This window comes from Gymnoscopelus microlampas (genome assembly GCF_963454915.1).
Source record: "Gymnoscopelus microlampas genome assembly, chromosome: 13".
Classification (NCBI taxonomy): domain Eukaryota; kingdom Metazoa; phylum Chordata; class Actinopteri; order Myctophiformes; family Myctophidae; genus Gymnoscopelus; species Gymnoscopelus microlampas.
Genome location: NC_139950.1, coordinates 22636467 through 22768006, shown reverse-complemented (window position 1 = coordinate 22768006; position 131540 = coordinate 22636467). Strand labels below are relative to the sequence as shown.

Sequence of the window (131540 nt, the reverse complement as noted above, 5' to 3'; positions counted from 1 at the left end):
AGTATAAGTTTCATATAACCATATAGATTACTGTTGTGGTGTAATAATAGTGGTAGTGGTAATCGTGCAGGTAGTCATCAGTTGTTTTGTTAGTTTAAACTCAGTGTAGGCCTACCTCTTCTGGACTGTAATGTCTGTCTGGCCCAGTTGACAGAGAGACTTTGAAAGGGGCAGTGGGAGAGAGTAAGCATGTAACTAGAGAGAGAGTGTGTGTGTGTGTGTGTGTGTGTGTGTGTGTGTGTGTGTGTGTGTGTGTGTGTGTGTGTGTGTGTGTGTGTGTGTGTGTGTGTGTGTGTGTGTGTGTGTGTGTGAGAGCGAGAGAGAGAGAGAGCTGTCAATTGCACATTTGTACATTAATACTCAGGAGTTTACAGTGTGGTGGTAAGGTAACTGGATTCCTCCTCCCTCCCTCTCTCTGCTGACCCAGATCCAGAGATCCTGAGCCATCCTCGGCATCCGGCACTGAGGAGAGGAGAGAACAGCTGGAGGTCTCACAGCACCGCTGGGAACCAGGCCAAGCTGAACCTCCCTCCCCATCCTCCACCACCCCACTGTCTGTCCACACACTGGGCAGGAAGGGTTATTAATACCCCTGTGAGAGAGATACACAGGAAGCCAGATTACTTTAACAACCAATCAATGACAATCACATACTGTATCCACATGAGTGACTTAACCACTTTAAACCTGGCATCCATATTTTGGGCATGTCATTAGGTGAAAAGTTCCAAAATATTTCAAGAAGAACTTTCCATGAATTAAAAAAACTTCATAATTTCATCATTTTCAAAACCAGCAGATCTACAAGCTCACAATTGCATTGCATCGTAAAATGTTGTGACTTTTAGATCAGCTTTTTTCACTGTTGGCAAAGAGAAAAGTGGGAAGAAGGAAGAGTAAAAACAGAGAGAAAAAAATTAGTATATCTATCACCCTATACAAAATGGTATATACTGTACACCCCCATGCCCACATGGAACTGTTTCTGTAAAATAAATGTCATCTCTGTTGTTCCATGAACAATAACCTGTCAAAAGATTTGACACATTCTCAAAGGAAAGTGAGGTATGCAATTATTTTTTTATTTGTTAGGAACCGTGTAGTGTTAACATATATGTTTCTATTTGATGTAGGCCTTCTATACCTGCATAGCTTATAGCCAATTTCCATCTCTTTTCCATCTCCTGGACTAGGGCAAAGTTGACTAAAAATAACTGTAGTGGCTTCTTAATGGTTATGCACTGCCATCTAGAGGATCAACAAAGATAGCATGCACAAGGGGGCTTATATTTAAACATTTAGATTGAATATTAAACGTGTATGATAATGATTTAAAGCTTCTGTTCATGTACAACAGGTAGGCTGTTTATCACAGAAGCTTCATCTTACCTCGGTAATTATTCAGTGATTATATTTGTATTATGCCGTGAATTGAATTGTATTTCTGCTGTAAATGGGTACACACAAGTTTTTAGACTACTTAAACCTAGCCTGGTAAACCCTCCCTCCGGAAATCTAATTTTCATTTGATTCCTGGAATCAAATGGAAATGAGATTTCCGGAGGGAGGGTTTAACAGTTTAGTTATCTGTAGCTAGCTGCACGGTTTAACTGCTTTAGTAAATCTGAGACTCCTTGGACCATGTCATTCACTCATCTCTCCATCACAGCTCATTTCTCTCAGGAGAACCTGTTCCTCTGTCGTCACACAAGTTTCTCCAGTTCTACTTCCTGCAACACTTTACCTCCAACCAATCACCGCGCCGCTTCGTCTTAAAGGAGCATTTCATATTAAAAACATATTAACAACACAAATCTTGTATGGGGGGTCCCTGACATAAAATATTTTCAGATGGGGGTCCGCAGAGTGCAGACAAATACATATTAATTTGCGGGTCCTTGACTTGAAAATGTTTAAGAACCACTGGTTGTTTAATCAATTAGGAAACAGGCCAAAATAAGCAGCTACACATTAGAAACAACTATAAGCCCAAAAAACTACAACCACCAATATTTACAAACTACTTTACAGAAAAATAAGCCCAAATTCGCTTATATTAAGCCGACATGGCAACACTAGTTTGACGTTATAGAATAAACCAAGACTAGCATAGAAGTAGGGGGGTTTCGTTTGGTTGGATTTTGATTTCAGCACCTGCTGCATTTAGTAGTGCATTATCATCAAATGAACCACTAGTGATGAATAATTGATATGTCGTCATTAATAAATGATTAGATTAGGTAGATTTGTACCTGGATTTAGAGGGAGCGAGTCAGAGGAAGAGGCAGAGAGAGAAATTCGGCCGAATGTCTCACTAAAGTTTTTTGACTAAACACTAAATGTTAAAAAAGTAAAAGAATAAATAAGTAAGGTAAAAAAAACATGCATGTTTTTTTTTAACCCTTCCTTCCTTACCTTCTATGGTATACGGGTCATTTCGGACCCTAACACCACTAGTGTCACTATTTTAAATAATATTGACACTTTTTAAAGTTAAAAAACGAAAACAAGTATTTGTTTTATACATTTTTTTGGAAGTGTGTTTTATTTATTATTCTTAATTATTCTATTATAGCTAGATAACATCATTATCCATTGCCTTCATTATAGGAAATTTAATGGGTGAATTTTAACATTTTTATAATAGAAAACGAGATATATTGAAAGATGAAACCCTAGCCCTAACCCAACATAATAATGTAAAAAGTGTTTACATGGATATGAATGCATTACAAGTCAGCTATGAGGTGGGAGAAAAAAAATAATGAAAATAATTATTTTTTGAGTATTTTGGGCTGATTTAAATCACGGGTCAAATTTGACCCGCTAACACCACAAGTGGATGCAGTTTTCACAATGCAAGGGTTAAAGCCCCCCGCACCCCCGCTACAGTGACCCGGGGTAGAAACGCCCACAGCGGACCGCGCTTAAGATCAAAGCGTGACGTCACTCTCTTCTACGCTCTTCGCAGGAGTGACCAGCAGGGGGAACAGCACGAGCGGCTCAGGGCGGCAAAGCCACACGATCAAATGTTTGTTAAAGTTTATAAAAAGACTATTATAGTGAACTATAACAACTCATACTGTAATATTAGTGCACACGGTTATGAGTTAGTTATCAGTGTGTATTAGGGAGGTGAAGCAAGCTACGAAAACCCCCCAAAACAAGAGAATTGTCTCCTAAAAGGTGAGTTTTCTACAGGTGTCGTTAGTTTGGCTAATAAGTGCGTAGGCCTATACATTAAATGAATTGATGACCTTGCATGTAATTTTCACTTTTATGTTACATGGTTAAAAGCATGGTAATAGTTGTTGCATGGTTAAAAGCAACAACTATTCAGTATGAAGCATTGTTTGATGTGAAGTGAATATATGTGTTTTATTGAGGCCTATAGTCAGTACTGTAAAGTAACCCGAGTGCTCAAGTCAAGTGTTGTGTACATTTTTTTTTTTTTACTTAACTGGAGTGTTTCCAATTTTCAGTACTTTTACTCCTACTCCACTACACCTCAGAGACAAATGTTGTACTTTTACTCCACTACAATTATTTGTAATTATAGTTACTTCGTATATTTAGAATATTATTACAAAACACACATTAACCACTTTCAACCCTATGTACATTGCGACCAATTGAAAATAGCAGATCTACAAGCTCACAATGCCTTGCGGTGAGCCGCATTGTGAGCTTGTAGATTGGTTATTTCATTCCCGCTCTTCATATGACGTCATCGCGAAGCCCGCTTGTCGGCGACATCAAAGGGACAGAAGGCGGCAATGGAGCGGCTGCCCCACACACACACCACACAGAACACGCACACGCACACGCACACGCACACGCACACGCACACGCACACACACACAGCAGCAGCAAACAGAAGACATGACCGAGTGTTTGTTGTTAAAACTAAGTTAAAAGAGTGTTAAAAAGGTGAGTTTGCCTAATTAAAGTGCTTAGAATTAAAATAATTGATAGAATTGCGAGTCATTTCACTTTTATGTTACTTGTAAAAAGCAACAATGTAGCATAATGTATGAAGTGAATATATATATGTTTTATTGAGCTGTGTGTTTGTGACACACAGGCCTATTCAGTGCTGTAAAGTAACCGAGTACATGTACTCCAGTACTGTACTTTGAGTACATGTTTTACTTAACTGGAGTATTTCCATTTTCCAATTTGCTATGCAGAGACACATATTGTACTTTTACTCCACTACAAGTATTTGAAAACTTAAGTTACTTGTTACTTTGTAGATTTCGATTATTACTAACCATATATTAAACACTTCAGCCCTATATACATTTCGGCCATTTGAAAATAGCAGATCTGACAAGCTCACAATGCGTCACATTGTGAGCTTGTAGATCGGCTATTTTCAAAAGATTTTTATACATTTGAAAACTTGTGAAACAGGACATTCTGCATAATGAGTACTATCTACTTTTGGTACTTAAAGTACATTTTGATGCCAATACCTTGTGGTGTCACACACACACACACACACACACACACACACACACACACACACACACACACACACACACACACACACACACACACACTCAAGTACATTTACATTACATTACAGTCATTTAGCAGACGCTTTTATCCGTTACTGTCCACCACAGTAGCACTGATCAGTCTCTCATTGTCTCCACGGTGTGTCTTCATGTCTTTCTGTCTTCCAGGCAAGCTGTGGCGCCTGAGGTTGGTGGTCCACTCCAGGCCCCTCAGGGGGGACGACAGGCCGTGCGTGCCCCTCCCAGATGGAGCAGTGGAAACCCTGTCCCGCCAAACCCTGCTACCGATGGCGCTACGATGCCTGGTCCCTGTGCCGCTCAGAGGTCAGTCCCATGTCCAACACTATAGTCTAACTCTATACAATTCAGTGTAACGATAGTTCATGTAGACACAGAAGGCAGAATGTTGATATACTTCATTCACACTCCCCGGACCCCCCCCCCCCACATTCGCTAACAAGTTATACAGTCGTACTCCTTTAAGTCAGTACGTTCAACCTCTTGTCATTCTCATTCGCTACAAGCTAATTTACTCACGCCCTGATACCCACAGTGCAACTCTGGCGGTTCATTTAAGCAGCCTCTGTTCTCTGTTCAGTCTATGTGCTTCGCTGTCTAAGCTGGGTGTACAGCTGTTTGTTTTCAAATTCCCTCCACCTACCCGGCCTCCTCCCCGTGGCTTTTAGTTCATATTGGTATAGGTTGATTCTGTGTTTGTACTGTGGTTCTATGATTCTGTGTATTGTACTGTGTTCTATGGATTGTACTATGATTGTGGTAGTTTAATTATGCATTGAAGGTTCAATGTTATGTAAAACTGTATTTTATGCTCTGCTCTGGGGGGTTTGTGATTGAAGATCTGTGACATTTTGCACAGGGAATCTTTTAATATCACATGAGCAGAGTCACACCGCCAAACTTGAATGCAATATCATTGCATATATGATAATGGTTAATATGGGAATGGTTAATAAATGGTAAATGGTTCATTAACAGTCTGGTTATTTCTGAGCTGAAGTGTCTAAATAAACCAGTGGTTCTTAAACCTTTTCATGTCAAGGACTCCCAAATTGACACTTATTGGCCCACAGACCCCCATTTGAAAAGATATGTCAGGGACCCCCATAAGAGAAGATTTTTAGGGCTCTAGCAGTGATTCTCAACCATTTTAATTTCAAGGACCCCCCAGTTTGACATGCATTATAGGCTACGGACCCCCATTTAACAGCATTTCTATCTCCGGGATCCCAAATTATATTGTAAAATCAATGTTGATTTAACTCTGAGAGTGTACAAATGGAACCAAATGGACCCTTATGGGTCCATTTGGTTCCATTTGTACACTCAGAGTTACAGAACCATAAGGGTCCATTTGGTTCCTAACTGTCCCCGGACCCCACTTTGAGAACCAATGCTATAGACCAGTGGGTTTATAACCTTTTTTTTTAAAAACCTTTACTACCTTTACAAGACATATATTAATTTAACAGCCTCAATATTTAATGCAGATCCAGCTTCTCTATTTAAAAAAAAATACTAAAGGGACCAAATTTAGCCTGTTATGCTTACCTTGATAAATGTGGTAATGTAGTCCCAGGATGTTCTGACAATTTATTTACATTATGTTTGTTATCTTTCTGGATATTTTAAATAGCTTTGAGTGTAACACTAATGTCATAATTATTTATACTGTACAACAGGATATAAATAAATGTATTTTTGTTAAAATTGATCTACTTTGAACAGAACTATCCCTCAACTATATTTCAATCGGGAGCAGTATGGGTTAGCGCCCCATGCTGTGTCTTCCGTGAGGAAGAAGCCCAACAAACCCGCGGTTAGGCCTTTAGGAGGGCCATTCCAGCGTACCGCAAGCAGAGCTAATACCATTAGACAGCCCAATCTAGTGGTATCGGCCCAAGGAACCATCACGCCAGAAGGAAATGTTTGGATCGGGGCGGTGCACCTGATCTGGCGCAGCGCTCAGGTCCTGGACCTGGTGAGACGAAGGAGGAGCCCGGCCAGGAGACAACCCACAGAGCCTAGTCCCTCCACGTGCCAGAGCCTCCCCGAGTCCCGGCAGAGTACTTCCAGAGAAGCGGACTGCCCTGTCTTTCCCTATAGGACTGACCGTGGGTGCTACTGGGACGTAAGTCGGGGCTTGATCAACCCTGGCTGGGTCACCTGGGCGAGGGTGTATGTTGTATGTTGCGAGACCCGAAACACCCTATGACCCCAGGCTACAACACTGATGATACGTCCCAGTTGCATCCATGTGATGTTTTTCTTTATCAATCACAATACATGTTTCAACAATTATTCAAAATTGATTTTTTTTTATTCCTTAACTTATTTTTCACCTCATATTGAGTGAAACAATGGAGAGGTGCAGGTAAGAGTCAAGAACCAAACCAAGATATAACAATTTGTTGAACTTTACTTGTGGGTACACTTTGCTATAGACAAGCACACACACATATATATTTGACTATCATACACATTCTGATCCCTCCCCACACACACACTCAGTTTATTATACACACACACACACACACACACACACACACACACACACACACACACACACACACACACACACACACACACAAATGTGCAGGATTATGGTGGTCTGGACGGGAACCACAAGGATTAGTACTAGAAGACAGTTACACAACCAGAACAGAGGTACAGCAGGCAGGTAGAAAGAGCGCGCACGCACACCTTGTTCCACCTCAGACATAGAGCTGCTGTCACAGGACAATAATAATAGCATACTTCTCCTTATGTTTCTGTACAGCCTTTCTTTCCCTTTTTGTTCTATTCCTCTTTTGATGAGAGGAGATTAGGTCAGTCCACATCATGCGTTTTTTTGTCACCTTGTCAAAGAAAAACTAAGATGCTGTGTAGAAACCATGAGAGTGATGTCAGCACAGATTGTACATTTGCCAAGTCAAACTCTTGGAAACAGGTCCAACATGGATTCTTGGCCACAACAGACTTATTCAGAACTTCTCATCATGTACTGTAGTTGTAACAGTGTACATTTGTGTGTGTTTGTGCGTTGCAGGCGGGGAAGGGGGAGCCTCACGTCTTCAAGGAGAAGACGTTCAAGAAGAAACGTCAGTGCAGCGTGTGTCGCCAGAGCGTGGACAACGTGGGCTCCTTCTGCCGAGGTGAGGCTCTGTCTCTGTGTATTTACATACAAATCAGGTAGATAGAGTGACTGATACATAATATTAATAATGGTCAAACTTGCTGCTTGTGTATTGGCGAAACAGCTCTGGTATATTGAATGCTCATCAAATTATTGGCTTATGAATGAGACAAAAATAATAATCAATGACTTCAAGTTTCCATGGTAATTGATAAAGTCATTTTGGGGTCCTTGTCCTTGGCCTCTTTTACCCCCCCCCCCCCGGCCACCACTTCGAGCTGGCGCCTGCTTGAAGTGGTCGGCCATTGATGCGCTGACCTGGGCCTCCGTTACCTCTGCGAAATTCTCCCGAACAGCTTCTGCAATCAAAACAGTGACAAATATCTTTTGTTAATGTATGTCATCATATCAGTCACACATTTATAACACGAAGAAGCATCAACAAAGAACTAGCACAGACAATTGTTCTATTTACCCTGGATGAGGGAAAAGAAGTTCGTATTCTTGAACGCCCTCTTGTTTTGCTGCCCACCACCGGACATATTATATTTCCGCATCAGGCCATTGGTGAAAAGTCTGAAACAGATTTTTTAAAAATGCAGATAAATTCTCAACAGCATGCTCTAGCAGCTTGTAATGAAGACAATGTATAGTATTGGTATCAAAATGTACTTAAAGTACCAAAAGTAAAAGAACTAAAATGTTTGAAAATAGCAGGTCTACAAGCTCACAACGCGTCTCATCGCCTCAGAATTGTACTTAAGTATAGTACTCCGGGATCCCAAATTATATTGTAAAATCAATGTTGATTTAACTCTGAGAGTTATAGACCCATAAGGGTCCATTTGGTTCCTAACTATCCATCATTTAGCTGGGGACCGCCCTGGAACTCCCTCAAGGACCCCTGGGGGTCCCCGGACCCCACTTTGAGAACCAATGCTATAGACCAGTGGGTTTATAACCTTTTTTTAAATTCAAGGACCCCCAGTTTGATGTGCATGAGCGTAAAAATGTACCCTCACAGGGTGTTTTGCAGTTAACACATTAAGACCGGGAACGCATCTGTGTCATTTTTACATTTCTTTGGCTATTCAAAAATAGCAGGTCTACAAGCTCATTGCGCAGCACAGAGTGCCACGCTATCTGCAATGTTTTTGAAAAATCGTGAAAATGTGTGCAAATCTTTGAATACATATATCTTTTTGTTTGTTGAAAAAACATATTTTGCTATGCATGTATTTGGCCGCAGAACCCCATCTGAAAATACTTTCTTCTGGTTAGGTTTAGTCATAGTTTTACTGAGGTTAGGGTTAGGGTTAAGGTTAGGTGTAGTCATAGTTTTACTGAGGTTATGGTTAGGGATAAGGTTAGGTTTAGGCATAGTTTTACTGAGGTTAGGGTTAGGTATTGTTATTGATGGGAGAGGTTTAAAAAGGCAAATTAAATGCTCTTGTGCACTGGCCTATCTATCACTTCCCAAAAACTGTTCCAATTGGAGAGATGTGTAATGATTTATTTTGACCACCAGAGGGGCTCCTTCTAAATTGTGATCATGAACTATAATGGAATAAACTTACCAGTGAACTTTGTGAGGCATGTTCACTGGGGGCTGTGCATGGCAGGGGCGTCCAACCACCCTGAGTCCCACCTTAGTTGGACCGCTTACCCACACTCATCCACAGTCTCATTGTAAAAGGGTACAGGACTTGGACTCAAGGAAGGATTAAGAAATGTAACTAAAATGAACCCACTGTTGTGTGTTACTGACTTTGTGGACACAGGTCTGAGCCCACAGTTTACAGTCTATCAGGGCTTGGTCGTCTGTGTTGGGCCATAAGTGTACAAAAGTGTCGTGTGCATGTTATGTTGTAAGCTATAGATAATGTATAATATAAATAATATTTGAACTGGGGACCCCCCCAAAACAATCATATTTGAACTGGGGACCCCCCAACATAATCATATTTGAATTTTGCTTTTTAGTTTGACATTTGTTCAGTTTGACTCGGTTCCACAGATAAATATTATGAAAGTAGCCGATCTACAAGCTCACAACGCCTCGCAGTGCGAGGTGTTGTGAGCTTGTAGATCGGCTATTTACAAAATGTTTGCCTTTATTAGGTAATATTTGACAATTTGGCCAATGTATCACAATATAGTATATTTGGTTACTTTGGACGCAGTAATTATTATTAGTTTATTTTTATTTGTCATTTCAGAGGTATTAAAAAGGTCTTAAAAGTCGTTAAATTGTTACTTTATAAATGTGCAGATACCCTGTATACCAGGGCTCTTCAACAGGGGATCCGGGACCCCTAGGGGGGGAGTTACTGCAGGGGGTCCGCCAAATCTTTGTGTGATGTTTTTTTTTTTTACCTTATCCACTTGAACCTTAGCATCCCTTTTCTGAGGAGAACTTTAGCCAAAAATAGCATCATCTCTTTCTTTGCTAGGGGGTCCCTGCTTCATCTCTCTCTCAGCTAGGGGGTCCTTGGGCTGAAAACGTTGAAGACCCCTGCTGTATACACTTATACTGTATGTTGGTTTGTTTACCGTTGAGTGAGAACATAATGTTGCACATTAAGCTTATCATCTGGGGACCCCATAAAATAATTTGGGGGGGTCCCCCCCTGCGGGTCCTGACCCCCAGTTTGGGAACCATTGTTCTACTACTCAATAACTCAATGCTCAATCTATGCATTATCATTGTATTTTGTAATGCAATGGAAAAATGTACAGAAATACAAATGTTTAAGAATATTTAAAAAATATATTTTATGATGAATCTAAATGCCCCTGCACAATAGCTTAAATGTGCTCTATAAATAAAGTTTGATTTGATACGCTAGGCTGTGTATGTTGTGAAAGGATACACTACACCATTAGTTCTCAAAGTGGGGTCCGGGGACCCCCAGGGGTCCTTGAGGGAGTTCCAGGGGGTCCCCAGCTAAATGATAGGTAGGAACCAAAGGGACCCTTATGGGTGGGTCTGTAACTCTGAGAGTGTACAAATGGAACCAAATGGACCCTAACAGGTCCATTTGGTTCCATTTGTACACTCTCAGAGTTATATTAACATTGATTTTACAATATAAATTGGGGTCCCAGAGATAGAAATGCCATTAAATGGGGTACGTACGTAGCCCTAATGCATATCAAACTGGGGGTCCTTGAAATGGTTGAAAATCGCTGCTAGAGCTGTACAAATCTTCTCTTATGGGGGTCCTTGACATATCTTTTCAAATGGGTGTTCGCAGGCTAAATAAGTGTCAATTTGGGGGTCCTTGACATGAAAAAGTTTGAGAACCACTGCACTACACGTATATTTGGCTCTCGGTCACTTGAATTAATATTTGTTTCTTTGTTTCTTTTTTTCTCAGAGTGGAGACACAGAATGTGCTGAGATTGTTCTTGTGCCCTAAATGCCCAGAAGACTGAGGTTCTCACGCCGCTGGAAGGCTCAACCCGAGGATGCCCTTTAGAGATGGAGATCTCGCTCTATCCATGGATTTGTCCGCATGGGGGGGATTCCTCCGCTGCTGTTGACCCTGGTCTTCGGTGGACCTCCACTGTGGTTGATCGCTGAGTGATCAGATTTCTGGTCACCGCACGGCGGTCTCCACTGGTGGTCTCCGCCAAAGACCTCCGTCCGCCGGGGGTTTCCTCTGAAGACACCTCAAAGTAGGAAAAAAAAATCCTTTATCTTTGCTGGATGCTGCAGCTCATGCTGCAGTTTGTTGGATGTGGCGTATGCTGTTGGACGCTGCTGGTGGCGTATGTGTGATTGTGTCGTATATGTGCTGATGTGGTCAAAGATGTTGCTATGCAGCTTTTTTTTCAGGTTGTGGAATCGGAACGCCGATGTTGAATCTATGGCACGCACGCACGCACGCACGCACGCACGCACGAGTACATTTACATTACATTACAGTCATTTAGCAGACGCTTTTATCCATTACTGTCCACCACAGTACTGATCAGTCTCTCATTGTCTCCACGGTGTGTCTTCATGTCTCTCTGTCCTCCATACAAGCTGTGTGGCGCCGGAGGTTGGTGGTTCCAGGCCCCTCAGGGGGACGGCAGGCCCAAATGGACCCTTATGGTAAACTTTATTTATAAAGCACATTTAAAACAACAGAAGCTGACCAAAGTGCTGTACAAGGTTAAGACAAACAAAGCATCACCGCATCAATAAGCGCCCATTGGCGCACAGACAAATACAGTGCATTATTAGAACACAATAGCAGCAGATCAAGGACAATTAAAAGCCAAAGACAATAGGTGGGTTTTTAGGAGGGATCTGAAAACCCCAATGGGACTGGGCAGAACGGATGGGGAGAGGGAGGTCGTTCCAAAGCGTGGGGGCGGCAGCAGCAAAAGCGTGGCCACCCCTGGTCCTTTTCTTGGTCTTTGGGACGATCAGTAGGGACTGATCAGCAGACCTTAGGGCCCTGGCTGGAGTGTATGGATCTATGAGCTCAGCGAGGTATAGTGGAGCAAGCCCATTTTGAGATTTAAAAGCAAATAAAAGGACCTTAAAATGAATTCTAAAATTGACAGGGAGACAGTGAAGTGAGGCCAGGACAGGACTGATGTGCTCACGTCTTTTTGTGCCAGTGAGAAGGCGAGCCGCGGCATTTTGGACCAGCTGTAGGCGCCTGACTCACAACTCGATTATTGCAATTCCCTCTACACCTGCTCTAAGCGTGTAGAGGGAATTGCAATAATCGAGTCGTGAGGAAATGAAGGCATGAATGGCTATTTCTAGTTGTTGTCGGGGGAGATAGGCCTTAACCTTGGTGAGGAGTTGGAGGAAACTAGCTTAGATATGCCAGGGACCCCCATAAGAGAAGATCTTTAGGGTTCTAGAAGTGATTCTCAATCATTTGAATTTCAAGGACCCCCCAGTTTGACATGCATTATAGGCTACGGACCCCCATTTAACAGCATTTCTATCTCGAGGATCCCAATTTATATTGTAAAATCAATGTTGATTTAACTCTGAGAGTGTACAAATGGAACCAAATGGACCCTTATGGGTCCATTTGGTTCCATTTGTACACTCTCAGAGTTACAGAACTATAAGGGTCCATTTGGTTCCTAACTATCCATCATTTAGCCCACTGTCCACTGTTGTGTGTTACTGACTTTGTGGACACATGTCTGAGCCCACAGTTTACAGTCTATCAGGGCTTGGTCTTCTGTGTTGGGCCATAAGTGTACAAAAGTGTTGTGTGCATGTTATGTTGTAAGCTATAGATAATATATGATATATAATGACCTAGTATGTAATAATAATCCAATAATCGTACAATTAGTTTACACACACACACACACACACACACACACACACACACACACACACACACACACACACACACACACACACACACACACTCAAGTACATTTACCTTACATTACATTACTTTTATCCGTTACTGTCCACCACATTGTCTCCACGTTGTGTCTTCATGTCTCTCTGTCCTCCAGGCAAGCTGTGGCGCCGGAGGTTGGTGGTTCCAGGCCCCTCAGGGGGACGGCAGGCCGTGTCCCTCCCAGACGGAGCAGTGCAGAAACCCTGTCCCGTCAAACCCTGCTACCGATGGCGCTACGAAGCATGGTCCCTGTGCCGCTCAGAGGTTAGTCCCAAGTCCAACATAGTCTGACTCTATAGAGTACAGAAGTCCTGACGTCACTCGTTCATCCACAGGTTCGTAAAGTAATTTCTCTATGGAGAATAACATTGGGCCATCTTAGAATCGTCTCATATAAGAATTGTACTTAAAAAATAAACAAACTGTCTCGGCGATATTGTCAGGGAGGTGGCTCTGTATCGTTTATGATAGTCAGTCACTCATTTGATACAGTCTGTTTCTGGCGAAAATGTAACTAATTTGGCCGCAGTAACATTAGTGTTTTCTCACCGTCAGTTGATGCTTCATATCCATAAGAGTAAAACCGCCAGGGTCATTTGTTTATTTTTGGAACACAGTTCTTATTTGACGCGATATTAAACAAGTCTATGGGAATTCTGAATGGGGGAAATAAACCGCAACCAAGGTAGGATGAGTAAATTACGTCAGACTTTGGTGCTCTATTAGACCAGTGGTTATTAAACCTTTTCATGTCAAGGACCCCCAAATTGACACTTATTGGCCCGCAGACCCCCATTTGAAAAGATATGCCAGTGAGAAGATCTTTACGGCTCTAGAAGTGATTCTCAACCATTTTAATTTCAAGGACCCCCCAGTTTGACATGCATTAGGCTACGGACCCCCATTTAACAGCATTTCTATCTCCGGGATCCCAAATTATATTGTAAAATCACACACATACAAACATAGTCACACAGATAAGTACACATACACAAACACACCCATACACACACACACAATACACGCACGTACCTCAACACAGATACACACACACACACACACACACACACACACACACACACACACACACACACACACACACACACACACACACACACACACACACACACACACACATTCCCTAAACATGCACACACACACACACACACACACACACACACACACACACACACACACACACACACACACACACACACACACACACACACACACACACACAGACACATAGCATCTTATATAAATTAGGACACACACACACACCCAGTCACTCATTAAAGAGACAAAGGACATCGGGTAACACATGATTTACATTAAGTGCACATACATGCACGACACATGTACGCACGCACAGTCTCACTCCGATGCCTTATAGGGACAAATACGGCTATCTCCATCCATGCACGTTTGTCTAATACACACACACACAGACACACACTCACTCACTCACGCATGTATGCGCATCTCCATCACGCACGGACATCTGACCACCTACACATGTGGACAGTGAGAGCACATACATACACATACTTGGACAACCAGCCTCAGACAGGACAATAGCCCCAGAGCCCTTGCTACGACCCCTTCCACCGACCACATGTAGCAGCAAGGCCTCCTGTACCTCTGTGCTGTTTTATACAATAAACCAACTTAAGGAACTTGTACTTGTCTGGACCTTCCAACTATGTTTGACACTTGTACAATATACTACAATTTAACTTGTAGAGTGTACACATGGAACCAAATGGACCCTTATGGGTCCATTTGGTTCCATTTGTACACTCAGAGTTACAGACCCATAAGGGTCCATTTGGTTCCTAACTATCCTTCATCTAGCTGGGTACCCCCTGGAACTCCCCCAAGGACCCCTGGGGGTCCCCGGACCCCACTTTGAGAACCAATGCTATAGACCAGTGGGTTTATAACCTTTTCTTAAATTCAACGACCCCCAGTTTGATATGCATGCGCGTAAAAATGTACCCTCACAGGGTGTTTTGCAGTTAACACATTAAGACCGGGAACGCATCTGTGTCATTTTTACATTTCTTTGGATATTCAAAAATAGCAGGTCTACAAGCTCATAGCGCAGCACAGAGTGCCACGCTATCTGCAATGTTTTTGAAAAATCGTGAAAATGTGTGCAAATCTTTGAATACATATATCTTTTTGTTTGTTGAAAAAACATATTTTGCTATGCATGTATTTGGCCGCAGAACCCCATCTGAAAATACTTTCTTCTGGTTAGGTTTAGTCATAGTTTTACTGAGGTTAGGGTTAGGGTTAAGGTTAGGTGTAGTCATAGTTTTACTGAGGTTATGGTTAGGGATAAGGTTAGGTTTAGGCATAGTTTTACTGAGGTTAGGGTTAGGTATTGTTATTGATGGGAGAGGTTTAAAAAGGCAAATTAAATGCTCTTGTGCACTGGCCTATCTATCACTTCCCAAAAACTGTTCCAATTGGAGAGAAGTGTAATGATTTATTTTGACCACCAGAGGGGCTCCTCCTAAATTGTGATCATGAACTATAATGTGGAATAAACTTACCAGTGAACTTTGTGAGGCATGTTCACTGGGGGCTGTGCATGGCAGGGGCGTCCAACCACCCTGAGTCCCACCTTAGTTGGACCGCTTACCCACACTCATCCACAGTCTCATTGTAAAAGGGTACAGGACTTGGACTCAAGGAAGGATTAAGAAATGTAACTAAAATGAACCCACTGTTGTGTGTTACTGACTTTGTGGACACAGGTCTGAGCCCACAGTTTACAGTCTATCAGGGCTTGGTCGTCTGTGTTGGGACATAAGTGTACAAAAGTGTTGTGTGCATGTTATGTTGTAAGCTATAGATAATGTATAATATATGATATATAATTACCTAGTGTGTAATAATAATCCAATAATCGTACAATTAGTTTACAATGGTATCCCAGTGAGCCATAGTCGAATATTAGACGTCCGTTTTTTTAAAGACCTAAATTAGCTGGTCTAGAATCGGTCTATAATGTAGACCGAATTTAGCCGACTGAATTTAAAGCATTATTCCATAAATATCGATTAAAAAAACAACTGTAAGTTGCATAACTGATCACCAATTATTGGACAAAAACAATTTGAATAGCCATTGATCATTATACAGTATAGTTTAAATTTAGCCAAGATTTAGACGTTTAAATCAAAACCATATATAAACGTCTACATTTAGACCAGTTTTAAACCATGACATTTATTTTATTTTTTAGACATGTTTTTGAAAAAGGGTTTTATTAGGACGCTAACAGTATGTTTAGAAGTGATAATATCTCACTATTATCGCTTAAATAATGGCAGTTTGCATTAATGGTGATAGGCCAGTAATGCAAATAGTCCTTTAAAATATATTTCTATAACGGCAGTTCGCACTATTTGCGGTCGAGGACAGCCTAAATCAAAATAAACTCGACGTGACTGCACACTGCATACAATTAAACGTTATTTTAAAAACACTGATTTGTGTATCAATGGTGATTGTGCAGAATTAACAGTCAACCTGTGAATATAAGTACAATGTCAGTCTGTGTGAGACAGTCTGTGAATAATATTTTATTTTATTTTAGGCAGCTATCTCCTCTGTGCCTTAATTGTCTGAAATTGCACCCTTCTACCATAATGGTAGTAATTTAATTATTCTACCATATGAATCTGTCAATCATATTTATTAATGTAATTCACATTTTCACCCTTTATTCTCAGTAAAATATTTGATATGTCAAAAATATGTAGGTCATTTTTTACTTTACTTTATTTGCCATCAAAAAATACTCGAGTAAAGTAAAAAAATATATATATATCTCAAAATTGTACTTAAAGTAGCCTACAGTACTTGAGTACATGTACTCGGTTACTTTCAAGCACTGACTAGGCCTGTCATGAAATGAATACCAAGGACCTCAATGGAAAAAAACAAGGCCTTTTAGACAAAGTATTATATCTACAAGCTCACAATGCGTCGTGATGCGACACATTGTGAGCTTGTAGATCTGCTATTTTCAAAAGATTTGTATCCATTTGAAAACTTGTGAAACAGGACATTGTGTATAATGAGTACTTCTACTTTTGGGACCCATTAAGACCTGAAGCCGATTCTACATGTCTCCTAAATCCCTATTCTATACTATTCTGAAAAATGTATGTTTCTATATCAGTGGTGCTCAATCTGTTTAATGCCAAGGACCCCCAAAATTAAAGATTTTGAGATGGGGGTCCGTGGCCAAATACATGTAATATATGTATTTGGCCACGGACCCCCATCTCAAAATATTTTGTTCCAGGGGGTCCCAGAAGCAAAGATTTGAGTTAAAAATTTTCGCTTTAAAAAATATATATATTCAAAGATTTGCACACATTTTCACGATTTTTCAAAAATAGCAGATATACAAGCTCATAGCGCGGCACTCAGTGCCGCGCTATGAGCTTGTAGATCTGCTATTTTTGAATAGCCAAAGTGTAAAATAAAGCTTTTTATCTCAAATCTAAAAATGGTACAGATGCGTTCCAGGTTAAAGGGTTTTAAAGTGCATTTTGATGCCAACACCTTGTGGTGTGACACACACACACACACACACACACACACACACACACACACACACACACACACACACACACACACACACACACAGACAGCTGAGTCAAATGACTAATTGACATCACCAGCTGGTTTGGAAGTGACAGATCAATTGTGTTGCAATGTTTCCTCTGTGTGCATAATGACATTTTTGCCAGACCCAGGGGGTCGCCCTACATGAGGCTTTGTCGGTCGGTCGGTCGGTCGGTCTGTCCCTCTTTTCCTCTGCACACACGTCATGCAAAGCCATCCAGATCTCAACCACTAGGGGTCTGGCAGTACCAGGTCTCCTGGTTCCCTTGTTAAAGCAACACACAAGGACTAAAAGGGTTTTAAATGTGTTTATTGAGGCTGTTGACCCTGTGAGGAAGTTAAATGATGTGTGGGTCACGTGTCTCTCCTCTGCAGAGCTGGTAGGGTAATCCTGTTGATCGGGAAAGGGCTGTAGAGCGTTGGTTCTCAAAGTGGGGTCCGGGGACCCCCAGGGGTCCTTGGGGGGGTTCCAGGGGGTCCCCAGCAAAATGTGTTAATATAGAATCACAATCATTTTGTTTGTAACCACTTTAACCTTTTATACTTTGGCTATTCAAAAATAGCAGATATACAAGCTCATAGCACGGCACCGAGTGCCGCACTATGAGCTTGTAGATCTGCTATTTTAGAAAAATCATGAATATTTGTGAAAATCTTTGAATATAATATTTTTTAAAGCAAACTTCTTTCTTTCTTTCTTCTCTCTCTCTCTCTCTCTCTCTCTCTCTCTCTCTCTCTCTCTCTCTCTCTCTCTCTCTCTCAGAGTGCCCAGAAGACTGAGGTTCTCAAGGAGATGGCGGGAGACACCCCTGGAAGGCTCAACCCGAGGATGCCCTTTAGAGATGGAGATCTCTCTATCCATGGATTTGTCTGCCTGGGGGGGGGATTCCTCCGTGCGGTTGACCCTGGTCTTTGGTGAACCTCCACTGTGGCTCGATTGCTGAGCGATCAGATTTCTGTCGCCATACGGTGGTCTCCACTGGTGGTCTCCGCCAAAGACATCGGCCCGGCGGGGGTTTCCTCTGAAGACACCTCATAGTAGGACCTAATTTTAGGAACTAATGTTTCCATTTCCTTTGCTGGATGCTGCAGTTGCTTCATGCTGCAGTCTGTTGGATGGTGCTTGTGGCGTATGCATGTTGGATGCTGATTGAGTCGTATGTGTGCTGATGTGGTTAAAGATGTTGCTCTGCTGCTTTTTTTTCCAGGTTGTGGAATCGACAATTGTATATGTATTTATTGTTTTCAGGTTGAATCTACAAGGTAGTTTTTTTCAGGGTGTAGTACGACTATGTTGGTAGTGTAACCCTAACACGTTTCTTTTAGGTTGTAGTACGACTATGTTGGTAGTGTTGTGGCTGTTATTTTGTGTGTGTGTGTGTGTGAGAGAGAGAATTTGCATTCAATATATTTTTAGACATAAGCCTCTGTAAATCCAGGCCTGGACCTGGTCATTTCGTTCCGTTCACACTAATCACATGACGCTGCTACATTTTAATCAAGACGATCTACGTTTTTCATTTAAAAGTTTAATTTCTTGCCCGAAGAAGAACAAGATCAAGATCACCATGTTGATGTATTTCATCAATATGGTGATCTTGATCAACAACGAGATGCACATTTTGAATGAAAAAATTCTACCCAATGGAACAACTATTTTTGATTGCTCGCCCACATTTGGAGTTACATCATGGCAAGGTAACTATACAATCCAAAATCAGAATGTGGTACTTATGATCATATTATTTTATGAACAATCTAATGAGCATTTTTCTTTCTTTCTTGACCCAGATTGTACCAGGTGCTGAAGACGATGAGAGATTATCGCCTCGACATACTAGGCCAGGGGCATTCAACTAGATTAGACAGGGGCCCAAAATTGTTAAATGAATTGAGGTCGGGGGCCACACCCACAGGCCTATGAAAACAAAAGAAAATAACCAAATGTTCATGGTTAACCGTTTAACCGGTAACTGTTAAGACATTTGTAACCAGATAATACCAACGGTTAAATGGTTCATATTTATTTTTCATTTAATTGCTAGTGCAAATTCACCCCACCCTCCCCGACATAAAGTGGTGCCTGGAGGCAGATGCACAGCAACCACATAAGACTGCAATTCTGCCTTAAGTTAAACACAGGGAAATAAAGTACCATGCGCACTTCAAGAAGCTGACAAGCTGACATAGACCTGAAGGCTGTGGGATTTCCTTTTCAAAACATTTCACAGAATAACACCATGTTTTGCAGTAAAACTATGATCTGAATTCAAATGTTTTCTTCAATCAAAAATCTTGCAGTTTGATAACTGAGGTAATTATGTACTATGCATGATAATGCAGCATGGCAGATCTACAGCAGTAGGAATACATTTGCTGACACAGAGTGGAGGATCGTCCCCAAATATTCTGGAATACAACTGCTTCCAATAATGAATTAGTCAAATCAATTAAGCATGTGTCACTCCTCCAGCGCAGTGGGGACTGGGAAATTAATTAATAGTTGATAACAACACAATATACTATTGTAATTTCCCCAAAATTATCATCAACATTGACCATCATCTTCAGTTTAAAAGTATATAAACAAGTTCTCACTATAAACCACATTGTTTCAGACGACATAAGACACTAATAACAAATACAATATAAATACTGACCCATAAAGATGAATGCCACTTATGCCATAGTCATAATCTTATCATCTGTACCAACCAAGTGTAGCCAGTGTTGGGAAAGTTCACTTTCTACATGAACCAACTGGTAGTTCCTCATCATTGCTGCCACTTGTAATGTCTCATACATGGTTCTCACGTTCCACGGATGGATGGATAGGATACTTCGACCGACGGGGTGGATGGATGGATGGGACACTTCGACCGACGGGATGGATGGATAGGATACTTCGACCGACGGGATGGATGGATGGATAGGACACTTCGACAGACGGGATGGATGGATGGATAGGACACTTCGACAGACGGGATGGATGGATGGATAGGACACTTCGACAGACGGGGTGGATGGATGGATAGGACACTTCGACCGACGGGGTGGATGGATGGATAGGACACTTCGACCGACGGGGTGGATGGATGGATAGGACACTTCGACCGACGGGGTGGATGGATGGATAGGACACTTCGACCGACGGGATGGATGGATAGGACACTTCGACAGACGGGATGGATGGATAGGACACTTCGACAGACGGGATGGATGGATGGACGGATAGGACACTTCGACCAACGATGGATGGATAGGACACTTCGACAGAAGGGATGGATGGATGGATAGGACACTTCGACCGACGGGATGGATGGATGGATAGGACACTTCGACCGACGGGATGGATGGATGGATAGGACACTTCGACCGACGGGATGGATGGATGTATAGGACACTTCGACAGGCGGGATGGATGAATAGGACACTTCGACAGACGGGGTAGTTGGATGGATAGGACACTTCGACAGACGTGGTGGATGGATGGATAGGACACTTCGACAGACGGGGTGGATGGATGGATAGGACACTTCGACAGACGGGGTGGATGGATGGATAGGACACTTCGACAGACGGGGTGGATGGATGGATAGGACACTTCGACAGAGGGGTGGATGGATGGATAGGACACTTCGACCGACGGGATGGATGGATAGGACACTTCGACCGACGGGATGGATGGATAGGACACTTCGACCGACGGGATGGATGGAAGGATGGATAGGACACTTCGACCGACGGGATGGATGGATAGGACACTTCGACCGACGGGATGGATGGATGGATAGGACACTTCGACCGACGGGATGGATGGATGGATAGGACACTTCGACCGACGGGGTGGATGGATGATAGGACACTTCGACAGACGTGGTGGATGGATGGATAGGACACTTCGACAGACGGGGTGGATGGATGGATAAGACACTTCGACAGACGGGATGGATGGATGGATAGGACACTTCGACAGACGGGGTGGATGGATGGATAGGACACTTCGACAGACGGGGTGGATGGATGGATAAGACACTTCGACAGACGGGATGGATGGATGGATAGGACAATTCGACAGACGGGATGGATGGATGGATAGGACACTTCGACAGACGGGGTGGATGGATGGGTAAGACACTTCGACAGACGGGGTGGATGGATGGGTAAGACACTTCGACAGACGGGATGGATGGATGGATAGCACACTTCGACAGACGGGATGGATGGGACACTTCGACAGACGGGATGGATGGATGGATAGGACACTTCGACAGACGGGGTGGATGGATGGATAAGACACTTCGACAGACGGGATGGATGGATGGATAGGACACTTCGACAGACGGGTTGGATGGATGGATAGGACACTTCGACAGACGGGATGGATAGGACACTATCGTCCGACGGGGTGGATGGATGGATAGGACACTTCGACCGACGGGGTGGATGGATGGATAGGACACTTCGACCGACGGGATGGATGGATGGATAGGAAACTTCGACAGACGGGGTGGATGGATGGATAGGACACTTCGACAGACGGGGTGGATGGATGGATAGGACACTTCGACAGACGGCTTGGATGGATGGATAGGACACTTCGACAGACGGGGTGGATGGATGGATAGGACACTTCGACCGACGGGATGGATGGATAGATAAGACACTTCGACCGACGGGATGGATGGATGGATAGGACACTTCGACAGACGGGGTGGATGGATGGATAGGACACTTCGACCGACGGGGTGGATGGACGGATAGGACACTGCGACCAACGGGATTGGATGGATAGGACACTTCGACAGATGGGATGGATGGATGGTGGATAGGACACTTCGACCAACGATGGATGGATAGGACACTTCGACAGACGGGATGCATGGATGGATAGGACACTTCGACCGACGGGATGGATGGATGGATAGGACACTTCGACCGACGGGATGGATGGATGGATAGGACACTTCGACCGACGGGATGGATGGATGTATAGGACACTTCGACAGACGGGATGGATGGATAGGACACTTCGACAGACGGGGTGGATGGATGGATAGGACACTTCGACAGACGGGGTGGATGGATGGATAGGACACTTCGACAGACGGGATGGATGGATGGATAGGACACTTCGACAGACGGGATGGATGGATAGGACACTTCGACAGACGGGATGGATGGATGGATAGGACACTTCGACCGACGGGGTGGATGGATGGATAGGACACTTCGACCGACGGGATGGATGGATGGATAGGACACTTCGACCGACGGGATGGATGGATGGATAGGACACTTCGACAGACGGGATGGATGGATGGATAGGACACTTCGACAAACGGGATGGATGGATGGATAGGACACTTCGACAGACGGGGTGGATGGATGGATAGGACACTTCGACAGACGGGATGGATGGATAGGACACTTCGACCGACGGGGTGGATGGATGGATAGGACACTTCGACCGACGGGGTGGATGGATGGATAGGACACTTCGACAGACGGGTTGGATGGATGGATAGGACACTTCGACAGACGGGGTGGATGGATGGATAGGACACTTCGACCGACGGGATGGATGGATAGATAAGACACTTCGACCGACGGGATGGATGGATGGATAGGACACTTCGACAGACGGGGTGGATGGATGGATAGGACACTTCGACCGACGGGGTGGATGGACGGATAGGACACTGCGACCAACGGGATGGATGGATAGGACACTTCGACAGATGGGATGGATGGATGGTGGATAGGACACTTCGACCAACGATGGATGGATAGGACACTTCGACAGACGGGATGCATGGATGGATAGGACACTTCGACCGACGGGATGGATGGATGGATAGGACACTTCGACCGACGGGATGGATGGATGGATAGGACACTTCGACCGACGGGATGGATGGATGTATAGGACACTTCGACAGACGGGATGGATGGATAGGACACTTCGACAGACGGGGTGGATGGATGGATAGGACACTTCGACAGACGGGGTGGATGGATGGATAGGACACTTCGACAGACGGGATGGATGGATGGATAGGACACTTCGACAGACGGGATGGATGGATAGGACACTTCGACAGACGGGATGGATGGATGGATAGGACACTTCGACCGACGGGGTGGATGGATGGATAGGACACTTCGACCGACGGGATGGATGGATGGATAGGACACTTCGACCGACGGGATGGATGGATGGATAGGACACTTCGACAGACGGGATGGATGGATGGATAGGACACTTCGACAAACGGGATGGATGGATGGATAGGACAGTTCGACAGACGGGGTGGATGGATGGATAGGACACTTCGACAGACGGGATGGATGGATAGGACACTTCGACCGACGGGGTGGATGGATGGATAGGACACTTCGACCGACGGGGTGGATGGATGGATAGGACACTTCGACCGACGGGGTGGATGGATGGATAGGACACTTCGACCGACGGGATGGATGGATAGGACACTTCGACAGACGGGATGGATGGATAGGACACTTCGACAGACGGGATGGATGGATGGACGGATAGGACACTTCGACCAACGATGGATGGATAGGACACTTCGACACTTCGACAGACGGGGTGGATGGATGGGTAAGACACTTCGACAGACGGGATGGATGGATGGATAGCACACTTCGATAGACGGGATGGATGGGACACTTCGACAGACGGGATGGATGGATGGATAGGACACTTCGACAGACGGGGTGGATGGATGGATAGGACACTTCGACCGACGGGATGGATGGATGTATAGGACACTTCGACAGACGGGATGGATGGATAGGACACTTCGACCGACGGGGTGGATGGATGGATAGGACACTTCGACCGACGGGGTGGATGGATGGATAGGACACTTCGACCGACGGGGTGGATGGATGGATAGGACACTTCGACCGACGGGATGGATGGATAGGACACTTCGACAGACGGGATGGATGGATAGGACACTTCGACAGACGGGATGGATGGATGGACGGATAGGACACTTCGACCAACGATGGATGGATAGGACACTTCGACACTTCGACAGACGGGGTGGATGGATGGGTAAGACACTTCGACAGACGGGATGGATGGATGGATAGCACACTTCGATAGACGGGATGGATAGGACACTTCGACAGACGGGGTGGATGGATGGATAAGACACTTCGACAGACGGGATGGATGGATGGATAGGACACTTCGACAGACGGGGTGGATGGATGGATAGAACACTTCGACAGACGGGATGGATAGGACACTATCGACCGACGGGGTGGATGGATGGATAGGACACTTCGACCGACGGGGTGGATGGATGGATAGGACACTTCGACCGACGGGATGGATGGATGGATAGGACACTTCGACAGACGGGGTGGATGGATGGATAGGACACTTCGACAGACGGGTTGGATGGATGGATAGGACACTTCGACCGACGGGATGGATGGATGGATAGGACACTTCGACCGACGGGATGGATGGATGGATAGGACACTTCGACAGACGGGATGGATGGATGGATAGGACACTTCGACAAACGGGATGGATGGATGGATAGGACACTTCGACAGACGGGGTGGATGGATGGATAGGACACTTCGACAGACGGGATGGATGGATAGGACACTTCGACCGACGGGGTGGATGGATGGATAGGACACTTCGACCGACGGGGTGGATGGATGGATAGGACACTTCGACCGACGGGGTGGATGGATGGATAGGACACTTCGACCGACGGGATGGATGGATAGGACACTTCGACAGACGGGATGGATGGATAGGACACTTCGACAGACGGGATGGATGGATGGACGGATAGGACACTTCGACCAACGATGGATGGATAGGACACTTCGACACTTCGACAGACGGGGTGGATGGATGGGTAAGACACTTCGACAGACGGGATGGATGGATGGATAGCACACTTCGATAGACGGGATGGATGGGACACTTCGACAGACGGGATGGATGGATGGATAGGACACTTCGACAGACGGGGTGGATGGATGGATAGGACACTTCGACCGACGGGATGGATGGATGTATAGGACACTTCGACAGACGGGATGGATGGATAGGACACTTCGACCGACGGGGTGGATGGATGGATAGGACACTTCGACCGACGGGGTGGATGGATGGATAGGACACTTCGACCGACGGGGTGGATGGATGGATAGGACACTTCGACCGACGGGATGGATGGATAGGACACTTCGACAGACGGGATGGATGGATAGGACACTTCGACAGACGGGATGGATGGATGGACGGATAGGACACTTCGACCAACGATGGATGGATAGGACACTTCGACACTTCGACAGACGGGGTGGATGGATGGGTAAGACACTTCGACAGACGGGATGGATGGATGGATAGCACACTTCGATAGACGGGATGGATAGGACACTTCGACAGACGGGGTGGATGGATGGATAAGACACTTCGACAGACGGGATGGATGGATGGATAGGACACTTCGACAGACGGGGTGGATGGATGGATAGAACACTTCGACAGACGGGATGGATAGGACACTATCGACCGACGGGGTGGATGGATGGATAGGACACTTCGACCGACGGGGTGGATGGATGGATAGGACACTTCGACCGACGGGATGGATGGATGGATAGGACACTTCGACAGACGGGGTGGATGGATGGATAGGACACTTCGACAGACGGGGTGGATGGATGGATAGGACACTTCGACAGACGGGTTGGATGGATGGATAGGACACTTCGACAGACGGGGTGGATGGATGGATAGGACACTTCGACCGACGGGATGGATGGATAGATAAGACACTTCGACCGACGGGATGGATGGATAGGACACTTCGACAGACGGGGTGGATGGATGGATAGGACACTTCGACCGACGGGGTGGATGGACGGATAGGACACTTCGACCAACGGGATGGATGGATAGGACACTTCGACAGACGGGATGGATGGATGGATAGGACACTTACATAGACGGGATGGATGGATGGATAGGACACTTCGACAGACGGGGTGGATGGATGGATAGGACACTTTGACCAACGATGGATCGATAGGACACTTCGACAGACGGGATGGATGGATGGATAGGACACTTCGACCGACGGGATGGATGGATGGATAGGACACTTCGACCGACGGGATGGATGGATAGGACACTTCGACAGACGGGATGGATGGATGGATAGGACACTTCGACAGACGGGGTGGATGGATGGATAGGACACTTCGACCGACGGGATGGATGGATGGATAGGACACTTCGACCAACGATGGATCGATAGGACACTTCGACAGACGGGATGGATGGATGGATAGGACACTTCGACCGACGGGATGGATGGATGGATAGGACACTTCGACCGACGGGATGGATGGATGGATAGGACACTTCGACCGACGGGGTGGATGGATGGATAGGACACTTCGACCGACGGGATGGATGGATGGATAAGACACTTCGACAGACGGGGTGGATGGATGATAGGACACTTCGACAGACGTGGTGGATGGATGGATAGGACACTTCGACAGACGGGATGGATGGATGGATAGGACACTTCGACCGACGGGATGGATGGATGGATAGGACATTTCTACAGACGGGATGGATGGATGGATAGGACACTTCGACCGACGGGTTGGATGGATAGGACACTTCGACAGACGGGATGGATGGATAGGACACTTCGACAGACGGGATGGATGGATGGATAGGACACTTCGACAGACGGGGTGGATGGATGGATAGGACACTTCGACAGACGGGATGGATGGATGGATAGGACACTTCGACAGATGGGGTGGATGGATGGATAGGACATTTCGACAGACGGGATGGATGGATGGATAGGACACTATCGACCGACGGGGTGGATGGATGGATAGGACACTTCGACAGACGGGGTGGATGGATGGATAGGACACTTCGACAGACGGGATGGATGGATGGATAGGACACTTCGACAGACGGGATGGATGGATGGCTAGGACACTTCGACCGACGGGATGGATGGATGGATAGGACACTTCGACCGACGGGATGGATGGATGGATAGGACACTTCGACCGACGGGATGGATGGATGGATAGGACACTTCGACCGACGGGGTGGATGGATGGATAGGACACTTCGACCAACGATGGATGGATCAGACACTTCGACAGACGGGATGGATGGATGGATAGGACACTTCGACCGACGGGATGGATGGATGGATAGGACACTTCGACCGACGGGATGGATGGATGGATAAGACACTTCGACAGACGGGGTGGATGGATGATAGGACACTTCGACAGACGTGGTGGATGGATGGATAGGACACTTCGACAGACGGGGTGGATGGATGGATAGGACACTTCGACAGACGGGGTGGATGGATGGATAGGACACTTCGACAGACGGGGTGGATGGATGGATAGGACACTTCGACCGACGGGATGGATGGATAGGACACTTCGACCGACGGGATGGATGGATGGATAGGACACTTCGACAGATGGGATGGATGGATAGGACACTTCGACAGACAGGATGGATGGATAGGACACTTCGACAGATGGGATGGATGGATGGATAGGACACTTCGGCAGACGGGGTGGATGGATGGATAGGACACTTCGACCCACGGGGTGGATGGATGGATGGGACACTTCGACAGACGGGGTGGATGGATGGATAGGACACTTCGACCGACGGGATGGATGGATGGATAGGACACTTCGACCGACGGGATGGATGGATGGATAGGACACTTCGACCGACGGGATGGATGGATGGATAGGACACTTCGACAGACGGGATGGATGGATGGATAGGACACTTCGACAAACGGGATGGATAGGACACTTCGACAGACAGGATGGATGGATAGGACACTTCGACAGACGGGATGGATGGATGGATAGGACACTTCGACCGACGGGATGGATTGATGGATAGGACACTTCGACCGACGGGGTGGATGGATGGATAGGACACTTCGACAGACGGGGTGGATGGATGGATAGGACACTTCGACCGACGGGGTGGATGGATGGATAGGACACTTCGACCGACGGGATGGATGGATGGATAGGACACTTTGACAAACGGGATGGATGGATGGATAGGACACTTCGACCGACGGGATGGATGGATGGATAGGACACTTCGACAGACGGGATGGATGGATGGATAGGACACTTCGACAAACGGGATGGATAGGACACTTCGACAGACAGGATGGATGGATGGATAGGACACTTCGACAGACGGGATGGATGGATGGATAGGACACTTCGACAGACGGGGTGGATGGATGGATAGGACACTTCGACAGACGGGATGGATGGATGGATAGGACACTTCGACCGACGGGGTGGATGGATGGATAGGACACTTTGACAAACGGGATGGATGGATGGATAGGACACTTCGACCGACGGGATGGATGGATGGATAGGACACTTCGACAGACGGGATGGATGGATGGATAGGACACTTCGACAAACGGGATGGATAGGACACTTCGACAGACAGGATGGATGGATGGATAGGACACTTCGACAGACGGGATGGATGGATGGATAGGACACTTCGACAGACGGGGTGGATGGATGGATAGGACACTTCGACAGACGGGATGGATGGATGGATAGGACACTTCGACCGACGGGATGGATTGATGGATAGGACACTTCGACCGACGGGGTGGATGGATGGATAGGACACTTCGACAGACGGGATGGATGGATGGATAGGACACTTCGACAGACGGGGTGGATGGACGGATAGGACACTTCGACCGACGGGATGGATTGATGGATAGGACACTTCGACCGACGGGGTGGATGGATGGATAGGACACTTCGACAGACGGGATGGATGGATGGATAGGACACTTCGACAGACGGGGTGGATGGATGGATAGGACACTTCGACCGACGGGGTGGATGGATGGATAGGACACTTCGACAGACGGGATGGATGGATGGATAGGAATCTTCAACAGACGGGATGGATGGATGGATAGGACACTTCGACAGGCGGGGTGGATGGATGGATAGGACACTTCGACAGACGGGATGGATGGATAGGACACTTCGACAGACGGGATGGATGGATAGGACACTTCGACCGACGGGATGGATGGATAGGACACTTCGACCGACGGGATGGATGGATAGGACACTTCGACCGACGGGGTGGATGGATGGATAGGACACTTCGACCGACGGAGGATGGATAGGACACTTCGACTGACGGAGGATGGATAGGACACTTCGACAGACGGGATGGATAGGACACTTCGACCGACGGGGTGGATGGATGGATAGGACACTTCGACAGACGGGATGGATGGATGGACAGGACACTTCGACAGACGGGATGGATGGATGGATAGGACACTTCGACAGAGGGGATGGATGTATGGATAGGACACTTAGACCGACGGAGGATGGATGGATGGATAGGACACTTCGACAGACGGGATGGATGGATAGGACACTTCGACAGACGGGATGGATGACTGATTGTTCTCTGCAATGTCCTCTGCAGCCCCGTATCCAGAACCCTGTATCCATAACTTTGTATCCAGAGCCTGCAGCCCTGTATCCAGAACCCTGCCGATCTGCCGATCACATAATCACCTCTTAGTCCTGTACAGACCACAATCGGAGGCCGGCCTCTTTGATGTGGGACCCGAGATGAGGGCGTGGCTGCACGACCTTGAGCTGGACATCTAATGATGATAAACGAAAGAAGAAGAAGCCTGAGTCTCACTTCTCCTTGTAATATATTGTAATAAGTGTAATAATGATTTATTTTTGTTCGTTATATATTGTAATATATGTAATATCTATTTACTTCTGTTTGTAATATATTGTAATATATGTAATATCTGTTTACGTCTGTTTGTAATAAATGTGACGTCCGTCTAAGTCTGAAATGTATCCAGAGCCTGCAGCCCTGTATCCAGAACCCTGCCGATCTGCCGATCACATAATCACCTCTGTGTCCTGTACAGACCACCATCGTAGGCCGGCCGCTTTGATGTGGGACCCGAGATGAGGGCGTGGCTGCACGTTATTGAGCTGGACATCTAATGATGATAAACGAAAGAAGAAGAAGCCTGATTCTCACTTATGTTTGTAATATATTGTAATATGTAATATGTATTTACTTCTGTTTGTATTATATTGTAATATATGTAATATATATTTACTTCTGTTTGCGACCGACGGGGTGGATGGATGGATAGGACACTTCGACCGACGGGATGGATGGATGGATAGGACACTTCGACAAACGGGATGGATGGATGGATAGGACACTTCGACCGACGGGATGGATGGATGGATAGGACACTTCGACAGACGGGATGGATGGATGGATAGGACACTTCGACAAACGGGATGGATAGGACACTTCGACAGACAGGATGGATGGATGGATAGAACACTTCGACAGACGGGATGGATGGATGGATAGGACACTTCGACAGACGGGGTGGATGGATGGATAGGACACTTCGACAGACGGGATGGATGGATGGATCAGACACTTCGACCGACGGGATGGATTGATGGATAGGACACTTCGACCGACGGGGTGGATGGATGGATAGGACACTTCGACAGACGGGATGGATGGATGGATAGGACACTTCGACAGACGGGGTGGATGTACGGATAGGACACTTCGACCGACGGGATGGATTGATGGATAGGACACTTCGACCGACGGGGTGGATGGATGGATAGGACACTTCGACAGACGGGATGGATGGATGGATAGGACACTTCGACAGACGGGGTGGATGGATGGATAGGACACTTCGACCGACGGGGTGGATGGATGGATAGGACACTTCGACAGACGGGATGGATGGATGGATAGGACACTTCGACAGACGGGATGGATGGATGGATAGGACACTTCGACAGGCGGGGTGGATGGATGGATAGGACACTTCGACAGACGGGATGGATGGATAGGACACTTCGACCGACGGGATGGATGGATAGGACACTTCGACCGACGGGGTGGATGGATGGATAGGACACTTCGACCGACGGAGGATGGATAGGACACTTCGACAGACGGGATGGATAGGACACTTCGACCGACGGGGTGGATGGATGGATAGGACACTTCGACAGACGGGATGGATGGATGGACAGGACACTTCGACAGACGGGATGGATGGATGGATAGGACACTTCGACAGAGGGGATGGATGGATAGGACACTTAGACCGACGGAGGATGGATGGATGGATAGGACACTTCGACAGACGGGATGGATGGATAGGACACTTCGACCGACGGGGTGGATGGATGGATAGGACACTTCGACAGACGGGATGGATGACTGATTGTTCTCTGCAATGTCCTCTGCAGCCCCGTATCCAGAACCCTGTATCCATAACTTTGTATCTAGAGCCTGCAGCCCTGTATCCAGAACCTTGCCGATCTGCCGATCACATAATCACCTCTTAGTCCTGTACAGACCACAATCGGAGGCCGGCCTCTTTGATGTGGGACCCGAGATGAGGGCGTGGCTGCACAACCTTGAGCTGGACATCTAATGATGATAAACGAAAGAAGAAGAAGCCTGAGTCTCACTTCTCCTTGTAATATATTGTAATAAGTGTAATAATGATTTATTTTTGTTCGTTATATATTGTAATATATGTAATATCTATTTACTTCTGTTTGTAATATATTGTAATATATGTAATATCTGTTTACGTCTGTTTGTAATAAATGTGACGTCCGTCTAAGTCTGAAATGTATCCAGAGCCTGCAGCCCTGTATCCAGAACCCTGCCGATCTGCCGATCACATAATCACCTCTGTGTCCTGTACAGACCACCATCGTAGGCCGGCCGCTTTGATGTGGGACCCGAGATGAGGGCGTGGCTGCACGTTATTGAGCTGGACATCTAATGATGATAAACGAAAGAAGAAGAAGCCTGATTCTCACTTATGTTTATAATATATTGTAATATGTAATATGTATTTACTTCTGTTTGTATTATATTGTAATATATGTAATATATATTTACTTCTGTTTGTATTATATTGTAATATATGTAATATATATTTACTTCTGTTTGTAATATATTGTAATATATGTAATACGTCTGTTTGTAATGTATGTGGCGTCCGTGTACGTCTGTTTGCAATCCCCCCACCACCCCCAACCCCCCAATCCCCACCCCCCCCCCACAGAGGGGGGAGGTGGGGGTGTCCCCACTCTCGGCCTGCACCTTGTCGTGGTGAGTGGGCTTTAAACCAAGACAGGCCATTTAACCCATTAAAACCGGGAAAGGATCTGTGTCATTTTGATTTTAGATTTTAAAAACATTTTCAGATGGGGGGGGGGGGGGGGGGGGGTCAGTGGCCAAATATATATATATATATGTATCAATTTGGGGATCCTTGGCACGAAAAAGTCCCAGAACCACTGATTTAAACTCGCTTCCAAAAGCTGAGTGCCGTACATCGGAAAAACGTTGTACAAATGACCTTTAGTATATTGTGATAATAATGTATATGGACGTCGCGATGCGACGCATTGTGAGCTTGTAGATCTGCTATTTTCAAAAAAGATTTTTATGCATTTTATACATTCGAAAACTTTGTGAAATTGGATCTGCATAATGAGTACTTTCTACTTTTGGCACTTTAGTACATTTTGAATTCCGGACTTTTACTTTCAACAGAGTACTTCTACATTGCAGTATTGATACTTTTACTTAAGTAAAGAAATTGAGTAATGTTCCCGCCACTGCCTTTAAATGAGTCAAAGAGGTAAAAGACACTGGTATGGCACTCCTGGTTCACTAGGACGGGGTTCAAGTCCCTGAGGTGTCCTGATGGTTACATTTAGGTTAAAAGTGTATTTGTAAGTGTAGTCATTTACAGGTACCCCCCAAAATAATCACATCTGAACTGGGGACCCCCCACCCTGACCAGCACTTGGACTTGGAGATGTAGGCATTACATTTAGTTTGACTCGGTTCCATGGATAAACATTGTGAAAATAGCCGATCTACAAGCTCACAACGCCTCTCAGTGTGAGGCGTTGTGAGCTTGTAGATCGACTATTTTCACAATGTTTGCCTCTTTCTTACGTAATATTTATCAATTTGGTTTTAAAAAGGTCTTTAAAGTCATTAAATTGTAACATTATAAATGTGCAGATACCCTGTATGCGCTTATACTGTATGTTGGTTTGTTTACTGAGTGAGTAAACAATGTTGCCCATTAAGCTAATCATCTGGGGACCCCCTGGGGGTCCCAAACCAGTAGTGTGTTCTACCGTTACACGTTGTATATGCCGTATGCAGTCCAGATTTTTTGGGGGAAAAGCGCATACAGTCTTATAACCATTTAATTGAAAACGTGCGAGTGTATACCCACGACCACGCGCATCGTATCGTATACCCTCCGAAAAAACTTAGAACACACCACTGTCCCAAACCCCAGTTTTGGAAACACTGCTTTAGAGGTACTAATGTTGTTCCCAAAACTAACTAACAAACTGACAAACTTACTAACATATTGACTAACTAACTAATTTACTAACTAACAAACTGACAAACTTACTAACATATTGACTAACTAACTAATTTACTAATTAACAAACAGACTTACTAACTAACTAATAAACATACTGACTAACTCACTAACTAACTCACTAACTAACAAACATACTGACTAACTCACTAATTCATTAACTAACTAACAGACTCACTCACTTAGCCTGGCATGGCCAGAACTAATATCACTGCGTAGATCATTTATTTTTGCAATGGCAGATTCGTCTGAAACCAGGCAACACTGACTGACTGACTGACTGATTGCTGACTGTGAGGTTCAATTCATAAAGGTCTCACAGGTAATTTTATTACCTGTGTAGGCCCTATAAAGAGAAGAATGCATTCGCCATCTGTTTTGAATAAGGGGTGTCATGTTTTGCAATTAATTAAGCTTACCTAGACTATTTCTGTTATTAAGGTTTTGTGATTTCTCTCAGACTGTGCAGGGTAGAGTCGTCTAATCTCTGAGTTAGGGTAACCGCATACCCTCGGATTAAAACTATTTCTTAATTCCATTTAAAGATGTATTTACTCTATAATTTATAACTATAAAGCCGATAAAGTATAGTTTTGGACCATGACGGAGGCGCGCCGACTCAGCAGACCTTGAGGCTGAGGCGTCGCGCCCGAGCGCCTCCAGGCGCGAGTGCCCGCGACGACCAGCCGATGGGCTGCTAGTCGAATCAGCGCCGTCCGAGTTATGTACCGATAGGGACAGAATCGTAAATCTTTTGGGTGCGGACTGCGTTTGCCCCACTGACTGCGTTTGTCCCAACTGCCACTCAAAGTGACTACTGGCCAACTGCCTGGATGAGGCAGACTGTTTCTGTTATTAAGGCTTTGTGCTTTCTATCAGACTGTGCAGGGCAGACTGACTGACTGACTGACTGACTGCATGGGTTAGAAACACAACATGGATCTAAATCCATTGAACTAATACAGTGTATTTTATTCAATACTACTGTATGCCCCCCCCCCCCCACAACAGTTAGACGCAGTCCAGTACTGACTCGAGCCAGGACCCCACAAGGTCAATTCTATTGATTATAGCAGAGATCACAATGGTGACTGTTAATAAGAAATGTAATTGCTAAATTAATAGTTAAACGTGGAGGTGGAAGAGCTGGAACCCCACAAGGTAGGTGTTCTGAGTACAGAGGTGATCACAAGGGTGATTGTGCAGTCGGCGACTGAAGTTTTCGTCATCAACAGATGATATTCGCAGTACAGAGAAAAATGTTTTACATTTTATTTGATTATATAATAGATCTGTATGTGAAAGCTGTAACATTAAAACATTTTTTTTTTTGCAGATGACAGCAACATCCGGCTTACTAGACTAGCCAGGGATGTTCTCTCACAGAGATCAAACTGTAAGTGTAGATGGCAAGGCTGACAGATTTTGAGATGGCATAGCAAAGATTTAATTTGGATGTATAATTTAATTGTTTTCCACCCCAGTGGACCGTGGCTATAGTTTCAATCAAAGAAACAGGACTATCAAAGATAGATTTGTATTTGCTGTAACAGTGATGACGATGGTGTGATTAAGATGTGCAATTTGATTTGTTTTGCCCTCAACAGGGCATCGCACTCCAAGTCGAAGGAGTCCAAGGCAAAGGACTCAACAAGGTAAAAAAGTATTTAGTTTCACAGTGATATACAGTGTAACTGGTGACTTTGTAAGATGAGTTACTTCCTTTACCCCCTCCCCCAACAGAGACTCCTAGCCCTCTCTCAACAGAGACTCCTAGCCCACCAAATAGACCGTCAGTCTTCAGAAATGGCCAGACCCCACAAGGTACAGATTGACTATAGCAGTAATCTTAAATAGTGATGTCGCAAGTATGAAATGTAATTGGCTTGTCTTTCACCATCAGGAAAGCGTGTTGGAAGTAGAGGGCCAAAAAGTCCCAGGATTACAAAAGGTACATTTTTATCAAGTTTGGCAGTGATCTTACTGGGGGGGAGAGAGGAAGATTTTGATCTTGGAAAACAATTAATTTTATGTATTGACAAGCCAAAAGTAAAGCAGCATCACAGCCACACCAGACTCTCAACCTTTAATACAACATTTATTGTTTCATTCTATAATTTAACAGCAAAGAAGAAGGTGTACGACTACCCTATGCCCGAGAAAAGTAAGAATGGAAGTATTTTAAGGTTTTAAAATAATTTGAAATAAAGTGGTCATATCTGTTAAGGCAAGTGTTTAGGTTGATATTTTGTTTTTTTACTCAGAGTTTCAGAAGGTCGTTGTGGAGACGCTGTTGGAGATCCTCGATGAATTGAGGACACTCAACAATCGGGGAGAAAGTGATGATGAGGGTGGAGCGTTGCCAATAGACGACGAGGAGGAGTTCAACCTCATGTCTAAGGAGCTGGAGAAGCAACGATTCCGACGTTCAATGGTAAATACAAAAAAGGATATGCTTTAAATAATTTGAATTCAAAACGATTACATCAATGTTGATAATTTGTAATATCATACAGATTTCAAAGCTGTCCCACATTGGGGGGTACGACGTGAGGGCATGTACAAGAAAGATCCTGGACAGGTATGAATACAAATTGAAGTTTAATAACATGACACTGTAGAAAAAGAAATATAATGTGGGGGGGGGGTTCCAATGTGGTAGTCAGTGTATTATTGCTGTTCCATATACATTGTCTTCATTACAAGCTGCTAGCGCATGCTGTTGAGAATGTATCTGCTTTAAAAAAAAATCTGTTTCAGACTTTTCACCAATGGCCTGATGCGGAAATACAATATGTCCGGTGGTGGGCAGCAAAAAAAGAGGGCGTTCAAAGAGACCCTCATCCAGGGTAAATAGAACAATTGTCTGTGCTAGTTCTTTGTTGATGCTTCTTCATGTTATAAATGTGTGACTGACATGATGACATACATTAACAAATGACAATTTGTCTGGACTATATGTGGCAATCTCTGTAATGGCTACTGTCAAGTCTGAGAGTAGATATTTGTCATTGTTTTGATTGCAGAAGCTGTTCGGCAGAATTTTGCAGAGACAACGGAGGCCCAGGTCAGCGCCTCAATAGCCGACCACTTCAAGCAGGCGCCAGCTCGAAGTGGCGGGGGGGGGTACAAGAGGCCAAGGACAAGGACCCCAAGGACCCCAAAATGACTATCGATTACTCACCCCTTGAAAATTTGAAGTCTGCACCATACCACCATAATCCTGCGTGTGTGTGTGTGTGTGTGTGTGTGTGTGTGTGTGTGTGTGTGTGTGTGTGTGTGTGTGTGTGTGTGTGTGTCATGCATGCATGCATGCATGTTCCTAGCCTTGTGTGTTTCTTTGTTGCTGCAAGCCATTTCATAATGTTGCTGTCACACTTTTATTCTCCTGGTCAATCATTTTCAAGATTTTTAAGCCAGGTCACTGCTTTGAAATGCAGTTTTTGCTTTGTTTCACAATCTCTGTGCTCTTTGGCCACTTTCAAGAATTGATCAACCTGTGAGGATTGATAGTGATAATATCACAAGGATTTTTAACAGGCTCTAAAAAATACCTCTTTCAGGACAAAGATATACTGTAGGCCTAACCTTTCAAAGTGGAATGTGGAGATATATTTGATGAGTATTGGTATGGTGAGAAGAAGAATGCCTTTGATTTGTCCCTGGATGCAGTGTTCAAAGGCATTAACTTACAAGTTATGTTTGCTTTAGCTCCCAGAAGACGCACATACCGCCGTGTTTCTAAATCCTATCTAAAACTTAAGGCAGTTCTAATTCAATTTCAGAGCACAGCATGTTTTCACAGTTTTGGGCAAAGTGCATTTGGGAAGCTGGCTGCTGCTTGCCTGCTATTTACGCAGATGCAGAGTGTGTGTAATAAACTGAGTGTGTGGGGAGGGATCATGTGTATGATAGTTAAATATATATGTGTGTGTGCTTGTCTATAGCAAAGTATAGTAAAGTTCAACAAATTGTTATATTTGGTTTGGTTCTTGACTCTTACCTGCACCTCCATTGTTTCACTCAATATGAGTATAAAAATAAGTTAAGGAATAAAAAAGTTCAATTTTGAAAAATTGTTGAAACATGTTGTGATTGAAATGTAGTTGAGGGATAGTCAAATCTTAACATAAATACATTTATTTATATCCTGTTGTACAGTACAAATGACATTAGTGTTACACTCAAAGCTGTTTAAAATATCCATAAAGATAACAATGTAAATACATTGTCAGAACATCCTGGGACTACATTACCACATTTATCAAGGTAAGGATAACAGGTTAAATTTGTTCCCTTCAGTATTTTTTTTTTAAATAGAGAAGCTGGATCTGCATTAAATATTGAGGCTTTTAAATGAATATATGTCTTGTAAAGGTAGTCTATCTAATGCTATTAAGTTTAGATATGATTTAAACGTCTGGATTTAATTATAAGTATTCATATCCTTATAATTAAATAGACGTTTAAATGACGTCTAAATAACGTCTATGGGGTATACATTTGATATAAAAATAAACGTTTAACAAACGTCTAAATATAGCTTTAGACGTATATTAGCTGTTATTTAGACGTCTAGAGGTATATATATAGACGTTGAATAGACGTCTTTTAAACGGCTAGGCTAAACCTATACCGCTAAAAAACTTTCACCAGTAGACCAATTATAAACCTGTTTTAGCCTAGCCGTATAGGGGCCATTTAGACGTGTTTTATGCGTCTATTAGACCGAAAAATGCTCAGTGGGATACCTATGATAATAGTTTAATATAATGTTATTATGTTATGTTATTTGGGACCCCCCCAAAATAATCATATTTGAACTGGGGACCCCCCAAAATCATATTTGAACTGGGGACCCCCCAAAATAATCATATTTGAACTGGGGACCCCCCAAATAATCACATTTGAACTGGAGACCCCCCAAATAATCACATTTGAACTGGGGACCCCCCAAATAATCACATTTGAACTGGGGACCCCCCCAAATAATCATATTTGAACTGGGGACCCCCCCAAATAATAACATTTGAACTGGGGACCCCCAAAATAATATTTGAACGGGGGACCCCCCCAACATAATCATATTTGAATTTTGCTTTTTAGTTTGACATTTGTTCAGTTTGACTGAACAAATGTCAGCAGATCTACAAGCTCACAACACTTGAACCCTAGGATCCCTTTTCTGAGGAGAACTTTGGCCAAAAATAGCAGATCTACAAGCTCGCACAAGCTTGTAGATCGGCTATTTTTGGCAAAGAGGTATAATTGTAGAGGGAAAAAAGAGCAGACCACGTAAACAAAAAATGTTGAATCTGAAACACAATTTTATACGATATAGATATAGATATACTGCTTCATCTCTCTCTCAGCTAGGGGGTCCTTGGCCTGAAAACGTTGAAGACACCTGGCTGTGTATACACTACACGTATATCTGGCTCTCGGTCACTTGAATTAATATTTGTTTCTTTGTTTCTTTCTTTCTCAGAGTGGAGACACAGACTGTGCTGAGATGGAGATCTCGCTCTATCCATGGATTCGCCCGCATGGGGGGGATTCGTCCGCGCTGTTGACCCTGGTCTTCGGTGGACCTCCACTGTGGTTGATCGCTGAGTGATCAGTATTCTGGTCACCTCACGGCGGTCTCCACTGGTGGTCTCCGCCAAAGACCTCCGTCTGCCGGGCGTTTCCTCTGAAGACACCTCAAAGTAGGAAACATCTTTCCTACTCCTTTTCCTTTCCTCCTTTACCTTTGCTGGACGGGACTAATTTCTAACCAATGGAGCAACTATTTTTGATTGCTCTCCCACCGTTGGAGTTACATCATGGCAAGGTAACTATACAATCCAAAATCAGAATGTGCTACTTATGATCCTATTATTTTATGAACAATCTAATGAGCATTTTTCTTTTCTTTCTTTCTTGACCCCGATCTTCAACACCAAGGCCAACACCAGAGTAGGCACCTGAAACGTCCGAACACTGTTCCAGTGTGGTCGTATGGACCAGGTGCTGAAGCCAATGAGAGATTATCTTCGCCTTGCCTACTTGTTGCTAACTAGTTGTACGAGCTCTTGTTCTATTGTTTTATTGGATCTTGTTTATTCGATACACTTATTTGTTTTAGCTCTTGCTCATTTGATTTTCCTATTTGTCTTATCAGTTTAAGAAAGTAGGTAGCTGATATATTGCCCTTTTACCTTAGTGCTAGGTATACCCTTAGTTGCTTGTTTTAGAAGAGAATGCACTGAAGATTTCTGTTGATTAGTAGTTTTCTTGCCTACCTGTTGAATGCACTTATTGTAAGTCGCTTTGGATAAAAGTGTCTGCTAAATGATTGTAATGTAATAATGTAATGTAATTATCGCCTCGACATACTAGGCGTTAGTGAGATGAGATGGACTGGGTAGGGGCGCCTCGTGATGGATGGAGCAACTAGTCTTAGTCTTTTGAATAACACACCATTTAGTTTTAGTCTTCTGAAATAGTTAAACTGCCTCCAACCTGGAGAGGGGTGGGCGCCGCCAGGTTTAATTGCCCAAGACACACCACATGATGACAACTACACCCAGTGCTTTGCCCCAACAAATGAGAGCAATGAGGATGTCAATGAGGAGTTCTACCACAGACTGCTGTCAATCATCCAGGCCCGCCTCCCAAGGCAAAACATAATCATCACCATGGGCGACTTCAAAGCAAAGATCGGCAGCGACAACCGGGGTTATGAGGAGATAATGGAGCTGCAAGCTCGGGGGAAATTAATGAAAATGGGATTCACCAACCTGTGTGCCACAAGCAACCTTGTCATCGGCGGGAGTTTCCTCCATCACAGAAGGATACACAAGGCAACCTGGGTATCACCAGACCTGATGACACCTAAACTAATCGACCATGTGTGCATTGGAAAAAGGTTCAGAAGATCTCTTCAAGATGTGCGCGCCAGAAGAGGAGCAGATGTTGCTTCATACCACCATCTCCTGGTCGCCCCCATACTGAAGAGAAACTGGACTGAGGAAACCAATAATCACCAGATGTACAACACCATACCTCTCAAGGAAAGAACCAGGCTAGAAGTGTTTAAGATCACACTCGCCAACGAGTTCCAGGTCTTACAAGAGCAGAGAGAGAAAGAGACCATTGAAGGGAAGTGGCAGAGTATAAAAACAGCAGTGACATCAACATGCCAGGAAGTATTAGGCTACAAGAAGCTGTCACAGCCCTTGTAGCCTGGCCTACAAGGGCCTGTGTTGTGTCTTGTGTACTCTTATGTGTGTCTGTCACAGGGCCTGTAGGTTGGAGAATTGGGGTGCAACCAGGTGCACCCCAATTCTCAAAATTCCAGATGCGGAAGGACAGAGACTTACAGTAGATGCATTTTGAGGAGCTGTTGAACAGACCAGCTCCACTCAATCAACAGACCAGCTCCACTCCACTTGAACAGACCAGCTCCTGAAACTGGTGCGATTGGTCTCAATAGAGACATTCAGGGTGCTTCTTGAGGACACACTACATAGTGACTGCACCTGTTTCATGTAACACGGTTTATTTGCATCTGATTTTTAAATCTCTGTGTTGTTATCCATGTCCTCACTGTATTGTCTGATTCACCGCCTTTTGCGATTATTTTAATGTTGTTTTATGCTTCTGCTTTTCTTTTTTGTTTTATTGTTAAATTAGTTGTGACATTGTAATGTGATTCAAATGTTTGTTATCAGGGTGTCCTTGAAAAAGAGAGCTTGCTCTCAATGGGTTTCCCTGAATAAATAAAGGAAAGAGAAAGAAAGAAAGAAAGAAAGAAAGAATCCAGCGGACATGCAGCCAGCCAGCTTAAAGTGACCTGCAGATTGCCTGTGATGTCCCTTCCAAGGAGGAGCTCCACAAGGCCATTAAACCACTGAGAAATGGGAAGGCTGCAGGGCCAGACAACATTCCGGGAGAAGCATTGAGAGCTGATGATGAGACAAGCTTTGGAACGCTATACCCTCTATTTTGAGACATCTGGGAGAGAGAGGAAGTTCCATCAGAGTGGAAGGAGGGTTGCCTCATCAAGCTCCCGAAGAAAGGAGATCTAGCTTCCTGTTTCAACTACAGGGCAATAACACTGCTGTCTATACCAGGGAAGACCTTCAACAGATTGCTTTTTTTTTTGGGTTGAAAGATGCTGTTGACCCACACCTCAAGGCCATCAAGCTGGAGGAATGACCCACAGGAAGTTCAGGAAGGGATGACCTGCAGGGTGGTAGACAGGCAGCAACTCGCCAATGCCCTCCATGTGAGGACAGGAGTTAGGCGAGGCTGCCCATTGTCACGTTTTCTGTTCCTGCTGGCCATTGACTGGGTCATGAAGACAACTACGTCTCAAAAGAAATGTCATCCAGTGGACACCTTGGACATAGATAGCTTCTTAATAGTGTCATACAGGGTCTTCATGTTCCCATGCTGTGCTGCTCCCACTGCCAGAGCCATCCAGCGCCTCTATATAGCTCCTCTTATCTGCCCTTATACTTCTCCTAACTGTTCTGTTTGCTTCCGAGTACTCTACTTGGGCTTTTGCTTTTCTGGCCTGTGTGTGACTGTTATTCCTAGCTGCCTTCCTCTCTTTCCTCTCCTCTATCCTTTTCAGGGTCTCTGCTGTCATCCATTCCTTGTGGCTATACTTTGTCACAGCCCCTGTAGCCTGGCCTACCATGCAGGGCCTGTATTGTGTGTTGTGTCTTGTGTACTCTTGTAGGCCTGTAGGTTGGGGAATTGGGGTGCAATCAGGTGCATTGGGAGCACCTGATCACTGTTCCCAATGCACCTGATTGCACCCCAATTCCCCAACCTACAAGCCCTGTGACGGACACAGACAAGAGTACACAAGACACAACACAGGCCCTGGTAGGCCAGGCTACAGAGGCTGTGACAAAGTATAGCCACAAGGAATGGATGACAGTAGAGACCCTGAAAAGGCTAGAGGAGAGGAAACAGAAGAAAGCAGCTAGGAACAACAGTCACACACGGGCCGGAAAAGCAAAGAGCCCAAGTAGATTATTTTGAGGAGCTGTTGAACAGACCAGCTCCACTCAATCCAGCGGACATCCAGCCAGCTTAAAGTGACCTGCAGATTGCCTGTGATGTCCCTTCCCAGGAGGAGCTCCACAAGGCCATTAAACCACTGAGAAATGGGAAGGCTGCAGCTGCAGCACAACATTCCGGCAGAAGCACTGAGAGCTGATGAGACAAGCTTTGGAACGCTATACCCTCTATTTTGAGACATCTGGGAGAGAGAGGAAGTTCTATCAGAGTGGAAGGAGGGTTGCCTCATCAATACTCCTATGTGCACGCCGCCGAAGGTGGAAGCAAGTGCAGTATCTTGCTGACTTGTTTTGGAAGAGATGGGTGCGTGTGCACCTGCCTCTGCTTCAAGAGATGGGTGGTGAGTACCCGGTCTGCTTCAAGAGCCACGTCGGTGTTGAGAAGAGTCATGAGAAGGTGGAGAGATCTAGCTTCCTGTTTCAACTACAGGGGAATAACACTGCTGTCTATACCAGGGAAGACCTTCAACAGAGTGCTTTTAATTAGGTTGAAAGAAACAAATTTGATCTGTGAGGAAAATAGGTCTGGAGCAGCAAACGTCAACGATGAATGTTTACAAATATTGTTTTGTGAAGTGGAATCAATATTAAATGACCGACCACTTACCACATCAACAGATGATCCTACAGATCTTGAGCCGTTGACTCCCAACCACTGTTGCTAATGAAGAAACAGTCAATCATGCCACTTGGACTGTTGACATAAAAGAAGACTCCTATGTGCACGCCGAAGGTGGAAGCAAGTGCAGTATCTTGCTGACTTGTTTTTTGGAAGAGATGGGTGCGTGTGCACCTGCCTTTGCTTCAAGAGATGGGTGGTGAGTACCCGGTCTGCTTCAAGAGCCACGTCGGTGTTGAGAAGAGTCATGAGAAGGTGGAGAGATCTAGCTTCCTGTTTCAACTACAGGGGAATAACACTGCTGTCTATACCAGGGAAGACCTTCAACAAAGTGCTTTTAATTAGGTTGAAAGAAACAAATTTGATCTGTGAGGAAAATAGGTCTGGAGCAGCAAACGTCAACGATGAATGTTTACAAATATTGTTTTGTGAAGTGGAATCAATATTAAATGACCGACCACTTACCACATCAACAGATGATCCTACAGATCTTGAGCCGTTGACTCCCAACCACTGTTGCTAATGAAGAAACAGTCAATCATGCCACTTGGACTGTTGACATAAAAGAAGACTCCTATGTGCACGCCGAAGGTGGAAGCAAGTGCAGTATCTTGCTGACTTGTTTTGGAAGAGATGGGTGCATGTGCACCTGCCTCTGCTTCAAGAGATGGGTAGTGAGTACCCGGCTTCAAGAGCCACGTCAGTGTTGAGAAGAGTCATGAGAAGGTGGAGAGATCTAGCTTCCTGTTTCAACTACAGGGGAATAACACTGCTGTCTATACCAGGGAAGACCTTCAACAGAGTGCTTTTAATTGGGTTGAAAGATGCTGTTGGCCCACACCTCAAGGCCATCAAGCTGGTTTCCTTAAGAATAGATCCTGCACGGAGCAGATTGCAACGCTGCCTTCCTCTGTTTCCTCTCCTCTATCCTTTTGAGGGTCTCTGCTGTCATCCATTCCTCCTATGCTTTGTCACAGCCCCTGTAGCCTGGCCTACCATGCAGGGCCTGTGTTGTGTCTTGTGTACTCTTGTCTGTGTCCCCCACAGGGCCTGTAGGTTGGGGAATTGGGTGCAATCAGGTGCATTGGGAGCACCTGGCCACTGTTCCCAATGCACCTGATTGCACCCCAATTCCCCAACCTACAGGCCCTGTGACGGACACAGACAAGAGTACACAAGACACAACACAGGCCCTGTTCGGCCAGGCTACAGGGGCTGTGACAAAGCATAGCCACAAGGAATGGATGACAGCAGAGACCCTGAAAAGGCTAGAGGAGAAGAAAAAGAGGAAGGCAGCTAGGAACAACAGTCACAGACGGTCCGGAAAAGCAAAAGCCCAAGTAGAGTACTCGGAAGCAAACAGAACAGTCAGCTGATGATGAGACAAGCTTTGGAACGCTATACCCTCTATTTTGAGACATCTGGGAGAGAGAGGAAGTTCTATCAGAGTGGAAGGAGGGTTGCCTCATCAAGCTCCCGAAGAAAGGAGATCTAGCTTCCTGTTTCAACTACAGGGAAACAACACTGCTGTCTATACCAGGGAAGACCTTCAACAGAGTGCTTTTAGTTGGGTTGAAAGATGGTGTTAACCACACCTCAAGGCCATCAAGCCGGTTTCCTTAAGAATAGATCCTGCACGGACCAGATTGCAACGTTGTGGGTCATTCTGGAACAGTCGTTGGAGTGGAACTCACCCATGTCAATTTTATTATACTCCTATGTGCACGCCGAAGGGGGAAGCAAGTGCAGTATCTTGCTGACTTGTTTTGGAAGAGATGGGTGCGTGTGAACCTGCCTCTGCTTCAAGAGATGGGTGGTGAGTACCCGGTCTGCTTCAAGAGCCACGTCGGTGTTGAGAAGAGTCATGATCTGTTTGCTTCTAGGTTGTAATATAAAGTGATATCTGTTTGCTTCTATGTTGTAATATAACTCGATATCTGTTTCCTTCTAGGTTGGAATATATGTTTCATGTTGTCTCGCCAGAGTATGTTTTTCCTTTCCCAATTGTTGATATGCCACCCGATTGCTTGAATTATGACTTCATCCCGATAATAGCTCCGATAATATATAATATTTCAGCTGTGATTCTCTCGGTTAGACACCGTTGTGTGGAGAACTATAGCACTCTCTCTGTTAGTATACTATCTCTGAATGAGATCCATTCAACTGGTCTTTTCTCTGCTGAAGACTTTTAACTTGACTTCAGTTCTATAAGCTCTAGTTTCAAAACTATTCACTCAATCTTATTAACCAATATATCATTATTTTGCTATGATTCCCTAATTTCATTTGACATGAAAAAATGTTAGATCAGTGGTTCTCAAACTTTTTCAAATCAAGGTTTGCACAAATGTTCACGATTTTTCAAAAAATCGTGAACATTCTGCTATTTTTGAATAGCCAAAGTATAAAAGGTTAAAATGATTGTGACGCTATATTAACACATTTTGCTGTGGACCCCCTGGAACCCCCTCAAGTACCCCTGGGGACCCCACTTTGAGAACCGATGTGTTAGATGACTGTCTCCCAGTCAAATTTGGTCACTTGGTTCGCTGCCGTTTCTCTCTCTCCCTACCCCTCTCTCTCTCTCTCTCTCTCTCTCTCTCTCTCTCTCTTTCTCTTTCTCTTCCTCCCTCTCAAAAGCGATTGAATGGACGGACTTGACGTTGCTAGTGCATTGAAAAGCCGGTCGGTAGGCTACTTTTGTTTTTGCGGGAGTGGCCTGGTCGATGATTTATATATTGTTTGCTGGGCGGGTTGGGCTCTGGTGGCAGGCGGGCGGGTTACGAAAGAAAACCAGACCCACGCATCACTAGTGTATAGTAGGGCTGAACGATTTTGAGAAAAAATCTAATTGTGATTTTTCTGACCGAGATTGTGATTTGATTCGCGATGTATATTTTTTTAAGTTAAAGGTTTCATGACATTCAGTTTTACCACACATTAAAAGTCTTTATCAATGGTCCTTCAAACGTGTATAAAAAGTTTTAACAAAAACATCCACTCCAGTGATCCATGGCAGGTGTTTTTCTCTCACATTTCTAAAGCCTTTTCAACTGCAATGAAAAAAGAAATCTTTGCCTGCGGGTGTCGCTGTTGAGGGATTTTGCCTGTCAATCATCGCCTCTGCTCCGCCCCCAAAGGAAAGGATAAGGGAGGGGAGGGGCGAGGAGGAGAGGCGGGATTAAAGGAGACATCCGGTCATTTTAAGTGTTATGTTTGATGTGTGTCAAATCACTTACCAACGTAGAAATGAAAATCGCGTGACTCCACAGATCCCCCTATCGACCCCCACCGTTGGCATTTTAGGAGTATATAGGATAGCAGCAATTCGCCTATTTTAACAAATGTAAAGTCTGTTTTTTTCTCCTAGTACTCATTGTGGAGTCCCATGATAACGTAACAGGCGCTAAAACTCCCGACAAGCTAACGGCTAATAACAGAACGAGCTAATGCTGGTTGCTGGTTTCTCTCCCGACCTGGCAACCTGGGGCTGCCATGCAGAGAGATAAGCAGCCCCAGCATTAGCTCGTTCTGTTATTAGCCGTTAGCTTCTCGGAGTTTTAGCGCCTGTTACGTTATCATGGGACTCCACAATGAGTACTAGGAGAAAAAAACAGACTTTACATTTGTTAAAATAGGCGAATTGCTGCTATCCTATATACTCCTATAATGCCAACGGTGGGGGTCGATAGGGGGATCTGTGGAGTCACGCGATTTTCATTCCTACGTTGGTAAGTGATTTGACACACATCAAACATAACACTTAAAATGACCGGATGTCTCCTTTAATGGCGTGTGACTTCACTGCCCAAGGGCCAAGCTCAGATTACTTTTCAGCCTAGTTATTCAGAAAACCAGAGACCACAGAAAATCCACTGAATGTTCAAAGTTCAGATTTTTTGGGTGTAATTGAGGTTATAAAACCCCCAAAAAAAATGAAAAATAAAAAAAGTGAAAATGAATGTTATAGAACCTTTAAGCATCAGTTTAGTATTCCCTGTATACGTTTAAAAAGTAATGGAACATTACCAATTGGCATACCATTAATTTACTGCTCTAGATTCTAACAAATAAGGACGAGAACTAAAATATATGAATTGAAATTGCAGTGATAAACCCCTGTTTGATTAACCTGACACCGTCAAATGGAAGAAGCTTGCGACATAACTTTGTTTCACAGGCTACTTCCATCTGAGACTCCGTAAGCAGAATCGATGACAGACGGTTTTTCTTTTTTTTCAAGCTACTAGGCAGGTGATTGGATTATCCCGCCCCTGGCAGCCGCTGATTGGTTCGAATACGCAGCGACTGGGCAGCGTAACTCCCTGAGAGATTCCAGATCAGGGTGTGTATTGAATTGATGACTCAATACCGCCCTCATCTGGCTAGTCAGGTTACTGTTTGATATTATATGGCTATATTCATGTATGTTAATGTATCTAAAGTAGGTCGGGAGGTGGCTTATTGTCGGTATCAGCCGCGTAACCTCAGCTCCCAGTACTTACCGCACGACTTATCGCACCCAAGCCGTGCTACTCATGTGCTGAGTTGAGGGTGCCCGGGATCGAACCGAGAGCTCTACCGACTGAGCTACCCGGACCAGGGGCGCCGGAACGGAATATGACGTGGGGGAACCCGTCAGGGACACATACGCGCATTTTGCGGTTATTTCGGGTGGGTTTGTTGATTTTTGGGGGGGATAATGCGGTTATTTCGGTTAATTCGGTTCGCCTCACGCTCGCGGTGGTTGCGAGGTGCGGGGGGACTGGACTGATTTTTATTATTTATTAAAAATAAATAATTATACTTTTTGGCTGGACTGAATAGTCCGGCGCCACTGACCCGGACACAATCTACTCTATCTGGAAAAACTAAAAGTGAACATTTATAACTCAAATCTTTGCTTTTGGGGCGGTCCCTGGAACAAAACATTGTACAAATGTTCGCTTACAAATATATATATTTAAAGATTTCCACACATTTTGATGGTTTTTCAAAAAGAATAGCAGATCTACAAGCTCTTGTAGATCTGTTATTTTTTGAATAGCCAAAGAAGTCTGAAAATGACACAGATACGTTTCCGGTCTTCAGTGGTGTAAAGTAACTGAGTACATTTACTAAAGTACTGTACTTAAGTAGAATTTTGAGGTACTTTTACTTTACTGGAGTATTTCCAATTTTCAGTACTTGTACTTCTATTACATTACATCTCAGAGGAACATATTATGCTTTTACTCAACTACATTTATTTGAAAACTTTAGTTACTAGTTACTTTGTAGATTTTGATTACCCACTTCAACCCTATATACATTGCGGCCATTTGAAAATAGCCGATCTACAAGCTCACAATGTGTCGCATTGTGAACTTGTTGATCGGCTATTTTCAAAAGATTTGTATACATTTTATACAATTGAAAACTTGTGAAACGTGACATTCTGCAAAATGAGTACATTCTTTTCGTACATTAAGTATGTCTTGATACCAATACTTTTGTACTTTTACTCAAGTACATTTTTAATTCCGGACTTTTACTTGTAACAGAGTATTTCTACATTGCAGTATTGATACTTTTACTTAAGTAAAGAATGTGAGTTCTTTTTCCACCACTGCCGGTATTAAAGGGTTAATGTGTGATTTGTTGAAACCTGTAAATGTAAAGGTAAAAGACACTGGTATAAAAATAAAAATAAAAACAAAGTGTTCAAAAAAAAAAAAGACACTGGTATGGTACTCCTGGTTCACTAGGATGGGGTTCAAGTCCCTGCGGTGTCCTGCCTATTGCATTTAGGTTAGAGGGATAGTTCAACTCCTTAATGACTCTTTTTTTCCTATCGATTAGTCACCCTATGGAGACTTGAATTGATGTTTTAGTTTTTGTCGCATTCCTAAGCCAATAATTTCATGACCACCGATGGGGGTCCGCGGCCAAATACATATCATTTCGGGGGTCTTTGACATGAAAAAAGTTTGAGAACCACTGATATTATAGCAACATACATTTTTTCAAAAAAATGTTGGGATTTAGAAGACATTTGTTGAATCCCCAGAAGCAAAGATTTTAGTTTAAAATGCAATATATGCTTTAAAAAACATATATATTTGCACAAAGATTTGCACAAATTTTCACAATGAAAAAAAAAAAAGCAGATCTACAAGCTCATAGTGACAGCAGAAAGACCACTTGAATCCCTAAATAACAAAAAACAAAGACGAGCCACAAATGCTGACAACATGACACAGCAAAGATTGCTACATTCTCTGGAAGAACACAAGTCTGCTGGCGGAGACTTGTGCTCCGTGGAGCACATTTTCTAGTTATTTATGTTTTTTTTCTTTAATAGTTAGATTGCAGCTCTCATGGTAAAACCTGTGTGGTTGTAGGTGGGGGTTCAAACTGATGACATCATTGTGGAACTCCATATTTGTGCCAGACAGATGGCTGTGTTTCAGTAGATCAGCGAGTAGTGGATGAGATTATTATGAATAGACCGGGCACACCGGCCGATTCGGGAAGCGAGCCCGGATATGCAGTACCCGTTGTACACGTTGTTGTCAGAGTACCAAATCTGTCTGTGTCCCTTTTATGCCCAATTGCCCATATATGGAGTTCTTTGCATCGGTATGTCTGCCTGTATCCCTTTAATGCCCATACTTATGGATATATCTATATGTCTGTCCTTGTCCCCTTCATGCCCATGTATGGAGATCTTTGATTTTATCATTATATGCCAAATTGCCCATATATGGCCATATCGGTCAGAACGGCGGTTCTTGACAACCAGAACAATATGCCCATCTAGGCATATAGGGCTGAAGGCTGGGTCATGGCACTGGGCTCCCTGTTCATAGATGTAGCTGCCCACGTCAAGTGTTCACCACTTGGGGCCCAAACATATCAGCGTAGCATGGCTTGTGGCAGTATGGCTGGCCACAATGCTCTGCGTGGCTGCCAGGAGCCAGGGTCTTCCTGCACTTTTCACAGTGGAGACAGGGCCGATGCCAGTTCTTGCCCAGTGACGTCACCTTCTCAGCAAAATATACTTTCTTGTTGCATCTGGGACAAAGGTTGGTTTCACCAAAGAAAGTGAAAGTGGTGCTCCCAGCTTTTTCAGGTCCCTTAGGTACAGAGGCTCTCTTCTCCTCAGGCTTGGGTGCTGAGTCCACAGCAGCAGGGTTGTTGTAGTTAACAGGAGTATCATCCATATGGCAGCCTGCGCCTTCATCTCTTTCTGGGTCCTTAGGTACACAAGCTGTCTTGTCGAAGAAGAAGAAGTGACAGAATACTGCCAATAATAAAACAGGTCCAGAGCTGAGCTCTGGCCCCGTAATAAATAAATAAAGAGTTATAGAACGTTTTAGCCCCTCCAAATCTATATTGTACTTTTGATTTATTTTTAAATGTGTACATTTAAAAGTGGGGCATGGATGATCCATGTGTGTGAGATCCATGATGGATCTCACAGACATTAACAGAAATAAAATATTCATTACAATAAAGAGGATGGGCATTTAGATGGGCCGTTTCCATTGGTTGGGAGGGCCGCGCCGGGGTTCCTCAATCAGTGCTTCCCATGGTTTCCACTTTGCTATCTTCCTGGACAGAGCCAATACAGTCCACCTGGAAAATGACCTCTTCAATCTGACCCTGACCACAGTTTATTCAATGTCAGGCTCAGCCGCTCAGTTTTGACACGGTTGAAACATAGGTTGAAACGATCGTTGACCAGTTGTTCCGTGTACGTCCTGTAGGCGGCGTCCTGAGGCAAGGACTACTAACCATTGAGTGTCCCGAGTTCCTCCGAGGTGGAAAGTCTGGTGACGCAAGGTTAGTCCCGAGTAGACTCGTCCCGAGCAGACCTCTATAGGTCTACTCGGGACACTCAGGTCTACTCGGGACACTCAATGGGTGTAGACCTACTGCACTGTCTGCACATATACAGAGCTGCTACCTTAAACGCATTTTAAATCTGAGGCTTTTTTTGTATACTATTTAGATAGTTTTGACCCTATTTGTCCCAAAGTGACTGCAAAAGATTGCTGCTATTTGTCTCAAAAAGCTTTTATACCCTGTACATATAACATGTAAGGACGCAAACGCAATGTGACATACCTGTAGCTCTGTTTACACAATGCTGAGCAACTGCATACTTTCCCCATGTTCAACTGATTTTATTATATTTTGACACTTACTTTGGCAATGTAAACATATGTTTTCTCATGCCAATAAAGCTCCTTTGAATTGTATTGAGGCATGGTGCCAGGATTTTACTGTAAAGAATCCTCAGGCGCTCATGAGGATTCCATTTCTGAGACACTGCCAGTGTCAGGCTCACAGAGTTAAAAATAAGGTCAGGCCCACCAGACCTGTGGTCTTTTTTTTAGCCGCCCAGCCAGCCCATCACCAGTTTTGATTGATTGATGTACTTTATTTAGTAAGACATGAGAACATCAGTACATGGAAGTACAAAAAATTCACAATACAAATACCAGTGGTGGAAGAAGATATCAGATATTTTACTTACGTAAAAGTAGCAATACCACAATGTAGAAATACTCTGTTACAAGTAAAAGGCCTGTGTTCAAAATGTCACTTAAGTAAAAGTACAAAAGTATGGGCATAAAAATATACTTGAAGTACCAAAAGTAAAAGTATTAAAATGTTTGAAATGAGCAGATCTACAAGCTCACAACACCGCAATGCGACACGTTGTGAGCTTGTTGATCAGCTATTTTCAAATAGCCTATGTATAAAATAGGGCTAAAGTGGTTAATGTATGTTTTATAATATCATAATTTATATCTGCAAACTAACTAAAGTTGTCAAATAATTGTAGTGGAGTAGAAGTTGTTTTCTTGTTTCAAGACATACAATAAAAAACTATACAAACCCAAACAACAAACAGGAAAAATTAGTAATCATAATTAATTTGATCATTATTCTAGCAAAATATTAAACCAGTGACGTAAACATCTGTTGCCTCGCTTGCCCTGACAACCAACTAGCCAATCACAGCGCGACCTACAGCCAGTCCCTTCAGGCTATGGGATGTGCTTACATTCTACCTTACGGGAAGGAAAGTAGACCATTGTTATAAATTAGGTCGAGGCTGCAATCCACTGGCTGAGTTTACAAGTTGTTGTACAGGTTCGCTGTTGGGGTAAATAAAACGGGAGAACAAAGCTCTTTGGACTGTCATGAAAGAAATGTCAAGGTGAGTCGTGTACATTTCACATTCGAAAGAAGATTTTGAAGATGTGTTTGAGAGAGGAGGACTCCAAAAGAATAGGCTAACAACAAGCTAACGGTGGCTAACTATCACAACAAGGCCCTAACTATCACTTGCTAACTGTTTTAGCAACAAGTAGCGTCCATTATTGCCTCTCTAAAAGTGTAACTTTAATGTTACCAGTACCACAAATAATACAGTCTTCTTCTGCTGTCCTTTGTAAACGTGCGGAGTATGAGTTGACTTCTTTAGCGAATTGCAAAGTTACCAGCTAGTTTAGCTTATAGCCACTTCTTCCGTAGCACAATGGCTAACGTCTGCTACAGTGTTGCCATGTCCGCTTATTATAAGCGAATTTGGGTTTGTCTTTCTGTAAAGTCGCTTGTAAATATTGGTGGTTGCGTTTTTTTTGGGCTTTTTTCTAAAGTGTTTATGCTCATTTTGGACTTGCTTTCACGTTTTTTTATTATTGTTTAAACCAGTGGTCCCCCCCAATGAATGAATGTGTATATGTCCAAGGACCCCCACCTGTAATTATAATTTGTGCCAGGGACCCTCGTACCAGATTTGTGTTAAAATGTTAAAAAAATATCCCACATTTTCCCCCTCTTAAGATTTACAAGCAGATCTACAAGCTCACAACGCATCGCGATGTGAGGCGTCCTGAGCTTGTAGATCTGCTATTTTCAAATAGCCGATGTATAAAGGTTTAAAGCATAGACTGTAGGTTTAAAGTGCACTTGGCCTAGGTCGCTTCTTTTGGGCTTGTTTTCATAAACCATGCTGCTTATTTCTCTCTCAAAACCTGGCAACTGCGTCTGCTAGCGTACACTTCATTAGCCAACATGTTTGTAGCCGCTCAGCTAACCTAACGCTACTAAATCAAAGTCTGTTTTCAAACAAAACAACCGCCATTCTGCCAAAACAAATCAATGTTTACGTCTCATGCTGGTACTATTATCACGGATACTTTGTCCTTTAGATACTAAATTGTTTGAGGGATCCGGTATTTTGTCTCGTTGCTTTCGAACTGTTCTTTCAAATTGCAGCTTTCTCTTTCAAACTATTTGACTTTTATACTCATTAAATCCACTAACCCCAGCACCTGGAGCAGGCAGTGCGAATTAATAGCTTGAGCTAAGTGTTGCTTGGTGTGTGTTAATGTTGATTTTACAAATGGATTCTAACAACATGTAGTATGCATGATTACAATGGAAAATGAGCAAAACAACATTCCTCCAAGACTGTTGACTGGTGGGTTGGTTTCTCCTGTAGTACAGGAGAAATCTGTTCAGGTCAGACCTGTACAGAGACAGCACGTCACCTCTGCTGGTACTAATGATCCATGCTTTTCTGCTTTTCTTAACCCATGGTCCTTGACAGTACCATGCCTGGTGGGCAGCAGCCTCAGAAACATTATGGCATCACCTCTGCCATCAGCCATGCACCCCCTCGGGAAATAGACAACCAGTACACCAAGAAGCTCAGTGATGCTATGAAACCGTTTGGAGTGTTTGAAGATGAAGACGAACTGAACCATAGGTGAGGATCAATGGATGGGATCATTTTTTTAAACTAACTTGTTTGCTTTTGGATATCTGTATTGGATCAAGTCATACTGTATGCCATCCTAGATTAAACTGTAATTGTTTAGTGAATGTATAGTTACTTACTATCTCAAGCTTTGTGCCATCATTTTACATTGTATCAAAGGTGTTGTTCTCCCCATTGCATGCTTTTTTAGTATTTAACTATTTTGATGTAATTCTGTAACTTGTTTCTCCCTCCCACTGTCGTCAAGGCAGTGTCCTGTATATTTATTGCTTTCTTATTTTATTTGTATTTCTGTCCTGTTATGTAGATAACCACATGATGACAATTGCTTCTCATTTTCAGGCTGGCTGTTCTTGGGAAATTGAATAACTTTGTCAAAGAGTGGATTGCAGAGATGAGTGAATCAAAGGTAGGGGCTTGTTATTAGTAAAGTGAAAGCAATATGGTGTGATACAATATGCCATTATTCAAGGTAAAACTATCAAAAGTAAGCTTACTTATGCCATTCAGAATAGTGCCTTGCTGACATTGCAACGTTCTTCTCTCCTCCATAGAACCTCCCACCCTCTGCGATAACGAATGTGGGGGGAAAGATATTCACATTTGGTTCTTATCGTCTTGGAGTGCACACAAAAGGTATTTGTGTCCTTATATCTGACATGGCTTGACCTTGTTTGATTGCTTAGTGAACCCGTAGCAAATGTGCCTGATGCAAAGTTAGAAAGGTAATGTGTGAATTCTGTGATGCAGAAGTTGATTTAACATTATTTGTTTGCTCTCTGTAGGAGCTGATATTGATGCCTTGTGTGTGGCCCCTCGCCATGTAGAAAGATGTGACTTTTTCCAGGCCTTTTTTGAGAAGTTAAAACTACATGAAGAGATCAAAGACCTTAGGGTGAGTCTTCTATTGTAACAATGGCCGTAGGCATTAAAGTTGGCAAGAAACAAGCTAACTGTAGACTGCATGACCCGTAGGCCACAAAATCAAAGGGACACCATCTACAGTTGCACTATTAACCACATGTATATATATTTTTAGTTATGTTTGCAATTATGTTTCAGTCTGAGTTTAGTTTAGTTACTTTCTGTGATGCAAGGCCCATAATGGCAACATTTCTGTAGATTTATGATGTTTAATGACGGAAGTTTAAACACAATTGGCCAAGAAATCTTACAGAATTTGACTTAAATGAATGAATGTTGGCTAAACATTTGAATTTCTCCATAGACTAGGATTTTTGGTTAGAGTTTTGAAATTGCAGTGATAACATTTCGCAGTGATAACAACGTTTATTAACATAACTTACAACTGCAAGTTGATGTTCATACTGTACTGTGAAAGTAATCCATTGGCTTCCTAAAGAAATCCAACAAACCATGGTAATAGTCATACTATGGGAAAGGTTTGGCAGTCAATGGGCTAATCATGCCAGGAAACTGGTAATTAGATACATATTTACTGTTTCTATTAACTCATTCGGTGCCAATGAAATAAGAAAATAATTGCAAACTATGCCAGGAATTTTTCAATTTTCTTATACCTTTTTCAAGTAGTCACAGAATATTTATCTCCAGTAAATCGATCCCCTGATGGGTGCTAATCACTGAGGGTTGCACTGTGTGGTTTCACAAATGTCAACGAGGTTATTGGACTATGTACATTGTCTGCCTTTTGAAAATAACATAATAACATTGAAAAATACATAGTAAAAAAAAGAAAAACATAAATCCAAAAGATGACGACATACAAGAAAATAAATATATCTGTGCAAGGCAAATATACATCAACATTTTTTTTTAACCTGAATATTAATGTAATGCAACATATTTATATATTTTCAGGCTGTGGAGGATGCTTTTGTACCAGTGATCAAATTCAAATTTGACAGAATAGAGGTAAGAAGACATATAAATTACTAGCAAGAATTCTTTTTTAGAGCCTAATGTTTTTCTTTTGTAAATGTTAACAACCTCGTCTTAATGTTATTCATCACTGAGACTCACGTTTTATCCATTTCCAGTCCCCTGTGCTTGTTGCTTCTGTGTCTTAGCATAAAAAGTGCTAGATGAGTAATTTGTGTCCATGGCCCCCTTTCTGTCTGTGAACAGATTGACCTGTTGTTTGCCAGGCTGGCCCTGCAGTCCATACCAGACAACCTGGACCTGAGGGGAGACTCCATTCTGAGAAACCTGGATATTCGCTGTATTCGCAGCCTCAATGGTACATTATAACTGTTATTGTTGTTTTTTAGGGGTGAGTGGGAAATTGCCTCTCAAGAGGGGACATTAGAATTGATTTTACACAAAGGGTAAGTTTGGTGATTTCATACTTGCATATGGAATTTCCTTTGGGATAAATAAAATGTATAATGAATACATATTTATAATTTGTCTTGCATACCTGTAGTGCAGAGAATATTGGTTCTAGTCATCTGTCAGTTGAATCTGTGAGGTCCTGTTTTCAGCCTCTTGCTGCTAACAAGCTCTCCATATACGTAGGTCTGAAAACACTATGCTCTGAAAGTGCTATTTAGGGATGTCCCGATTAGGGATGTGCGCAGCTAGTGTATTAAACATCGCTGCCGCTAATTATAGTTTCCTAAAATACTAGTGGTTTAAAGTATTTTTCCAATTAAGAAATGGCTTTTATTCTGTCATGAGACATGGTTTTGACCCACAGCATTTGCAGCCCCTCGTCAACTTGTGTCAAGCTGTCTTGTTTTGAGTTAATTTAGCAGAACTACCGTCTTCAGCATTGTATTGTGGGTAAATTGGGGGGGGTGGGGATTCCATGTAAGAAACACATTAATTTGTTTTACATTTTCTGAAATTAAAGCATTTTGCCAAATCAGGTTTTCTTTGCATGCATTTTCTTTGTAGGATTATCATGACGCATGGTTGCAAAATGCACAACTTTTCTACTTTCCTTTTTTTTACTTTTACTTTTTTTTTTACGATTTTAATATTATGAAGCATTTTGAAATTGATTTCAGACCGTTTCTTTTTGTGTTCCCTAACTTCCCCTAATTTTAGACTAGTCTATTAAACAGTTAAACCTTTAGCTCTGCCCTTGTTTTGGTGAAAGCACTGCAGCTTTCAGACTGTCAGCACTGCACTCTAAACTGAATGATTTGATTTTGGAGTATGATCAGAGAACATGCTATGGTTGGAAAAAATAGGACAATGTTAGCTGCTGCTAAAGGGTAAACATGTTTCTGTCTCACTGCTGCAATTTGTGGCCAATTTCTGTTAATTACATCTGAGTGCAATGTACAAAGGTTCCAACTTAACCACTTAAGTCCCATTTAAAAACTTATTTTTTCAAAAATGGCTGATTTACAAGACATTGCAACATGTTTTGACCTTTTTGCTGCTTAACACCTATTTTCAGAGAACTTTCTGAAATCTTTGCCTATAATGACATGGCCAAAATAGGGATGTTGATCAATTAAAATATGTCTTGATCAGCCTCGATCTTACAGATGGGCCCGGGCTGAAACATAACGAATGTTTACCATAATAGCTCAGAAAGCCCCATTACTGCACAATTCTCAGTGGGTACTAGGCACACCCATACTCTGCCCATCTCAGTGCCCAAAGAGTTCACTTTTAATCCCTATCCAAGTGGATCAGATTTGGATTTTTGAAAAACAAAAAACAGCATTGCACTTTGATCTGACTGTGATCACAGAATTTTATCTCTGCAAACATTTTGTCAATAAGAAATTAAGTTTGATTAATCAAATATATTTATCACACAAAATCAAGATCTGCTTGAATGGGAATGAAAAGTTTTCAAGCAAAACTGCACTGGTTGTGTTTGGTCAGCTGAAAGTGTCCCCCTCACTCTCTGTAAGAAATTGTGTAAGATGAAGATTATTGTGGTGCTCACAAGGCCCAATGTCACCTTCCATCCCCTCCAATAACACAGGCTGTCGAGTCACTGATGAGATCTTGTACCTGGTCCCGAACAAGGAGAACTTCAGGCTGACCCTGAGAGCAATCAAACTATGGGCAAAACGTGAGTGCACTTAAGGATCCTTTGGTATCTCAATGTTTGAGCTCCTGCACAGTGTCTGTAATAGCGTAGTGCCAACCATAATTTCCTTCTTCTGTTGACATTACAGAGCTAACCCGTGTCTATTTTTTTCAACGTGTCATATTTCCAAGTAATGTTGTAATGTTGCGGATGTCCTTGCTGTGACATGTATAAAGAATATTTTGTCACAAAGTGATATTGTCAAATATGTTGTCTGCCTGAAGGTCGTGGGATATACTCCAACATGCTGGGTTTTCTGGGTGGAGTGTCATGGGCCATGCTGGTGGCCAGGACCTGCCAGCTGTATCCCAATGCTGTAGCTGCCACACTGGTTCACAAGTTCTTCCTGGTGTTCTCCAAATGGTGAGGAGACCTGTGACATGTTTGCCTATATGTTCTCATCAGTTAGTAGTTTTACCTAGTGTAATGTTGGGTTTAGTGCCTGTTTTTGTTATTCTTTTGTGATCCATCCATTGTTTATCTATCTGCTTAGGACGACGTTAAATCTGTGTTTTTGCTCCTTTTTTATGGCCTTGCTTTGTAGGCAGCTAGCTTTTTTTATAAGAGGGTCAGTCTGTGTGTGTCTGGCGCTAATCTCGCAAACCTCTGGTCCAACTGGCTCCATATTTCTTGTTTTGTTTTTGTGCTATGCTCTCTTTATGCGGTTCAGTGGCCTTATGGTTAAGAGTGTCTGCCATCAAGGGTTAGATTTGGAGCAAGTCCCCCCTGTGACATAATGGCATCATGTTCAGGGGGTGTACTTGCACACCAAGCTGCCTCACGCTACAGATACAGGGGATTGGCTACGGGCCACATTGCATACCTATGGGCCACATGGCTACTTGCTTACTCTCTTTTATGCAGGGAATGGCCGAATCCTGTGCTTTTGAAACAGCCGGAAGACAGTAACCTGAATTTACCTGTGTGGGACCCCAGAGTGAGTATCAAGACTATGTTGGATTAATATTACTTTGCACATGCACAATGTGTATGCCATGGTCATGCATGAGCAGGAAGATGTGTATTGTCATATCTGGGAGTGAAGTAGTTTGGTGATCCTTTTGGAGTTTGTCTGTCTACATGTGAGAAATGTTTTATGTGTGGCTTATGCAGCCCGTAAGGTGGGAAAGTGAGTTTTATGCAAAGCAGCAGCTTATGTTGTTGAAACCTTTCTGCTGTGTGTCTTGTAACTTGTTTTGCCAACAACATTGCCTCTGCACTTTCTTTAGGTTAACCCAGCTGACAGATACCACCTGATGCCCATCATTACACCAGCCTACCCCCAACAGAACTCCACCTACAACGTCTCCACATCAACACGGACCATCATGAGCGAGGAGTTCAAATACGGTATGGCAGTGTGTGTGAGAGAGAGGCACACACAGAAAAACACAGACGGAAACCATGGCAACATCCTTAAGAGTAATATAGACTGTTTGATATATTAAGCTCTTTGATCTGTCAAACATGCAATGAGAAAATTGGGAGTTAGCTTGCTAAGGCTAGCTCAAAATAGCACAGTGGCCACCTTCACAGAAAGCTTTGTCATAATGTCAGTGTATTCCTGTAATAATAATTCTACTTCATAATTTCTTCCTGACAGGTCTCAGCGTCACAGATGAGATCCTTCAGGGGAAAACAGAATGGTCCAAGCTGTTTGAGCCACCCAACTTTTTTCAAAAATACAAGTATGCATTTCTTTGTGTTTCTTACCTTTACCCAACTGACCTCCTCATCAACACCACGGTCATTGTTTCTCTCTCTTCTTTTGATCAGACAGTCTTCTAAACTGTTCATCTGAGAATTCAAGCATGTGATTTGAAAAACATGTTATTAGTTGTGAGGGAATCTGTCAGTTGTCTTTGAGATGGACAGCTCTCTCGCATCTCGCCGGCCGTTGTGCATATTAATCTCTGCCTCAGGAAGAATACATCAATCGGTGCATGTGGAATACCTACTATCTTTGTATCAAGATAGATCTTCCAATTGTTGACCGATATCGAAATGATTATATATACAGATATTGCAATACCAGTTTCCACCAGTAGGGTTTACCATACACCTGTTATTATACTGTAAATGTGATGCTGGATGCAGATTTTTTTTTTAAAAACACCGCTTTGTTATGTCTGACGTACTACAGTAGGCCTAGTACTACTGAACACTACTCAGATATAATTGCAATGTGCCTTTGCAAGTTACTGTACGATACGTGAAGTTGCAGGAGTCAAGACTGTTTTCCCTTCAGCGAATGATAATCCGATGTCCGTGATCAGCATTGCTTGTGTCACTGTTTATATATACCCGGTGCTTGTTATAATTGTTGTGCTGACATTTTCAGATAAGCTCAAGGTTCCCCGTTTATATGCTTTACTCACAGGCATATGAAATGACCTGGATATGAAGCATCTGTAGTGCAAAATAATGTTTGGAACCCTCTATTCTCTCCTTGTAAAAAAACAAACAAACAGTATTTTGGCTCCTACTGCTAGGTGCATATAAGGGAAACACTGCAGTCTTTACGTAACTGTAGCACAGCTGGCATGTTATGTATATTTGAATAGTTTGCTTCTCCTTATGTTTATTTTATTTGCCGTTCTCGTTGTTATAGGCATTACATTGTTCTGACTGCCAGTGCATCCACAGAAGAAAACCACCTAGAATGGTAAGTGTTGCATGTCTGAATTATATAATGCTATTTGTCATACAAAGTGACACGGCACACTATTATGGGAGTCAGCCTCTTTCCTACCTCATTTCACCTCAACGGGTCACCTTTCTCTGTTCATTTAAGGAATTGGCTGGGCAACAATGTTGCCCAGCTGTCACAACATGCATGTGAGCTTGTAGATTGGCTATTTTTGCGTCACACCGTCTTACAATGATGTATAAAATAGGGCTGGTCAAGTCTGGGGTTCATACATGCCCAACTTTCTATTCAAAGGATATTTAAAGGAGAATTCCTGTCATTTTAAGTGTTATGTTTGATGTGTGTCAAATCACTTACCAACGTAGGAATGAAAATCGCATAACTCCACAGAGCCCCCTATCGACCCCCACCGTTGTCATTATAGGAGGATATAGGATAGCCCAAATTCGCCTATTTTAACCAATGCAAAGTCTGTTTTTTTGCTTCTAGTACTCATTGTTGAGTCCCATGATAATGTAACAGGCGCTAAAACTCCCGACAAGCTAACGGCTAATAACAGAACGAGCTAATGCTGGTTGCTGGTTTCTCTCCCGACCTGGCAACCTGGGGCTGCCATGCAGAGAGATAAGCAGCCCCAGCGTTAGCTCGTTTGTTATTAGCCGTTAGCTTGTCGGGAGTTTTAGCGCCTGTTACATTATCATGGGACTCAACAATGAGTACTAGAAGCAAAAAAACAGACTTTGCATTGGTTAAAATAGGCGAATTTGGGCTATCCTATATCCTCCTATAATGACAACGGTGGGGGTCGATACGGGGCTCTGTGGAGTTACGCGATTTTCATTCCTACGTTGGTAAGTGATTTGACACACATCAAACATAACACTTAAAATGACCGGAATTCTCCTTTAAGAAAAGATATACAAGTAATATATAAGAACGGGAACACAAAGTGGTTTAACTGAATAACACAAACATCCTTCTCTACAACTCTACAAAACGTTGCTGCTCAATACCTCTAACACTTCAGAGATGGAACCTAATGATTATATTATGGAAGCGAGTTCTTAACGAACCCTGATTAATTCCTCGCAGGATCGGTCTGGTCGAATCCAAGATCCGTGTCCTGGTGGGGAACCTGGAGAGGAATGAGTACATCACTCTGGCTCACGTCAACCCACAGTCCTTCCCTGGGTCCAAGGAGAACCGCAATGAGTGAGTCAGATTGGACCATTATCCACTTCAAACCTAATATACCTATTCTGGGGTGAACATTGCAATGCATTGAGAGCTTGTCGACCAGCTATTGTTGGCAAAGGAATTTGGTGGTGGGGGGATATAGACCCGTTCAAAGAGAAGATTGTGTGCACATCCCACGCCTGCATTTAGGCTAGGTGCTGGACATCAAGGGAAGAATCAAGGGGAAAAAAAGAAGAAAGTCCGCACACTGTTCTCAAGCTCCAAGAAACTCACTTTTTATTTTTGCAACGTTTCGACCTTCTAGGTCTTCATCAGGCAAAAATGTATTTATATTTGCCTGATGAAGACCTAGAAGGTCGAAACGTTGCAAAAATAAAAAGTGAGTTTCTTGGAGCTTGAGAACAGTGTGCAGACTTTTTTTTCCCCCGGGATATAGACCCGACCTCTTGTCAACTAAGTATGAGTTTACTAAATGTATAGAGGGTTTACTTTAAGTGGTTAACATGTACTCAAAAGAGCAAAAGAAAATCCCCAAATGGATGTTAAGTAAAAGGTGTGTCACCCCAACAGGAGCGACTTTGTGTCCATGTGGTTCATCGGCATCATCTTCAAGAAGGTGGAGAATGCGGAGAGTGTGAACATCGACCTGACATACGATATCCAGTCCTTTACAGATACAGGTTTGTCCTGCTTTTATTTCTGTCTGTTCTTGTGTTGTGTTTCATTTTGTGGGAGGTGACACAATAGTCACTGTAAATAGAAAATGACTGTAAATCCTGTGGGTCCTTGCAGTGTACAGACAAGCCAACAACATCAACATGCTGAAGGACGGGATGAAGATCGAGGCAACGCACGTGAAGAAGAAGCAGCTCCACCAGTATCTTCCTCCTGAGCTAGTTCAGAAGAAAAAGAGGGTGAGACAATGCAATCCTCCCCCCCATGCCATTGAAGTGAATTAACATGATGAAGGAATCTTTGTTAATTTATCTTCCAAATATTCTGAATTATGTGAATTGGTCATTTTGTCTTCCTTCACTTCAGAGCATAGTGGAGTTGAACCGTAGTTCTAACGGAGGGAGCGGATCCAAGCGACTTTCCCTGGACAACAGCCATCTGGACAGCTCCAGAGACACAGACTCAGGAACCCCCTTTAGCTCCCCGTCACCCATCCCCACCAGCAAGCCCCCCAAGCCCACATCAGACACTGAAGACAGGTATCAAAACCCACCAGGACACACTTTTTTGTTTATGTAATTTTAGTCTCTCAAGACAAAGTGAGGACACCAAAACCTGAGGCCTATTTCTTTTTGCGTATACATAACACTCACAAACAAGCATGCAGTCAAGTGCATACGTAGGGGCTAGATAAAAAGAAAGGAAAACTGCATGAAATACTATATTTCCTAAATCTAAATAAAACTGTTATTTCAGTGAGTTAATCTGCAATATTATGATTCTGTGTTGTGCAGCGGCATCCCTCCCAAGCCGTTGTTTGATGACAGTTTGCCAGAATCTAACGTCTCACCGGCTGCTAAAGACCAGGGCATGTCCATCCCTGTCCTTGGCACAAGTAAGTCTCCTCCTGAAAGTATTAAATGGATGAGAAGTTTATTTTCATCATTTCCTGTCAAGGGGTCCATTTCATGTTGTCGGTCCCATTCACCATGATTCTTATTTACCTTGTTGCTCCCTTGTTTTCCTCCCTCCATTCCCCTTCTTTCTGTAGAGTCAACGGCAACACCAGCCAGCAGCACAAGCCCTCCACCAGTCAGTGAGAGTGAAAAGCCCAGCGCTGCCAGCAGCCCCAAAGAGGAGCCCTCACCCAATGGCCTTGAGGACCCCATTAATGGAGCCTCTACCAAGAGACCACATTCACCTACACAAGAAGACCTCGCTAAGAAGAACAAAGATGCTGAGGTTGGGGGAGGGTTTGCCAATGGCCAAAACCGCACAGCATGCTCCTGCAATCATTACATGAAAAGGGCATTGAATTTAGATTTGTTTTCCCAAAGCGGGGAAAAGTTATGAAGATTTAATGGTGTTTTTTTTAATGGCCAATGAAATGTCATGTTCGTATCGAGACTACATGAAAATTTGGGTCAGAATTCATTTTTCAGATTCATTGACAAATTTACACTAACCCATATTGTACAGTAAACCACAGAATTGCCAGGGAACGTGTTTTGTTGAAAGAATGTTGGTTTTCAGAACAGATTTGAGGCATACGTTTAAATGTGTTTATTCTCACAGTTAACATGGTGATGAGCTTTGCTTTCACTTTCTAAGTTTTGTTTTCTTGTTTGGCTGCAGGCTGTGCCCAATGACGACTCTGCGTTCAAAGAACCATTACCACCAGGCTCCGACACTCTCGCCCAAGGAGACGGAGTCCAGAATGTAGGTGTCTTGCTGTCTTCACTCTCAAAGACGAATTTAACACATAGTCACAGAAAAACCTCTACACGTTGACTCAACTAGGTTGAAGTATCCATTGACACCTGGTCAACTGATACTAGTGCATCACAATTGGGGATCTGGTGTGGCGAGCAGTGCAATCTAATTAAGTTTCAACCTGTAGACTACAGGCCAGTACAAAGTTAGTTTACGGCCAATAGACCCAGACTATTCAGATATCCTGATATTCACTTGACAGGTTGATATCTAAACATAATTTCAATGTTCACATGCTTAATTTATAGATACTTGCCGCCATGTACTGCCATGTCACATAATTATATATAAGTGTTAAAGTTCAAGTGGGAAACCAGTCATGTTTGGCAAGCTTACGCTAATATCTGCCCCAGTGTATTTTACCTCTTGTTTTCCTCGAGGGCCTAGTCTCAAAGAGACTCGACTGCGGCCCGGCCCCCGTTTACCGTGCAGAAAAATAATCGCGTCTCGTTCTGCTTTTCCCACATGAACTGGTTTCCCACATGAACTGTAACATATACACATGATTGGCTCTCAAGACAAAAAGCCAAATATATCAGTCTCACAGGAAAGCATCTTGGTTTGTTTTTGTTGCTTAATCTATTTAGAAAAAGTATTTAGATATGTGTTTAGAAAGTGCACAGAATATCTGAAGCTTGTAAAAAGGTATTTGGGTCAGACCTAAATCATACTGTCTGGTGATGTTGATCAAACTAATTCAGTATGTTCTCTCTCTGTCCAATTAGACAAGTCTTTTGGCATCAAAGGCTAAGACCATTCCAACCATCGAAACGTCAAGAACACAGGTGAGTTTTCTCTCGTTGGCCTTGGTAACTATGATTTTCTCATTGGCCTTGATGACTATGATTTTAGAACTGTGATAGGTTTGTTTTTTTAATTGATATGTGATGTGATGGTTTGTTTGCTTTTTATCTTAACTACATTTTGTTCAAACTACATTAAGATAACACAAAGTTCGCATATGCATGGCTTGTTAATTTGATCACTTTCATTCTCCCAGAGACTTCCCAGTATGGAGCTGCCAGATGCGTCCTCACCCCTCCCAGCCAACAACAGCTGTCGTGTGGTGAAGAACTCCATCAAGCTGGCCCTCAACCGCCACAAGTGAGATCACCAAAAACTCTAATCAATGGAATTGAAAGTGTTCTGAGGAAAAATTACATCAGTGTGAAGTTTCCACCAGAGCAGAGACATTAGGGGAGGGGAAGCATTTTGAAATGAGAGTAGAGACATTATTTAGAAATGAATGGGGGCGCCCAATGGCGTAGCAGTTGCATACTACACATAGGCTCTAATGTTCCCGACGACTTTTCAAATGCTTGTCCTTTTTATTGGCTTACTCTTTCATGCAGCATCACTCCTCCGAAGCCTCCTGTGTTTGAGGACTCTCCGAAAACAACCCAACTCCCTCCGAAAACAACCCAACTCCCTCAGAAAACAACCCAACTCCCTCCTGCCACTGAAGAGAAAGGAATGTCCATTCCCGTCATTGGCTCAAGTGAGTGTCTTTTTATGGAGAAAGGTGATATTTGTTTTGTTGTTGAATCTATTGTATGCTTACTTGACCACCATTTGTGAAATCATTCCTGGTTAACTGAAGCAATCCAAGTGCTGCTTAACCAGACCTGTTTCTATCTCACTTTTTTAACCCCTCTCCTCTCGCTCTCTGTGCAGAGCAAGTGGTGTCCAAACACGTGCCCCACCCAGTAGGCAGTTCAATCCCCACCCTAGTGAGCCGGTTGTCAGACCCCATCAACGGAGCCACCTCCAAACGACCCCACTCCCCATCGCTGGAGGAGCAGGCAAAGAGGCTGAAAGAGACGGAGAAGGCCCGAATCCACATAGCCTGAACACAGCAGGACACAGCTACTAGACTTGGATGAATGAATGGAGAGATTCATGGGGGGCGGAGTGACGCCGGTTGAGAAGATTATCAGGAAGGTGCGGAGTAAGCGTGTTCAATCCGGTGTAAGAGTTTTATTTTGAAGCAGCCAATGGATGTCGGGTCTCTCTCTGTTTCTCTCATGGTTACAGTTAAATCTGTCAAACTGGTCCCTTCCCACCAACAGGTTACCTCTTCCCAGCAACTTCCCTCTGTATCTCACTCGCAAAGCCAGAGGGCGTTCGTCCCCGAGTCGACACCATTTGTCTTTGATATGAAAGTGAGTGGTGGTTATTAAGCTGACCGTGGTCACTCAGCTGTTTGATTCACTCTTTTCATTCATTTGGATGAAAAAGCGCCCCCGCATTACTCCCTCCTTTTCGCTTTTCTGTTGATGTTTTTGAAAACGGCCTTTATACGTTGATCCCTTTCTCCTCGCGACGTACACACACGGACCACGGTGGAGCTTTTGTCTCTCCCCAACCTGTACAGTAAATGTTCATGTACATAAATGTTTTTGTCTTTAAAGAAAAAAACTTAAAAAAACACGGCAGTTTAGTCTTTTGACTGATCTATAGTTGGTTTTATTATGGAAAAAAAGAAAATGGAAAAAAAGGTTTAAAAAAAAATATCATTTTTTTCTCTACTGCTTGTCGGGAAGAAAAGAAAATCTCTCCCGCCCAGAATATTTGTTTCTTTTTTGTAATTGACTGTATAAGTTTGAATACAGTTCCAGGGAGGATTGACTTGGGTTTGGCTTGGATATGGGCTGACATCACAATCCTGACTCTTCTATGACAAACTACTAGTACCTAGATGTTTTCCAGGACGCAGCAGTGCACAGGCGCTTGTTACGGCAGGTACACGATGGCTTTTATTGTGGACGTTTAACTTTAGAAAAAAACCTAGCGGTTTGTTTGATATCCTTTGCTGTAATCTCATCTGTCCAGTGCTGCTTCAGTGATCGTAACCTTGCTAGGAAGTCCACGTGTTCACACACATCATTGTGACTTGAGGTTTATTTATACTTTGACAGGCTTTTCTGCAGCTATCAGACCTGATCTGATTAGTATTTGCAAATTATTTGCTTTAGCCTACTTTGGTGTGATATGTGGGATTGTCCACAGAACAAAGCATTTAGTGGTAGGTCGGAGTCCCCGGAAGTTATTTGAAACGCATTTAATTACACTATACTGTGCATGACAAAATGCCTGACACAGTCCAAATCATGGTAGCCTTCTGGTGCTATTTGAGGTTTAAATGAAGCACCAATATTTTTATTTGTATTATATTAGAATTCCTTTTTCACCGGCAGCTGTTGGTGAGCGAAGCTTAAAATGTTGGCCCAGAAAGTCCATCCTTTTACCTTCCTTTTTTTGATAATTCTTGATAGACAGTGTCTCAGCCTGGATTTGACAGGTACTATAGTGTGTTATGTTGTAGTCAGCGCCTGGTTGTGAGGTCATCCATATCCATGCATATATTTTCCATGGATTTGTGGTGCTTTGTGAAAATGGTGATCAGCTTTTGATGAGAGGTGTGTGTGTATGGTTGCTTCTGTGTGATTGTTGTACAGACTACAGAGTGAACTCCCTTAATTTTTTTGGGGGTGTTAACCCTCTGCGCCTCCTATGGAGGCTCTTAAAACGCATCTCCTGAGGACATGGGGGACGGGGTGGGTAGGAGACCCTCATAGACAACGTCTCCTGCCTTGGGTCCCAAAGAAGGAAAATTCCTTCTTTTTCCTTTTTTTAGGAGAAGGGCACACCGGTGGCACAGTGACATCCCATAAGGATCTCAAGGTTTGGTGTATGGGTGTGCTATTTACACTAGCCTCAACACTGTGCAATCCATATTATGTGCCCGTCACTGTATGTGCCCTTCTCTTGGAAATGGCTAGAAAACTGGGATACAAGGAAGCTCTTATTGATCTGGCTATGATATTCCCCCGACTACATGTACAGAAAGAATGCATTGTTTTTACAAAAAAAAGGCTTATTATTCATCAGTCGAGGGAGGGGGGGAGGGGGTGTCTTATCACATTATTTAATTTGCATATTTGTATTGTGATATTTTTTTATAGCATTCATAGCAGGTAGGTATTTTTTTTGTTTTCCTTTATGAATGATGATTGAAATCCACACCACTTGTTTTCCTCTTTTTTTTCCTTTGCAGGTTCAGAAACACTTAACAAAGCAGGTCATTTAAATGTTTGTTTCTAAATTGTATCGAGAGGGTATTTTTGTATGTGCATATCAGTTCCTTTAAATGAATTCACACACCCATTAAATCCACAAACCCAAACTCTGTCTTCTGTGTTGTTTCCCCCCCCCCCCCTCCTCAATGGGGAGCTTGGCCAAATATGATTGAAGACTTGGTCAACTAATGGCAAGAATTTCACTGAACATTTCTAAAACCTGAGTTGCTCATACACAGTTTCAACTTTCACACTTAGACTGGTGGAATGGAATGTTTATATACAAGCGATAGATTTGATTAAATTAGATTTTACTTACTGCTCACTGGGGGAAATGTTACAGTAAACTTAAAAGAAAAAAAAACTTGCAGGGTAGACTGACCTTTGGTAGTCATTTACTGTACTATGTAATTAGATACTTTTCATCAGTATGTTTGTGTTCTACACAGTCAAAACAGTGCTTGTATATACTATACATGTCGTGTAAGGCCACGGGACCTGTCATTGTAATCAAGAGTAGCGCTAGTGCTAAACCACAAATCGTACAGGAATTGGAGCATTCCCTCTTGAGTTATACTTGACAGTGGGGCATTCCCATATCAGATTAAGCCTGGGCCATAGCAGGACTATTAGGCCACCACAAGATGGTGTAAGTAAAGCAGACCCAATGCCATACCACCCATCCCATACAATGCCAAGGCACACTCTTATGTTTTTTTTCGTTGTTGGTTTGCTGAAATGTAATTGCCACTATAATCAATTCAAACCGCTAATTCCTATTTCCTGCACTCCACACAGATTTGTTTTACTCAATATACATAGGCCTACTTTCCATGGCCATGGATTCAATGTTTTTTTTTACCATACTTGGATTATGTCGCCCAATGTAACATGAAGTCAGCTTGCAGTAAAAGTGCAAATCAGCATTTAAATTGCGTTGGGTCAAGATGGCTAAGGAACTTGTGCTCCACCTGTGACACTTTTTCCCTGAAGAAGTCGAAGAGTTTTGTGTGTGTGTACACACACACACACACACACACACACACACACACACACACACACACACACAGAGGGGTCCAGGTTCTAGGGGGTCCCCGCTCCCCAGCTGAATTTGTTAATATAGTTTACTGGTTAAATCAGTCCAACCACACTAACCCCATATACATTTGCAATTGGAAAATAACTTATCTAGCTCACAATGCGAAGCGTGAAGTTCTGCTATTGTTTTAAAAATCTTAAACATTTTGAATATTTTGGAAACATTTTAACAACACAACTTGTATTGGCACAAATTATTTTGGGGGTCCGAGGCCAAACAGACAGATACATGAATAAACATTTTAAGAAAAATATCAAGACCCAGTTCTTGTATTTTTAAGAACTAAACGGTCAAAACCTATAATTCAAACCATACAATTGGTGAAGCTGAATGTGAGCTCAGTGGTTAGAAGAAGAATGGACCTTTTATAGACACTGAGGTTTTGAAAGTGCTCACACTAAATCTAACTTGCAGTATCCCCTTACCCAACAGAAGTGACAGTAATTAGGGACATTTGTTTTGCGTTTATTATGCAACAGCCAACTAGTCACTAGAATAGAACAAAGTTTCCAGAAAATGTATACGTACTAGGTATGATGAATATAGAAACACAGAAAAAGATATTTGCCAATATAAAATGGGATTTTTGATCAAAATGTAGGCTATTATAAAAAAGCTTGCTTTCTAAAATGTGCACTGTGGTGTAAAATCCATGTACAGAAGTGAAGAGAAATTGCAGCATACTGGGTAGTAGTGTATATTTGCGATACAAAGGCAACATTAGTAAGGCTTCTGCTCATGAGTTGCTATTCACATTAAGGCTGATTGAATAAATGAACTGCATCGGTCAGCACAATGCAGCGATTAAATTCTATGCAAATGTAAAGCCTGGGATTTAAGCTTCACCCTGACAATACTGAGGTGAAGAAAATAACGTGTGAAAGAAGGATGATTTTAGGCTTCATCATGATGAAATATTGGAGTCATCTGAGGCCAGAGATGAGCTTAATCTCAAAGTGCGGAGTCATTTCATCTGCCACCCTTGTCAGTGTGTACTGTTGAGGCACGCTACAGCCTGAGTCATGAAGACGGCTTTGTCTCTCAGCACATCAACACCTCATTATTTCTGCCAAAGAATCAGACGGATTAGGCTATCATGCATTTTTAGTGGGCACCTTTCATGGCTGTGTCCAAGACTTAGTTGAAATTGGTTCAAACATAAATTTAGATTATGAGAGCTAGTTTGATCCATAAATAGCTATTCGAGTAGACTTTGTTTTGTTACAGTTTAATTGTTTTCATTTAAAAGGTGTTGAGGTGCAACTGACAAACACTGAATTTGGTTTGGTTTCTGTAAACTATGATATATATGAGATCTTTGAAGTCAAAGTCATCGTCTGTATAAGGTATGAAAGGTATGAAATATCTACAACTGTTGTTCAATACTGTGAATATACAATAAAATGCTGGTGCACCTGTAGTATGAACAGCACAATAAAACACAAACTGATGTGGAATTTAAAAAAAGAAAGATTCATTTTAATTGATCATGTAAAAAAAAATCAACAAATACCAGAGAATCATCATCTGTTTTACAAAACAGTAGTCATTAAGATGGCTAGGCGAGAGGTGACAGTGGCCTGCTGATCATAGAGACAGTAACCCAAAATGCAACGGTTTGATCCACAGCCATGTGCCCTGTCCAAGTCATTGATCAAGACACAGTGTCCGCAACTACTCACATATTGTACAGTAAGTTTAAGGCTGATTAAGTGCTAAATGAACTTGACTTGTAAGTAGTTTTGCATGAGGCTGCTTGCTAAAGATTTAATACAAAATAAAAAGCAAATGGTGAGGCTACGTTCAGACTGGCAGCCCAAATACTGATCCAGGTTAGAATCAAGTCTGAACAGCAAAAAACACATGGACTAATCTTTGCCGATCACATTTGAACCACATACCCAGGTGGTTTGACATGCAATTCAAATATGATTTCCAAAGATGAGTCTCAGTCTCAACACTTGGACACAGAAACCGGATTTATACTTTGTCATACGACTGTGTCGCTCACGGAAAATAGCCGATCTACAAGCTCACAACCCATCGTCATGCAACGTGTTGTGATCTTGTAGATCTGCTCTTTTCGGTGAGCGACTCAGTCATACAACAGATAAGCATCACTTACACCTAGCCGTTGTTACCACAGCAACCAGTGCAGATAGGTCGACAATGTCTGAATACAAAATTCCGATCTGATCACTTGCAAATAACAGTGTGGACCTAAAGATCAGATTTGAGGAACAAATCGGATTTGCCTGCAGTCTGAACAAAGCAAAAGTATCTGGTTAAGGTTAATTCTCTAAGCACATGAGATCATTTTATGACATAGTCATTACAGAGGACATCCACCAGTGTAGTCACTGACTGTGCTTACCCTCACTTCCTCTATGGAAATTTCAGTACCTTGGCTTGCCCTTTCTTGAGAGCTTTAAGCGTTTATTGTCGCTTTCACTCTCAAATACGGCTAAACACATATGTATGTATGTACAATACAAAGAGTGAACAATGACATTGCATCTAGAGCAAATGCCTTGATACAATATCAACAAAACTACTATAGTAATGGCACCAAAGATATGGCCGCCAAAATAAAAACAAGAAATGGTCAACGTGTCACACACACACACACACACACACACACACACACACACACACACACACACACACACACACACACACACACACACAAACAAACCTTTCTTATGTGGATAATAGCGAAGTGGCAGCTCAATGTTAAATAACATTCTTTGAAAAACCCTAATACCTCTTTACCGTAAAAAAGAAAAAGAAATCAATCACTCAACAAATCCACAAACCATTAGCTGATATAAATCAAAAGTTAAGCTAGCTCAGCCTGAAAAAAAACTGAGTGAGTAATACATTCATATCTTCGAAAAGTAGATTTGACATCAGCTGGGAATACATCAGCATGTCTGCTGATCATATCTCTCCAAAGTTCCAGGCATGACTCATAAACGTATTCCACCTTCTTTTTTCCTAGGAACTGCTTGAGGGCTTCCTCGATGTGTTCAAACACATGTGTTTTCCTTGTCACTCCTGGCTCCTTGTGGATTTTATCCAGTCGGCCAGAGTTGCAAATTGGCCGTCTTGCTCCATGTTGTTGCTACAAAAGGGGTTGTGTAGGTCCTTAAGCGAATGCATGTTGTCATTACTACTTCTCATGGTATCCATGCTGGTGCCATTGCTCATGGGTCGAGGGAGCAGGTTGGTGTATGTGCCACCTTGGCTCTCATAGGGGGACTGCATGTGGGAAGCGTGGCTCTCTTGTAACCGGGGAACCATGGGCTCCTGCTTCAGCTGGAAGCCGGTCTGGCACCCTCCTTCCACCAGGTTCTTAAAAAAATCATCTTCCTCTTGGAAAGTGCCCAGCCCCAGGGTACCCCCACTGTCTCCGGATCCAGCCCCATTCAGTCCCTGAACAGGATTGATTGAACTGAAACCAGACCAGGGAGCCTGGAAGGCCTGGTTCTGGCCCCCCTGGTTGTTCTGGGCCTGGAAGGCCTGGTTCTGGCCACCCTGGCTGCTCTGGGCCTGGAAGGCCTGGTTCTGGCCCCCCTGGCTGCTCTGGGCCTGGAAGGCTTGGTTCTGGCTCCCCTGGCTGCTCTGGCCCTGGAAGGCCTGGTTCTGGCTCCCCTGGCTGCTCTGGGCCTGGAAGGCCTGGTTCTGGCCCCCCTGGCTGCTCTGGGCCTGGAAGGCCTGGTTCTGGCTCCCCTGGCTGCTCTGGGCCTGGGTCTCTGAGGCCAAGTCCTCCCTGTGGTGGTGCTGAAGCTGAGGCTGGGACTGAGACTGTGGCCGAGCCTGGCTCAATGCCATGCCCTGGCGCTCCAGATCTAAGCACTGCAGGTCCCTCATGGAGAGCTGGGGTAGAGTGCTACTGCCACCGCCATGTGAATACCCAGGCGGACGGCTTGACTGCAGCTGCGATAGGTGGCTCATGGTGTTAGTGGGATTTATCCTGACCGCATCGATGGAGAGTGCTGGGTTGGGGTTCGACCATCCCTGGTTAACAGACATGTTAGCTGCTGGCGATGGCATCATTGGGCGCTGAGGGCTTGGCTGGTAAGTCGAGTTAAATGCAGTAGGTTGTTGCCGTGATAACGGGGAGAACATGTTGGGTTCTGGTAAAAGATATTGTGATTATTAGTGTAAACATAGTTATGTGTGCCTATATTAGGAAATCTTGAAAGTAGAAATGTAGAAAATATTGATCAAAGTTGATGTCAGATTCAAAGGTGTGTAATGACATGTAAGGGATAATGTACAGCAATGTCATTATTGGAAAGTAAACCCTTGACACAGCCTTTTATTTTCCACAAGTGTACATTATCCCGCTGATTACATGGTTGCCTGTGAAATTTGTAATCTGACACAAAATGTTTATTCTAAATGAATGTATTAGCTTACAAGCTCCTATGTCCATAGCAATGTAAACTAAGCCAGAACACCTTGTCTGTTATTGAGAACAGCCTTTTGCTATCAGAAAATAATAGACAGACAATGCTTTGATTGACAAACAAAACCACGTTATAATGGTATTTAATGACTGTGTGTTACGATTAATGCAATGTAAAGGTGATCATTAGGAGCAGTGTATTTCTGTCTACCTGTTTTCATAAACGGGGGCATCATGGAAGTCTGATGGCCTGCCTTTGGTCTGTTTGGTCCCAAAACTGGAAATGGAAGGACTGAAACAGAAAGTGGAGAAAAAACTCCTGTTACATTATTTGTACAAACCACATGCACAGACCCGCACACATTGAAACACCCATAATGCACTGATGTATCCTTTTTACCATTCAATCCCGAAATCTTCATCACGTGTTCTCTGGTCCTCTTCTTCTTATTGCAGCCATATGGATCTATAGAAAACACCAAATCCACTATTATTTAACCACTTTATTTGCCTTTTTCACCCCTGCATATCTTTCCAAGGTGCACATACTGTAGACCCCTACAAAACCACTTTCAACTTGGCATATCCCTATTTTGGGCATGTCATTAATAGGTGACATGAATAGGCTATTCGTCCTATGACGACATACAGTAGGGCTCAAGTGGTTAAATTAAGTTCAGAAGCACTTTGTTTTGAGTGCACATTAGCGTCTCACCTTTGTCATCGGGAAGGTAGCGGAACTCCATTGGCTCGCTCACTTCCTGATCAGTAGGCCGGCGCAGCTGCATGCGCACGGTAACCGGGGCAGTGATTGACAGGTCGTAGTAGGGCGGGCTTTTGAAGACAATAGCCACCTGGCGATGGACGTCAGCCTGGGAGAACGAGCCCTTGGCCTCCCAGCCGTCAGGGGCAAAGAAACGCACCTCTATGTCATCTGGATGGAACAAATGAATGAATGAACAGAACAGGAACAGATGAATGCTAGAGTTGGGGACAGAATTCCCCAAAGAGTATAGATGAATAATGATGAATGGATAAATGAACGATATCCAGGTGAGAATGCTTTCTCTGTTCTACAGCAGATCAAGGGTCAAAGCCCACTGTACAGTATACAGTATGTTTACCTTTCTGTACTTTGTCACACAGCAAGAAGACCTCATCACCTCCCCTGACACTTCCACTGTTCCTGTTGACGCGACAGATTCTGAGCTCAGCGGTATTAGGGGCCCCTGATGAAGAAAGAATGCGCACGTGCACGCACACACACGCACGCACGCGCGCGCGCACACACACACACACACACACACACACACACACACACACACACACACACACACACACACACACACACACACACACACACACACACACACACACACAGTTACCCATTAATGCATAAGAAACCATGAATCTCCACCAGGAGGCATACCTGATGTATGGTTTGAAATTACTCTAGAGACACGAAATGGTAGGGCAGAATGTGATTACTGTACCAATTGGAAATCATCCCTTTTGTATATTGTATGTCTTTAAACGTCTTGATGAACTGAATACACAGGACCACAATGGAAACAAGCCCTTAGGGCTTTTTGTGTTATCCGTTTAGCATCATTGTATAATCGTACCACCGTACTATTTGCAAACTGTTAATAAAGTATTCAATCAATCAATCAATCTCTATCTGTCTGATTGCAGTCATTCAAATTTCTCTGTAATGCGCAAAGTCGGATCGTTAATCCATGTGTCAATTATGTTTGTACCAGTCAATCAAAGATTTACGAATGGAAATGTAAGTATCGTGTGTTCGCTGGCCCACAGAGGCTTTGCGAATCCTGGAAGAGGAAGTAAGATCTGTAATGTCATAAACAGCTACAACAGTTAAGTTGTCAATTGTACATGAAATTGAAAAGTAATGGCATATTATGAGATGTACACAGCTATATCTGAAAGGTGGCAAACAATGCCAGCATAGTCTCAGGAAAGAGACATCAGAGACAATCAGCAAGAGAGAGAGAGAGACAACAGATTGGTTTCTCAACCCATACACACGCATGACTTTAATTATTTAAAATTAAATTCAACAGGGTTGTCAAACAAACATACAACCAGTCAAAACATGTTATTTTCAAATCCAGATTGCTTGTTCAGAAACTTTACATGTCCGTGATTTTAAGACGGCGCTCTGTTAAGCTATACTAGTTTCGGTGCATCCTTCGCGGAATGCCAGCAATCAAAACTTTGCTAATGTACATACTTTGTTATTTCTCATTGCTATTTTCTCATTGCTTAATTGCTATTACCTTGTTTACTGGTATAGTACATACAGCAACTATATTTAGCTACTTTGACACAGTTTAGTGTACATTGGGTACAGTGGAAGATCTCCTGGTAAAAGACCAGACTATCTTGGTCTTATTAATGTGTTGTTATGATGATAGTTATCAACACAGCATGAGCGACTCAGTGGGTGATATTTTAGTGTGATATTTCAGGGGCCTCAAAGGGAATGCTTTCAGTTTAGAGCTCTCAAGCCTGACCAGGTTGAGTCACATGTCACATGCTTGCTGTCAGAAGAGGAAGTGCGCTATGGTTACTGTGCTGTTTGAGGCTTAGTGAGTGCACAGAACTTCCCCTTTCTGTGCGTGTGAGGAACACTGAGCTAGTTTCTACATCAGACACACACTGTTGACTGATGACAAAGTAAACACATCGGCACACAACACAGGTAATACATGTGTGAGCATCAAACGTTTAAAATCTAGGCATTTAGCAGGCGCTCTCAGCCAGAACGTGTACACATACTACATGTACACACACATGTGTATGTAACTCTCGCACCTGTCTTACACAAACACACGAGCAGAGACAGAGACACTCACACATCCAATAATTGCCACGCTTCCATACACACCTACACTTGTTTACTTGAGAGCACACCTAAATATTCAGTTTCACTCTGCTCAATTTCACCAAACTTCCCATCAACCATATCATAATCATGTAATAATGAGTAAAAGGGTGGCATTAAAATGGCCACAAATAGTGAGCACTTCAGTACAGTAAAGTACAGTACAATGCTCAGTGTTAATTTAACTCTGAGAATGAACATATGTAACCAAATGGACGAGCAACGATCCATTTGAACACTCTCTGAATTACAAATGGATAAATTATCACTGAGGAGGACTTTACTGTGTATCTTAATTATGGACCGCTAACTTTCTTCTGATTCTGATCGCACCAGAAATTCTTCTTAAAATTAGATCGGGGTAATTTGGGTTATCATCATGTTTGGAACTTATTGGACTGTTCTTTACCATGCTGATTATTTCTAATCTACAAGCTCACAACGCAACGTGTTGTGAGCTTGTAGATCTGCTATTTTCGATTAAGTTTGACAAATCTTGAAGAACTTTTGTACTTATATTTCTATATATATATATATTTGTAAGTATATTTTGAAGCCAATACCTTTGTACTCAACTCAAAGTTTGAATATATGCCTTTTACTTTACTTGAGTATTTTTACATTGCGTTATTGATACTTTTACTTGAGTTAACCATTAAAACCGGGAAAGCATGTGTATTGTGTATCATTTTAGATTTTTGCGTTGGCTATTCAAAAATAGCAAATATACAAGTTCACAGCACGTCACTTCGTGCCGGACTGCGAGCTTGTCCATCTGCTATTTTTGAACATTTTTGAAAAATCTTGAAGAGAACTACTGATTTGGAAGACATTTGTATAATCGGCCTCAGGTCTTAATGGGTTAAAAAAAGTGTACTTCTTCCAACACTGAGCCACTCACTGTTGTCGTAGATGGGGTTGGTGACGATGGGACCAAGAGGCCGGGTGCAGTGGCCGCTGTCGTCCTGAAGGAACACCTGGATGCACAGACGCACCACATTCAGGTCATACTCCTCTGTCTGTAGCAGCTGCTCACGGGGCACTGAGGTCACACACACACACACACACACACACACACACACACACACACACACACACACACACACACACACACACACACACACACACACACACACACACACACAACACACAAACACACAAACACACACATGCATGCATAAACAAAAACAGAGAGGGAGGTCATCGAGAGTCAATAGTGTGTGTGTGTATATATATTTTTAAAATATATATATGAAACAAGTTTGAAATGTTTTGTGAATACTGGATATTGCATAGATAATCTCAATCTCTGTCTCTCTCGCTCACATACAGTCCTCTTCAATATCGAGTGCATTTGAATCATGACGTTCACGTTCTCGTGATCGTGTCGGTGAAATCTGGAGGCTGCTCACTCTACGCCAACTTTGGATCAACTAGAAACGTCACACATATGGTCCTTCAGGCCTCGTTGGCCTACATGTCTACATATACGCAGCATCAATACGATATCGCTTACTTGACAGATACACTCAGACATAGCTTACCGAGAGACACCCTCCCACGCACACACACACTGGGTTTCACATCTGCCCACTCTTATCTTCCTCTCTCTCTTGATCTCTTATCCTCCTTCTCTGCTACCCTGCTCACACTGAGGCCCACCTACAGATGGGGGCTATAGTGATGCTCAGTGATGTCACGTCTGGTGGAAAGCAGTGGGTGTGTGTGTGTGTGTGTGTGTGTGTGTGTGTGTGTGTGTGTGTGTGTGTGTGTGTGTGTGTGTGTGTGTGTGTGTGTGTGTGTGTGTGTGTGTGTGTGTGTGTGTGCGTGCGTGCGTGCATGCGTGCGTGCGCATGCAAGGCAGGCCTCGAGAAATGAAAGACTTTGAGGGGGTGGGTGAGGGTGGTGATGACGACTCATGACTCGTGACAGAGAGAGCAAGAAAAGAGAGATGGGGGGGGGGGGTGTAGAGTAGTGCAGCGGTTCCCAATCTTTTCTGGTGACCATTGAACACAGCAGCCAATCAGTGCCAATCAATAAAATATATACTAAATATATTCATGTTTTCTATTTAAAAAAAGTAAATAATATATACCGGTACTTAGAGTGTCCCCATGGCCATGAATTAAAGTAACAAAACTAAATAAAGGGAAAAAAGACAGAAAAAAAACGCAGGGGGGCCCCAAAAAATACTCTAGCCCACAGGCCTCAACTCCTATAAATCCGGCCCTGCCTGGCAGAACACCCAGCCAGACTTTAGATGGGTCCCACCCTAACATAGCCTACTTTACTCAAGAATGCACTTAGAAAACCCAAATGACTGTCAATCGATAGTTGTGCTCAATTGACAAAGGCATTACTGAATGGTGGAACGTTGCTAAAGTGTTAAGCATTCCCCAAGTGAGGAGCAAGCAACATAGGCAGACTGTAGAACAGATAGTATTGATGGAAAATAGCAATAAGGCTCTGTTCCTCAGTCTTCGCTTAGCCAAACATAATATAAGGGAACAAAGAGTGCTGTTTTTATATTGGCCCCAAGCATTTTTGTTCACAAACAAAATTATTTATTTATGATGTGTAGCCATATTACACGCGCATACACACTATAATGTGGAACGTCTTTCTTCTAACTATATTCACAGCTTTCTTTCTGTTAGCGTGTAGGTGGTGAGTGGAGGTAGAGATACAACATGTGATGGAAGGAGAGATGAGGAGCTGCATCATCAGCATGCATCAGTATTGAAACTTAGGATAGGAAACACTAGCAGAACACTACATGGAATTGTGTGTGTGTGTGTGTGTGTGTGTGTGTGTGTGTGTGTGTGTGTGTGTGTGTGTGTGTGTGTGTGTGTGTGTGTGTGTGTGTGTGTGTGTGTGTGTGTGTGTGTGTGTGTGTGTGCGCGCGTGCACGCACGTGCGTGCGTGCGTGCGTGTGCATGTGCACAAGTGCATATGTGCATGTCAGTGCATGTGAAAGACTTGATGCTACAGGTCATCGGGTGTAAGCGATGTTAACAGGCGTAAGAATGTGTGTGTGTGTGTGTGTGTGTGTGTGTGTGTGTGTGTGTGTGTGTGTGTGTGTGTGTGTGTGTGTGCGCATGCGTGTGTGTGTGTGTGTGTGTGTGTGTGTGCGTGAGTGTGTTGTGTGTGTGCAATGGAAAGAAGTGCAGGCAGATCATGCACGGCTGCAGATGGTCATTGACAGCGGAGACAGCGGTGGAGGTGGTGAGTGGTTGGTGTAAATGCGTGTACAATGTGCGCAAAGTGTGAGAGAAGGAGCGAGGAGGCAGGTGTCAACCTCACCACTAGCAAGCTGTCTGTCTCCACTCTGCATGTGACTCATGACCCTGAGGTCTACAGTGGGACAGGTTCAACTCCCTTTTTAAAAAAAAATCTTACTTCATCTCATCTTATTTGTCTTGTTCTTTTAATTTCATTGCAATCCAGTATTAGCTCTAATATTATCTCGTGCAATATTGTATTGATGCTTTTAGCACAGTCTTGCAAACATGCCACACTCGCTGCTTGAACTGGTGGAAACCTTGTATGCCCAAAACCGTTCCTTTTTTATTATCATTTTAGATTAATGTAAAAATTGTGAAAATAGACGATCTACAAGCTTGTAGATAGGCTGTTTTTACTACTTTTGTGAGACACTTGTATGATGAAGTAGGGCGATCATTCACGAAAGAAACTGAAGTATAAAAAATAAATATGGAGATAGGCCTAGAAGGTTTCTGCCCGACAGCAACAATGTATAAGTGAGTGACAAATAAACCCTCTACGCTACGAGTCAGCAACAGACAGAAAGAGCCATGGACAAAGTCAAACTTTTGTCCCTGGCATCAGATAAAAATCGTATTAGTGATGATTGATGTAAGAGTTGCCACTACAACTGCATACAGCCACGGCCAACCACCAACCTTACACTATGAGACATCAACGAAAAGTGAAATCATACAACTGCTACTGGTACTGTCACTGTACTATTTCTAGTAGCTACTACTAATACTGCTGCTGTAAATGTTAAATGAAACATTACTAATATTACACACACACACACACACACGCACGCACACACACACACACACACACACACACACACACACACACACACACACACACACACACACACACACACACACACACACACACACACACACACACACACACACACACACACACACACACACACACACACACACACACACAGCAGTGGTGGAAAGTAACTGAGTACATTTACTTAAGTACTGTACTTAAGTATAATTTTCAGGTATTTGTACTTTACTTGAGTATTTCCAATTTCCAATACTTTTACTTCTACTCCACTACATCTCAGAGGCAAATATTGTACTTTTACTCCACTACATTTACTTGAAAACCTTAGTTACTAGTTACTTTCCAGATATCAATGATTGTATTATAAAACATACATTAACCACTTTAGCCCTATTTTATACCTAGGCTATTTTCAAATATTTTAGTACTTTTACTTTTGGTACTTTAAGTACATTTTGATGCCAATACTTTTGTACTTTTACTCAAGTACATTTTTAATTCTGGACTTTTACTTGTAACAGAGTATTTTTATATTGCAGTATTGATACTTTTACTTAAGTAAAACCTTTGAGTACTTTTTCCACCACTGACACACACACACACACACACACACACACACACACACACACACACACACACACACACACACACACACACACACACACACACACACACACACACACACACACACACACACACACACACACACGCACACACACACACACTCACACAAAGTGATAGAACGTCTGCACCAGATCACTGCTGGGACCTCAGTGGCTTTGGACTCTAGTGGACCGTAGACAGGAAGTGACTGGGTGGAGGGCAGAAGTGTACAATATGTAACTCTGTATGTTGTGTGTGTGTGTGTGGGGGGGGGGCAGCTTATCTCTCTGTAGAAAGGAAGCAGCCGAGTTTCACAACAGAAGTGAGCTGAAGTGAAGGTTTTGGGGTATATTAAATGACTCGTCTCCCCCCCCACCCCCCATAGCGAACTGTATGGTACAATAGGGGTTTAACCTGAGTCTTGTTCTGTCTGTGTGCAACCTCTACTGTATCTATGTCCATCTGTAAAGGCCAGTTACATGTTTAAATCAAGTCTAAGTGTAACCTTTCCTGTCTCCTGCCATTACCATTTCTATCACTTTTTTCCTCCGGTGTCAATTCGGCATGATCATTCTAGGGTCCCAGAAACAAATTATTACTATAATGTCATTTGAAAGTGTAGAGTAGACCAAATTAATAAATCTCAAATCTCCCTCCCTCACTATGTAACTGTTTTTTTTGTTGTTGTTTTCTGTTTGGGTCTCATTGTGTTTCTGTGTTTTATATCTGTATACATAATTGTTGATTGTGGATTAAGGCAAACCTCAAAGCTTTTCGAGGATAAAGGTTTAAATCAATCAATCAATCATTCAATCAATGAAATGGCTTAGGCTATGAGCTGCTATAAACAGCAATTTAAAGCTGCGACAAAATTGAAAAGAACGTATATTGCTGTGGAGATTTTAAATCAGAGCAAAGGTTTCAGCCTTTCTTTCAACAAATAGAAATAATTCACGCATTTCTCAGTTCACCCTGGCCAGATAATTTTTGTGCTCATGTTCATCCTTGTCTTTTCTTTAACAAACCTATAAAGTGCCATTCCTGACTTTTTATCATGGTCTCAGAGTGTGGGGAACCCCCTTGCCCCCCCTCTCCTCCCCCCTCCTTTATGAATCCTGCATTCCCAGATCTCACGTGGCATCCTGCAATGGGCTGAATTGAGCAACTGTGAGAGAAAGAATGGGGAAGTAGCCTAACGCCTGTTTGTACATGAGAGAACCGCTGTCTCTCTGTCTGTCTGTCTTTCTGTCTGTCTGTCGGCTCAGGGAGGTCCAGGGACTGAAAGCACATTGAGAAAAGGGCATTTTTGTAGAAAGGGTGGTAGCGGGCACTGGGCAAAGGCAAACCAGGTCAGATTTGTCAATAATTAGGGTTTGTTTTAACCTTGTTTCAGATTCAGACTGGCATGGTTTACAGCCTTCGGATACGTCACATAACTTATCAAAGAGACTATACGTAAAAAGTGCCATTTTCCTGTGACTGTCCAAGCCCTTTGCCAAGTTGAAATAGACAGTCGTGGAGGTAGAAGTACTAGACGTAGAAGTAGACATAGAGGTGGAGGTAGAAGTAGAAGTAGAAGATGGGGTAGATGTAGAGGAAGAGATGGTGGACTCACCACTGAAGGGGTTGATGCCTCTGGCCATCCTCTGCATGATGGCCTCTTTCACCTCCTTCCTCCTCACACACTGGATGCCCAGATTCTGGAATCTGTATGAACAAAGCAACTAAGTGCTGAGAAATGGAATTACACAACATAGCCACTCACTCTTCTCAAACAAGGGAGTGCTAATCCACTGCCCTCGAGTTCAAAACTTTATCTCAGCACAATGTGTGCTGAGATAATTATATGATCGCAGATCATATATCAAAGTGATCCCAATGCTGTTTTTCTTTTTTTAACTACGCAAAGTCCAAATCTGATCCACTCGGATACTCTTGGGCCCAGCCTGATGATGAACCAATCATATAAGATTGGGAGGAGACGTACACCAAACAGTATTTGCAAGTAATACTTTAGTTTTTTTTTAGAGAAGGTTTGGACAATCCAAGGAAAGCATTTGAGTATTTCACTATCCTTTTATATGATCGACAGCTTAACTGGCTCTGTGGATCATCATGATGCAGTAGTAACTCTTACACATTTGGTGCTTGAGGAAGATTAACTAAAGCTATCACATCCACATAGAAAATTGTATGTAATATCATGTTCTAAGCAATGCAGAGTTGGCCCAATAAAGTCCTCTGAATCCACTGCTGCCATCCCTCCGGGATTTAGAAAATTACAGACATGAAAAGATATCGACACACACAAAACACAAAATAACACACATATACAGTAAATGAGTGCACTCCCATATGCTGCAAGCACATGCATGCAGACGCAGGCACATACACAAACACCCACCCACACACACACACACACACACACACACACACACACACACACACACACACACACACACACACACACACACACACACACACACACACACACACACACACACACACACACACACACACACACACACACACACACACACAAACAGAGCCTCTTCTCTCTAGCACACGGCAAATAAGGGTGATGTCACTTGGGGAATTCCCATATTGGCCTCCTCGTCAGAGAGATGGTTGGACAAACATGTGTGTGTGTGTGTGTGTGTGTGTGTGTGTGTGTGTGTGTGTGTCTTGGTTTGTGTGCTTATGTGTGTGTACTGTATATACTGTATATATGAGTGTCTACTCCAAATTTGTAGTCTAAGAAGTCAATCTATTGCCTTAAAGGGATTGTAGGCAACATTAAGCCTAAATTAAAAAAATATTTATATATATATATATTTTGCATTTTCTCCCCTCTATCAGCCACTATATAATGATGCTGGGGCGTTTTCCTGCATTGAAACCAAGGGGCAAGGCTTGGATATTTACGATGAGGCCAACACGGAAGCTTATGAATGGCCAGAGTGGCGCTGTTTTACCCTGCGCCGACCTGAAGTGTCAGAAAGAATTTATTTTAGCGCAAGTGAATGGGTTTTTGACAAACTTTAGACTAGATTTTCTTACCGTAATAAAAATTGTCATAAATTCTATATGCTTCCAGTCGCTAGTTTAAAGTCTCCTTTCAATCATCATGATATGCGTTTTGCTAAATTATGGTCCCATTTATTCTAAAATTGACGATAAAGTAGGCTATGCTCCAGGAGGGGCGGGATGATTTGATTGACAACCTACACAACCAATAGCATTCATTCCCCGCCCCCGCTCTTGATTGACAAGCTACCCAACCAATAGCATTTTTGGGGGTGTTTTCCGGTTCGCTGGTCACGTGTCTGGTCTCAACCAATAGCGTTTGAGTTCCGGCGTGGCCAACTGTATATATTAACGATGGAGGAATGCATGTTCCTGAACTATCGGCTTAATTTTCGTTCTGTAGAAAGCAGGGGAGTGGCTTTGTCCATTCTTTTTTACAGTCTATGATTGAAACACAGTCCTCTTTCTGAAATCCGTATTTTCCCTACTGTTTATGTTTATGTTACGTTTGTCCGGGTCGTAAATTAACGCACGCATGTGCGCGTCTGTGCTCGTCCGTGCCCGTGTGAACTTTTTACTTTCGATTTTAAAACGCTCTCAAACTTATTTTTTGAGGCACAGAATTTACTTTTAAAAAATCGTTTGGATAGAATTTAGTTGTTTAACTTCATATATGTGGTCAATTTGTCATGAAAGGGCCTATTTTTAAAAAAAAATTCAGAGAACCGTAGGGGCGGGCAGTTCCGCGAATTGTATCCGCGTAAGGCAAGCCCATTTAAAAAGTCCCCCCTGCGTCACCCCCTGGTGGTCGGGGAAAAGAACTGCTGGAGGGGCGGTGTTTGACAACAGTTTTTTTCTTTGATTATGTCTGAACTCGCCTACAATCCCTTTAACGCTTGATACATTCCGAAACTGTCAAGTGACTTGAAATTACTGTTAATAGGGAGACTAATGATATTGTGTGAGTGTGTGTGTGTGTGTGTGTGCGTGCGTGCGTGCGTGCGTGCGTGCGTGCGTGCGTGCGTGCGTGCGTGTGTGCGTGCGTGACAGACAGACAGACAGACAGACAGACAGACAGACAGACAGACAGACAGACAGACAGACAGATAAAATAATGCGTGATTACTGAGTGTAAGGTGTCGGTAAGAAAGTTAACTTACGCAATGACCCTACGTTCGGGGCCAAACTCGGCCTCGTAATAGCCATCTTTGCAGTCCTTCCCCACCAGGTCATGTGGGTGGGGCCTGTATGGCTCATTTTTCGTCACCAAGGTAACACGCACCTTTCCCTTACCACAGTGATTAAGGATCTAGAGGAGATAATAAGGCTAACACAATTAAAAAACAAAAAACATAGAAAGAGCTCATTTTAGCCACTCAATCCGCTCTTATGATGATATTACTCATTGTCTGTCAAGTCCTTTACCTAAAATTACTTATTACAGTAAGGCCTTGTTTCTACACACACACACACACACACTCAAGAAAGGAGATAATTTACCTGCATTGAAATGTTAGTGACGCATAAACATATTGAAATTCCAATCCATACATGCAGGCACACTGTACCTGGGTCAAATTACATTTGAAAATGAATTCCTAGCGTTTGTTATAATGTGCTTGGAGCCCTGGAGGGGTGCGGTTTACCACATAAAATAAAGAACCACAAATACCAGAAGGGTTAGATTATTACCTAAGTATTGTATGTGACTTACATCTAGACCAACATTTCTTTTTATCTCCAGTAAACGATAAATAATATCATTGATAAATATTTAGGAAGAAATGCTTCGCCAAGTTGATTGACAGTTAGGGCTGCAAATTATGGCTCTCAATTATAATAATCCCAATTTTTTACAGGATATTCTGATCAGGATTTTTAGATAGGCCTAATAATTAATTATATTGATGACTTGAGGCACAACATTCATTTGATGGCATTTAAACTGACTGTGTTTTTAATTCATTCATTAATTCTGTAAAAAGAAAATTAAGGAAAATGTGATGTACAATTCCATGTAATTCATTGTGCGGCTTAATCGATTGTGCATTAATTGTGCCACAAGGAGCGGCCTCTGCTCACCTCGAGACTGGGGTAGGTCCTGTTATTATCGGAGCTCCGCTCTCCAGGGATGCTGCCAGCGGAGCGACCCTCACATTTGTACCTGAAGCGCATGCCCCTCTGCTTGGGCTGCTCAAAGATCTGGATCTCTGGCTCAGCCACTGCATGCAGGCAGAGAGAGAGAGAGAACAGGGGTGAAGGGATGAGAATGGATGTAGGGGTGAGTGCATCATGATTTGTGTGCGTGGGGAACTCATTTGAAACAAGGTCAGTGCTTTTATGAGTCTTCCAGTTTAGTAGACCTCGTATTGTGAATTTGTACTTCCATGTACTGTTGTTCTCATGTCTTACTAAATAAAGTACATCAATCAATCAATCAATCAAGGGATGGAGGGAGTGCCATCACTTCGCCTGGGTGGAAGGAGGGAGCGATAGAATTATGGAAAATGGAGGAGATAGAGGGAGGGATATGCTGTATATATATTTCTCTCTCACTGGTCTGTACAATCCTGAGTGATCATTTAACTCTTAGAGTGTACAGTACAAATGTGTATACACTCACTGAGTTACAAATGGATTAACACTGAGGGTTTTACTAGATAGATAGATAGATAGATAGATAGATAGATAGATAGATAGATAGATAGATAGATAGATAGATAGATAGATAGATAGATAGATAGATAGATTCCTTGCTTGTAACCCACACTTTTAGCAATACTATAGTGCTGCCTAATCAACAATTGCATATCTTGTTGTGTACTCAAATCAAACTCAAATGTGCACTTCTCATCATAAGGGGGGGGAAGGCTCCTGTGACCTAAAAGCAGGTACAACTTAGATGCTTTGCAGGACAGGAAGGAGTACCCAAAGACCATAAAACAAGTCATGTTACATTTCTAACAAGAAAAAATGCTGGTATGCCTTTGCTGATCAGTCACATGACATGTCCCGTCTTTCTCATGTTTCGTTTAATTTACTGAGAGTATCCAACAAGGCTGTTCTGCTGTAGATACACATACACAGAAAACATATCGGCCTATTTGTTTTTTAAATCAACCCATATAGCTCTAATTATAGAATTGTAACTTCATAACTTCATAAACTGAAAGATGTTTAACATAAAGTCTTAAAACTGTTATTGTGATCATGAAGCACACACAGCACTTCTGTGTTTTTTTTTTGGAGTCTGTCTGTCTGACACACACACACACACACACACACACACACACACACACACACACACACACACACACACACACACACACACACACACACACACACACACACACACACACACACAGTGTGACTTGCTTACAAACAAGATAATTGAGGAAGTGAAAGGTGTGTAGGTACTCAGCCAGCCACAGATTCAGATACAGTTGGTTTATGTGCCGTTTATGAGCTTTGAGTGTGTAGACAGTGAGTAGTACTGTAGTTACTTACTTATATGTTGGTCCCCTAGCAAGGACGGCATGTAAACTGTGGGGGAAAGATATGTTACATTAAATCACAACAATATAAATAAGGACATATAGGCCTACTATATCCAGTGGTGGAAAAAGTAAAGTAAAATTCTGGAATTCAAAATTTACTTGAGTAAAAGTACCAAAGTATTGGCATCAGAATATACTTCAAGTAAAAGTACTCAGTGTGCAGAATGTCCCATTTCACAAGTTAAAAATGTATAAAAAATCTTTTGAAAATAGCTGATCTACAACAGACGCACTTGTGAGCTTGTAGATCTGCTATTTTGAAATGGTTAATGTAATGTTTTGTAACAATAATGAAAATCTACAAAGCAACTAGTAATAATAATAATAATAAACTTTATTTGTATAGCACCTTTCATGACATGAAATGCAGCTCAAAGTGCTTTACAGAGCAAGAACACAATTACAATTAGTAACTCAAATTTTCAAATAATTATAGTGTAGTAAAAGTACAATATTTGTTTCTGAGATGTAGTGGAGTAGAAGTAAAAGTACTGACAATTTGAAATACTCCAGTATAGTAAAAAATACCTCAATGTTGTGCTTAAGTACAGTACTACTAGTTACTTTCCACCACTGGTCATATGCTCTAATAATATAGAAGCAGCGTCAATCATGAAGCGGTGCGCAGTAGTACAGTGACGTTAGTTTAAAACATGTAAAGGTTAGCTTAGCAGCCCGATATCCATACATTTACATTTTAATTGAATTTGAAAAAAGTCAGCATATATTCAATAATGTAAATGACCATGTTTGTACTTTGTAACGAGTTCGACCTCAAAATGCAGTGACTGACTGACATGTTCTAACATGCATTCACGTATTATAGTAAAAAGCTCAATAAATCTCACCAACTATCGACAGATATACCTTCTGTAACGGAACAGAAGGGCTTTAATCTCACAGAAAACATAATGATGTTACTATAGTCTACTCACCGTCCATGTTGATGAGCACAACCTTATCACTGTGGGTCTGCTTATTGTCTGTGAGTGACAGACAGACAGCGTACAGTAACATTCATATGAGTAGAAAGAGAGAGCGCTCGCCCAGTGGGAATTCCCCCTGGTGCTCGCCAGGCCCGCCTCCAGTGGTGGAAGAAGTACTCACATGTTTTACTTAAAGGACAACTTTAGTTTTTTACAACCAAGGTTTATGTTTTAGATTGTAATTAAAGTAAATAAAATATGAGTGTTAAAATGTTTAAATGTACTGCTTTCTATAGTTTTAGCAATTTTCGCGATCTTTTTTTACAGTGGGCGGGGGCATTCTGTCCGGTGGCTAAATATGTCTTTTTTTACACAATAACCCAGTGTTTTCTTTATTATTATTTACAGTAGCTCTTCTAGCCCCCAATAACTCACATCTGGCCATCAAAGACCACAGGACCTTTTTTATTGTGTAAAAAAGGCAAATTTAGCCACCGGACAGAATGCCCCCGCCCACTGTAAAAAATATCGCAAAAATTGCCAAAACTGTAGAAAGCAGTAAATTTAAAAAAAATAACACTCATATTCTATTTACTTTAATTACAAGCTAAAATATAAACCTTGGTTGTAAAAAACTAAAGTTGTCCTTTAAGTAAAAGTATCAATATAGAATACTCCAATGTAGAAGTGCTCTGTTACAAGTAGAAGTCCCGTATTCAAAACGTAGGCTACTTGAGTGAAAGTAGAAAAGTATAGGCATCAAAACATACTTAAAGTATCAAAAGTAAAAGTAGCCATTGTGCAGATTTGCAGAATATCCAATATTTCACAAGTTCAAAATGTATAAAAAAATCTTTTGAAAATAGCAGATCTACAACAAGCTCACAATACTCATTTTCAAAAGGCCGAAATATATATAGGGCTGAAGAGGTTAGTTTTGTAATAATAATCTCTACAAAGTAACTAATCTAGTAACTAAAGTTTTCAAATAATTGTAGTGGAGGAAAAGTACAATATTTTCCTCTGAGATGTAGTGGAGTATAGAAGTAAAAGTGCTGAAAATTGTAAATACAGAAGAAAGCAAAAATACCTCAAAATGGTACTTAAGTACAGTACTTGAGTACATGTACTTACTTAGTTACTAAAACTATCCACAACTGCGCCCTCCTTTATCCAAACTGACCAATGAGAATTACGAGCGCTTCACAACAGCGTGCGTTTGATGAAAGGACGTCATCAGAGGTAGAAATGGGGTTGCACTTTTTTTAAATATATTTTTTAACTCTATAGAGATGGTATATGATATATATATATCGGTTCCACCAGGGCTGCAACGTTTTTCACAAAACCTTGGAGTGTTTGTTGGTGGCGTGTGCCGCTCATTTTAATAAGCTTAGACCAAACTATTTAATTTCAAGGACTCTCAGAGTTACAGACATGATGTAACTGTCTGTAAAAGGGTCCATTTAATCCCCTCATAACCTGGGGATCCCTGGATAAGACCACTCTATGGTTAGACGACTTCGGAGGATATAAATCAGTGGTTTTCAACCTTTTTCGTGCCAAGGACCCCCAAATTGACACATATTAGCCCACAGACGGACCCCCACTTGAAAAGATATGCCAGGCAGGGACTCAACAATTTTGATTTCTTGGGGGTCCCAATCTACACTGTATCATCATCATTAGTGTTCATTTAACTCTGAGAGTGTACAAATGGAACCAAATGGACCCTTAAATGGAACCAAATGGACCCATTAGGGTCCATTTGGTTCCATACACTCTCAGAGTTACAGACACATACGGGTCAATTTGGTTCCTATCTATACATTTGGCTGAGGACCGCCTGGAACCCCCTCAAGGACCACTGGTTGAGAACCACTGATATAAATGATCGATGGGATTAGGCCTCGTGCGTAAATACGCACAGCGTCCCTCAACATAGAGCGAGACGCACCTATAATGTTTTCTTTGTATCTTTACTAGTTAACATTGGGGTAACCCAGGTTAATTAAAACAATGTTGCAGTTTTCTCCTAGGGATGATAATGATTAGACAGCGTGAGAAATAGGATGTGTGGCGCGCGTGAGTGTGTTTGAAGAGCGTGTGTGCGTGCATGTGTCTGACGCTCATTGTGTGAGAGTTGGCAGCTCTGCACGCGCAATCCAATAAATCTGATATTACAGTTTTCATATCGCAGCTGATATAAATTATGAAATTATCCAGTGCACCTGTGTGAAACTCCTTTCAATCAGCAATTATTAATTATTTATAATGGCTTATCATACATTTAGCCTACATGCAACTGGAATCATTTGTTTTATTAATTAACCTTTTTCTTAGAGAATAATGGAGCTTGAAGCTTAAGGGGCACACAACCTCTAAAGAGAGGCGATGAAGGAGGAATTGTCCCCTTCTTTAGGTACATGGCACCCAGAGGAGCCAGGAATGTATGCTAGGAGGTTTTTTTCCTCAGTGCTTTGCAAGGGAAAACATAATGAATCAGACATGAATCAGAACCTGCAGTAGCCTATAATCATTAGAAACAAATTGACAAAATGTGAAGTTCTGTATTTCAACAGGGCATTTCAAACGAGTGCAGTTGCAGAGTGCAGCAGGGTTTGTTATCTCTAGTAAAATCATCTTTGGAGAAAAGAATAGAATTCATGCTGTGATACACTTTTTTGGCACATACTAAAGTAAAGTAACAACACATGGCATGGTTGAACTGTTTCATATTGATAGCAATGTTTCATTGTCCATTGTGTAATAGTTGGTTGAAATAATACATTAGTTTGTCAAGTTATATTATTTGATGAAAATGTTTGCTTTGTTTTGTGAGTATTAGAACATTTTCGGACACCTATTGCCGTATACTTTCCGTTTAGGCCTGTGTGTGAACTGTTTTGCAAATGTAACTTCTGAATGGACAAAATGTGTTCAGGCAAATGAGAAAAACTAATATCCTACAGTAAATGAAGGAGAGACTGTTACAGTGGGTCAACATTTTGTCACGATCACAGTCCCTATTGTGTCCATCATGTGACTGTTTAGCCACTGGGTGTGCCTCTGCCCCTTCCTTGCCCTGCTCCTATTTCCCCTGAGCCAATCTCCTACTCTCCCTTCTACCTAAGAGGCAAAGACTCTGATTGGCCTGAGTGCAGTCACCTGTGAGGACCAGCTGAGCCTGGTTGGGTGATGAGCCCCAGTAACTATTTAGACTCTGTCTGTGTAATTGTTCAGGGCTGGATCTTAAGTTAGTGTCAGGTTTTATCTTCTATGTATGCACAGTACTGTTATCCTGTGTCTTTCACCAAGTAAAGTTAAGTTTCTGTGATCTTCATCTCCTGCCTCTGTTTGAGTTCTGAGTTTGAGTTCCTGCACTTGGGTCCTAACACCAGTTCCTGACAGTAAGATCCAGCCATCATTGGGCCCAGCGGAACTCCCAGCGCTGAACAGAGCACACTTTGGCCATTTTCTCCCCATGCTCCCCAAGTGACGTCAGTGTCATCGCTGTCCAGCATCATACATTGTCCTTCCTGTCTTCCTCTGACCTGGAGACCCTGCCCTATACCCTCCTGCCCTGACTGACCAGCTTGTGCCCTCTGCTCCACGTTGAGCATCGTCATGATGACCCGTGCCAGAGCCCTTGCTGGCCACTTTGTCCCTGTCCTTCTTCGGCTCCCGTCTCCCATTGGCAGTGGAAGAAAGCTCCGGGGGGTTTTAGCCCCTTTCCCCTGCCATTTGGACTCCCGTTTCTATGTCCCATGGCCGGCAGTGGAAGAACACTCCGGGGGGTTTCAGTCCCTTTCCCTGCCTTGCCGCTTGTGTCTACCCTACCCTGCCTGCCCGAGGGTCTCCGCATCCCACCCCCGTCATTCTGAAGCCTGTCCTGATTGGACTGGAGGAACGTCTGGTAGCCGTCCCGTGGAGAGGAGGTACTGTCACGATCACGGCCCCTATTGTGTCCATCATGTGACTGTTTAGCCACTGGGTGTGCCTCTGCCCCTTCCTTGCCCTGCTCCTATTTCCCCTGAGCCAATGCCATCTATTAGAGAGTTACGCCAACTCCGTTCACTTCTTCGGGCCAGGTCTTCTACATACACATACATTGGCGAATAGTGACAAATCCCTAAACCGGAAGTTCATGGAATGCATTGAAGTCGACGGCTCCTTGTCACTATTTCCAGCTACATGAATCACGTGACCGACGCTGTTTCTGACCCCTCATTGGCGCAACTCTCTAATAGAAGGCTCTGCCCTGAGCCAATCTCCTACTCTCCCTTCTACCTGAGGCAAAGACTCTGATTGGACTGAGAGTGCAGTCACCTGTGAGGACCAGCCGAGCCGGGTTGGGTGATGAGCTCCAGTGACTATTTAGACTCTGTCTGTGTGTTTGTTCAGTGCTGGATCTTAAGTTAGTGTCAGGTTTTATATTCCATGTATGCACAGTACTGTTATCCTGTGTCTTTCACCAAGTAAAGTTAAGTTTATGTGATCTTCATCTCCTGCCCCTTTGTTTGAGTTCTGAGTTTGAGTTCCTGCACTTGGGTCCTAACACCAGTTCCTGACACATTTTAACAGAAATGGTTACCTTCTCCCTTATATAAGAGCACGGTCACACCGCACTTTTACCCACTCTTCTTTCTATGCAATCTAACCTTGCGATGGGAGTGATGTACAAAAACGAATTTCACCCACTTTTTTACCTTGTAAACCTGTGATGTGACAATAAACCTGATTCTGATTCTGATTCATTCTGATTCTTTTATTCTACCTATTAGGGCGGATTCTGCCAATGCATTTTGATGGGAATGGAGCGGGTGGCAGCAAACCGCTCCATTCCCATTGAAATGCATTGGCAGAATCCGCCCTCATAGGTAGAATAAAAGTGTGGTGTGACCGTGCCCTTATCTCTCTTTCCCTCCTCTAGTGACCTAATATCTGGTTTCACTTTCAGAGCAGAGGGTGCTGCTGAGCAGTGGTGGAAAGTAACTAAGTACATTTACTCAAGTAGGTACATTTACTTTACTGTAGTATTACGTTTACTTCTACTCCACTACATCTCAGATGCAAATATTGTACTTTAACCCACTACAATTATTTGAAAACTTTAGATACTTGTTACTTTGTAGATTTAGATCATTATTACAAAACATGCATTATCCACTTCAGCCGTATTAAAACTTTGACTATTTGAAAATAGCTGATCTACAAGCTCACAATGCATCGCATTGCCAACGCATTGTGAAATTGTAGATCTGCTATTATCAAACGTTTTTTTCATAAATTTAGACCTATGGTACCTTGTGAAACGGGACATTCTGCATATAATAGTACTTTTACTTTTGGTACTTTAAGTATATTTTGATGCCAATACTTTTACTTAAGTCAATTTTGATTACCACACTTTTACTTGTAACAGAGTATGGTGCTGAGGGTGTACCAGTCTACAACATCCTGTGGGAAGCTAACCAATCTGAGCCTACAGTGGCGTTTCAGTTCTTGAGAAACCCACAGTCATGACAGTGCCATACCATGAAGTTACCCCTCTGTGGGTATAAGCTTCCATCTTCACCTCTAGGGCATCAGTTCTACCCAACCTGGGGCCTGCAGACAAATATGTCTATACCCAAAACTGTACCACCCACAGAACAATCACAATACTTTTTTACAATACCTTGTAAAAAGAAGACATAGATTATGTCATAATCTATGTCTTCTTTTTGCAAGGTATGTTGAGAAAGATATTGTTACACTGGTGAAAAATCCAATTTTCTCAGTTTTTGTCAAACCGATCTTCATATAAAAAATCACACCTGTGTGAAGGTAGCGGCGCCTTTGATACATTTTGTCATCAATAAGTGTTTATAATGTGTTTATAGCCACGTGTCACGTGAAGCTTGACCAATCACTTTGTTGACGTGTCTGACCAATCAGAACGTTGACGCAAAAGCCAGGTATAGAGGGCTACCTCTATACCTGGGCCGCTAAAAATGTTGGGCTCCTTGGCTACACCAGATTAGTTAATGCATTCTAACACCACTTTGTTCAGGTCCACTTGTATCCTTGCCTATATTAAAATTGGCTTACGGGAGGATGGGCTGGCTGGCTGGCGGGCGGGCGGACCTCTGACGTCACGCTCATGTCACTACGTCGTCACGCTCATGTCACTACGTCGTCACGCTCATGTCACCATGACTAAGCCATGACCATATAAGGCAGCTACACCCAAATATGGAGTGTGTTAATGTTGTCTAACCTCAATGTGTCATCATCATGGCATCATGCGCAAACTAATCAGTCAGCTCCATATATGGGTATAACAAGGGCCTGCACATATATGGGTATATACTGATGACATCAGAGATCTCCATATATGGGCATACAAGGGTCAATTACTGACGGATACAGAGATCTCCATATATGGATATACCCATATATGGGCATATAGAGATGACATCAGCGATCTCCATACTCCATACTCTAGATGTGAGGGCTGCATAGCGTGCATTATCCCCTTCTGTGTCCTTAGTGTCTCTCTGCACTTCACTGTCAGAATGAAGCAAAAGTCCCTGGACAAGTGGACAACAATCATGAAATAAGTTATTGTGTTTTAAGGGCTTGTGATGCGCATTGGTATGTGTGTATGTGTATATATATATATATATATATATATATATATATATATATATATATATATATATATATATATATATATATATATATATATATATATATACTGTACTTGGCATACTATTCCAGATACTGCATTTTCCATTATACTTGCGCACAGTACCTTTAAAAATTATGCTTAGTTGGGGATCTGTTGTGCACAATGTGCAGTGCTCATTTGTATCAGGAATATTCATATAAAACCATCCCTTGATCATAATTGTTCTCCTTTTGAGACCTAATAAGCAGTAGGCTACTTTTCTCCATGGCAGGTTTTACAAGCAATGCGTCCAGGGGCGTCATTACCTAGGAACACAGTGACGTTCTACAATGGAGCATCTTGTTTTCTCTTGTATCAGGAGACTGAGGTGAAATGCTCTGTGCAGCTTCCTGTCAGATGAACCACAATCAACCGTGATTTAACCTCAATGTAGAGGATTGACAACCACCTCCTTATGAGCAGAAAGCAGTAACTGTTCACCGGTCACAGTAGGTCGTAACTTGCAGCCTGTGGAGGAGTGATGTTATGAGAAGTCGTTTAGGCGAGAATTATGTCTTTTGTGTGTTTATATGTGCGTTGCATTTTCAGCTGAGACCTAGAAGATACATTTGGTGTCTTACCGGGATCTAAAAAATCCATCATGAATTAACCACTTAAGCACTATTTAATATGAAAAATAGTCGATCTACAAGCTCACAACACGTCGCGATGTTACACGTTGTGAGCTTGCAGATCGGCAATTTTCACTATTCATTTTTTTTTTTTTTTTTTTTTTCATTTTGGAAATTCTTTTGATAAATAATTGTAATTAAAAAAAAAATCCTTTGAAATAATAATGGAAAAAATGTGTATGAAGTGCAAAAAAAGAAGATATACTCGCGACCCATACAAATGGGTCTGTGACCCCCAAATGGGTCCTCCTGACCCACTGTTTGGGAAGCACTGGTCTAAATGATGCATAGTATAGTCTTGTGTGTAATGTAACGGTGGTACGTCCACGAGGCGTCCAGTCTTTTGCCTTTCAGTGTTAACCAACCATGCCCTGGAAAAGGCAAGCCAGACCTGTTTAGGCACCTGCTTCCAGTAATGCCGCACCTCTGCTGCTATGTCTCCACCCCCTGCACACCCCCCCACCTAACACACACACACACACACACACACACACACACACACACACACACACACACACACACACACACACACACACACACACACACACCCCTTCCACCTCTTAACCTAATTTCCCTGTGGTTAAGACGCTGCTATCCACTCACACTTTTAACTGAATGAATGAGGCAGGAAGTAAAAAGCAAACAGTAATACACAAAATAATGCCCCATATACTATGACCTATTGCTTGGCATTTAAAAATAACACGCGCGCGCACACACGCACGCACGCACGCACGCACGCGCGCGCACACACACACACACACACACACACACACACACACACACCACATGCATATATTACAAATACATTTATATTTGAATGAGTTATCTACTGTAGTTAACCAGTACATTACTTCCACTAACTTCAGTTACCATTACCCTGCATGCATGCACCATCTCAAATTCCTATGTGAGCATAGCATAGCATACCAATAAATACTTTCTGATTCTGATTAACTTCAAACAAACTCTGAGATGAATTCAAAAACAGTGCAGTTGTGTACTGCTTGATGGAAACCTGCCAACATAATGTCAATTCACGCTAAATCTCTTCCACAGAGATGTCTAAGCATGCAAGCCAAAAGTTCTGTATGAAATATCAAGCACGGTTGTTAGTACTCAGTACTCTGAGTGCAATTTGTCTGTTCCTGTCATTTACAAACTTCCTGAAGCACATTTTAATTATAGCTATTGTCACCTTGTGTGTTGTTAGAATGGCTACCTCATGCAAGACTTAACTCATATTTCAGTGCAGGGAAAACCCCATTGCTGTGAATGTTACACCAGAAATGAACTTGTCTTGGATAGATACAGTATATCTGTTTTCAGTGAATGGAGTACAGTACATTAAGCATAATATTGACATTACAAGCACCTAGGCATATTATTCACCATTGTTCTTATGACCTTTTCCTGTATGAGCTGAGTAAATCAGGATGTTAACCTCACACAATGTAATCCCTTTCAAACAATCCATACCATAATTAAATTATCATTACCGTATAGAACCATTTTTATAGTACTAATTTTATAACACTGTTTAAGAAAGGTGCTAAATAAAGCTTATTATTATCTCTGCCAGGCCGAAAGGCATGGCCGAGACTATGTAAACACCTAATCTCCGGCACCACTGGCTTGATGCAGCAAAACTGTGCACACACACTCCCTAGATGCAGAACCTCTGCCCCAAATGTTTCACATGGGCCTGTTATAGCGCCACCAGCAGTCCGTTTTTTGCAAAACTTTTTTTTGACAGTACTCCTACAGATTTTGTCTAAAAATCCCACAAAGTATCTCACAGTATCTCTATAAGCATTAAACGAAAAGAGTCTTTCAGATTTTTCATATTCTATCCTGATTGGCTAAGATTGGCGTGCAGGTTTGCAGGAGTGCTTCGTTTTGAACAAAACTCCTTAAATCATGAACACAGCATGCAATTTCCGTGAAATTTTGCACGCACATTCCCACTAGGCCGAGGAAGAAATGCCACTTGAAAATCAGCCTCATGGTGGCACTAACAGGCCGACTCATTTGCCCTGCATTTTTACCATCTGGCTCTTATCTTTTTTTATATTACTCCTTCAGATTTTATCCAAATTTCTCGCAAATCGGTACACATGATCTCAATAGTTATGTGATCATGGGTACAATGGGTGGCCCCTGGCCACCCATTGTACACCCCTTCTACATTAGTACACCCCTAGCTGTACTGTGATTGGCTGACTCTATTGGCTGACTCTATTCAGCACTGTGATTGGCTAGCGAGACACATGATGTAATTCATAACCTATAAATAGGACTATGCACTTCAAAAAAACTTTTTTTTTAAGTGAGCTTCCATCACTGTGATGACCACTGTGATGACCACACCGCCCACTTCACTTTTCATATTCCATCCTGATTGGTTAAGATTGACACAAAATGCTGCAAACCATTAACGCAGCGTCCGATTTGCACTACATTGAGGAACAAATGCCACCCTTATAACATTGCCCTATTATAGCGCCACCAGGAGGCCGATTTTTGTTAAACATTTTTGTTATATTACTCCCACAAATGTTGTCCAAACATCACACAAATCGTATCCGTCCGATTTTCCATATTCCATCCTTATTGGAGAATTCCTAACATTGCTTGCCCACTATAACCTACCTGACCTGGCGGAGACCTGTGCTCTGAGCATTCTTTGTAGTTTTAATATACAATTGTTTTAGCCCCGCTTGTGCTTTTCAAGAGTACTACAAAATATTGCCAGGCAAATCTGTTCTTGTTATGCAATCAAGTAGTTCCTCTTTTGATATGCAGGCGCTCAGGCTCTACAAATAGTCCACACACACATGTGTATGTGCATATACATGCATGTGATGCGCGCGCGCGCACACACACACACACACACACACACACACACACACACACACACACACACACACACACACACACACACACACACACACACACACACACACACACACACACACAGAGCACAAGAGGAACCAATATCTGTGAAAAGTACCCACTTCACTTTCAGGTCAATCCAGCGTGCTGTCCACCAAAAATACATAGTACAACCAGTTAGGAACATAGGAATTTCTCTAAGCTAGTCAGAGTAAATAAAGGAATGTAGTCTTGTGCAACATTTAGACTGAAGTAGATAGTCAGATCAGTCACTGTCTCCTAAGGAACATGACATGAGTCTATAAGACAGTGTTTCTCAATCTTTTTTGGCTTGAGTACCCCCTTTCCCTGATTTCTGAATCCAAGTACCCCCTTTACCGGGGAACAACATTTTGTTTATAAAACTTCAATTAAAACCATAGCTAGTGGTATATAAGAGAAAGAGGGAAAGCACAAGGACTGTAGTACAAACCATTGTCTGACATTCATTACAATGTTTTACAATCTGTCCAGGGCGGTGAAGGTTTTGTTTATGATTGTGAGCAATACTGACTGTGTAAAGTGTAAACTCATTTACATGACACACAGGGTAAACATTGCCCAAATATGTCGTCATATGTCTATAAATCACAGAATATCTGTATGTCTGTCTGTCTGGGTGGGTGTCCCGGGCATAACTCAGGTGCATCTGACCGAATGGTCTCAAACTCAAGTAGTTTAATAACTATCATTCATTCATCATGCACGATCATGTTAGAGAGATTTAAATATGTTTTTTACCTGACATTTTTGCCTATTATAAAAATAAAAACTGACTCTTCACGTGCACAGCCATCCTTAATGCTAATTTATACTTTGTTACATGACGAAGTGTAAATTAGGTAAATGTAAGTTTAAATACTGTACTGTACAAACTTCTAGTATTACCTTGCTACTGCAATGACTTTTTATGCCCTTTTGTGTTAAATTCCTGTTGAGGGTCTCAGGTGTGATAATCTGGTGGAGTGGGGGGCATGGCATCACATTTCAAAAAGGTCAAAACATGATTGATGAGACTCAAACCCCAAATGCCAGGACCACCATCGAAATACTAGAAACCATGTAGTCCTCCCACGCTTTGTGACGTCATAGACAAAGACATTCTAGATTCCCACCTTTCTACTGGGAGGATCCTGAGACGTTCGTCTCACTCTCACACACACACACCTACAGTACACTGTGACATAAGACACTTGAAAAATAATCTTACCCTGCAGAACCCATTACGACAAAGCATTGTACACTCGCCCCCACACACAACTCTGTCATCATCACAGGACTCCCTCTTCAAGCTTTAACCACACCATCGCACCTCTGCACTCCCTCGCCGCGCTACAAGCCGCTCAACTCTCATGCCTAATGTATGGTTCACGACGGTGTTATGCACCAGAAACCACCCACTTCACCCGCCTTTTCTATAGCTTTGAAGGGTAAACCCTTATTCGATGTACCTCATCGTCATATATACGACCCTGACAAGGGAAAGTCCTCGCCAAAACAGAATAGGCCTACGTGTGTTAAGTGTATGATTGTTACACAAACTTTGTCTTTACTATAGAGACTAAGTTGTTAGCCAGAGATGAGTCTACTTCAGTGTCAGTGAAGAGAGATTTCTTGCAGAGATTTCTTATTCGATGTCAGCCCTGGTACCATTTCCAAACTTAGGACCAAAGTTTGTGACAGGATGTGAGGGAAAATGGGTAGGCCTATTGCATAACCGTGTGGGGCATGCGTTCCCAACTTATCGTTCCCGACTTGCATCGTTCCTGAATTGCGTGGTCCCAGAGTCGGCCAGTGCCCTTCATCATAAATGTACTGTATATCAAGAGAGCCACCATAAGCCACCATAACACAAAGCACCTCAATGGAATGTTGGATATGAATTATGTTTTGTTATTACCTGTAATGTCTTTACTCTATGTAAAAACAGTACTCATGCTTATATTTTGTTGTTTTCTACTCTGTTTTTTCCTTGTCTCCTTATAGTCCAGGGGCCAAGACATATTTTGGTACCACCTAAGGTGACCGTAAAGTTTTTGTATTTTTGTCTTCCTACATGTCTCTAGTTTATATTTTGGTATGATAACCCTTCCAATCTTGTAGCTTAATGGCAGTTATCACTACCTACCGGCTAATGTATCCGGTAGGAGACACAAAGTAGAATCTTTGTGTCTCCTACCCCGGGCATCAAATTATTGCGACAAAAAACAAAATATATCCATGTATTCAAGGCTTCATGGGGTGTGCAATTGATAACTTCTCAGATTTTTGGTGTTTGCAAAAAGACTGCTTTCCATAAGCTTGTAAAAGTTAACCCTCCTTCGGTCTGGGGTGGTCATAGCTGAATGGGTAGAGAGTCCCCCTGAAAAACTTAAAGGAGTTCACCCAAAAAAAGATTGATTTTCTATCAATTGCAAATGCCAGGCCAGGCAACAAGTTCTACGTCTTTATTTATTTTCCATACAACCTGTCCTTTAATACCATATGTCTGTCAAGGAACTGGATGAGAGAGATGTTGCTGCTCTCACATGCAATTAATACGATTTTCTACAACACATGCTGTAGGCCTTATTAGCTGATTGATAATATTACCATGTTGTAGGCCTACTAATTTAAATGACCTATACAGCCTACATAGGCTACTCTAATAGTACATCCATAAACATGACATATGATTCCAAGCTGCCTAAATCGTTTTCACTTTCTTAAAAGTTTCAGGTATACGTAATGTTCATTCATAAAGTTCTACAGTTCCTTAAACATTTTCATGTTCAAAAAGGCATCTGATGAGGCAGTACGCCCTCTGCTGGACAGATGAAGACTGTGATTTATTTTCTTCAATTTATCAGACTTTCAAGGCCAGAATAGTCAAATAGAAGCAGCTGCATGCCGGGTAAAACCAAAACGAACAATCGTTATTTTTCTTCAATGGATTGCTCTGGTCTGTCAACAGAGAAGCGCTGACCAGTGTTGCCATGTCCACTTATTATAAGCTACGTTGGGCTTATTTTCTATGAAGTTGCTTGTAAATAAATGTTGTTTATTAAGTGTATTTGCTTATTAGGGCTTGCTTCCTAATGTTGTTTAAACCTAGTGTTGGATCAAAACTATCATAGATGTATGTTATTTTTATTATTTTAATATTTGCATATCGATACGAAAGTAAAAGTCACTCGATAAATACATCTCTGATAGTCTTGATCGAATCCAAGGCAAGTTTAAACCAGTGTTAATCAAACATTTTCAAGTGAAGTACCCCAACATTAATATGTATGTATGTGTCTACTGTCTGCGGACCCCCATCTGAAAACATTTTATGCCAGGGACCCCATACAAGATTTGTGTTATTAAAATGTTGTTGTTTTTTCCAAATGTTCTTCTATATTGTTTGAAAATAGCAGATCTACACACTCACACAACGCGTATTTTCAAATATATGTGGCCGCTTCTTTTGGGCTTGTTTTCATAGACCTGGTTGCTTGTTTCTCTCGCAAAACCTGGCAACACTGGTTCAGGTGCGACACAACAATCATCACAAAACAACTTGTGGAAATTCATTTTTCCACGATGGCCTCACAACCTCCCCCTAAACCATGGGAGAGGCGGATCCCTGGGGCCATGAGCGCACCTGTTAACTACCGGTAAACATGTGCTAGATCACAACAATACTTTTATTCCTTTGGCTAAACCAACGCAGATGTAGCTAACGCCAGTTAGCATAGCACTGTTGACATTAGTGTATGAAAGGCCGTGGACGGATTCAGGATAGGTGGGCACCTCGATGTGACGTCCTATTAAAATGTAAACAAATACAATAAATTGAAAAATGGTCTTAAGTCATGTAAAGTATACATGATGTGAACATGCACGGTACATCATTATCACACTTAATTCTATCCTTCAACTTCTTGTTGATGCCCCCAAATTACTAGATATTCAGGTTTTGTAGCAATTGTAGAAATATTAGACCTTAATTGCCGAATGTTTAAGCATGTTCTAATGATGTATACTTCACTACTTACTTTAAACATTTTTCAATTTTTTTTTTTTTTTTTTTTACATTTTGGACAAACTAGCCAATTTTACATGGAGGTGCCCAGATGTCCATATAGTGCCCACCTATCCTGTTACCCCGTGGACTCAGAACTGGCAGATCCGGCAACTATTTGTTAAAACATTTACAAATAACTAGTGGCAACATAATAACTACAATAAGTCACTTATTGTCAACGTGCTAGCATTGCTAACTCGCCACCCGCGTTAGGCCCAAGCTAACTGGAAACTGACTCCATGGTGTTAGTCAATAATTCAATGTTATGCTACTAGCCAGTGGTGTAAAGTAACTGAGTACATCAACTCAAGTACTGTACTTAAGTAAAAATGTACAGTATTTTTACTTTACCCGAGTATTTCCAATTTCCAGTACTTTTACTTCTACTCCACTACATCTCAGAGGCAAATGTTGTACTTTTACTCCACTTCAATTATTTGAAAACTTTAGTTACTAGGTCCACAAGCTCACAATGACAATGAGGTTATAGATCTGCTATTTTCAAAAGATTTTGGAAACTTGTGAAATGCGACATTCAGCATAATGTGTACTTTTACTTTTGTACTTTAAGGATATTTTGATACCAATACTTTTGTACTTTTTTGAATAACTTGATATCGTTTATTGTCTTTTCTTGCTTATAAATGCTGCTTTTGAACTTCTGTTCTAGCTTTTCTATTATTTGCCTTTACCCATTTGGGTATAGGCATTACTGATGATTATTTATCAAAATTCTTACTGTGTAAATATTTAGTGAAACAAAGGGATGTTAACAATCTACAATTGATTAATCGACCGTTAAGAATTTAATCGATTCAATAATCAATTCAACAATTTATTGAAAATTCCCCAGTTCTCAGGCTCACTGATCTGAGCAGCTCAAAATGTTATTATTTACAAATGTACTGCTGTCCACTGTTATCATGGAATACACTGTACTACTCATGTAATTTAAGCACTCGTATTTTCAGGAGTCAGGGCAATGTTTCAGCATTGTCTGTCTCGGGTGTTATTCAGTTTGTACAAGTAGTGGTAAATTCAGATTTCAGGAAAATCAACGCTCAATGAATCAATGATCGATTAGGTGAATCAACTATCAATTCATTATTTAATCGATCATTTGCGTTCCCAATTTAGCACCAATAGTCAGTATGATTGTGACAGTTGATTTTGTCCATATTACCTAGCCCTAATTCATTCTCTCGATTCATCAGATCCACAGACTGTTTCCCAGGTCCTTCTGCAGGTCCCTCCACCTCTGTCGGTCCGCCTGTCCTCACACGGATGGCCCCCCCACTGCCCCCTCGTCCCGTTCAGCAGCAGTCCTACCGTCCTGCGTACAGCTCCTTCAACTCCTCTTACAGTCCTTATGGGAGCTCCATGGGTATGGGTATCGGCATGGGTGGCTACAGCCCCTACAGCTACAGCAGTGGTTATGGCCCGGGGGGAGGCTACAGTCGATTACCCCCTGCAGACGTGGCTCCCAGCGGGTTTGTACAGCAGGCGGAGGAGAGTAGCCGTGGAGCCTTCCAGTCCATTGAGAGCATTGTACAGGCCTTCACCTCTGTTAGCATGATGCTGGATGCTACCTTCTCGGCCGTCTACAATAGTTTCCGCGCCGTGCTGGACGTTGCCAACCACTTCACGCGGTTACGGGCGCACTTCACTAAGGTCTTTTCAGCCTTTGCACTGGTGCGCACTTTACGCTACCTTTACAGACGAGTACAGAGGCTGCTGGGGCTGAGGTCAGATACTGAGGCTGAGGACTTGTGGGCAGAAAGTACTAGCGATGCCCTGGCCACTAGTGCGTCCAGAGCAGGGATGGAGGATCCAAGAGCCGGAGCTGTCAAGTCATGGCCCATTTTCCTGTTTCTGGCGGTAGTACTGGGAGGACCTTACCTGATCTGGAAACTGCTGAGCTCCACCTCAGGACCCGAAGAAACTGGTGAGACTTGTAGCTATGTCAGTCTGTATATTTGCCCATGCCATTTGGACTTTTTTACATCATGTCACTTAATTTGAGTTCATACATGTTCAGTTTGTAGCCTTATCTTGTTCTAACTGTCCATTCTCATGAACAGAATTTGGGATTAGGATTACTCATAGATATAAATATATCATGGAACAGGGCAAATGACATGTATGCACATAACATGCATAAAAAAGTAACGTCATCATCACAAATACTTTGATGTCCACTTGAGATGGACGTGTGTGTGAGCTCACAAGAGAATGAAAATGTTCTACCAAAGCAAAGTATTACTTTGGGTATTAGTTTTAATGTTGTACATTTTCTATTTCTTAGCCACTAACTGGGCTAGCGGGGAGGATGATCATGTTGTGGCCAGAGCAGAGTATGACTTCACAGCTGCATCTGAGGAGGAGATTTCTGTGCGTGCTGGAGATATGCTTAACCTAGCCCCTAAAGGTGAGAGCTTCTGTACACTTTTCACTGAAATCTCTTCTGCAGACTAATACGTACAGTATATACATTATTTATATATATATAATATATATATAATATTTACACATTGAGATTTTTTATAAATAATCTTCAGTCATTTTACTGCACTTTACTGTAGTAGTGCAGCCTTTTAAACAGGAAATCACACTTTTGCCACAACACTTACGATATAGACAATATGTATACTCTTAAATCACGATAACCACATATTGCCCAGCCCTACTTGAACAGAATGTAGCAGAACAGAGTACACACAGACCGTAGAATACACTGTACATGGACAACAGACGTCTTCACATTGACAGTAGGCTATACTGCACATGGTCAACAGACCTCTTATATCGATTAAGTAGAGGACAGACTGTTGTCTGTTGCAAAGATATAGTAGATTCATGAAAACTCCAAAGGACTATTCTTTTGGAAGTTTTCATTTTGACAAAAGACTTTCATTTGACCAAAAGCTCTGTTCCCGTCCTCTCCTTTGTGTTCAGAGCAACAGCCCAGGCTACGTGGCTGGCTGCTGGCCAGCATGGATGGACAGCTCACAGGCCTTGTCCCGGCCAACTACATCAAGGTCCTTGGCAAGAGGAGAGGACGGAAGCATGCCGAGCTGGAGAGGCTTGCCCAGGCCCAGCAAGGGGCCCCACAGACAGGCCATGCTACAGGCCTGCAGCCAACTGTAGCCTCAGGATTCACTCCAGGCCTCCTTGACCCAGTCTCTACCTCGGCAGCCTCAGTAGATCTTCTAGATTCAGTGTACAGTGAAACTTCAGCACCCTTCACTCTGGAAATGCCCAACGCCCTGCCCCTCAGCACAGTGCTAAACATCCCTGACAAGATTGACCTGTGATTTTGTGCATGCACGCACAATGTGGGTGTGTATTTGTATGTTGGTTGGTGTGTTCATATAATTGGATGACTCTTTATGTTCTCTCTTTAAGCTGTGAAGCATTGCTCTTTTTCCTCTGTACAGTAAAATCCTCAGTGGTAAATTTTACTCTGAGAGTGTACACATGTATCCGGGTCCATTTGGTTACATCTATACACTGTTGGAGATGCAAAATGGAAAATTAACAGGATTTTACTGTGTGCTTTTCCATGTTTACCTAGAAGTGGGAACCACTTGTACTCGTCCAGAATGACTCAAAATGATGACAATGCCGATCAATAATGAAATACTGTTATATTTGTTATTGCTCTGTAAAACAATTCTGTTTGGAATCACCCTGTTTCAAAGGTGAAAGGAAGAGGTGTTGTAATGTATATCGCTGATGTCAAGATATTGTACATTGATAATGTTCAATGGTATAGGCTTGACTAAACAAATCTAAAGAAATGTAGTGATTACCAACTTAGATTATTTAATAGACATGTAATTTGTTTGTAATGTACATTTATTTAACTATAGCAGAAATGGGGGGAGGAGATAAAGAATGAAGTGGACTAATGTCAAGCTGTGCACTGTCAGTTTTAAAGGATAAAGCCAATAATGTGTTCTTGGAAATGTTCATTTCACTTGAATGTAATCTAATAAAATCCTCAGTAGTTCTGGCATTAGATAAAGGCCCTTATACACCCACGGTCCATAAATACATTTGGCGAAAGTAATGAATACATGAAACGGCTATTTTATGTTGTGTTTTTGCTTGTTTTTGCTTACCAAGCGAAATTGATTAACAGGCCTACTTTACAAAACGAGGTTCATTTTGCACACCCTCAACCTGTTAAATAAAGTAGGTTACGTGTAATTTTGTAAATACGTAAACAATTATTTTAAAAATAAATATTTTCAAAAATGGTCTAGCTTTTCAGTGGGTATTGTCTTTTTCGTTGTGAATGAATACACACAGTAGTTGACTTGGTAATTTGGACTCGGGGACAGAGTGACTGCACATGACATGGAAGGAGGTGACCGCGGTCACCATAGCAACCAGGACGCCTGTTTCACCTGCTGCACTGCGACAAGAGGAACGGCGCAGTCAGCTGCAGATCAAGGAGCGCTCCGAACGCGAGTGGCTATCACATTGATAATATATATACTATGATGTTCATGTTCCAGTGTAATTATAATGAAATAGTTATATGATATGGAAACCTTTTCTACTGTGACCTACAGCGAGATTTGCAAGCACAAATGAAGCTAAGCAACTGCTGAGCTAGTTTAGCTGAGTGATGCTAAGGTAGCCACCGATGTTACGGTTATGCCTGCATCAGGGAAGCCAGCGCCATCCTCATCCAGACGCAGTGCCATAAAATGAGCATCGATTGAGTTTCACTGTTCCGAGAGAACAGCACAGAACAGGTAAGTGTTTTTTTCCTTTTTTTTTTTTACTGAATTCACTTGACTTTACCCATACACAGAGATGAAACATGACTGTCATATCATGACAGTCATGGATGAACTTCAACCTGGTGTTTGCACTTTCTCTATTTACGACCCGTACATCTACACAAACGTTCAGATTTCAAATGTAAAGTGCTTGCCCCATGGCGATGGATGTTACACGTATGTACGGGCTCTCAGATGTACCCGTATCTTCCGTATTGTTCAATAAAAAGCATTTTAACCCGGTTGGTGACCATTTTCTCATAGAGTTATAATGTATCAGAGTGCAATACACCTCCCAACCGTTAGGGTCACGTGGTTGGCGAAAGAACGGGGGAAATGTCCCCCGATCGGATTAAAATGCTTTTTATTGAACAATACGGAAGACACGGGTACTTCTGAGGGCCCTTACATAATTGTAACATCTGCGGCCATGGGCAAGCACCGTGGGTAAGCACTTTATCTTTGAAATTTGAACGTTTATGTAGATGTACGGGCCGTAAATGGAGAAAAGCAAACACCAGGTTGAAGTTTATCCATGACGGTATGAGGAGGGTTGGGATATCGGCCTGACCAATGGACAAACATGCTAACGTTATTAGCAGCCAGTGATGTAATCGAATAGACTCGCCAAACTAAAATTCAGTATACGCAAATGTGCATGTTGTATTTTTGTACTGTAGGCCTACTATTTTTTATAAACTGCAAAATACTACTTCAGCCGTGGTTAATAGTGTTGCAGACAATTTGAAGTATTTTAATATTTGTATATGAAGGTGCTGTGATATTGTGATGGTGCTGTGATGCTACTGAATTGACCTGGGCATAGGCGGGGACTCGGCCAATTTCAGGGTACAGCCTACTATTTGGGGATGTCACAGGTGCACAGCAGCCATACAGTTTTTCAACCGTGCGTGTTTTCGTTTATTTTCTGTTTGTTTTGAGTTATTTTCGGGTAATTTCTTTACTCACAGTTAGTTGTTTAGTTACAGTTAAACACCCGGCTTTTGTTTTGCTGTCATTCATCCTGCAATTCAAATAAACGTCTTAAATGCACTCAAGAGAAGACATGATTTTCTGTCAACACCACGCGTCTGGAAAAGCTTCACACCATCCCTCACTGGCAATTATTTGATGTTAGGTTGCCGCTACAAATAGATTAAAACTCCTCAGAGATATTTCCAGGAAGCTTAGCTATAATGAATGTATATTTTAACTTGATCTATACCCACCTTGCTTCTTTTTAAAGGACATCATGCAAAATGAATTTGCATCACCTTATATCTATCCAGCAGTTTATTCATGATTGATCTACATCAGGGGTCTTCAACGTTTTTCAGCCCCCCAGCTGAAAGAGAGATGAAGCAGACCCCCACCACCACCAATTGTATAAAATTGCCGAAAATAGCCGATCTACAAGCTCACAATGCCTCACAGCGCGAGGCGTTGTGAGCTTTTAGATCTGCTATTTTTGGCTTAAATTCTCTTCAGAATAGGGATAATAGGGTTCAAGTGGTTAATGTAAAAAAAAAAATCCAATCACACAAAGATGTGGCGGCCTCCCTGTTGTAACTCTGAGGACCCCCTAGGGGTCCCAGACGCCTGAAGACCCCTAATCTATATTATGTCTTAACATGTGTTGTCTAAGCTCTGATCCAAATCTCTCTCTCTCCAGAAATGAGTCGCTTCTACTCAGACAACAACAACTTTCCATATGACAACAATGTCCTGGTTTTGGACATGGTGTTGAGTTCTCTGTGGGGTGTGTCTCAGCCTATCAACTGGGACAATGTTGCCAAGCTCGTCCCCGGTTTCACTCCCAAGGAGGTAACTGATGATATATCTATTCAACCTTCCAGCCGTCCCTCACATGTCCATTTATCAATGCACCCACACCACACTACCAATGACACCTAATGTGTAGATGTGACTCCCTCATGGACCACATTATGCCACACAGTAAAGTCCTCAGTGTTAAATTATCCATTTGTAACTCTCAAATACTTAGTGTTTTATATAATGTACCAATGCCTGCTCTATACTTTTTAGTGTTTAATATAATGTACCAATGCCTGCTCTATAACTTTTAGAGTGTTTTGTATAATGTGTTGTTATGTTTGTTTGTCCATAAATCCAAGGACCACAATGGAATTCACTCTTTTACTTTATTGTGTTCCCGCATCTGTGTTTTACACAGATGCGGGAAAGCATCTGTGTCATTTTAGATTTTTGCGTTGGCTATTCAAAAATAGTAGACATACAAGCTCACAGCGTGTCACTTAGTGCCGCGCTGCCAGCTTGTACCTCTGCTATTTTAAAAAGAAAACATTTTGGGGGCTTTTTATGCCTTTATTAGAGAGGAAGAGGGAAAGTAGGCTGACAGGAAATGGGGAGAGAGATGTGGGGGGTGACACGCAGCAGAGGTCGTCGGGAACGGGAGTGCCTGGGCCGCCACCCCACGGCCCAGGCCACATCTGCTATTTTTTTTAAATCTTGAAAGTGTGAGAACTACTGATGTAGAATCGGCATCAGGTCTTAATGGGATAAAACAAATCAAGTGATACTGAATCACCCTGCTTATTCGCAGTGCGCTCACCGCTTTGAGGAGTTGAAGAGCACGGGGGGCTTCCCTCACGTGGACAACCAGTGTAATGTCTTCACAGCAGGGGGCTCCTCTCCTTCCGACAGCCTGTCCTCGCTGTCCTCCTACATCAAGTCCACGCTACTGGACACGGGGGACACATCGGAGGCAGGAGCCAATCAGAGTGCCAGCAAAGCTACAGGTGAGTGAGTGCCACCTTGGGTTGTGCATGATATTTTTAAGTACCCACTTAAGCCCTATAAAGTATATTTTGTGGTACAATGAATAGTGAAAATATACGATCTTTGATCTAAAATGTCAAGAAGACCCTTAGCGGTCGAAACATTGTGTAACTTCATTACATTTTCTACTGGGAGCTTAAGTGTGCGGACTGGGGCGGGTTATGTTGGGACCTTTTCAACACCGAATTCTCCATTTGAGTCAAAGTCAACATTTTGAAGCCAGTTGGTGGCCAGTAGTGTACCATGTCATATTAGACCCTATGGCCACCACCCTTTTGACAAGTAGTGCTCGATGAAAATATGTAATTGTTAAGCAAAAGGGTTTTGAGCGACACGGTATGAATTAACCTCAAGGTCATGTTTTGGACTTTCCTTTATTGGTGTCACTCTGCAGGCTTGAAAACATCTCCTTCTGTCACGACTGGAGCTGTGGAGAAGAAAGAGCAGAGCATCTCAGCAGGGGAGGAGGACAAACCTCAGAAGCCAAGAGAGTAAGTTAACCACATGAACCCTATCGCCCTTATTCTGGGCATGTCCTAATGTGAGCATTCGCAGAGAATTGTCAAATATTCTGTGAAAATAGCATCTTCAAACTCACAACACTTTTTTGGCAAAGATATTTGTTGTAGAGGGAAAAAAGAAGGGGACCAAGTATAGACCCCTGGTGGACCCCGGTCAACTGAAGTATATAGGGTTTAAAGAAATCTACTGGTCCTTCGCCTCTGCAGTTAAACCAGCCAACCAATCATCTGGATTTATTTCATACATCTGTCATAGGTTATGATGTATTTTCAAGATTTTGACCTATTTTGCTAATTGTAACCAATAATTCACAGAAGCAGTTCATTGATCTATTTAAGCAGACACACGTTTTGTAAAAGACAACACAACTTAATTAACATTATTTGATAAATTAAAAGATGTGCAATAGCGCAAAGAGGTTAATTGGATGTTTGATTGTATGCTTTTATAATTGATGTCCAATATGAAGACATGAGTTTCTCAAGGTCATCTCTGTGGTTAAGAAATGTAAAGATAACATATGTGTGTTAGGCACCAGGGAGTCTACAAATGTATCATTGTTGAACTTCCTTTGCATGGGATCAATTATATTATCTATATTATCTCTCATTTATATAGACACTAGGGAAGCTAAATCAAATGTATTGATAAATTATGGTAAAGGCTGTCCTCAGGAAATGAGTGAGGAAGCAGATGTTTTCCTTAAGCTGTACTCTATAATGTGGACGCGCCCTCTGCTGGTCATTCTCTGCTATTTGCCTTGGCTTGCAGAATTGAATGAACCAAAGCCTTCATAAACTACGTGAAAATCCGCCATCCAGAGCAAAGCGACAAATTGGATGTTCAAAATACAGTTCCTGGTGCAAAAGCCTGTCACACCACCACCAGTTCACATTCAACCCAATTAAGTAAAGTGCTTTCAGGACAACAGTCTTTACAAAGTACCACACTGCTACAGGTTTACAGATACCCACTGGAGCTGAGCTGTGTAATATGTAATCTAATGCAGTGGCATGCACAAACACACAGTTATGTTATATATGACAGTAGTTCTCAATCTTTTTCATGATATACATTGATATATATTTGGCTGCGGACACCCATCTGAAAATGTTTTGTTTTGTGCCAGGGACCCCCAGAAGAGAAGATTTGTGTTTAAAAAATCTAAATTATTCAAAGCACTTTTTAAAGAATGTTCAAAAATAGCAGATGTACAAGCTCACAGCGCGGCTCCAAGTGACGCGCTGTGAGCTTGTATATCTGCTATCTTTAAATGGCCACAGTAACAACTTTAATGGGGACCCCCTGGAACAAGGACCCCTGGGGGTCTATAGACCCCACTTTGAGAACCACTGATATATGACATATGATATACTGTATACCCTGAATTCATCAGTACACTGGACACATCAAACCCTCAGCTAAGGCAACTCCAAACCATGCATAACTGTCTGTGGGGCTTGTCGTCATTAGTGCATTCAAGGCACAAGGAATCAAGTTATTAAATGCAGGACCCACGCAAAGAATGAGTTTCATCTGAACAGAAATCCAAGAGAAATGTAGCCAGACAAATATGAGGCTGGGGGAAAAGTTACAGAACATTTTTGTGTCCTTTTGTGGAATGAAACCTCAATGTCTATCTATCTCTCATACAGCCCTAACATGGTCATCCACGTGTGCGACGAAGCCAAAAACCTGAAGCAGGACTTCACATGTCCCAGAGATCTTCTAATCAAAGAGATGCGCTACTTTGCAGAGTATCTGTCCGTTGATGCCCAGAGGTGGGAGGAGGTGGACATCTCCGTCCACTGCGATGTACAGATCTTTGACTGGCTCATGAACTACGTCCGGAGGAATGCGGCCAAGGACACAGGCAACAAGGAGAAGCCCAGGCTCGGTAAACTCTGGGAATAAGCCCTGACCAACAACAGATACCACATTGACAGCTAAATTCAGTCATTAATTACTGTGTATGCTTGTGTGTGTGGACCTGTGGTGTTTTGACTTCTGTTCACTAAAGGTGCTACTGTTTGTGCCTGGTGGGTCACCTGCAGTGTTTGTTTGTGTGTCTGTTTGTTGGTTGTGGGGTTCTGCTTGGTTGGTCACGTGGTGTTTGTCGGTTACAGAGCCCAGCAATGTGATCTCAATCCTGATCTCCTCCGAGTTCTTGAAGATGGATACGTTAGTAAGTGTTGTGATGTGAGCTGGGGTTGTGGTATGAGCTGAAGCCCTTGGTTTTCCTCATGTATCAGGGAGAGCATGACAAATATAATGTACATTTGGATGTATTCTGTTGGAGCCTCTTAAACACAAACTACTCTGTAAGGGTGATGATATACTAGTGTTGGGGTGATAGGTCATGTCAGAAACCAATTTAAATTCTGATTCCAAGATGAAAGAAAATGACATGACTCATACAGCAATCAGACTAATCAGTCCAAAAAGTGGCCCTGTGTATCAATGTCTTCACATAACTTAACTTGCAAATTAATTTACTGTATGTTTGGAGTGGATACGTTGGATAAACTCTCCTGTACTGGGAAAAACAACAGGCCCATATATAGAGCTACTACAGTATGTACAGTCAATGTTGCATGGTTGTTATAAAAATATATAAACATACAGACTGTTCTAGCATCTAGGCAGTGAGTTTGTAGACAATATTAGCACCTCTACAGTACTAAGGTATATACAAAATTAAGGTGTCCATTCAAAATGCCGTAATAAAGTGTGTGTGTGTGTGTGAGAGAGAGAGTGCACACCGTGTGTTTCTGTACATTCATGCATATGTTTATGTGTACGCCTGTCTTTCTGGCCGCACGTCTGTGTGTGTGTGTGTGTGTGTGTGTGTGTGTGTGTGTGTGTGTGTGTGTGTTTGTGTCCCTTTCAGGTGGAGGAGTGTATTCAGTACTGCCACAAACACATGAGTGCCATCGTGGCCACGCCCTGCAACATGAACTGCATCAACAGCAACCTGGCCACGCGTATCGCCCATCTCTTCACCCACAATGAGGCAGACGACATCAGGGACAGAAAAGACAAGTTCAAAAGGTAGGAGGACAGGTAAAGCCCACCACGGCAGAGGCTCAGGTTCAATTCTCGGGCAGCAGCACCGATCACATTTGGCAGGGGGATCGTGTTCTTGTCGCTGCATTTGTGACTCCTACTGGATGGTCAGAGTGCCTGCTCCGGGAGGAGGGGATCTGGGGAACATAGCCTGTACCTTTTCTCGATGGAGGAGCAGCTACATGTGTGTCTGTGACACACATGTAGCTGCATGTGGTTTTCTACACCCTCCCCAGGCCAACGGCAGTGGCAGAATTGGCATTAACAAAATTGGGAGGAGAAAGGAAATGAGAAATAAAAACAAACATGTTGGTTATTCAGTACATAGTGTACACCTGATGTGCCTAGGCTGTGCAGGTCTGTTTGGTTCCGTTTGTACGCTCTCAGAGTTAAATGAACGCTGAGGATATTACTATTACTGTGTAGCGTGCATGACACAATATTGAAATAGCCTTTAGTAGCCCTGTGACGCAATCTAAAAGACTGCATGTATGCAGGGTGTGGAGTTACGCCCATCTCTTGTCTTTCCTTAACCTCCAACAGCAAGCTGTTCCAGAAGAAGATTGAACATCTTTTTGATCCCAACTACCAGAACAGAGATTCTCCCGGCAATGCTTCCACTCTTTACAGGTGAGCAGAGGCAGAGTTCACGTATTATGTGTGGAAATGCGTTCACAGTCCGCACATACACACGAACACAAATATTGTGGTTTTGCTATACCTGTGGGCATATAAAGAAAACAAAATGTCCTTAACATTTCTTTACTTAACCCAACCTACCCCAACTGTAACCATAACCTTAACTTCAAAATCCCTACAACTAACCTTAACCCTTCACCCTAACCAAATCTTTAAACATGTACGTCATAGTTGGTGGTCGGAAATGAGACCAATCAGTGTGTTGATCAGACTTGGATGCATTTGGTTTGATGGACGACAAGAATCAGTATCATAATCAACTTTATTGTCACATCACAGGTTTACAGGTGTAAAACAGTCTGTGAAATTTGTTTTTGTGCAAGCTCCCATTGTTTTTGTTATTTCCATGGAGTTAGTGATGGAATGAATTCTTTCCAAAATTGTGCTACTGGTGTGCAGTTCCAAGTGGCGTGAATGTAATTATCAGGTTTATTTTGTCTGCACTATGAACAGTTTGTAGATGATTTGAATCCCATGGGAGGTTGCAGATCTGCTATTTTTGAAAATATTTAAAAGCATGCAGAATAAAGGGACACTAGATTGAAAGTGTTTTAAAGCCCAATACTCTTGTATGTTTGTGTCTCCTAACACAGGTGTGGTCTGTGCCTTAAGCTGCTGAACAAAGACACGGAGAGGAAGATCTCTTGTGCACCAGGGAAGATCAACATCGATGACCGTGGAGAGGTCATCTACTCTCACACCAGGTGACAAAACAGTGACAGCCAGTGGATAACTCACATACACACAGTAATACACTGTAGTATTATCGTGCCTTTTTTTGGCTCTCTATTTGCACGTAAATAAATGCTTCAAACTGTGTCTACATGAGTTAGCGTGTGTTTGTTCAGACAGAGGAGCTGGGACGTGCACGATTACATCACTGGTCTGTATGAGGAACTCAAGTCTTGGGTCCTGGTCTACTGGAGAATCTGGGGTACCATCAACTACCTCACTTGCTCCCGCTGTCAGCAGGTAGGTGTGTGTGTGTGTGTGTGTGTGTGTGTGTGTGTGTGTGCGTGTTTGTGATTAACCCATCAAGACCTGAGGCCGATTCTACAAAGTGCCAAAGACCCCCAAAATGATATTTATTTGGCCGCGGACCCCCCCATCTAAAAATGTTTTGTGCCAGGGACCCCCAGAAGAGAAGATTTGTGTAAAAAAAAAAGAAGAAAAAACATATTATTCAACACTTAAACGTAAAGAAATTGCAGATGTACAAGCTCGCAGCGCGGGTGTGTGAAGTGTGAAGACTGAAACACACCAGCGAAACAGTGGAAAGGATTGAGCTACCCCAAATTGGACACATCTTATACTTAACAGACATGACATCTGCCATGGTTCTGTAGTGTACTGTACATCCCGGTAGTCCATGTGCAAGTGTGCCTGAGTCCAGCAGGAATCGGTAGTCTAAGAACAGAACAGAACATCTTACAGAGTGTGTGTGTATGAGTGAAAGAGAAATGTCAATGTGTTGAATTTCACATAAATGTGTGCGAGAGTAAAATCACATTGCGTGTGCGTGTGCGTGTGCGTGTGCGTGTGCGTGTGTGCGTGTGTGTGTGTGTGTGTGTGTGCGTGTGGATAGGTCTTTGTGTGTGCAGAGCTGACCAACTGCAAGTACCACCCAGAGAGCGTGATGTATCCTGGCATGAATTCAGAGCAAAGCTGGCATGGAACGGGCATCTACCCCTGCTGCAACCAGAGGGTGCTCCGTTTTGACCCCACAGGAATGCCCAAGGTGGGGACGCACACACACACACACACACACACACACACACACACACACACACACACACACACACACACACACACACACACACACACACACACACACACACACACACAGAGAGAACATTTTACATTACATTACAGACAGAACATTTTACATTACGAATAATTGTTTCTCAAATAATTGCGATTAACGATTTAATTGTGTTCTTGGCATTGAACATTGGAACAATTGTTTGTCTTTTAGGCTTTGTGGGAAAAAAATGCACTGGACAGAATATGACAAATAATGTATACGTACAAAGAAATTACATATTTAATAACTTTATATTTTCCCCAAAATAATTTAAATTGTGGAAATAGCCGATTTACAAGCTCATGAAAATGATTATGACAATTATGCAAAATAATTGCGATCAGGTGATTATGTAATAATTGTGACATGGCGACAAACAGAGCAATGCATACCTGATACTGTACCTCAGTTTGTGACACAAACATCCTTACTGGGAAATATCTGTGAACTATTTCCTTTCATGAATAAGAAGACACAAGAAATGACTTTGAAATGCAGAACGCCACACAAGCAGCTGATGTGTTGTCTTAATATTTATATGATTTATGTGTGTGAGCATATGACTAGAATTCACATTTCAATTTTTTTATTTTTTTTATTGTGATTGTGACTGAGCCGTATATGATTTTTTTACCCTTGAAATAAACCCTTAAATTCTGGTCCCTGATTGGACGTGATCTGTAGAAATGCCAGTGAAGACACACGGACTGGACCACCAGCGAACAAGCTGGAAAAGTAATGAAAAATGTAATATCATAACAGTCTACTTGGCTTGGGGAATTACAGACAGTGGCCAATGAGCTGTGAGATGTTCCAGCCACTGTTACCAGTGGATAAAGACATTAATTTCCTGTTCAGAAAAAGGGATCATGCTAATTCCTCTGTGTGTGTGTGCGCGTGCATGCACTGTCTGTCTGTCTGTGTATGTGTGTGTGTGTGTGTGTGTGTGTGTGTGTGTGTGTGTGTTTGTGTTTGTGTTTGTTTCTGTGTCATTTCCGTCTTCAGGGCTGCAAGATGCGAGACCACATAGTGAGTGTACCAGATGAGGAGACCAGTGAAGGGGACCAGGTGACCTCAGCCCAGACTAAACTCCTCAACGACCTCCTCCTACACAGAGATGCAGTCTGTGTGTCCACCGCACCATCACCAGAGGGGTGTGTGTTATTTCTGTGTGTGTGTGTGTGTGTGTGTGTGTGTGTGTGTGTGTGTGTGTGCGCGTGCGCGCGCGTGTGTGTGCGTGTGTGAAAGTCATTCTGGCTACATGGTCATTCCATTGAAGTCTTCCATGTAATCATGTCGTGCACCCAAAATGGCCAATCTACAAGAGCTGGTAGATCGTCTATTTTCGATTATTCTAAGATGAGAGAGTAATTGAAGTATTCAAACTATCATAGACTATATGTTCAGAAGCATCTTCCAAAAACCCTAATGGTCTCGGATAAAAGCAAAGGTTAAAGCTTCAATCTGAGATTATATGTATTATATGTATAGACCCCCCATCTCAAAATATTTTGTTCCAGGGACCCCCAGAATCAAAGATTTGAATAAATGGTTTTCGCTTTGCACACATTTTCACTATTTTTGAATAGGCAAAGTATTAGTAAAGGTTAAAGTGGTTGCACAGATGCTTTTCCGGTTTTAATGGGTTAAACCATGTGGCTGTGAATGGCTACAAGCTGTGTGTGTCAGGACCAGTGGTGTAAAGTAATTAAGTACATGTACTCAAGTACTGTACTTAATTACAAAAAAATTAGGTACCTTTTACTTTACTGGAGTATTTCCATTTTTCTATACTTTTACTTCGACTCCACTACATCTCAGAGGCAAATGTTGTACTTTTACTCCGCTACCATTATTTGAAAACGTTAGTTGCTAGTTACTTTGAAGATTTTAAGTATTATTACAAAACATACATTAACCACTTCAGCCCTATTTAAACTTTGGCTTTTTGAAAATAGCCGATCTACAAGGTCACAACGTGTCGCGTTGCGGCGCGTTGTGAGCTTGTAGATCTGCTATTTTCAAAATATTTGTATACATTTTATACATAATGATACCTTGTGAAACAGGACATCCTGCATAACGAGTACTTGTACTTTTGGTACTTTTAAGTATATTTTGATGCCAATACTTTTGTGCTTTTACTCAAGTAAATTTTGGTTATCTGACTTTTACTTGTAACAGAGTATTTCTACATTGCAGTATTGATACTTTTGCTTAAGTAAAACATTTTTTGTTTACTTTTTCCACCACTGGTCAGGACTGAAGAGTCTTCGTCCAGTGGATCCACCAAGGCTCTGGACAGTGACGTTTTCTTCGAGCCAGGTCTGCTGGGACCGCTAAGAGGAGACGGCAGCACCGTAGGTTCTTCTCTTCATCCTCCTTTTCATTTTCCTCTTTCTCTCTGTCTCTCTGTCTCTCTGTCTCTGTCTCTCTCCATCGGGGCTTATCCTCTGATTCTAACTTCACCTACTTTCTCTTTTGTTAGTTCTCCCTGTTGAAAAACTGGAGTCTGCAACTGGTAGGATTCTCCCTTCATGTTCATCATTATTACACCATTGGTTCTCAAAGTGGGAAAAAGTAGTAAACATAGCATCACAATAATTTTAACCACTTTATCCATTGATGTGTTTGCCATTCAAAAATAGCAGATCTACAAGCTTGTACATCTGATATATTTGAAAATATATATATATATATGTATATATATATATTGAATAATTTAGAATCTTCTCTTCTGGGGATCCCTGGCACAAAACCTTTTCAGGTGGGGGTCCGTGGCCAAATACATAGCAATTTTACATGAAAAGGTTTGACTTTTCTTTTCTTCATTTTTTACAACAAAGCACACCAACAATTGGTACAAAACATAAATATATAAATACATATAGAAATAAATTAAGACAACATGTTACATACCATGAACAAAAATAAAATAAAAGTGGTGGGGGGGGGCTTGTATCCAAATCTTTGGAATCATAAACGCATACAGTGGTCATGTAGAGACACATTTCACGCACATGAGACACATTCTTCATACCTTAAAGATGAATTTGGAGTAATCATTGGGTGAATGGCAGAAGGGCATCTAGAGCTTTAGAGTCACTTAAATCCTTGAGCAAGTATTCTTTCAATGGCTGCCATTATGTTTATGAAGCTGTTTCCTTTCTCTCTTATTTTAGCTCTGATTCTTTCCATCGCAAGTGCTCCGAAGATTTCTCTATACTGCTTTGTCACCGATACAGTGTCGTTTTGCACCTGTAACGTGAATGTAACTTAGCCTCTCTACCCCGTCGTTTCAGAAAACTGCTAAAGAATGTAGAGGCAGGAAGACACTATTTTTAAACGAATTATGACAAAACGTAAATCATAATCAGATGATCAATTATCAATAATGTATCGGCTGAATTAAAGATTTCCATATTCAGTTTCATGATTGGTGTTGTGTCCGTATTCACATTGACCTCTGCCCTTTGACCTTTGGCAGAGGCAGCAGTCCCTCCTGTCAGAGGACGAGGAGTATACGACGGGGTCAGAGGTCACCGAGGATGAGGTGGGCGATGAAGAGGAGCTGTCCAAAAAACAAGGTGGAGGAGTCGAGCGTTTTATAAAACACTTCATCAAAACATCACAGTAGTTCACCTAGTCAGTCATGTAATTATTATAACCATTTTACTGTAGAGTTGCATCATAACCATTATAACCGTGTTGTTCCCAAGGTTATATTAGGGTGAGCACAAAGAAGCTCTTAAGAATTCTGTGTTCTGAACCGTGGTTCAGAACACAGATCAGTGATTATAGTGTCTATAATAGTTAGTATTGAGGTGGAGTGGTTGGGATAGAATTACCATGGATAATGTGATAATTGTAGTGTAATGAATGTGTGTTGTTACACCCTTATGATGTCACAGACTTATGTACAATTGCTTGCATCATAATGGAGTCCTAATTATGATTATTACTCAATTATTTCTTCTATCTTTGTTTACATACAATATATAATGAACAATGATCTAGTTGGTTTAATGTTGACTCATGTAATTTATAGTTAGTTAGTTCTTTCTTTCTTTTCTTTCTTTTTTACATGTCAATTATTTCAAAGGTAAAAAATGTGTTTGCTGAAAATGTTCTCTATTTAGCCAGCAGATGGCGTAAATGCCATGTGAGATGGAGTAGTCCATGCTCATTAAAGGAAGACTTCCTCACTAATGCTAATGATAATATGGTACCATTTTTTGTCTACCCCGTCTGTGTCTCAGAGGAGGGCTGTGGACAGTTCAGAAAACCGCCTACCAGTGACATCATCGATGGGGAATCCAAGCTAATAGAAACTGCAGGCTATCTATTCCTGGAAAGTTAGCATGCTATAATGGAAGCCATTGTTCTCACATTAATGGGAAAAAAAACCTGCCAAACGATGATGTCACTGGTAGGCGGGTTTCTGAACTGTCCACTGCCCTCCTCTGAGACACAGACCGAGTAGACAAACATCGTACCATATTATTAGGGATGTTCGATATTATCGGCCTCCCGATATTAGCATAAAAATCGATATCGGAAAATATCGGTATCGTTTTTTGAAAAAAAAAGAAAAAAAAAATCATTGCTCCAGTCATTTAACTTTGCGGTGCTAAACTTGTTTACACATGGGGTGCCAGCATTTTTTCATAACAACTTACGTTGGGTGCCAGCATTCTCCCCATTGACTGCGCTTTACTGTTTAAAGCTCTAGAATCCACGCCGAGCAAATCCATGTAAAAAAAAGCGTCCATTCATTATACAGAGGTCTCGTACAATCGGGGGGAAAAAAATAAAAACATTCGGAAATCCGTTCCATAGTTGCAGCCAGTTGAAAATAGTCAAAAATACATTGTAAAAAAAAAGTACACAGGAGCCGAGATACAGGCTTTTGAAGTCATAAGTTAACCAGGAAGTGGATGGGAGTCTAAATCTTCGAAAAATGATATCTCCTGTTGCTATGGAGGAAAAAAGAAAAAAAAAATTGGAAAAAAAATCATTCATTTTTTTTTCCAAAAACAGTATATATACGGTTTTGGCACTCCATGGTTGTAATTGAAAAGAAGTATATATATACGGTTTTGGCACCCAATGTGTTAAGCATCACTTAATCACTCTTGCTATATCATTAGCACAACTCTTCAAGCAGACTTCAATGATTTTTTTTTTTTTTTTAAATAATTTACAGGAGTTGTGTGATATAAAATTTGAGCTTACCCTAATCACAGTAATCCCCGCATATATCGGTATCGGTTGATATCGGTATCGGTAATTAAGAGTTTGACAATATCGGTATATCGGTTATCGGTAAAAAAGCCAATATCGGACAACCCTACATATTATGATGCGCATTAGTGAGGACCAATTATATAAAGATAGGTTGAAAATGGCTGAAGTGGTCCTTTAACATTAACAGTAACGAGTGTATTTGCATATTTGTTTTCCAGCTGCCAAGAAAGCAAAGAAGGCCAACAGGCCACTAAAGAGGCAAGTGTCCTCACCGAATGTTCTACGCAAAGAAAAGACAGACAAAGTGAGTCCTTCTGTTCCCTTCACACACCAAAATGCATTATTTAAGCAGAAGAGAATACATTTTGATATTTTAATGTCCACAAAAGGTGGGATATGTTTGCCTTGTTTTGTCATTCTTAATGATGCTGTACATGGTAGAACACTGTATAATTTAGTCTGAATCACTCTAGTGGTTTAGTATTGGTACTGTACATACTTTAGCTTTGTTAGCGCCGCACATTCTGCTGTGGTTTCAGAGTTAAAAAATCTGTTTATTATCCATTTCCACAGGCACTGTCGAGGGACAACACACCTTTCACGTGAGTTACTCTGAGTAAACGACATCACTTCCTAAGGATTTTGTACGTGACCAGTACTGGTCCATTTGCTCAATTCTGTTGATGTCAGTTGTTGTCTATTTAGGTGTCTGATGGGTGGGGTTGCCATGTAGGCTAGAAAAAACAAGAAAACTTAAAACTGCAATCCTTACTTAACAATTTTGTTTTTCTAATCGGTACTGAAGAGCCTGGCCAAGCAGGGATTCCCTCTTGGTTAAGTGATATGTGTTTGGTCCCTCACGTGGGAGACCCAGGTTTGAATCTGGGTTAGAACATAAAAGTTACTGATTGCAGCTTTAGGACAGTCACATTATTGGATGGTCATTTTAGTATACTTTTCTCAGATTTCCAACCTTTCTAGATTATCCTGATTTGGTCCCACCCATCCGGTCTAGTGCATATTGAAACAAACACCAAGGATAAATTTGTGACAGCACATTTTGTGACACAGGCATGGTTGAGACTGATGGTACCGTCACACATCTGCGTCAGAAGCGTTGTAGCCAATGCAAGCCAAGGCTTCAGGCGCCTCAGTTTACAATGTTGTCTTGCAGGTTGTGGGCAGTCCCAGTCAGAATCGGCTCTGGTGCCGGTGTTCTGGTGTGTTGTTAGTAGGGCGGCAACTGTCGATCATTTTCTTAGAGATTAGTCTATGTATTACTTTTACCATTCATCAAAATATATTTTTGTTTTGAATATATGAAGAAATCGATTAACCACTTATTTTATACTTCAAATAGAAAAATTGCAGATCTACAAGCTACAAGAGTTCAACGCATTGCGTATGTGTGACCATGCCCTGATGATTGTGGTCTGTGTTTTTGTAGAGTGAGCCTTCAGAAGAGCAAATGGGACAGTTCTCGCTCGCTGAGATACAACCAGGATATTCAGAGGGAAGAAGGTATTCTTTGTTCTCAATCAAGGACCACCATGGAAATGGGTGCTTTTTCATTTAAAACACGCTCCCCCTTTGTCCATTGGTTTACAGCTATGCCATTGTGTGGATTTTTGTTTTACAAAAGCTATATTCATATTAAACATGAATTTAGCTCGAATTGAATCGAAGTGAAAAGTAAAACTAATGTTGATTTGTTTGAAATGCCTGAGTCAACACCATTGTGTACATTTTAATGTATATTCTTACTCCCTACTTCTCCCTACGTGTCTCAGACCAGCGTCGTATGGTGGAAATCACTGGTCACCTGACCAAGATGAGGTTTGGAGATCAGGACCAGAGTAAATCTAAAGACAATAATAAGGAGGTTCGATCTTTATTGTTTTCATGATCAGACAACAAAACAATATCACCAGATAAATGCATATACTGTACAGTATATATATACACTGTTTGATTAATGATATGAGAAAGCTGTAGATATGTTTTAAGAAGTGAAGTCTCTTCTTATGTTTACTGTGTGTGTGTGTGTGTGTGTGTGTGGGTGTGTGTGTGTGTGTGTGTGTGTGTGTGCGCGCGCGTGTGCGTGTGCGTGCGCATGCGTGCGGTTTCTGCAGCCTGCAGGGGGAATCTACTGCAGACTGGAGGCTCAATTTAGAAGCGTATCTCAAACCAGACAGAGCTCTGATAAAACAGCCAAGTAATGTTTACAGTGCACACACACACACACACACACACACACACACACACACACACACACACACACACACACACACACACACACACACACACCCCCACCTGTGGCCTGTTTTCATGTTGTTCCTAAACCACATTCCTTCACTTAACTGATCCTTTCCTAACATTCTGTCTCTTCAGATCCAAAACACGCCACGCTCAGATCCGGACAACATAGACTGTTTGATGAGAAAACAAGTGAGGAAACCCCCAGTGGAAGAGGAAGGTGGCAGGTCTTCCACACGTGCAGCTGCGCACTCCGTACAGCAAGATAATAGCCACAACAGAGCAAGCCAACACTGGCGTCACTGCTAGCGTAACACCCCCACCCCCCCACCCCACCCTGCCTGTGCCATTGCTACTGCTTACTACTGTACCTGGTTGTGTACTTTAACTCTAATCAGCCCAGCAGAGACTCTCCCATCATTCTTTAGCCCAGTGGTTCTCTAAGTGGGGTATGGGGACGCCCAGCGGTCCTTGAGGGGTTTACAAGGGGTCCCTAGCATAATGATTGATAGTTGGGAACCAAGTGGACCCTTATACTGTTGGTCTGTAACTCTGACAGTGTACGAATGGAACTCTGTCAGGGTCCATTCGTACACGTCAGAGTTATGGCATGGTCTAATATGATGAATATCAAACTGAGGGTCTTTGAAAAAAAAAAAAAAAAGTTTGAGAACCACTGCTTTAGCCCATTTCGCCCCAGTTCCATCCCCATCAGCTTAGCTCAGGTACATAGGAATGGACATAGAAACAAATGTATAGACTGGACATTGGTAGCAATGCTGTGCTTCTGTGTCAAACAGAAGAGGATGTGATCAATCCTTAGGGGCCATTTGTTTGATATGAAGATCCGCTGGTTTTGATATCCTTGGCAATAAGTGTTATCAGTTAGGAAGTGATGATTATGTCCTATCTGTACTTTTATGGGTATGGATCACTTCTCGTGGCAGATGGTCACTGTCACTGACAGACTCAGTTAGTAGCTGATCACAGTTAGCTACAGGACACACACACACACACACACACACACACACACACACACACACACACACACACACACACACACACACACACACACACAGGCTCTTGTTCCAACCAATTCTATTGTGATTCATCAAGTATGGATGAGTGTTACAACCAGTACCAGTAGTATACACAAACACAGTTTCATGGTTTGTTTAGTTTAGTTGTGGCCATGATGATGCGTGGTTCACCACAGAGGAGGGGGTCATATTTCCCAATGACCACCTCTTTTTTAGTTATTATCCCGGTGCAGTAAACCCAGGACAGGAGCCTGTGCACCGGGTAATAGCTCAGTCAGCTGGTGACCAGTACAGTAGATCAACTAGCTAACTAACATATAGAATATCAGTTAGAGTTGGACATTGGCCTTGTTAGAGCACTGATTCCCAAACGTTTTGGCTCGAGACCCAAAAGAGAAATTTGATGTCTTCCCGGGACCCAAACTAGTGAAAATAGCAGATCTGCAAGCTCACAACGCGTCGCATGGCAACGTGTTGTGAGCTCGTAGATCGGCTACTTTCACAACTTCTTAAAGTTGTGAAATTTCGGAAAGATTTTGATTCTTTTTGACATTTTTCAAAATATTTTGAATTGAAGAAATGGTTTTAATTGTAGGAAAATAGAGGGGGAAAAATGGGGCCGCGACCTAAACATGCATCCCGGCCCAGTGTTTGGGAAACAGTGTGTTAAAGATCAGACCAGGGGTGAAACAATACTTGCAAATCATTTACAGCTTTTTTTCCCCTTACTTGTTGTCAAATGCTGACAGATAAGTTGTCATACGTATATAATTGTCTTATTGACTTACAGTCTGAACTTTGCATTGGTCTTCAAGACCACACACCTGTTACACCAACACCGTACTCAGACATACAAACACTGTATAAACAGTTGCAAATTGTTGTACTCCTGTCAGGTAGACAGGTTATTTATGTAAGGTTTGGACTGTGACTGTACTGTACATCACTGGGACCAAGAAAACATGAATGAACTGTGATACCAACAAATAAAAATTGACTTGAGTCTTAAGAGGAGCCATTTGCACGTGTATATTACATTTGTAGGGTTGAGTTTTGATGAATCGGACGCTACGTTCATGATTTGAGACATTTTGTTTAAAAAAAATCTTTTGCAAAAATCTGCCTGCTGGTGGCGCTATAACAGGCCAATGTGAAAAGGGTGGCATTGTCTTCCTCGGCCTAATGGCAATGTGCGTGCAAAGTTTCACGGCAATCACACTCTGCGTTCGTGATTTGAGGCATTTTGTTAAAACGAGCCACTCTTGTAAACTTCAGATGACAATCTTAGCCAATCAGGATGGAATATGAAAAATAAGACAGATCTGTGTTGATCAGATGACTATAGAGATAATGTGTACCGATTTGCGTGACTCCTACATCAAAATATGTAGTATTATATAACTTTTTTTTTTTTTTTTTTTTTTTTGAAAAGTCTGCATCCTGGTGGCGCTATAAAAGGCTGATGTGAAAATACAGGACAGAGGGTTTTCCTTGGCCTCTAGGGCGTGCGCGACTGCGTGCAAAGTTTCCTGCTGATCAGTCCAGTTATAGGTAAAAACGCAAATTGGCCTGTTATAGCACCACCACGAGGCTGATTTGAGGCTGAATTTAGGGTGGCATTGCTTCCTTGGTCTAGTGGCAATGTGTGTGCAAAGTTTCACCGCAATCACACACTGCGTTCATTATTTGAGGCATTTTGTTCAAAATGGACCACTCCTGCAATGAGTAAATGTACTTAGTTACACCACTTTGACAGGGTAAGCATGAAACAGCCCCAGGTGCACTGAAGGGCAGAGGGACATGGGTTGATATTGTCTTAACTCAAAATGTATAAATCACATAGCTTAGGTCTTTGGATTAAATCGGAGAGCAGATCCGTGCAAACCCGGTGATGTAAAAAAAAACATCTGTAGTGTAAAAACATTCCTCCTGTGTCCTCTCACCCTTCTAGCAAACACCATTAGAGTGTACTGGAAAAGCTGAAAAGACTGATATCCACATGTGCATTGAAGTAGGATAGTTTCAAAAGTATAAGTGATCAAAAAGTTAAAAAGCAATGGAAGTCATAATATACCTCAACCTTTGGAGTGGAATGGAGTCTGTATATTAAAGCATGCTAGAGTAACATGATTGCAAACGAGAAAGAAAAAGGGCTTTCACATGAAAATAACATTGAATTTCCCATAGACTTTATTGGGTGTTTAAAGTTAAATATTAAAACACTACAAAACATTTCAAAATGACATGAACTAGCCACGATTCCACAGTAAGCTGATTTTTTTTTTACAGTTTGAATGGAGTTTCTAGGTGGAAGTATGTAGGACTAGTAGTGTGGCAAAGTTTTGGGAAGATACTATAAATAGTTTTGGAGAACATGTCAGTGGTGGGTGTGGATTCCTTGAGTGAGCCTACATTCACTTTTCTTCAACGATGCCTTCTTCATTCACTTTGCCTTCAACGATGCCTTCTTCATTCACTTTGCCTTCGATGGCATCCTTCAGGTCACCCTTATGGGGTTGAACCATCTTGAGGACTCCCTGGTCAAACAAATGTTTTAAAGAAAATGGAAATCAGAATACAAATTTCACAAGTTATTATATTTCTCCCAACTCTTGTATTGCCCCTATTTTTTATCAAATGTTATGTTCCACCTGTAGGAGTCACTGTAGTACAGTGCATTTGTGTTAATAATCTAGTAGGTTGTCGTGGTGTTCTCTCAAGACAGTTGTTTAGTTGGATATAAAGATTAAAAACGTAAAAAGGAAGCAGTCATCTCTCTGGGATGCATTCTTCACAAAAAAATATTAGTGGCAGGGATTGGTTGCCTCAGTAATACCAGGTGGCCTCAATGGTGTGAATTATCCTAATTAAAGACTAGTTAGGGTTAATAATCATGCCTGACTGTTATACTGTACTTTCATTATAATCCATCGCATGACAGTGTTGTTTGTCAAAATAGAACAGATCTACAAGCTTACAATGCATAACAAGGTTGTAGGCCTATACCGTATGTTCTTTTTGTCAAGCAACACTGTCATACTACAAAGTATAGGTAGGTATAGGTAAGATTGAGTAGGCCAACATAATTTATGAACTATTCATAGGAAGTTGTCTCAAGGCATTTATGCACATTTGTTACATTGTAGCCTTTACCTTAGCAACCTTAGCAAAGAATCCCTTCTTGTCAACAGATTTCCCGTGGTCTTCTCCTTCTCGCTCTTTTTCAGTCTAGAAAGGTGAATAGTGAAATATCATGTTAAAACATCCAGTTTCAGGAGGGCAACATAGATGATCCTGTTTGTCTCTCACAGTTGTGTATATACACTGCCGTTGCAGTTCTTAACGCTATTGATGTGTACATACGCTGTGCATTTACATTGTACATATGTTGATTTAAGATATTTTATTCTGTTATTAATATTAGCTTTTATTTTCTTCTTTCTTAAATTGGTATTACTGCTGCAATGTGTAAAGAAGCCAAACAAAACTACATTTTACCCTTGCTGTATGTACCTGTACACAAGCTCTAACATTAAAGAAGAACCTTTGACCTTGAACAAGAACAGCTCTTACCTTGGAAACCACAGTGAGCAGAGCCAGACATAGAAGCAGAAGGGTGACAGCCCTGATTTTCTCCATGCTAATGTAGAAAGGTTAGCTGGACGAGTCCTCCAAGTCACACTTGAAATCTTGGCAGGGATGAAATCCTCAGTCACTGAAGACAATGTTCAGTGCTTCTGGAAACGCAGCTCACTGTGTTCTCTCATATACTGTGTTTCATCAGACAAGGTCCGTGTTATCGCAGATTTACATACACATGATGAGCTGTGAGAGTTTTATCTCAAACAAAATGTCCAGCTCTGCCTTTCTGAACACTTTTACTGTCTACACATATACAAGTCCATTGTTCACTTCCCTATAATGTATTTCATGGAACCAAAGGCTATAGTTTCTATTAGCTTGGAATCCCCATCGATGATGTCATTGGTACCCAGGTTTATGACTGTCCATAGCTCACCAATGAGACACAGAGCAAGTAGACAATGATGGTGCCATCTTATGAGCATTATTGATGACCAATTATATGAAGATAAGGTTGAAAATCGTCATCATCATCATCATCATCATCTTCATCGCCATATATCATCAACATCGTCAACATCATCATCATCACCATCATCGTCGTCATCATTGTCATCATCGTCGTGGTTTTCTCAGTATTGACAATATTTTTTGCGTGAAAGTACAAGGCAGCCAGCCCCAAGTGGATGCACAAGTCAAGTCAAATCAAGATTTATGCATCTGGTTCTTCTATGTGAATCTGGTCATATGTCAACATTAAACTGTAACTGTAAATGTCACCATCAAACCGTAACTATTACACTGTAGAAGTCGGATAATGTTATCATCGTTCACTCACTCACTGTACTTCAAACAGAGAGTTACAGTTAACTTAGCCGTCATTTACATTTCAAATGAGGTACATGGAGATTGTGTCACAATGTTCTCAACTGAGGTAGATTGTATTGTTCTCAGTTCGAGGCAGGGCTGGACTGGGATGGAAAAAAAGAATAGAAAAAGTGCTCCTCGGAGCACAGGTCTCTGCCAGATCAGGTAGCTTATTGTGGCCTCCTTCCTCGGCCTAGTGGGAATGTGCGTGCAAAAGTTTAATCACTTGACTATAGAGATAATGTGTACCGATTTGCGTTATGTTTAGACAAAATATGTAGGAGTAATATCAAGAAAGATCGACCTCCTGGTGGTGCTTTAAAAGGCTGATGTGAAAATGCATGGCAGAGGTTTATCCTTGGCCTCTAGGGAGTGTGCGTGCAAAGTTTCAGTCGATCGGTCCAGTTATAGGTAAAAACACGAATCAGCCTGTTATAGCGCCACCATATGTAAGGCCGATTTGAAAAATGGAGGGTGGCATTTCTTCCTTGGCCTAGTGGCAATGTGCATGCAAAGTTTCACGGCAATCGCACGCTGTGTTCATGATTTGAAGCATTTTGAAAACTTTGAAAACCAATCTTAGCCAATCAGGTCAATCAGATCTGTTTGGTTTAATGACTATAGAGATACTGTGTACCGATTTGCGTGCTGTTTGGACAAAATTTGTAGAATTACTGCCAAAAAAATAGTTTTGCAAAAAGTCTGG

At 42.4% G+C, this 131540-nt stretch overlaps 4 protein-coding genes across 4 annotated transcripts; 3 read left to right on the top strand and 1 right to left on the bottom strand.

Annotated features, from left to right (window-relative positions):
• Window positions 1-53091: 53091 nt before the first annotated feature.
• LOC311059223 (poly(A) polymerase gamma-like) lies at window positions 53092-69314 on the top strand. The gene is made up of 24 exons (XM_084076940.1): window positions 53092-53231; window positions 54630-54788; window positions 55143-55209; window positions 55355-55436; window positions 55586-55695; window positions 56643-56696; window positions 56910-57021; window positions 58732-58821; window positions 59064-59202; window positions 59704-59776; window positions 60069-60189; window positions 60443-60527; window positions 61451-61504; window positions 62582-62701; window positions 63257-63366; window positions 63479-63600; window positions 63728-63900; window positions 64156-64256; window positions 64413-64603; window positions 64997-65080; window positions 65860-65919; window positions 66135-66238; window positions 66487-66632; window positions 66809-69314. Exons 1-24 carry the CDS (start codon window positions 53215-53217, stop codon window positions 66982-66984), a joined length of 2550 nt encoding a protein of 849 aa, XP_083933066.1. The 5' UTR covers window positions 53092-53214; the 3' UTR covers window positions 66985-69314.
• Window positions 69315-70761: 1447 nt separating this feature from the next.
• Window positions 70762-89882, bottom strand: LOC311059229 (uncharacterized protein). The gene is made up of 11 exons (XM_084076951.1): window positions 89816-89882; window positions 88831-88866; window positions 87406-87545; window positions 86484-86632; window positions 83912-84003; window positions 78536-78676; window positions 75851-75955; window positions 75442-75660; window positions 75127-75192; window positions 74938-75018; window positions 70762-74451 (listed from the first exon to the last, which is right to left on the bottom strand). Exons 1-11 carry the CDS (start codon window positions 89820-89822, stop codon window positions 73364-73366), a joined length of 2124 nt encoding a protein of 707 aa, XP_083933077.1. The 5' UTR covers window positions 89823-89882; the 3' UTR covers window positions 70762-73363.
• Window positions 89883-103582: 13700 nt separating this feature from the next.
• pex13 (peroxisomal biogenesis factor 13) lies at window positions 103583-108387 on the top strand. The gene is made up of 4 exons (XM_084075729.1): window positions 103583-103728; window positions 105353-106083; window positions 106444-106566; window positions 107094-108387. The coding sequence occupies exons 1-4, from the start codon at window positions 103655-103657 to the stop codon at window positions 107450-107452; spliced, it is 1287 nt and encodes a 428-aa protein (XP_083931855.1). The 5' UTR covers window positions 103583-103654; the 3' UTR covers window positions 107453-108387.
• Window positions 108388-108685: 298 nt separating this feature from the next.
• On the top strand, window positions 108686-125651 carry sanbr (SANT and BTB domain regulator of CSR). The gene is made up of 20 exons (XM_084075708.1): window positions 108686-108904; window positions 110604-110755; window positions 111516-111711; window positions 112146-112242; window positions 113929-114170; window positions 114400-114458; window positions 115164-115324; window positions 115883-115969; window positions 116632-116742; window positions 116887-117010; window positions 117624-117776; window positions 118848-118996; window positions 120103-120202; window positions 121330-121429; window positions 123308-123393; window positions 123663-123691; window positions 124537-124610; window positions 124880-124971; window positions 125222-125304; window positions 125481-125651. Exons 2-20 carry the CDS (start codon window positions 110606-110608, stop codon window positions 125515-125517), a joined length of 2130 nt encoding a protein of 709 aa, XP_083931834.1. The 5' UTR covers window positions 108686-108904; window positions 110604-110605; the 3' UTR covers window positions 125518-125651.
• Window positions 125652-131540: the final 5889 nt, after the last annotated feature.

Bases quoted from the DNA above. Each gene is read 5' to 3' on its own strand.
- LOC311059229 (XM_084076951.1), bottom strand. The intron at 87,546-88,830 runs GTAAGTAACTAC...GCCTGCATGCAG, and splicing joins GCTAGGGGACCAACATATAA to TGGCTGAGCCAGAGATCCAG. The intron at 78,677-83,911 runs GTGAGTCCACCA...GTGTGACCTCAG, and splicing joins AGGCATCAACCCCTTCAGTG to TGCCCCGTGAGCAGCTGCTA.
- LOC311059223 (XM_084076940.1), top strand. The intron at 55,696-56,642 runs GTGAGTCTTCTA...ATATATTTTCAG, and splicing joins AAGAGATCAAAGACCTTAGG to GCTGTGGAGGATGCTTTTGT. The intron at 60,190-60,442 runs GTATGGCAGTGT...TCTTCCTGACAG, and splicing joins GAGCGAGGAGTTCAAATACG to GTCTCAGCGTCACAGATGAG.
- pex13 (XM_084075729.1), top strand. From the start codon at position 103,655: ATGGCCTCACAACCTCCCCCTAAACCATGGGAGAGGCGGATCCCTGGG. The intron at 103,729-105,352 runs GTAAACATGTGC...TCGATTCATCAG, and splicing joins AGCGCACCTGTTAACTACCG to ATCCACAGACTGTTTCCCAG. The intron at 106,084-106,443 runs GTGAGACTTGTA...TCTATTTCTTAG, and splicing joins CTCAGGACCCGAAGAAACTG to CCACTAACTGGGCTAGCGGG.
- sanbr (XM_084075708.1), top strand. From the start codon at position 110,606: ATGAGTCGCTTCTACTCAGACAACAACAACTTTCCATATGACAACAAT. The intron at 117,011-117,623 runs GTAGGTGTGTGT...GCGTGTGGATAG, and splicing joins CTTGCTCCCGCTGTCAGCAG to GTCTTTGTGTGTGCAGAGCT. The intron at 125,305-125,480 runs GTAATGTTTACA...CTGTCTCTTCAG, and splicing joins AGCTCTGATAAAACAGCCAA to ATCCAAAACACGCCACGCTC.